Raw genomic sequence first — 144,179 nt, 5'->3', positions numbered from 1 at the left:
ATGTGTCTGATTTACACAACTCTGATTTCACAATAAAACTAAGTAAATAGGGGCGCCTGGGTAACTCAGTCAGTTAAGCATCTGACTTCAGCCCGGGTCATGATCTCGGGTCACGATCTTGCGGTTTGTGAGGTTGAGCCCCGCATCGGGCTCTCTGCTGTCAGCACAGAGCCCGCTTCAGATCAGATCTGTCCCCTTCCCACCGCTCCTCCCCCGCTCTCTCTCTCTCTCAAAAAAAAAAAAAGAAAGAAAGAAAGAAGAAAAAACTAAATAAAACTTTTTCTCTCAAAATTTGTTTTCTTAAGTCAGAATAATCGAGTCTGATGCCATCGGCAATCCTGTGACTTGGGGGTTCATCCTGTCCTTCCACTTAAACGGGCCAACACAGCATTAATTTAACAAGCCATTTTCTTTGGCAATGCCCTTGCTGACGCTTTTCGGATTTAAGCTGCAGAAAAATCTAAGGCAATTTTGACACCTTTGAAGAAAGCATAACTTTACTTCTTCCTTCTCCCAGATCTAGGGAGCCCTGGAGAGTTCCTGAATTATTCCCATCGGCCGCAGCTTGCCATCTACTGACTATGTATCATTTGAAGCAAGCCCAGTTATTCCAAGAAGTTATGAGCCAGCCCTAAGATAACTTTATCATGGCTTTTCGAGACATTCTCAATATGATGGTGACTTCCAGGTTAGAAATTTTTGCAGCCGACCCAATCACGCGCGGGCCGTCGTGGCATATTCAGAACATGTGTTGTAAACAGCAAGTTACATCACAGCTGACAGCCGAGGGTGTGCCTCGCGGGACTCATCGGGCCTCGAGAAGACAGCAGAGGGTAAAGCGGCATCGTCAAGGTTAATAGATGAGATTCAGCTCTGACTTCAAAAATTATTAGAAAAAAAATTCTTTCTCTCCTCCTCCCTTGGGTCCCTTTTGCTGGTGTCTTCCTGAACCTGAAAAAACAAATGTGTTTGCTCTTCGTAACTCCCACCCTCAAAACACAGACTTGCAACTCGGCCAAATTTTCCGCTGAGCCAGCCAGCGGGGGGACAGACACCAGGGTCCATGGCAACCACGGGCGCGCGTGTGTGCGTGCCTGTGTGTGTGTGTGTGTGCGTGCATTTTTCTCTCCAGCCTCCTCCAGAACCATCAGCCAACGCCGTGCACACTTCCTAAAACAGAACCCACACCTCCACCGCAGCACAAGGAAGCGGGGTATAAACAAACCCTCACGCCAAGTTCTCTCTCCACAGTCAGAACCCAAGAAGAGGCATTATTAGATCTGGATTTAAATCTGCCCTCCCAGGTCTTCATTCCCCGAGAAAGAGAGAAGGTCACCTTTATTAAATATCACGTTACAGCCTTCTGCGTGTGGGTTCTCGTGTTATTGCAGTCGTCCTGCTCTATGGGGACAAAATGCTTCCCTGTGTTTACTTAATGCCCGAGATTTGGGGATTCCAGAGACGCAGGTCCTGATTAGTCAACTAGGGTCTCCATCTCACAGAGATCTTGAAAGGAAGCATTTTGGCTGTTCTCCTATCGGAAGCCGGAAGCCTGAGATGAAGTGAAATGTGCAGGTGTGGCCGTGTGGCCGCTCATTGAAAGAACCGGGGAAAGATGTGAACCGTGGGCCAAATCCCTGCGCAGAAACCACTGTGGTCTCAGCTCTGCCAGCCTCTCGCTCCGACCAGCAGCGCGACTTTCCTCGCCGTAAAACCAGGGTGCTGGGCTTGAGTTCTAGAGCTTCGCAGCCTCACAGATGGGGTGACGCTCTGAAGTTCACCGGTATTTGGTCACTTTCAGGAAGTCCTACTGGAAGTCTGGCTTAATAGACAACTTGGAGGCTTAGTATTGGGAAAGCCTTGGGCCAAAGCTAAGGAAGATAACAGAGAGCCCAGAGAGGACAGGGAAAAATCTACGCATGTTAGGAGAGTCGAAAGATTTTTTTTTTTTTTAAATGCAAGAAGGCCAAGTCTTAGACAAAATCAGGAAGTAGCCAGTTTATGTCCAGCTCCTGTATCATCCTTTTTTCCCTATCGGTCTGAGTAAAGGATTTAGAAATCAGTGATTTCCAAGTTAGATCGGTTTGGGAGTCACTGATTTTTTTTTTTTTTTTTTTTTTTTTTTTTTTTTTTCAGAGGGGTATGGGTATTTAAGTCTTATTTTCAGTTGTGGAGTGAAAGCCGCCTCCCCCCACCCAGCCCCCAGCGGGAAGTGCAGGCCAGAGCCAGTGGCCCTCCCCCCCCCTCCCCCGCAGTGTGTGTGAGCAGGGACGGGAGCCTCAGGGTTCTCAAACCTGATTTCCTCATTTCTGGTGCTGCCTTTTGGTGGGTCTTAGAGGCCTATTCCTCTCTCTCTCTCCCTTCCTCTCTCTCTCTCCCTCCCTCTTCGTTTAACTGCTGATGTGTTCTCTATGTTCTACCCCCCCCCCCCCCCCCGCCCCCCCTTTCCCCGCAAGAAGCACATTCACACTTCCCGAAGCCGCATCTTGCTGAGTAGACGGGTAACCCAGATGCCCCAGGCCCTCCCCCCACCCCACCCCCCCGCCGGGTCGGAAGACCCCGTCTGGGGAACGTTCCTCCTCCCTGAAGACAGGGAGCTCTGCTGGGCAGAGAAGGCCGCCCTCCTTCCCTCGGCTCTCCTGGGGAGCCCTGGGGCCCGAGGCGCTGGCACAGCAGAGAACATTAGGAGCAAGCCAGGCTCTCCCGCCTCTGTTTGTTTGCATTCCATCCGATGAGACAGCTGGCAACCCTCTCCAGCATCTCGGCTGCATGGTGAGCACTCTGGCTACGGAAGCGCCCAGAGATGATGGCGTGGAGCTCACGGGACCGGCACCTGCCTCCAGCCAGAGATTCATCTGTCCCCGGGGCACCCAGGATGTGAGGGAAGGATTTCATAATCCACCCCCAACCACCCCCAAAGGAATGTCCTCCGTTGAGAGGAGGGTAGAGGGGAGCAAGAAAGATATGACAGCGCCAGGCACTGGGCATTTTACGCTTGTGCGAGAGGGAAGTCTTTGAATCGCCATTGGACGTGACAGCCCCGGGGTCTTACACTAGCCGAGGAGTGAGCAGCGGTCACCAGCAGGGGGCGCTGGACCACTCCCGGCCCCAGAGACAGGGAGCAAATGGGAGGGTGGGGTTCCTAGCCCTGGAAGAACCTCAGCCTAGTTCCCACTCAGGTGAATCCGTGTTGAAAGGTGTGGATCGCAGGAGTGGCTAAGACGGGAGAAATCCTGAATCATACCGGGTCACTTAGCTGGGGCACTTAGCTGGCCACGTGGTGCCCTAATCGTGCACTTAGTGAGATTGTGCCTGTGCTCTGAGCCATTTCCTGATATAAAACAAATATTTGCGTTTGGAGGGGTGAGTAAAGCTGCAGAATGTTCTGTAGGTTCTTCACATTTTCTCTGCAGCAACTACAAGCCCTGGAAAGCCTTGTTCGTGGCAGTCGACGCAAGAACTTTGTTTCCGTAGATAGTTTGCCCTGCCAGTGACTTCATACATTAAGAATGTCCTCCCTGGCTCTCTCGCTCGTCTCCACTTGCCCTTCAGTTTTGTTTGTACAATTAGTGCCTGGACAGAATTTACAAAAGTATCCCTCCCCAAAATCAAAGGGCCAAGGGGTTTGTGGCCCAGGAACAATCTCCTTCTCCAGCTCCAGGCCATTCCCATGCTAGCCTGGTGTTCCCCAGTTCAGAGACAGGAGCAAGCAAATGCCAGGCTGTTGGAAGTCTCAGCTGCCCGCCCTGTCTCTGCCACGGACCGGCATGCTGTGTGACCTGGGTAACTTACCTGACCTCTCTGGGCACCGGTTTCCCGACCGGTGAAACTGACGTCCAAGATCCCACCCAATGAAAGGTGTAGGCTTGGATGTTCTGGATTAGGCCCAGAGCATTATGGGCTGTGGGATCAGCTCTGAGTCTGATCTGGGGTGGTGTGGGCCCCCAGGGAGCGTGTCTGTCCTGTCCTCTACCTAAGCCAGAACTCGGCCTCTGCCGGAAATGGAGCCGGTCCCCAGGATCCCCTCATGCGGGTTTTAAGTCACATTCTGGGGTCTATTAGAAAAGCAAAGGCCACCGCCAGAGACCATCCAGTCCCAGCACCCAAGGGGACAGGGAAAGAGCGGAAATTCCTCAGAGCAATTGCTTCACAGCCATTATCTTACTATGCGGCTTCCATTTTTCCAATACCCCTATCTCCAAACACACACATTCTCTCTCTCTCGTCACAGATCACATTTCCTCTGCCTTTTGGCATTATCGGCCCTGCCTCGAATTTAATCAGCCTTTTTTTTTTTTTTTTTTCTCTCCGTCCTGGCAATACAACCACTGGGCTTGACGCTTATACTAAAGTTACATAAGCCCTGCAGTTCAAAGAGAGCTTTGAGTCAGCAGGACAGGACTGACGAAGCATTCCCAGGTTGGCCTCAGTGGGGCCGATCCTCCAGTCCCTGTTTTGGCCTAACTCCCATGGAAACTCAATGCGCAGTAAGAACTACAAGCTTATACGTACAATTATGAACCAAGTATTTTAAAAGGCTAGAGGGCCAGAAATAGGAATCTGCATCTCTGTATCAGCAATTACTCTCTGCTTATTACTATAATAGCCCCATTGTCCTTGTGTCCTCTGCTCACTCAGACACAGCCAGGCAGGCCACTCCCTCCCATGCCCTCTTCCAGGCTCTGCCCACCGGCTGCTGCCGGGACCAGGCCCACAGCTCCTCATGGGCTAGAGCGGAAAAACGAGAGATGGGGGGTCGGAAGGGCTTCGTGTGTTCATCATCGCCTGCCGCGCATCACCACCTGTGTTCTTATCACTTAGCATTTTACGCAGGAAGTTCTCTTGAACAAGCACTTTACTATTAGGGGAATACAAAGAAACAGCAAGCAGTATGAGAGTGCTGAGTCGTCACGGGAGGTCAGAGGGAGTGAAGTGGCGGGGGATCTGGAGAACGAGGGGACATTTCGTCTCTGGGTGTTACCGGTGGGCTATTCTGGAGACTGGCTCCCCCCGAGATCACAACAGCTCTTTGCTCTGGGAAGAAGAGCCAGAAGGACGTGTGACAGAAATGGTCAACTCTCGAACGATTTTCAGGGGTTCCCCACTTTGGCCCTCCCGGAGAAACATGTAGGGAGTAGAAAAGTGATAGAATTTCCGGAAGGTAGAGCCCAGGCATCGGTATTTTTAAATTTTTTATCTATTTTTTTTTAATGTTTATTTATTTTTGAGAGACAGAGCGAGAGATACAGCATGAGTGGGGGAGGAGCAGAGAGGGAGGACACACAGAATCCGAAGCAGGCTCCAGCTCCGAGCTGTCAGCCCAGAGCCTGATGCGGGGCCTGAACTCACGAACAGTGAGATCATGACCTGAGCTGAAGTCGGACACTTAACCAACTGAGCCACTCAGGCGCCCCTGCTCTTCAGGTGATTAAAAAAGAAATTTTTTTTTTTAACGTTTATTTACTTTTGAGAGAGAGACACACACACAGAATCCGAAGCAGGCTCCGGGCTCTGAGCAGTCAGCACAGAGCCCAACGCAGGGCTCGAGCCCACGAACTGCAAGATCGTGACCTGAGCCAAACTCAGACACTTCACTGACTAAGCCACCCCAGGCGCCCCTCTCCAGGTGACTTTGACACACAGAGAGGGCGAAGGACACCAACATATAGTACAAACTGTTTTCTTCGCTAAATCGGGGAGTTGGGAGAGGCCCCAAACACTGAAAAGTGACTTTTTCGTATTAAATGAACAAGGTACAACCGATACACTATTGATAGGAACAGTTCACACTGTGTGCCAAGCTCTGCACTACGCTCTTTACTCGCATCGGCTCGCTTCGTTCTGATGCTAATCGCAAGACGCCCTATTCACGGTCCCATCTGATGGATGAAACACCAAGGCTTAGGGAGATGCTGTCACTTGCCCCAGGCCAACCCAACGAGATCTAGTGTGGGCAAGGCGTGTGGTAAGCGGTAGCGTGGAAAATTGGAAGACGGGTAAGACGTAGGTCGGATCCTCAAACTGCTACCTTTGAGCAGGGGAATAGAGCCACCCACACGAGTGACTAAAAGTCGGGAGCAGGAGGTGCCGGCTGTGCGAAAGCCGCGACATGTGATACAACCACGGGCGAGAGAGAGAGAGAGAGAGAGAGAGAGAGAGGAGATTTGAAAAGGCTTCCTCGAGGAGTTCCACTGTGCTTTGAAGAATGAGCCCCGGATGCTGATTCACGGTGTGGGCCTGGGAGCGACAGCAGGAAGAGGAGAGCCCGGAGAGGAAGCAGAGTGCACAGAAATCCAAGAAAGCGGATCAGAACTGCCGGGTAGCCTGGGAGCCCTCAGGAGACTTGGACAGGCCCCATATAGGAATGTGAACCAGGCCTGTGCCAGTGGGCTCTCGGTGGACCCAAGAAAGAATGTCAGAGGCACCCGGGGCGGTAGTTAGCATACAATCCCGTGGGGGCTTTGTTTGTCTGTTTGTTTAAGTCCAGGACAAGAGGACAGGAAGTTAAGTCAACTGTCTCCTCGGGAAGTCCCTGGATGCTTTGGCATTAAGCCCTGTTTTATCCTGCCAGCATTGAGCTACTCTGTTCTCTTCCACAGACCCTACCTTATTGTCAGGAACCACATCCCTGGCTGACCACATCAGGGTCCCGAGGTGTCACTTACTCTTTGCTAGCGATGGCTGCTGTTACAGGTGTTTGACGTGAAAGAGAGGGACCCTGGTATCTTCTCTACAGATTTTTGGGTTGTTGCTCATGTGTTTATGTAGACATCGTATGCTTTCTCAATGCCTGTGATGGTATGTGATACTTGATATTCCTATCAAGGAAGAAGCAAGGAACTTGAGAACCCAGGATGCCGGGCTAGGTGGGACTTCCTTATATTTCCAGAAGCAGAGCTTTTCCTTTTTTTAATTTTTTTTCTGTTTATTTATGTGTTTGAGAGAGCGGGCGAGCAGGGGGAGAGGCAGAGAGAGAAGAGAAAATGACCCTAGCAGGCTCCGCCCTGTCGGCACAGAGCCCGACACGGGGTTCGATCTCGTGAACCGTGAGATCATGACCTGAGCCGAAACCAAGAGTCAGACACTCTACGGTCTGAGGCACCCGGGCGCCCCAAAGGCAGAACTTTTCAAAGCTTCCACTGGGGAACTGCTGTTGGGACTTAGGATTTGGGGGTGTGGCCAGCAGTGGCCAAATAAAAGCATACCTTTCTTTGCAGTTTTGCGTTATATCTTAAAATTTCATGTAAATTTTGCATTCCCGTAACATACCCATCTCTTCACGTTATGATGTACAAATGCTGTGGCTTTGCAAACCTCTGGTTTGCAACACCATTGTTCTGTCCAGGACCGGATTATTGATTTAGACATGAGTCACTTGAAAGACAGCTTTAAGCTATCTCTTTCACTATGATCAAAGAAAGTAGCTTACAAATCTTCCTTGTTGCAAAAAAAAATTTTTTTTTTTTATGGCATAGGTTAGCAGTTGGCGGATTTTAACATATGTCATGGTAACCACTTTGTGGCAAAATGCTTTCATTAAAGATCCTTCTGTTTACAGCAAGTTCCATAGCGGCAAATCGATACTAAAGTTGAATCACCAACTTCTCCCCCGTGCAAAACCTACGCGGTGGGGACTCTGAGGAGGGAAGAAAAGTCGAACAGGGGACCCGGTTATTTCACTGATACGGGTTGGCAGCGGGAAACCATCCGTGGCTGAACGTCTTTGTGGAAAAGGGGTTCAGTCTTTAGAGCTACTCCCTGATCCACGGCAACACCTCTTGCTCCAATGGCTATGACCTTGAGGTAGGCTCTGAGTTGTTCGTCTCCTTTCCCGAGGTCCTGGCTTCCTCTCGGATCTTCAGCTTCTGATATCTCACACATTCTTTTCAGCTCATCTGGATGAAGGAGCTAAGAGGGTCCACCCTCCCATCCCATCTGTCACTTCCTGGTTTTCTCCAGAGACGTTGTCTCTTTAATGGAGTATTGACATCCGATTTTCCCTGAAGTCCTGACCCTTTGTTCACTGGGACTCACCAGTTCCTGGCAGCTGGCTCGCCTCTCCATAGTAAGGCTGTGTTTGGCAGGGCTAACCTGAGGTTAGAGCCCGCCTGCCAGAGGGCACCCGCACCTTCCCGGCTCTTCCTGCCACAGAATCTGCTCCGGAGTCCTGCTCAGATCCCAGTACAGCTCTTCCCATGGCCAAATAGCATGGAAACACCATGGTTGGTATTGGTTTAGGATTTAGAATGTTTGGGTAATGTTGACAGTCCATTCCCCATGTTCCGGTTGCCAGCTCCCCCGTTTTCTTTCCTGGTCAGGCTAAGTTGTGGCAGATAAAATACATTGGTCACTCATTAAATATTTCTTGATTTTGATATGCTTCTATCAGAGCACCGTAGTCCAAGAAACACTCAAGCATGAGCCAAGAAGAAAAAAATTGTGTGGCAAGCACCCAACTTTAATATCCTGTCATCTACTTCCTGTTTACTGCTGACGACTTGATGAAACTGTATGCACTATGGCCCAGGGCACACTGCAGTCACCAAAACTCCTGCTAAATGGCTCTTTTGATAAGGAGGAGCAGGATTGCTCCTCTCCGACCTAAGGGACAAATTTAGGACCATCACCCTCCAGGGTCACGTCCTGGCTGAGGGAGTTGGGAACTGGCTAGGAGGCAGGGAAACACGGTCTCTTAACCCAAAGGTTTACAGCAAAGGAAGTATCGCTAAAGAGAGGTGCCACCCGCTGGAATTTCCTGAGCGTGATGAATCGTCCTGAAGGCAGGACCCCTTCAGGGACCACCTTGAGGACAGCTGAAGCCATAGCTGGATCTGTTGCCTAACGTCAGGGTTGGAGAGAGGAGAATGGCTGAGGAGACGAGCCAGAAGCAAGAGGGAAAACACCAGTCTCCAATGAGAGGAGCTCGGGCGATGGGGAGAAAGGGAAGGAGACGGAAGCTCTCCAGGTCACCTCACAGCCCCGAGTCTTAGGCAGGTTGGGGTCTGGCGCTGTACTCTGGCTAAGCCCTTCGATTCTCTGCAGAAGGAATGGAAGCCATACCAGCAGCACGACCTCACCACGGGCCCAACCATCAGGCTCAAACAACAGCAGAGAGTTTTTGCAGCGCACCCATGATGACAACGGCAGGGACAGCGGGGCGACCTCATTGAGGAGAGAAGAGCAACAGAGCAGGTCCTGGCCTAGTAGGGCTTTCCCTAAGACTCTGTTCCCCACCCGCTCCCAGTTTTCTGCCAACGACAGTCGAAGACGGTTACCAAAGCTATGATGGGGAGGAGGCTGTGTTATTTATACTGTGGCTGCCCACTGCCGGCTTTGGTAGAGAGCAGCTTCAAAGCTTCATACCCAACAATGAAAAATTGTGAATGGTCGTCTCTTTCCAAAAATAAACGTAATTTCAGGAGGAGTGTCTCCAAACTAACGAGGCTTTGTATCTGAGTTCCATGCCTTCCCTGGATGGACCCGAGAAATGAATCACACAGGGAGAGCCCTTTAGAACAGGCCCCGTTGATAAACGCTCTTCATGAAAAGGGGCCTGGAGTGACATTGTACAACGATTGTCTCGGGAAGCCGGGCCTTCGCCGACGCTGGTCTGAATGACTCACCATTCTCTACACGTGAATGGGGTTTGTTGTCTTGGTGACAGCTAATGGTAGTTCGTTTCAGCGGAACGACATACATGCACATCAGTGGTGACATCAGACTTGACCCCTTTATGTCTGAAAAGCACCGATGCCTCCCGCCGGAGGTCCCATTGGGGCATCGGGAAACGCTAGCCTGCTTTGGGCTTTCATACAACCATTTAAGTCAGAGTTTTTTAAAGCTGCTACGTGGCAGATACTATGCTGACTCTGAAGTAGAAAAGTCAGTGTCTGCCCTGAGGGAGCCTAAAATCTGGTGGGGAAGTGAGCCCATGCAGACTACCCTACCGGGAAGGACATCCTCAATTGAGAGGCCCTACAAAGGCCAACGTTGGAAGGTTACACTGTCTACATAAGCAGGTCTGGCTTGAGTTACAGCAAATGGAGGGCATTCGTGTCCTATGGCTGCTATCACAACATGAGTGGCTGAAAACAGTACAGACTGATTGTCTTACAGCTTTATACGTTAGAATTCCAACATGGGTCTCAACGGGCAAAACGCGAAATGTTGGCAGAGCGATGTTCCATTTTTGGAGGCTCAGGAGAGAATCCATTCCCTTACCTTTCTAGCTTCTAGAAGCTGCCCACATTCCTTGGCTCGTGGCCCTTTTCTTCCATCGTCAAAGCCACCAACATTGCATCTCTCTGAGAGTTCTTCCATAGTCACGTCTCTCTCTGACCATAGCTGGGAAAGTTTCTCTCTCTCTCTCTTTTTCTTTTTAATGTTTATTTATTTATTTTTGAGCAAGAACAGGGGAGGGGCGGGGGGGAGGAGATAGAGAATCCCAAGCAGCCTCCGTGCTGGCAGCATAGAGCCTGACACGAGGCTCCAACTCACGAACCACGAAATCATGACCTGAACTGAAATCAAGAGTCAGACGCTTAACTGACTGAGCCACCCAGGTGCTGCAAGTTTCTCTCTTTTTAAGAACCCATGGGATTAGATTAAACCCACACGGATAATCCAGGCTAATCCCATCATCTCAAGGCCATGAACGGTAATATATTCACAGGTTCTAAGGATTCAGACTTGCACATTTTTGGAGGACCATTGTTCTGCCTACTACCCTGGGGAAAGACCCGTCACTATAGATATCCTACATATTTATTTTGCTTTGAATTGCTTTTTGTTTCTGTTTTTTCAAGCATTATCCCTTGGAGAGGCTGTCTGAGATCAAAAGACGATTGATTATCTGCAGGGGTAGATTCAGAGATATGCTGGATGGAACCAAGAGGGGGATTGTTTCAAAATCTCCCGGTAGAATGTGGAGTTTGGAAAGGATAATCCAGCTTTACATTTATATTTGAAAGAAATGTTTAAAAGTCATGTTCCCATAATGCAAAGTACAGAAGGTAAAGCTCAACTATATTTTCTTGGCCCGTAGAGCCGTGCAGAGGGAATGCACCGCCTCTGTTATCTGTGATCGGGAGGGCCAGGAGGGGTGGGGTGGACACTTCCCTGAGGGTTGTATTAGACTCTTTCAAAGAAGATTGAAAAGCACTGAATTAGGCCAGGATAAAAGGCTTCTCACTAGTCTCTCCACCCCCATGCTTTCCTCAGTCTAGCCCATTTTCCATTTATTTCCCCCACCCAGATGTGCACTCCTATGAAGAGCCCTGTGCTGAGGCATCTTATTCATTTTAAAGCTCCCAGGTGGTTATTGGCTGTGCCTGGCATGTGGCAGATCCTCAATAAATGTTTGCTGAATGAATCAAATAAATTGAATGACTGCTGTTCGGGTCATTCCTGCTCACAAACCTGCCATGTCTCCCTATTATCCACTGAATAAAATCTGGTTGTTCTAAATGGTCCCTCCCCCACCCCCAGTTCCTTTCCTTCTGTCCTTATCTCCACATGTCCGAATCCTCTCTTTTTTAAGAGTTTAGGCTGCATTCATTTGGTACGGTGGAGGTAACAAGGTACCACAGACGGGGTAGCTTCGGCGATAGAAATTTCTTTTCTCCACCGTTCTGGAGGCTGGAAGTTGGATGTCGAGGCGTCAACAGGCATGGTTTCTCCTGAGGGAGAAACCCCCCAGCCCCCACCCTTGGTTTACAGACAGCTGTCTCCTGCATGAGTCTTCACCTGGTCACCTTTCTGTGTTGGTGTCCAGATTTGCTCTTATAAGTTCACCCGCCATATTGGATCACGGCCCACACGAGCAGCCTCATGGTAACTTGATTACCCCCTTAAAGGCCCTATCTCCAAACAGAGACACATCGTACCGTAGTAGAGGGTAGGACTTCAACGCAGGAATTGGTGGGGGGAGGACAAAGTTCAGTCCATATCGCAGGCCAGTCTCATCACTTTCTTCGTAAAATCCCCCATTTCTGTCCTTTCCTCCCCTTCCCCCTTCCACTTTCTCTCCACCAAATTTCCCCACCTTGTACGACACACATCAGACGTTCTAAAGTCGTTTCTCTTCTGAACAACCGTAGCAATAAATATCTTTCTTTCTAGCGATGGCTCTGGTCATTTTTCACCTTGAATTACATCACCCTGTATTATATTTTATCTTGTATTATACTACCTTGTCTTATTACAGGTATTCTATGGGTTATTTCCTCTTCCACCTGGAAGGTGAGCTCCTCCTGGACAGACTCTCTTTCTCACCAATCTGTGTCTCCCTCACACGCCTCGATACAGTGCCTTGAACATGAGTAGGTGCTCGATAAGTATCTGATGACTGAATGAAGACGGTAGAAAATAACTATGAGGTAGGCACCTGAGAATGAGATGGGCTGAACGTATCATAGATGAATTTATTTCTCGCTTGAAAAACAGTTGTTAGAGGGCAAGGAACCAGAAGCACGTGCAGGTTTGTGATTAATAAATGCTTTCTGACAAGACTAATGAAGCATATACCAGCAATGCTGACTGGTCCCATGGCAGTGAAACTCAGGGTGGCTTAGAGACAAGAGAGATGAATACAACTGTTGAGGGCACCAGTTCTGGAGCTAGCCTGCCTGGCTTTTGGCCTTGACTCTGTGACCCTGAAAAACTCGTGAAACCATTCTGTGCCTCATTTTGCTCACCTGTTAATGGAACATTCTCTCTGTGTATATTTATTTAAATATTTATGTAATATTTAAATATTCGTATATATTGTATAAAATGTTCACGATTATTATATACATCTCCACCTCATAGGCTGCGGTGTGGCACTTGGCATAGCATCGGGCACATAGTATACACTTGCAAATGTTTGCTATAATCATCAGTGATTTCAGGGGCGCCTGGGTGGCTCAGTCGGGTAAGCGGCCCGACTTCGGCTCAGGTCAGGATCTCGCGGTCTGTGAGTTCGAGCCCCGTGTCAGGCTCTGTGCTGATGGCTCGGAGCCTGGAGCCTGCTTCCGATTCTGTGTCTCCCTCTCTCTCTGCCCCTCCCCCGTTCATGCTCTGTCTCTCTCTGTCTCAAAAATAAATAAACGTTATCATCAGTGACTTCAGATGTTTTTAAAGAGCCCCCCCTTCTGCAACTCTAATCCACCCCTTAAATGAGCAGCGTTATGTTGTGGTGCATAAATATAAAAAGTTCTTCAAAACATGACATTTCTACCCGAGGGCGTATAATTACACTGAGTATAATTTTCTCTGTGTTTCTGGACATCGTGTGGGGAGAGCAGGTAGAACTTGTTGGCGTCGTGGTTGGGCCTTTGCGAAATGTGACAGCGGAGTTCTTAATTGTTCTTAGAAATGTCAGAAGTCACTGGAAGCCATTGGGCTTGACAGCTCAAGGGCCAATTAGCTCCAGACCCTGCTTCTTGGGCTGCCTCATTTGCAATTCTTGGTCACTTATTTTCTTACGTCTTTTTAAAAATTCCTTTTGCAGTTTTGTAGAAGGCGAGGAGGGTGTGTGCAACAGATTCGTGGCGGGACTGTCTCCCACACCAGGGCCCTACGGAGGTGCAGGTGAGTTGCAGGTACGCAGGGGTGTCCGTGTTCAAGTCTGACCTCAGAATGAAGAGGGGAGCCACAGTATGTGCAGGACTCCCGCAGAAAGTCACCCCCACCCAGTACTGAGTTCTCCTGTTTCAGAGGAGACGTCCTTATCCCCTCTCCCCTGACTCTCCAATGAGAGCATTTTCTCGGGGCCCACTTGTTAATCCAAAGGCCTCATTAAAAAACAAAACAAAAATAGGCTCAGCAAATTAAGCCAGACACAAACGGGCAAATTTTGTATGATTTCAAAGTCTTCCATGAAATATTTAGAATAAACAAATTCATGGAGACGGAAAATAGGTTAGAGGTTACCAGGAGTGGGGAGTTAACGCTTCATGGGTGCAGGGTTTCACTGTTCCCCACTCCTGAGCCCCATGTATTGAACTGCCATGCTAGGACTCTGCCAATGGGCCAGTAACCCCACATGACAAGTAGCTCATGGGACGCAAGGTGCTTGCTGTCCAGCCTCCACACCTTTGCCCATGCTGTTCCCTCTCCCTGAAATACTCACACCTTTCTGTCTCTCTGGCAGACTGGATCACCTTTCAAAACTACAAGTCAGCTGCTCCCTCCTCTGTCCAGCCTCCTCTGATCCCCCCCCCCCCCCCCCCCCCCCCACCAGGAAGCCAGTTACTTCCTCCTTGCTGTCTTTTTGTGCACCAGGCCGCTGCAGCACTTAACCACATTCCATCGTGATTTATTTCCTTTTTCTAAACATCAACTAATAATATGGACAGTAAAATTCAGGGTACATTTCTGCGAGTTTTAACCAATGCACAGGTAGTAGCGTAACCAACACCGGCAAGGTTATGTTACCCACCGCGCCCCTCCCCCAGCCCCTGACAAATACTAATAGGTTCTTGGTCTCGCTAGTCTGGCCTTTTCCAGAATGTCATAGACATGAAAGCATACCGTAGGTATCGTGGTTGTTGGGATTATTTTTTATTTGTATATTTGTCCCTTGTTCTGGACAGGGACCTTGCCTGATTGCTCTTTCCCAAGCACAGTGTGGGGTCCATGATAGGGCCCTGTGCCGGTTCATGAAACGAATGAGCGAGAGCATGACGTTAACAACTGTTTCTAGTAGAAACGATCCCCTCCCCCCTGCACACACACACCACCAAAAAAAAAAAAAAGAAAAAAGAAAAAGAAATGACCCCAGTCTGCTGTCCTCGACTTGGGGAATAAGTGGGAGGTTCCAGGCAGGAATGGAGGCAGCTGGTAACAAGACAGTCCCAAGCAGATACCTCGGGGAGAGGTCAAGTTTGCCCAGCCCTTCCTTCTAGGTGACTGACAGGGAGCAGAATGTGGTGAGGCAATCAGCAACCGGCTGACTGGTCGGCACCGGTCACCCCCGAGCCAGCCCCAAAGGGCCACACCCGTCAGCAGTGGCTCTAGAGGGCAGTCTGGTCACCACCAGGGACACTTGGTGTTGCCGTGCACCTCTGGGACGCCCCGTCGGCCAGCCTAGGGGCAGTCCAGAGGCTTCAAACCAGAACTCACCCAGGCAGTAATGAACAGTACCCTGGTGGGGGCACAGAAAACCAGGAGGTCGGGAGGGAGTGGGGTCCTCAGACGCAGCTAACCTTTGCCCCTCCTCCGTCCTCCCTAACCCCTCTCCCTCCTCTTCACACACACATAGTCGCACAAGTTGGGAGGATCCTTTGCTTGCTCTAGGACTAGCTTGAATTTGAGGGACTAAAAGGCATGACAAGAAGCCATGTGAGTTGCTATTTTTCATGATGATTCTGTTTTACCCTTCGGGGAAATCTTCAGCCCCACACTCGGATCTCATAACTGTGACCTAGAAGCAAAAGGCCCGTGTTTTTCCATTTCTCTTTCCTTCCATGCCTTATTAAATCTTCTGCTAGTCCCTCAATGGGAGCTCCTTGAAGGCCAGGGGCATAACCAGTTCCCTGGGTCATTTTGCAAGCACATCCATTATTAAAGAGAAATCGTAACAGAGAAAGGGCCACGTGGTAAACTCTAAATAAATAGCTGTTAAATAAAAGGATTCAATAATTCATCGTCAACAAGCATAGATTATCGAAGCTACCTATCTACAACGTTCCCGGACCTCAGTTTGGAATGGGCACTGCCTCTAGATCGTATTCCAGGACAGAGACTGAAAAAAACGATTTATTCCTCCTGGTGTTACTATTATGGTATCGGAGAATAAGCCATGGGTCCTAGCTCTATGACTTCTTATGGCAACAACTGATAATTGGCTTTAAGAATAACTTCATGGGGCACCTGAGTGGCTCCTTCGGTTAAAGGTCCGACTTCGGCTCAGGTCATGATCTCACAGCTCCTGAGTTGGAGCCCCACGTCGGGCTCTGTCTGACAGCTCAGAGCCTGGAGCCCGCTTCCAACTCTGTGTCTAGCGCTCTCTCTGCTCCTCCCCTCCTCACACTATGTGTGTGTGTGTGTGTGTGTGTGTGTGTGTGTGTCTCAAAAATAAACAAAACATTAAAAGAAAAAAAGAACTTCATTGTTTTTCCGTGGGACTGAGATTTTCTTTTTTTTAATTCCTATCATGGACCAGAAGATTAAGAATGTTATCCATAGAATAGAATAGAATAGAATAGAATAAAAAAGAATATTTTCCAGACTTTTCACATTTGAAGTGATGTTTCTTTTTAAATTTGTAGCCCTTGCATTGTCAACCTAACAGATGTGTTTTCACTTCCTCTTTTAACTCTCCAGGCTGTTTAGTCTACAGAAATAAGGACGCGATTGCCCCTCAAGTCACGCCATGTTTCTGATCTGACCTTGCTGCTCGGAGAGGTCCCGTTCACACGTTGGTTACGGTGACAGAATAGAGCCCAATCTTCTTCCGGTGACGAGACCACCGATCTAGGTCCTCCTCCCGGAACCAGCCCACGGGCCAGCCCATTTCATAGCAATGCATCATCCCCATCAGATTTACTTTATTCCTCAAGCATGTGCCAGGCACGAGGGACATAAACCCCACACTCGTGATACTTGAAGGCTCCCGAGAGGGAGCAAAGGCAGTTATCAGCAGCTACTTGAGGGAAGCAGGTGAAGATTCAGGGTCGGGGACTTCGCCACCTCTCCAGTGGCCTGGAGCTGTTGCACCGTATCAGCAGGCAGCCCACGGTGTGAAACAGGGGCCTGCAAAGGTCCCTCTGGGCCAGCCGTGACCCCACCGGCCCGCGGCTTGTCCAGGTAGGAAAAGAGCACAGATTATTCTGAACCAACTGAGCTAGAATCCCAGGTCCACTCTGGACTGGCTGCGAGATTTTTCAGCAAGTTTCTTGACCTCTGTGAATCTTTTCTGGAGTATGAGGCTCATAGTCTCTGCCTCCCAGGAAGCTCAAAACTACTCACTGATCTATTAGATATAAAGATCTCACAAAGCACACAGAAGGTAGAACGCCCTTCTCTCCCCCATGCCCACCTTCCAAGAACGAAGAGCCCTACGAAGCATGCCTATGTCGTAACAGGGAGACAACGCAAAACCCTACTATCGGACAGCAGAGGAAGCACATTTTAATAGGGCCAGGGAATCAGGAAAAGGCTGGAATGTGGAAGGCTGCAGGGATTTATGCTACAGTTTGGAGATAACCAAATTGGGCATAGCCCAAGGGCAATGGTTGTAGTCAAGGGTCACTAAGACAGAAGAGGGGGCAAGGAAGAAATGAGGACGTTACAGACAAATCTGGCCTCACACCTTGGCCCATAGCTAGACATGGATCCCTAAAGCTCTAAGAGATGTGGTGCCCCCCTTGATGACAAAGCTCACGTCCCTTGCCGGTCCTGCACCAGCAGGACAGGGGGCTTGACTTCTCCCCTCGCTCCGCTTTGCGACCGCTAGCCCTGGCATACTCCCAGCCTGATGCCCCACGGGTTCACCCAGAGCAAATCCGTGGCAAGCACCAAGAAGGTAACGAGGAAACATGAACGGAAGTCGGGGCAAGTGGTCATTCATCAGGCCACAGAATCTAATGTGAAAAGCCATCTGCCTCTGTCCTCCCTCAGGATGCTGTGCTGGAGAAGCACAAAAGCACCGCAGCCCCTTGGAAAGTCAGCCGGTTTGTGACCTGGTGGGAGGGCCTGCGGTGGGGGAGGGGAGCCCCTGCCTGGCGCCCCCCGCGGGGAGGGGCGTGGCTCCGGGTCCCCACCCACCACAGCCTCCCTCCCTCCGTGGGACCTCACTTCCCGACGCTGGGCCAACTGAAGGTGTTCACGCCGCTCCTCTCTGCGCATTCTTTGCTTTGCGCTTTTGGCTGCCCCACGTTTGAACACCGGGCCAACCATTGAAACGTATGTTTGTTCCCGGCCTTGTTCCAAGGGGGGAATGTGTCGCGCTGAATGCAAAACAGGGGCTTCAATCTCATGGAGGCGACTCAGAAAACCCCCTACCCCCAAGGATGGGGGTGACTTAATCATCTCAATCATGGAACTCTGGGGGTCATGATGTCCCTCTGATTTACCCCAAACGCTAGATTTGATCCTGATAAGCCAAATAAATATATGATTGATAGTCTCTCTACATAACTCGATCGCGCGCATCCCCTAGCAGGAAGCGTTTGGACAAGGTTGCCAGTTTATTTTCTCATTTAACAATTCTGACTGGCTCAGAGGTAGTACCAATAAAGATATTGATTTCCCCGGGGAAATTTTCTTCTGATCGTACATACTGAGCTTGAAGCCTTTAGGCATATGCAGATTCTGAGAATTTACTTTTTCACCTGAAGCCATTTTTGTTTGTTTTACTCTGACAGTTCAGAGTGTCGGGTATATTAGCTTGAAGAAATATCCCCCCACTTTTTACACTTAGGTCCTCAGTCATGGTGTCATAAGACTGAGTGTGCTTTTTTCCGCTACCTTTTGACCACAGCTCTGGAAGCGAGAGAGGACAGCTGCCGGGGCTGTTCTTGCCCACGGTTCAGATTCGAGAATGCAGGAAGGTGTATCTCTACGAGTTAGCAGAAAGGCAGGTGATTTAGGCTCATGCCACGCAGCTTGTAGAAAGGCCTCTCTCTTTCGGGGACGTTTTTGTTTTGTTTTGTTTTGTTTTGTTTTTTACGTTTATTTTTTATTTTGAGAGACAGAGCTCACAAGTGGGGTAGGGCAGAGAGAGGGAGAAAGAATCCCAAGCAGGCTCCATGCCATCAGCGCAGAACCCGATGTGGGGCTCAAACCCACAGACCGTGAGATCATGACCTGAGCTGAGATCAAGAGTCAGATGCTTAACTGACTGAGCCACCCAGGCGCGCCCTCTTTGGGGGACGTTTTTAAAGGATCACGACTATTAATTCTCCAGATCAATCCCCATCAGAAGCTAATTACTAACGTCCACCCACCACCTGCCAGACATACCTATTTATGTTAGATAACGTGGAGCTAGTGAGATGAGAGTCAGACCAAAACATACTCTCCATTGTATACATCAAGAATATACCAGAGAAGTGTCATAAAACATTAAAAAAAATTTTTTTATGAATATATAAAAAAATTAAGAAATCCAAATGTAAAGCAGATTCAGTCAATATGAGCTTCTAGGGTCTTTTAGATATGGGTCTGGGACAAAGTCAGAGTGTAGGATTAATGTAAACCTGTTCCATTGGGACTGCTATGGGAATTTTGCCTCGTATTTGTCACACGGTTTGATCTGGGTTTGCCACTCCCGGGAAAGGTGGAATATGTGTGAAATGTGTTTGGGAACAGTCACCAGTCCAGCGGGGGTTAAGGTCTAAGTTTGAAGGAGCAACCCATTGTAGTTAAGGAGAGATCAGAATAAGGACCGATGGGTGAGTCTGGGAAAACGTCATTTGCTTACAGTTTTGAAAGGGTATGTGTTTGGTTTTCTTCTTCATTCTCATGGTGTTCACTAGCGTTGCTTCTGCGTCGGCTCAAAGACTGGGGAAGGTGGCAGGGCGTGCTGGGAACGCTCTGGATGAACAGCGAGCGCTGTGTGTCTCCTCCCCAAGCAGGGCTGGCCCCTCCGCAAGGGTCTGTTAGCCTCTGATTTTTTTTTTTTTTAATTTTTCTTAACGTTTATTTATTTTTGAGACAGAGAGAGACAGAGCATGAACGGGGGAGGGTCAGAGAGAGGGAGACACAGAATCTGAAACAGGCTCCAGGCTCTGAGCTGTCAGCACAGAGCCCGATGCGGGGCTCGAACTCACGGACCGTGAGATCATGACCTGAGCCGAAGTCGGACGCTTAACCGACTGAGCCACCCAGGCGCCCCTAGCCTCTGATTTTTAAAGTGACCGTCACCTGCTTAGAAATCAGCTTTGCAGATGAGATTTGCCCCATTCCATTTGCTATATAGCCTTTGATGGCTGGGTATAGTCATTTGGGGTTGAATTGTATCCCCCAAAAGATATGCTCAAGTTCTAACCCCAGGGACCTGTAAACGTGATGTTTTTTGGAGCTAGAATCTTTGCAGGTATAATCAAGTTAAGGTGAGGTCATATTGCATTAAAGTGGACCTTCATCTGATCACCGGTGTCTTTATAAGAAGAGGGCAATCTGGACACAGACACAAGCAGAGAGAAGGCCATGTGACAGTGGAGGCAGATGAGGCAGCGATCAGGGCGTCAGGGCGACGCGTCTACAGGCTGAGGAAGAGCAAAGGTCGTTGGCAACTGCCAGAAGCTAGAAAACGGGGCGTAGAATGAATTCCTCCTCAGAGCCTCCAGAAGGAACCAAACCTGCCATTCCTGTTGAAGGGAACCCCGTGTCATCCCAGGAGCAACACCTTGATTTCAGACCTCTGGCTGCCAGAACCGTGAGAGAACAGATTTCTGTTGTGTGAGCCACCCAGCCCGTGGCGACACGGGCTAGCAGCCCTAGCAGACTAATACAGTGGTCATCGGGCACAAAGGCCACATAAGTGGAACAAGCTTTAGTAGATCCTTTACGTGTCAAGGGAACACTTTGTGGTTTCCACGGCAACTTTTTTTTTTCAAGTATTTTTTTAAATGTTTATTTACTGGGGGGGGGGGGGGGGGGGGGAGGAGCAGAGAGAGGGAGGGACAGAGGATCCAAAGCAGGCTCTGTGCTGACAGATGCCGGGCTCGAACTCGCAAACCGCGAGATCATGACCCGAGCTGAAGTCAGACTCTCAGACTGGGTGGCTGAGCCACCGCCAACGCCCAACTGGTGAGGCATCACTCTATTTAAGGGTAATTTGAGGAAGAGTGGTCATTCCCTGTGTAGAGGACTTAAGACTTGAATTCAGATCCAGTGGAAATTGTACCTCTCTACCGAAACCAGGGGACACACTCAGTCATCTTGGTTTATGCCACCCCAAAAGGTGTAGACACCTAATGACGATGTGGTGATCTGCACCAACGACAAAGACTCACCCAACTTGATCACTTGGATCTCAAAGTCAATTTCATTTTAAACTTAATTATCAGGCTTCAGGATTAAGTATGTAAGTGATGGGTCTGATCTTCACGGTCATGATGTTATTTTTCACTGGTCATTGGAGGAGCCACAGAGTTGTGCACTACCTAGAATTCAATCCTGCTTTCCACGCTCTCTTGGAGTTTCATTGTTTCTGGCTTTCTGGTGTTGTTTGTGTTCGTTCGTTTGTTTGTTTTTCTGGCTACAACTGATCTAAATGAGAAGAGTAATAGGGAGATTTTAAAAGTAATTCTACAAGAGTTTGTATTATCACTGGGAAATACATACAATATTCCTTGAAATGAAACAAGCAGAATACAAAATCAGTTTGTGATTCTGAATAAACGTATTCTAAATCAGCTTTTTAAAATGGGAGACTTTCAAATATACTTCTAAAGATCATTTTTGAGCTAGGAAGAGAGAGCTTCTGGCATTTTCACAGTTGAGGACTTTATGTGTCCCGGAATGAACAAGAGAAACTAACCTACTCATTGCGGGTCAGTTGGCCTGGCAGAATGAAAAAGATAGTCTTTAAAAGCAAAATAGCTTTCTTTTTCTGTAGAAAGGGTGCTTTGCTGAAGATACAATACATATTTATCACATCTCTATATAAAAAATAATCCTGAGCCTAGAAACTGAATTAAATATATATATATGTCAATGTCAACAGGGTTATTTTAGGGTGGTGGGAATAGGAGTGATTTCCCCTTTTATCCCCTTTTATCCACTCTCCTGTATTTTCTATAGATACATGGCATCCTATTACAATGGCAAAATATAATTAATTCTTCAAATGATCTAAGAGCGAATCTGATGCTACGAAACATGTCTACAGACAGCCGGGAAACAACCACAGTTGACAGAACCTGCTGTTCCCCTGTTTTCAAGGATGAGGAGTGGCCCAATTTGGGTGAAAAATGCTCCCACCAAGGCCAACAGACAGGCCAGCAGCAGCAGGCTGTCCAGGTGAAGTCCCAGCTGGCCAATGGCCCAAGACCAGCCTTCTCCAGGCTGGAGTGTTATGGCGTCCAACTGGCACCATGTTTGTGGCGTCAGGCTCGTTTCATCTTTAAGCCCAGCCTGCTTTGATGTGTTCAGACGAAATGCTGAGAATTTTTAGAGCAGAGAAAGCAATGAAGAGTCTGGCTCCCCAATCTGTCCATCTGGATAGACACACTTTGAATCCAGAGAACTTCTGGCACCTTCACAGTTGAGAACTTCATGTGCCCTGGTATTAGCAAGAGAGACTAAACTATTTATCATAGGGTATTTGGCCTGGCAGGATGAAAAAGATTGTCTTCAAAGAGAAAAAAAAAAAAAACAAATGGCTTTCCCTTACTGTAGGAAGTATGTTTTGTAGAAGATATACCTATAGGCAGAAACATTAATCCTGAGGATATTAAAGATGCTGCTAAGGAAGACTTTTATCCATCCATTCATTCATTCCTCACTCACTCACTCATTCATTCGTGCAACAATTATTAACACAAGCCGTGTGTGTGCCCAAGTCCTTAAAGCAGAGATTCTCAAAGTGCTGACGCAGAACCAGCATCATAGGCATCATCTGAGATCTTGTTAGAAATGCAAATTCTCATTAAAACAAAACAAAACTGCTTCGGATTCTGTGTCTCCCTCTCTCTCTGCCCCTCCCCTGCTCATGCTCTGTCTCTCTCTGTCTCTCTCTCTCAAAATAGATAGATAGATAGATAGATAATTTTTAAAAATGCAAATTCTCAGACTCAACCCCAGGACTATTGAAGTACAGTCGTGGGGGGTGGGCCCAGCAATCTGTGCTGTCACAAGCCCTCCACATGACCCCCATGGACGCTGAAGTTTGAGGACCAGTGGCCTCGCGTCTGGGTGGGTTACAGTAGGGTGGGGAGGAATCACCAACAAGTATTTCATGTAAAAGGGACACGGATAGCACGTGGAGGGAGCTCGCCGTTCTCGAGAGGCACAGTATGAGGCAGTCCTTTCCCCTGTGGACAGGGCTTTCCAAAAGTTGTTTTGTTGCACCGAATGCCCGATTAGGGGGCAGCTGCGGTGTTTATTTCTGTGAGATTCGGTAATATTGCTCTCTTAAAATGTCAGACAATATGCGACATGTCAGACAATATTCTCAATCCAATATGGTATTGATCTGAAGCAGTTTTTTTTTCAACTTCCTTCTAGAATGAAGTCAAAGGACCCGAATTAAAAATATCTCTACCTTTTCTTGCTGATGTCCTCCGATCAGATTGTGCTTTTATGGAATGGCTATAGGCCAGCGCTCATGGCCCAGCGGAAGTCTGCCAGAAGGTATTCTGGGAATCCTAAATGGCTCTCAGAGATGTCACTTGATAGGTGGCTAGAGCCACGTGACTCACTTAGAGCAAACGCTTTCCACCTACAGTGACATCCGCTCATTTTCTCTTTTCATCCTGTCTTCTTTCCTCCCTAGGTCAAGAAAGTAGTAATTCTACAAACCAGCCCTCCTATCAAATTGAACAGGCCCGGCGCAGTTGTGTGGGAAGCAAGGCTGCCTGTGATGTGAGCCACGCCGATCGATCTCCCCGCTCAAAAGGACTTGTTCTGCTGCAGAATCGGCTGTGTCTCACGTGTTTTCTCCTCCTCCGTCCGAAGGGGGGTGGCTGCGAGGTTAAGAAAGCTATGCAGTGGCAGCTGGCTGCTTCCTTGATGGCCTCCTAAGGGCTTGATTTTGGACCCTGTCCAAATAGCCATGTTTGGGGTAGAGAGTGCGAAACAATCCAACCGAAGTCGCTTTAGTTGCCTTATACGACGGACATCCTCCTCGTAGGTTTCAGCTAGAGGCTCGAGGTCGTGCTTCCAGCTACCAGCGCACGTCTTTATTTGAATCTCACCACAGGAGAACTTCGTACCTACAACTAGTCCCAGCGGTTGAAAATAATATAATTACGACCACTTAACTGGGTGCTTGCAATGGACTAGGTATTATGCTAACAATTTCTCACGTGACCTCCCAACAACGCTCTGAGGTAGACGTTATTATCCCATTTTACAGTTACGGAAACTGAAGCCCAGAGAGGTTAAATAATCCGTTCAAGGTTATACGACAAGGAAGGCCCAAGACCGGGATTTGAATTCACATTCCCTTGTGCCCCTCTGATATGCCTACAGGGAAAGGGTGGAACGTGATGAGTCATTTGGCTGACGAACACATGATTCTCTGTTCTGTAAATACGCTCTGGCCGGGGCTCAGACAAAGCAGTCTAAACCAGTGACCACATCTCTGGGATTTCTTATCAGCCTAAGATTAATTAAAGCGGAATTCGCCGATGAACGATGGATTCCAGAGCTGGCAAGTAATTTTCATCTCACGAATTTTGATCATCTGTTAGTTGGTTCCTGGCCTGCTGTGTTGAGAAAGAGAGGCCAGACGTGAGCCCAGGGCCAAGGAATGCTACGACGCATGAGGGATATCTGTGCTGGCCTTAAGAAAGGCAACCACAATGAATCTGCTGCAACGTACTTCCTATCTTTGATGTATCCTGTTGGATGCCGGGAGTCTTAAACTGTAGGCTCGGCCCTTGAATTTAGATTATATCCTGAGTCAATAATACTTAATTCCTAATGAAGCACTATGAACAGGAGCTCGATAAAATGTGGTGTTCACCAGTTCTGTGTGACCTGGGGACCATGGAACACCGCAGGAGAACAGATTGAGATTAATGATACAGGCATGCCTCATTTCAGAGAAACCTACTTTTGAAAACCTGAACTCACGAAATAATAAACGGTACGCGTCTCCATTTTCCCAAAGGATCGCTGGGATGCTTTTCAGTTGTAGCATCCTGCTGCCCTCCCAACACTTGCACGGGGTTCTTTACGATCCCTTCTGTGACAGGAGAGGGAGGCAGGCTGAGAAGTTTAACTGTCGGAAGACGCTCCTCACTGGAGAGCGGGCGAGAACGAGCATTTATAAAACGGGAGACTGGAGTGTTAGAGAAGAGGAACCACGATTCAGTGCATCCAGATTTAACGGACATGACTCTTCAAGAACACGTCTGTCAAAGAAAGGCTTAGCTATCAATATTCTGGAAGAGAAGGAAAATGTCGGGGATGAGGAAAGGTCCTGAAACCAAATCCTCGTAGTCCGTTCGGTTAGGCTGACCTTCACAACAGGCGCTCATAAAGGATGATGCTGTCTCCGGTGTAACCCGGCATCTCCAGGGCATGTTGACCCGTGTGCGGCAACCCGGCTTTTGGAATCAAATCAGGGCCCCCATGGGCTTTGGGGCTGAGGGTGACCCAGAGTGGAAAGCTTGCCCCACGCCACTGGGACCTCCCGAACCCATATGGGGCTGTCACCCAAGACGGGCTGTCAGGGACCAAACGGGAATTCGACGCTCTCCATGTAAACATGCTGGAATTTACAAGAGTTTTGTGTAACTTTGCTCAGAATACTACGGAAAACAGCTTCATTTTCTATCTGTTTCTGTCTCTGTTGAATACTTTCCACGGTTACAACTATGCAAGAGTTACTGTTCACTGATTAAGGAAATAATTTCCTGTTGAGAACATCTTGTACATTCAAAATTATTTGGGGTACTGTTTATATTTAATGAGCTTTCAAAGTACATCTGCAATGCACTTTACTACCCGGAGAAGAGGTGACCGCATGGCACACAATGGGAGTTTGAAAGCCTGCAAAGCTAATTTGACATTTCACTGATCATTGATATTGATTTTCCAGAGGCAGTTCTCTTCTGGGTAACTGGTATTTCATAACATCCTGGATGTGCCCAGTGGATCACTGTAGTAATCCTCTGAGCCGGCCCCACGCAGGCCAGGAAACTCTCACGGAGAGGGTAGATGCGATGGGCTGGGCTGGGTACGGAAAGCTGGGAACATCCATAGCTCTACAGCACTGGTCTCTCCTACTTATTTAGAAGAATAAAGCTCCAGGACAGCTATATGAACCTACAGAAATTAATTTGTGCTCTATGTGATCTCGCACAAAATACCAAGAAGCATTAGGTTTACAAAAATCCCATTTGGGGGGCGCCCGGGTGGCTCAGTCAGTTAAGCGTCCGCCTTCAGCTCCAGTCATGATCTCACGGCTCGTGGGTTCAAGCCCTGCATCGGACTCTGTGCCGACAGCTCAAAGCCTGGAGCCTGCTTCGAATCTGTGTCTCTGCCCGTCCCCTGCTTGTGCTCTGTCTCTCTCTGTCTCTCAAAACCAAATAAATGTTAAAAAAAATCTTTGTTTTAATCCCATTGGGTCCACAAAAGGCCATATTTATCCTTCCCCTAACAATATTCCTTTCCTTTGCTCTCCACATCTCTACCCAAAGAAAAGAACCTGTCTTTTTCAGAGGCTTTACCATGACATACGATGAGAAATACATTTTATGCTATGACCCACTACATGCATCCACATGCTTATGTATGGAAACAAAAGACCCATGAAACAGTAGTTACCCTTACTCTATAGAATGTACTCTGACACTTTCTGATTTCTTTTTTTTGAAAAAATGCCGGCAGTCTGAAACATCAAAGAGGGAACATGATGGAAATGTTCTATATCTACACTGTCCGTATGGTGGCCACTGGCCACACGTGGCTATTGAGCACGTGGAATGGCTGGTGTGGCTGAAGAACTGAAATTGACATGTTATTTCAAGTAAAATTTAAATAGCCACATTTAAATGTAAATAGCCACAAGGATAGCCTCTGCCCAGTGGCTGTCGTACTCCATGTCTGATAGCATTTGTTAAGGCTAAATATTTACTAAAGCAATTCCAGTCCTAGGAATATACCCAAGGAAAACGGGTGATTATGTCCACCAAAGGACATATAATCAACCTGTAAAACCACAGCACAAAACCAGAAATAAGGCCAATGTGCGTCACCAATAAAATGGTTTAAGTGTCGTATACTCATACAATAAAATACTATATAGCTACGGAAAAAAAAAAAATGAACTGCTCACCGTATGGACCTAATGTGTGGATGAAAGAAGCCAGCAGAAAAGTAAAGTTGTATGTGCGATTCTGCTTACATGATAACTGAGAGTAGTCAAGACTAACCTCTGGTTATCCAAGTCGAACAGTGGTTGTCTCTGGAAGGGCGTGAGTATCGATTGGCAAGTCACGTGGAAGAAATTCCTGGGGTGCTGGAAATGTTCTATCTCTTGATTAAGGTATTGGTTTTATGGATGGAAAAGACTTACTGAGCTATACATGTAAGATTTGTGTAATTTATCATATATATATATATATATATATTGCAATAAAAAAGTTTTTAAAAATATTGGTTCTCAGACCCTAAATTGATTGCAGGATCGTCTAATGGGTTGGGAATTGCAGTTTGAAGAATGGTGCTACGACAGACATAACTCAGCATCCCTCCCAAGCACACAATTGCCTCATGGAAGGAAAGGCACAAAGTATTAAATGGTGTTTTCTTATTCCACCCTGGATTTCTTTAAAGTTGCTGCCTGGCTCTCATTGCGACGACATTCTGACACTCACACAGTGGAGTTTTTTCCCTCTTGATTTTATATGGTTTTTTCCCTCTTGATTTTATATGGTTCACTCTGTTCCGTTTCTCCCGCCTTTACCTGTTTTGCACGGTCATAGTGTGAAGGTACTCTGTAGGCACCAGCCGGCCTACACCTTCTCTTCCTCCTGCTGTCAGAAGACCACTTACACACAGACAGCTAGTGGACTCACCACCCACAAGGTATAGACAGCCAGTGACAGGAAGCGCCATCCTCCCTGCCTGGCCAGAAGGGCAGTGGGTCCACACCACACTTACGTGATAGTTGACATTCTGCCTAGAACTGCCCACTTGCTTACCGAGGACCAACAAGGCCAGATATCCCAGCTCTACAAGAGGTTCACTGGGTACCCGAAGGAAAGAACAGAAACGTCATAGAATGACTGCCCATGAAAACACTGGGGTGGGAAGTGCCCAGGAGGAAAGAGACACTAGTAAAGGAGCACCTCAAGAAGCAGAGATATAAAAACTAGGTGGGAAACCATACGCAGAAGTTGAGGCGTATTCATGTTCAGGACCTTGGTCAGGGCGAACAGCAATACAAGTACTTGCCCCTGCGTAATCGTGAAGTCCATGCTCCTGCCGCTCCATGAGGTCAGTGACCCTCTGCCAAAGCAGTGACAATCTCCACCAGACCTTCCACTCCCAGCCCCTCCTTCCCAGATCACAATGGGGCTTTTGGACTAGGGAGGTAGTGACTTACTAAGGAGTAGGAAGCATGTTCCCTGATGTTTGGTGAACAGGAGATGCTCTTGTGTGATTGGATGTGTGCTACTCCAGGAATTTTAGGCCAAAGAACATTTCTTGGCCCTTGGAAGTTCATGCCAGTCTGAAGGTATCCCAAGGGATTCTAGTCCTCCAATCCAGAAGGACCTCTGGAAGGGCAGTATGAGATGTCCCCGGTCCACTCTGAAGGGTATTCTAGAAAGCAGAGCAACTTCCTCTTCTAAGCTTTCCCAGAGACTTGCAAACCAAATTGTGTTGCCCTAAAACTTGATGCCTCAGGTCTTTCCACTGGAATGTCCAAAGTAAACCAGGAATCAAGAGAGTCCCTGCATTTTCCAGGATATAGGCATACTCCTCTGGTTCAGCGTTGCCAACAGTGACATTGGTCCAGTGTTTGGTGATTTTGAGTCTAGACCCTAATCCAATTAATAGCTATTAAGGCCTACCAGGTGCCAGATGTACTCATATATATTATTTCGTTCTTTCAATAAGCCTGGAAAGAACATGTGATTATTTCCATTTCGTAGATGGAAATAAGAGAGATCTGTCCAATATCAAACTACTCATAAGCAGAGGCCGGCATCCAAGTCCAGGCCCTCCAGCCAGGTGATCCGAGCCCATTCCATCCTATTGCTCATTTTCACACAGGAGATGTCCAGTTGAAGGACCTTCACTGTGTCAGCATGGTCTTTACTTACCAGGTACTGAAAAGCTCGTGATAGCCTGATAAAGGAAGAAGATGCACGCACCTCACCAAGAGTTCCAGCTTACAGATGGCTCGTAATCTCCCCCAGAGTGGGATCAAGAGTGCCTGTCCTGCCCTAGGACCTCAACCCTGACAGTCGATCTCTGATGTAACTCAGCTTCATGATAAGGGTACAAATGGTTGTATACATAGAGTTCACCCCAGGTTACTCCTCAATCTTTTGATACTTATGATACCTTTGAGATCAGCCCAATAGAATCTCTAATATTAAAGGGCTATGCTAAGAGTTACTTCATTCCTGCACATCGTCAGAGGGCTGCAAGAGATGGCATCTTGAGTAGTAGTCCAGTCCCTTAAAGTGAAAGAACTTGTATTCTAATAAAGTTTTGAAGAGGGGGTCAGAGAATGTATATACTGCATGCTTGATCCCTATCTGAGAAAGCTTTGTTAAATAATAAAACTAAAAATAGTAAAGTATTAAGTGAACCTCCGTGTTTTCATTTCAATTTTCTCTAGAGCATCTGACAGCCAGATGACAAGATTGTCCAGTCTTGTCCAAGTATGTATGAGCTTGATCATTAACCAGGCAACAAATTCAATCTGCCCCAGCGACATGGTTGTCCAAGTCGTGTGGTCAAGCCCGATCATCCCTGAAGTGTGTTTGGAGATGGTGAGCACCTCCTTTGTACAATCTCATTGACTCTAATAGACCCTAAATTATCATGCTTAGCTCATTGGTAATCATGAGACACAGGATTAATGAAGTTTGGAGTGGATGCAAATATTACTCTCTCCCACCCAATACATAATTTTTTCCATAAGGCTTGGTGATGAACATTTCATTTACCACACTAGGAAGGGAGTGTTAAGTGGTTTTTCTACGTAAATACATATAAAATATGTATTTTATGTATTTAATGTATAATTAATATAATTTAGTTTATAATATATACTTGTAAGTATAGTTATAAATATATAAGTGCGCCTATGTATGTAATATTTATTACATGCAATTATTATATGATTATATAAAATACCAGCCCCTTAATATGCTCAGCGAAGTTTCATGAAGACAAAACCCAATGATCTGTTTATGGCAATGGCAGTTAATCTAGGCAAAACAAAGAAAAGTTGAATTCATTTAGGGAAAACAAACCAAAACTGGTTTTCATTTTCCCTTTAAAATTCAATCACTAAAGACAACATCCAAAACGTTGGCAGTAGAATTTTGTGCTGTTTGCCATTTATATAACAAGGTTGATACAGTTTTAAAATGTTTAACGTAATCCAAAAGGCTGTCACCTGAGTGTGTAAAAGCTCCTGGTTTTCATCATACACCCTCTGGTACACTTAGGTTATCAATTGTGTTGTTGATGGTGCCCGTTCCCAGTGATATTTGTGGCATACACGGGGAGTGAGAATGGGAGAAAAATAAGGATAATGAGCTTAAATGAACTTGGCATCGATGATGGCTATAGATCTTAGAAAAATGTTTCCTTTGCCAAGAAAGGGGAAGCTATTAAACTGTGAATAGATCTCATACAGAGTGTGCAAAATCAGCTTGAAGTGGGCAGTGCAACGACAGCAGTTGGGCGACCATGCTTACGAGCGAGAACAGTGTGGTTCGGAGTCAACGTGAGCAGTACACCATCAGCCAGGTCCAAGACCGTGGTCGTGGGCAGCATTAGGCCCTTTAAGCAGATAATGGACAGTGACGCCCATGGAGGCTTCACATAAACCACATTCAGCAGAGGGTCCAGGACTTAATTTGAACAATTGCTTCCATATTCACGGGGCTTAGCAAGTCAAGAGCATCCTGTCCTGATCCAAACATCCTTTTCTTCAATGTATGATTTCCAACATTATTAAAGCAATGCTGGCAAGAGGCAGGCTAGCAGTCAATATTGTATCTCTTCCTATTGGCCTCCTCAAAGGTTTGGGGGAAACTTTGTCTTTCAAGGGTGGTAGAGAGCTTCTCAAAAATTGAAGATTTTTAAAAATTCATGTGAAGGTGAAGAATGGACTGAGACAAGGAAGTACTTATCTTGGTAAATGACACACACACTATGTCTATATGAGACCAACCATATAGCGGAAAAGAAGATATTATGTCTTCCAGATGTTTTATCTGCATAACATGAAAAACTTCTTTGATTGAATTTTTCACTTTTATTCATGTGTTTGATGTTCTATAGACAAAGTCACAGAGAGGAGACTATGAGAAGAAAATGAAAGGTGTGCAGAAATACATCATCAAAAATGCTTTTTGATGATAATAAAATTCCCCTTTAATGTTTTAAAGTTTTCTTCCAAGCAAGATTTGATGGGTTTTATTTTTATATAAGACATATATTGGCATGTTTCTTGGCCTTTAGGAACAGTTGATCTCAATGTCTAAAAATCAAAAAGGAGAGAGTCACAGACAGAATTTTGGAATGTCCTCATCATAAAAAGCTTGCTCCTGGTTATTTTAGAAAGGAAGCCATTCAACTAAAGTAGTAGCTAATGCAGGAAAACAAAGATTAAGGGGGGAAAAAATCACAAGGTCGAAGGAAATGTGTATAGCAGAGGCAGCAGAAGCAGAAAAATAGAGACACACAACCATGATGTCCTGGAAAGGTCCATGGCTTTGAGGCCCTTGTCATATAGACATTTGAATGCCAGGCCAGGGAGCTCTGGGGAGCCAGTCAATATTTATTTTTCATTTTTTGTTTATAAGTTGCCAATAATAAAATCCACTCTGCCTCATCCAAGTTGAAAGAGAATCTCTCAAACAATATTCGGTAGCTCACAGAATCTTCAAGTCAGCTAAGCAATCTGGCTCCAAAACTAGATAATAGGAGTTACTGTCCTGAAAACACCACCAACACTCTTGAAGATCCAGAAACCTCCCACCCTGCCTTTGACAGAAGAATGGATCCCAAGATGCAGCCACCTCCTCATGTCCCTTTTGGTTGGTTTCACTTCTCTTGCAGGAACCTGAGGCACTTGGGATTCACAGAACTGAAATCGTAAACCGGAACCCTAGCTGCAAGGGCATCTGGGATGTGAGGTTACTTTAGGAAGTTGTTGACGCAAAAGGTGGGTGGATGTTCAAAAACACTGGGTAGCCACTAAGGGCAAATATCCACTACAGCAATGAGATGACCATAGCTGTGCTTGAGAAGAATTGATTCGGCATGATTTGTGTAGAAGGATTGGAGTGTGAAAAGGCTGGACATGAAGACACGTTGGGATACCGTTGGCAGTTGTCAAAGGAAGCATGAATACTATCTTGCGTGACAACGTTAGTGACGGGAGCAAAAGAGAGGGGGAAGATTCTGGAATCTCTGGAGAGATAGAATCGACAACCTTTAGCAATGATAGTCGAGGCCATCCGCAAGAATAGGGAAGTCAAGAGGAGGTGATGTTCTGGAGGGGAGGGTTGGGTCCTGCCTGGGACACATTCCACTGGGGACACAGCAAAGCACACATTAGGTGGGCCAAGCCAACAGGCCATTGTAAACGTAGATCTGGAGCTCCGGAGAGAAGTATCCAGACACAGGTATTAGAGTCACCTACAGAGAGATGATAGTTGAAAGAACAGGACTGGGAAGGTAGAGTTTAAAGTTAGTGCTTTCATTCCTTTCAAAAATGGGTTTCTTTTTTGTACCAGTGTTCCTGGTTGCTGGCTTTAGTGATTTAAAGAGATGTTAACCCCGAGCCTTTTTCCCCCCAGCAGAAGAGGACTAGTGCACTTTTATGCAAATAACACATTCTTTTCCCTTTCGAGGAACCAGTCTTCAAATGATTCTTGTATTCTTTATATAATTATGTCTGGGGGACTGGAAGGCTTAATTGTTTGTGTCCAGATGACAGATGTATCATAAATAAGGAAGACCAAGTCTGTTTTTATTGTAGTCATTTTTCACCTGGTCTAAGGGAAAACAAAACAAAACTAATGACACAATTGGTAGATCAAAAGAGTCTACATCACAAAAGAGAAAGTTTCTGAATCTCCAACCTGGACCGGGCTCTATCTGAAAGAAGAGGGAGGGGTTTGTTCCCAAGTAGTCGAGTGCCACGAGAGCTCACGGCATGGCGCCTCGCCGGCCTACATTTCCAATTTCCAGCCTCCTAACAATGAGGCCCTCTCTGAGGAGCAAGACCCTCTGGAAAGTGAATGGGAAGCTTGTGACCCACAAAGAGTAAACTAAAAAGTTGGGACCAGCATTTTCTTTTAAATCAAGGGACACTTGTTTTGAAGGACAAAATTAAACCGTCTCAGAGCGGCCCGAGTGCTGCAGTGGGAAGGAGTCCCAGTGTCCTTTTCCACTTTGATCAGATCTGTAGCCCCCACCCCCCCCACCCCGCCCCACCCGACCCCACTGGCCAGGATCCGTGTTCCCAATACCCTGGAAGGATCCTGAAGCTGCACCTCCCTGGAAAATGGGGGGTCAGTCGGTTGCTCTGGGTCGGTGACTTGGACCCAAGGCCACGGGTACCTCCATTCTTCTGAGAGCTCACCCCCTGAGGTGGACTCCTAGTTACTGCCATAGACCTACCCACACAAACGAAAGCCCTGCCACAGAGCCAACTCTCCTAACGTGCCATTTGTTTTTAAGTTTTTACTTATTATTTTGAGAGAGACAGAGACAGCGTGAGTGGGGAGAGAAAAGGAGAGAGAATCCCAAGCAGGCTCACACTGCCATCGCAGAGCCCGATATGGGGCTCGAACTCACGAACCATGAGATCGTGATCCAGACCGAAATCGAGAGTCGGACACCCCACTGGCTGAGCGACCCTGGTGCCCGAGCCACCCAAGCGCCCCTGTGCCGTTTGTTTCTGAAAAGTAAGAGGATCCGCGGGTGCTCGGCAGGGAGGCGCCAATGAGACTCCATGGTGGAGACCAGGGGGGTGCCGCTACTCTGCGGCAAACTGCGAGTGCTCTGCACATTACCTAGTAAACAGTTGGGTCAGTCTTGGGAGCTCTGTCTTCAGGAGCAACAGGAGAAGCAGGGCCTTATTATTTAATATCTTAGAGCATCACAAATGTGCATTATTCTGAGCAATCACTAACATTGTTCCCCGAGACAGAAAGTCGTTTGCCCAACTCAAAAGACACATTAGGACAGCTCGACCGGGCGGGGTGGGGGTTTCCTTCGGGAGGCTGGATGACGGAAGACGGTCAGGACGGGCATCTCCGCTTGGCTTAACCTCCAGTTTTACACTGTCTCGGGGCGGGGGGGGGGGGGGGGGGGGCTTCTGCTATCAAAGGTTTTACAGATGGTTCTAGATGTGGCAACAGATTAGTAAAGGGAAAAGCAACGACTTGCTTGGCAGAGCTTACACTTCTCAAGTGTTGACCTGGGTTTTAAATTTTGCGACTGTAATTTTAGACGATGCGGGACACGCACAGAAGCTGCCTTGGAGGTAAAGGGAGACGAGAGGAGTATCGTTCTGGACGGGGTCCTCGCTGAAGGCGGGTGGTAACACACGGGACAAAGCACCAAAACTGGATCAGTTAGGGGGGTATGAATAGGCATGGATTCTTTTCCTTCCCGACCGGGGCATCTTTCCAGACAGACTTTTGGGGAGGCTTCTAAGGGCCCCTGTAATGATTGCATTACCATGTTGGCCCTGACGATGTCCCAAGGCACTTGGGCTGAGACTCACTGTGTGTCTGTCCAGCAGAGACGTGGTGGGGGGGAAAAAAAAAAAGTGATGTTTCCTGCAGAAACCTTCAACGGTCTCCCAGCAGTGGTAGTAAATCTGGGGTCAGCTTTTCTGACCCTTAGACATTAAGCAAGCTACAGGAAGTGAGTGCAGAAGTCTCCTGGCCGGGCAGATAATGAAGTGTATCCCAGTACGCTTAGCTGCAACCCCCCACCCCCCACCCCCACCCCCAGAGGAAAATCAGGATTACAAAAGGGACGGAGGTGTCAGAAGAGAGGAGTGAGAAGTCTGAGCGGTCAGCCTCCTCGAGGATTGTCTGGGACAACAAAGGGAATTCGGGGCGTGGGGGGCGGGCTAGGACCGAGCTCCAGGGTGGAGCTGTTGCTGATTGCTTCTCGCCAGCCGGCATCGTACAAAGATGTGGTTTACCCACCAGCACCGAGCAAATGTCCGTCCCTTCATGGGTGGTCGGATCCGGTCCACAGGGGGGGGTGGAGAGCAGAAGACAAAGACAATCCGACTCGAGCCCACTGACCTTTCCCCTTGTCCGAGGGCGGTCTGGTTCTCACTGGGCTTCAGAGAAACCACAGTGGACCCCTTCCTCCCGGGAGGAGGCCCTGCCTTCTTGCCAGGGGTGGCTGGAAGCATCGTCTTAGTGCCTGTCCTTCTTCCTCCGACAGCTTGCTGACGGACAGCACCCTAGCATCTGGAGCAGCGTGTACACAGCGCGGAACACTCGTGTACCTGTTAACCCTCACCCCACGCCAGTGGCTGGCTACTGTCCTCCTCTCGCAGCGTGGAACCTGAGCTCCAGAGGGGTTAAGAGACGTGTTCAACATCACACCACCTGACGAGAAAACGACTCAGCCGAGGGTGTGGCAGGGGTGTTCTCGTCCCAGCTTGCAGACGGGGAAGCCGAGGCACAGAGAGCACCCACGCGTCCTGCCCGCGGACTGGGCATTCGTGGGACGTCAGTATCCATCCGGGGAACCAGGCGGTCTGGCTCCAGAGCCCCGGCTCTTTGTCCGAGTGTGTGTCCTAGACCATCTTTCGCACTGCTCCGGGCGGGGGTGGTGTCTTGTCGAAGGCAGATTCCGATCTCGTGGGTCGAGGGGATGGCCCACGGTTCTGCATTTTTTTAAACAAGCTCTCAGATGACGCGATGCTGACGGCCCACGGGCAGCTGCCGGGAGTGATGACGCTCTGTGCTCCAGCTACATATTGTTGTGATCTGACTGCCAGAATTCATCGATTCATCTCTGGTTGCCAAAATCCCTTGTCCCCTCCCACACACATTGCTGGCATGCCCACTCCTAAGGGTACCCTTCTCTCCAAATCTGTAGCTATTCTATGGTTGCATTCATTAGGACGATGGCCCCTCACCAAAAATGAATATAATGATCATTTGGGGAGCTCTTTCAACACGAACACCCTCTCCTCTCAATTGCAGACAGTCCGATCCAGGATATTAGGGGTGGGGCGAGGGGTAAGAACAGAGAGATTCCCTGCTGTTTCTGGTATAAACCAACCTATCCTTTCTCTTACCCTTTCAAGTCACCAGGTACCCAAGTCACCTACATAACAACACCCAGGAAGTGGCTAGGAAAATCAGAATTCTCCTGGGTGGTGAATACTCCTCCTGAAAGTTTCCTCTTCCCGACAGCACTGGGATAGGTCCACTTCTCTGCCAATCCCACAGTGCTAGGCATGGATTGATGCTCCCACTTCCTCCTCCCCCCGTGCCTCAACTCTCTAACTGCAGACTTCATCCTCCTGCCCCACATCAGCTTAGCCAATAGGCATAACACTGAGCCCTTCTGGAAAGGATCAAAATCACTTCTGACCTGACAAGCCTAAGACTGAAGGAGCGTGGATGGTTTTTCTCTCTCCCTTTAAGCCCTGAGCCCAGTAATTTAGCTGTTCTGAGTCTTGGCCTCAGAAACAAGAACTCTTCAAGACGAGTCCTTTCTCTTTAAGGATTTTCAAAGACCAGCTCCTTACATGATTATGTTTTCCCCTGACCTTTTTTTTCTACAATTCCAAAGAAAGCCTCACATTGAGGAAAACTAGAAAGGCATGATTCAGTGATGTCAAATGCTCTCAGGATTCCTCCTTCCAAAGTCTTTGTTAATTGTGCCCTGTATCTATAGTGATAAATTTAAAGACACACGAAGCAGCAGGATCCCAAAGACACTAGATGATTGTGCTGTTCCATTAAGTTGAAACAATGGAGCAGAGTCTCGAGTCTATCTCCAGGGCAACAGAAAATGCCAGTCACCGTCAGGTGGGCTTTCTGATGAATCTTTTAAAATGGACTTTCACGTACTTTTGTTATTTTTAATATGGGAAAATTAATTTCATAAGTATTTAAATAGAGTTAAAAATACTTTGAACCAAAAATATATCTTTTTTTTTAATCCCAAATTTTGCTTTTTGGTATTTTGTTGATTTGTGGCAAAATAAAATTTCTCAGATCAGAAGGAAAGAAAGACCCCATGAAAACCCCAAAAGCAACATATTAGCACAAAAAAAAAAAAAAGAAAAGAAATGGCAACATAGTGAGATGTGGTCTTAAAATCTCTATTGCCAAACCATTTCACTTCGCTCTGGACCTCAGGCTCGGATCTTCTAGGAAGGCTGAAACAATCAGGTACCAGTGAGGAGCTCTTAAAACACGGCTGTAGGCCAAGGGCCCTGAGCCCTGTGGAGGGCAAAGCAAGACTGCATCCTGTTGGACACTCCGTCCCCAGTCTCTCAGTCTGGCCTCAACTGGTCCTCTGCACTCAGCTTTGAATCCTTGCCATGACCTCTTGTGCGTGACCACCCATTTTGACGGCATTTTTCTTGGCTGACCTCAAAAGTCTCTTTTGGATATAATATATATATTTTTTAATGTTTATTTAATTTTGAGAGAGGAGGGGGGAGAGGCACAGAGAGAAGGGAACAGAGGATCTGAAGCAGGCTCTGTGCTGATAGCAGAGAGCCTGATGCAGGGTTCGAACTCAGGAACTGTGAGATCATGATCTGAGCTGAATTCCTACGCTTAATGGACTGAACCATCCAGACACCCCTGGATATAATTTTAAATCCTTGCTCTGCAGACACATTTATGATGACTAAGAATAAAAACTTCTAGAGCTATGCTATCCAAGATGGTAACCACTAATCATGTGTGTCTATTTAAATAACTTAAAATTAAATAAAATGTAAAAATCCAGTTCCTCAGTCACACTAGGCACATTGCAAGGGCCCAATAGCCACATTCCCTTCCCTGCAGAAAGTTCTATTGAACAGTGTGGATTTAGACATATTCCTACTTTCGGGGCGCCTGGGTGGCTCCCTCGGTTGAGCGTCCGACTTTGGCTCGGGTCATGATCTCGCGGATTGTGAGGTTGAGCCCCACGTCGGTCTCTGTGCTGACAGCCCAGAGCCTGGAGCCTGCTTCGGATTCTGTGTCTCCCCTCTCTCTACTCCTCCCCTGCTCACGCTCTGTGTCTCTCTCTCAAAAATAAGTAAACATCAAAAAAAATTTTTTTAATAAAAAAAAGAAATATCCCTACTTTCATCCCAAATGAAAGGAGCTGACCAATTTGACATTAGTTAGGGTCTTCCCCAATCCCCCCTAATCCAAGTAATATGGAACTGATACCACTAGAGTCTAGAATAATGTTGTTAGTATCCTCCTGAGATAGTTCCAGCAACGGTTTAGAGTTCCTTCAGATGACTCTGGAATGCCTGCGGCACCATTTTGACCATCTACATACTGAAAAATATCAAATACAGGGTAGCTAGATCATCAGCAAAGAAGACTTTGGTTGAGGAACTCAGAGCAGCATGTGATGAGGGGGCATAAAGGCCGCAAACCCCCCCCCCCCCCGGGGGGGGGGGGGATATGTGTGATATTCTTCGGGCACTCCACGCTGCCCAAAAACAAAGGAAAGGGGAAAAACAAAAGGCCAACTGATAGAGATCACAGTCATTCAGGACCTGAGTTGATGATATCTTAGTAAATTACAAGAGATAAATTATAAGTAAATATCTTAGTAAGTTACAAGAAAAAGGCATTCTTATCAATAGCCTAATCTCCAGAAACCCACAGACTCGGTTTCCTGGAGCCCCAACATCACCGCTCCACAGGGATGTGGGAAACAAAGACAGAAGGAAATGGCAGATAAAATTAAATTTCCTTATAAACTGCAGCCCGTTGACAAATAACCTGAGGCTGTCAGGAACTCCCTTACTGTTTTAATGCTAATGCTTTGCCAGAGGGAAAAACTACCTAAGCTTGACAATAAGCAGCTTCCAGTATCCCCTGGGTCTTCTTTAGCATATGAAAATCTCATTGGAAATTCTGCTGGACTTGACCTCCTCCAACACCCAAATGTGTAACCAGTCTCTCCACAGGGTCCTGGGGCAGCTGCCCACGGGTCCCGTCCCCGCGCTTTACTAAAATCACCTTTTTGCACCAAAGACGTCTTAAGAATTCTTTCTTGGCCATCGGCTCCGGACCCCCCACCATCACCCTGAAAACCTCATCAGCATGGAAAAGATGACTCGAGGAACAGCAGAATACCGCATTTATTACAATACATATATGGGCAGAGCCAGACTATATTAGTTTGCTGCTTATTTGTTTATTCATTTGGCAAGGTACCTGACATTCCACTGTTCGAGTTTTACTCCTCTGGGTTTTATGGGTATCTTCTTTAGTCTCTCGACTAGGACAGGGTGCATGGACTACACTGGTGGGCAGGAGAGAAAGAGGCAGAACGATAGGGCAATAAGGGTAGCTATTCATGTTCTCTTGACTTCCCTAGAAACAGCCCTACAGGTGAGAGAGAGAGTGAAGATAAAGACCAAGGGGGCCTCATCATATATCATATATCAGAAGTCAGAAATTATGTTTCGATGTTACTTGTTATACACTCCGCATAGTGTTGGGCCCATAGGTATTCAACACATACCTGATAGATATTCAATTTTAAGAACAGTGTCAAGATTACTTTAGCATTGCGGTGACTGGCTGGCTCAGACGGCTAAGTATCTGAGTTTGGCTCAGGTCGTGATCTCAGGGTTCGTGAGTTCAAGCCCCGCATCAGATTCTCTGCTTGCTGTCCGCGCAGAGCCCATTTCAGATCCCCTGTCTCTCCCTCTCTCTTCCCCTCCCAGTTCCTACTCTCTCTTTCTCTCAAAAATAAATAAGCATTAAAAAAAAAAAAAAAGATTACTTTAGCATTAGAATCATTCTGAAGCATTTAAGCTAATTTCTTAAGTACCCAAAGTAAGTTTTCTCATGCATTTTTGGTCTCACGAGCAAAAATGATCTCTTCCACATCCCTACCCCAAACAAAACTTCATTTGATTCACTCATTGGTTTATTTATTCATTCAACTGCTATTTTCTGTACCTACGCAAGCACTGTCCTGTCTCTGCAAGGATATAAAGTTGGAGAGTACCAGCTGGTGTACAAACTTGACAGATCTATACAATCCCAGTCTGGATCTGCAACTTCTAGGCTAGAAGATTCCCGGCTTGACTATCTGGGTTTTGTATCCTCCAGCCCCAGTTTCCTGAATCCCAGTCCATCAGCTACAATTCATCTTGGGTGCCCGACTTGAAACAAACAGACAAAAACCAACCCAAACAAACAAACAGAGTTAGACTTCAAGACTAACACAGTGGCTCTTCTGGAATCCAGGCTCTTGTCCGCTTGTTGCAACCAGCTTTTTCCACCCTTTCATGACCTAAGATCTACAGTCCATGTGACAGAGAGAAGAGAAACAGAAGAAGATCATCCCTCCACCCTTTGCAGGGAGAGGCTTCCTCTTAATCTCATTGGGCAGAATTTAATCCCATGGCTGCACCTTGCTATGAGAGAGAACGGGAAGTGTCATCTTTTTGCCACCGGGCTTGGGCTTCGGATCCAAAAGAGAATATCTCCAGTGGATGACAGGCGGGGGCGCCTGGCTAGCTCAGTCATTCAATGGAGCATGCGACTCTTATCTCAGGGTCGTAAATTCAAGCCCCGCATTGGGTGTAGAGTTTACTTAAAAAAATAATAATAAATAGAATGGGTGATAGGGTAGGCACCTAACAATCTCTGCCATCTGTCACACACCGTGCTCACTCTAAGCACACCGCCTTCAGATGCAAAGGCAATAACCCATGCCCTCTGGTGATGGAAACAAAAGTCATTAACCTTGAATGATATTCACATCACCAGCGTTCGTTGAATTGTGTATATTGCAAAAATTCTAATCTCAACTTTTGCACGCTTACTTGTTGCTGTAAAATAGGAGTAAAATAGATGTTTAGATGTCAGCGGACACAACCATTAAAAACTTTCATATATATTAAGACAAAACCCTTGCAGAGGCAATAACAAAGCCATCAAACACTAAGAGCTATAAAATTAAAACATCTAAGTTTTTTATTAAAAAAAAAACACATTAAATTGGTCATATTGACCATGGTATTTTAAATTTCCAATTATCCTGCTAATTGCAATATCTCAGAATAGGACATGGAAAATGGGGAAGTAAATTAATGTTACCATGAGAACCCTAATTTTTGAGACCATAACTTTGAAATAACTCCATGTCTTTAGTTTTTATGCATAAAAGAAACAGAGCACAGTGGAAAACAGGAGCCTGTAGAATACAGTGACAAAGCCCATGGTGGCTTTGATGTTAACATCTGACAGAGTTTAAAAAAAAAAAAAGGAGGGGGCCGGATCAGACCTTACCTGAGGCTGCTATTCAATTGGGGATAATTAAACTACCGCCAAGTTTCTCAAGCAGAGAAGAAACACATTTTCTCAGGTGAAGAAGGGTGCTTCTCTAAGTTCTGTTCAAACCATACCCTAAATACACTGAAAGAACTGTGATTTATCGGAGGTTTTAACTGTGTGTAGCCCATGCTTCATTTGCTTTTGGCCCAGTGGTTAATGTCAGATCCCTGTCCAAAACAAAGTCCCCCTCTCCACCGCCAAGTGTTTTTGAGACTTTCTCCATTGGCTTGTGGAAAAGCCTAGATGAATTTCAAGAGGCGGCTGTGGTGTTTTGTTTTGTGTTGTTTTGTTTTGTTTTGTTTTGTTTTGTTTTGTTTTCAGGCTCCCTGGTATCCAGACCCTGATTGCCACACCTATAGGCCAGTGGCTGGTGGTCATGTCCATGAGGGCTGTGGCTGCCCCAGCACCTTGCCAGGTCTACTGGTCCCACCTCACTGACACAAATCATAGACTCCTGGCCAGTACTAGCTACGACATCAGTAGAAAGCTACGGCATGACTGAAACCCAGCCATGGGACCAGCATACACAGGAGCCGTAATCCTGTGGCAGACTCTTGTCTCCCTGTATCCTGTCCCTCCCCGCCTCCCATTTCTGCGGTAATAGAATCCATAATTTTCACAATGCAAAATAAAGACCATACTCTTTAGCTTCTTCTGCGATTAAATGTAAGAGCACCCCAAAACATAAAAGTGAACATGGAAGAAAGGAGTCATGTCCCCCTTTTTCCCTTCTTCCTATCTGTTGGTGAGAATGTAAATGCAATGGCTGGAGCTCCAGCAACAATCTTGAGCCGTGAGATGACCTGGAGAATGGAAACTGTGCATGCAAAGACAACCAACCAAACAAAAAAAGGACTTTGGGTTCTCTCGACACTATGAGTAAAATCTATCTCAGAAGTAACTGTCTCGGAGTAGCAGAACATATGAGAAAAGCATTCTATTTTGCTTACGTCACTGTTTCATGTTACTTGCAGCCAAATTTAATCCTACTTATATCCTACAAATAAAAGCTAGCCATACGCAAAACAGTGACAAGGTGAGCTGGTTTTTCACTTTCTGGGCCCTCTTTTATGATTTTTCTCCCAGAGCCCCCTGTTCCCTGAGGCCCTCTGTGTGCCTCTGCACTAATGCCCTCCAATGAAGAGCTCATACTCTGTAATTTTTCCAATCATTCTTTTTCTATCCAGATTTACCAATCCTACATCCCATTCTTTTGGGAACTGGCGAGTGACTAAGTAATGTGCCAATTAAACTTATACTAAGTTATTCATGTGCAGTAGTGAGTGTTTTTATTCTAGGATAGTGTTCTAACAGGGGTTTGGGTGACTAGACCCGAGGAATGACTAACGTGGATACCCTAGCAGGTAATTATGTTAGGTATTTTCAGGCAGGCAGACTTTTTGACATGTGATATAAGAAATACCACTGTGCAAACTGTCAGGCAGCGACACGTTTACATAGCATGTCGGATTCAATTAGGATTCCCAGATATTTATCTCAACTTTCTTCTTGTACTACTTGCCTGTATAAAACCACACCAGTGGCGTCCAAAATAAGATACATGTAGCCTAGGTGAGATGAATTGTGGAAGTTAACAGTTGGAAAACTTTCCAAGTTTTCAGAAATGATATTGTTTTGATTTTTCCTACCTCGGAACTCAGAAACTGTTTGAAAAAGACCCCCGCGTCCAACAGGATAACGTGTGGTGCAAAGTCCCGGGCTCCCCCCCGCCCCCACCCCTAATCTCCATCCCCTAACCCTCAACCACCCAAACAGGCATGTGAAAACATGTGCCAGATGAAAACATCACTCCGAGACAAATCCAGTCCTTCCAAGAAAAGTGCGACTCCCCAACACCCTCCCGTTTGGGAAAGAGAGGGCTATCACCGGACAATACGATGTCGTTTTTTACTTCATCAAGCCATCCAAGGCAAATCTAATTATGTGAGACACAGTGATGATTTGTAGTTGTTTCCGTATTTGTACTAACGGGCTTTTCCTTAGCTTCTTAGAACTCAGAGCTAGCTGACAGGGAAATATATAATGAGGAAATGCAGAGGACCACCTGAGTCATCAAATACTGCCTGAGTAAATATCCACTCTTCCTTAGCCTCCGTTGGCATCACTTCCAGTAGAAATACAGTAATCGGAGCCTGTGCCTTCGACCCCACAGCAACAGCTAATGACCAACGTGTAATTGTAAACCAGCTTCCTTGAAGATAGCACTGAAATGCGAGGCCAGCCTCGGAAAGTATGGAAGCAAGTAACCTCCTGGTAACCTCTTATCTTTCCTTTCAACGCCCCCTTATCTTGCAGTCTTCTCCCCCCCCTCCTGCCTCTCATCCCACTACTGTTTACAACCGTGGACCCCTGGCAGGAAATGAGTCTAAAAAAAAAACACAAAAAAACCCAACTATCAAAATATCTTGTTACCCACAATAGAGAAAAATTCTTAAGTGACTGTCTCCTCCTCTTATCTGCACTTTAAGAAATGTCTCTGACTCTCTAATTGTTGTTATTTGTTTTTTAGGCCCTTACTCCTAAGACCCCGACACAGAGGGGCCCACTGGGAGCACCCCTTCCAACCCACCCACACTCTGCTAGGCATTGTGGGGGCGTACAGGTCATCTGGGACACCACCGCCCCCATTAGCTGGTTGTCTTGTGGGAGACAAGACAGAATGGATGAAACAATCAGAAAACAATGTCAACTGAAGACAATGAACAATGATGTCATATTATAAATCAGTCCTTGAAACAAGGTGCAGGCCTAAAAATAGAGCTCAGGTGAGTCCGGAAAGAGGTGGGTGGAGAGGGGTAAGAACTAGAAAGGTCCAGTGAGGGCAATGCGGGCCACGCTAAGTTCAGAGAGAGTTTTCGGCACTGCTAAAGGCAATTGTTTTGGTCAGAACTTGATCCTGTGAAGGTCTTTGTGAATTTTCAGGGTTTTGGTTTTTTTTTTCTTTCTTTCTTTTCTTTTTTTTTTTTTAGTAAGTCTAAAGAGAATTTTCAGTTTTGAGGCACTCAGCCCTGGTTAAAAGGAAAAGGATTCTTATGCATGCCCCTTTTTCTTGTCTACTAGTGGGAAAGCCACTCGGGTTACTGCATGGGAGTGACCCTTAGCTCTCTTCTGTACCCATCGGCAGGAGAGCTTGGTTTTCCTCTTCAGCAAAATCCTTTGGGATGCAAGGAAAGGAAGGAAAGAGAAACACTTCCACTAAGAGGCTGTTACAGAAAAATAAGCAAAAACGAAGTGAGGGCTTAATCTGGCTTCTAAACCAGATTATGCATACGCAATGTTTCATTCTAATCTTTTTGTAAAATAAGCAATAATTTGGAGGCACTAAAGTCAATATTTAATTACCCATGAGTTCCACATAATGTGTCCTTTTGCAAATGTAAAATTCTTGCCATTAGGAAGAAAAATCCAGTCTAAAGTGAGTGAGATGTTGCTTCTAATTCTAGATTTAAATAAAGGTTTCATTTAAACATGGTTTAAATCGTTGTGTTCATCAATTTATGACTTCGTGTGAAATGAGACAGAGAAAAAATGCCTAGCACACTGGCCGTGATGTGTGGTGCTCCATAAATGTTAAATTTATTATTTTTAACAAAACTGTAAAAACTATAATCTGCAATAACACAGATTTATTGAGCATTCCAAATTTGTCATTAGCTCACCTTGTGTTTTTCCATTTAGATGAATTTAAAGTGCACAGTGGAGGGGCGCCTGGGTGGCTCAGCCGGTTGAGCGCCCGACTTCGGCTCTGGTCATGATCTCACGGCTTGTGAGTTCAAGCCCCTCGGCGGGCTCTGTGCTGACAGCTTAGACCCTGGAGCCTGCTCTGGATCCTGTGTCCTCCTCTCTTATCTCCCTCTCTGTCAACCTCTCTGCTCACACTCTGTCTCTCAAAAATCAATAAACATTAAAAAAAAAAAATTAAAGTACATGGTGGAAAATGTTTGAAAATGTGCATAGTGTTTAGAGTAGACCAGACCCTCCCTAAAACTCTTAGCTGGAGATTCTGTGTTAGAAGTTTGTTTGCGTGCTTTTGTAAGCACTCTCTCTCAGCCAAGAACTCAAAGTTGCAATTTATAATTGTATCATTGCATCAAACAGGTCTTCACTGGCTGACGAAACCATTCTGCTTCTCCAAAGTGGGGACGTTTTAGTGCGTATTTTAGTGCGTTTTAGTGGATGTCTGTGGGCCATTCGTATTTAAAGAAACGGCTGCTTACCCAGTAGATCTGTGTAGTGGTTTCAACAGCTGTTACCTTCCAGACTTTCTTTCGTGAGCGATTAGCATCTTTGGCCATTTGCAGGACATTGCTGGCTTCCCCCAACAGAAGGACTCGGGGTATAAATTAAACGTAGGTAACCAAACTACTTTAAATGCAATAGAGCTTTCAAACAAATCCTCTGGTTGTCCCTTTGCAAAGGGCAGGATTCTTTTACAAAGCCAGTAATCACTTCCTAACGCATGGGTTTTGCAAATCTGGAATTTAATCCCTCAGCTTTACTTAAAACAGGTAGATCCTTCTTTATTTGCTACTCTGCAAGTTGGTCTTTTGGCTTAATTATAATTTAAGGAATAAAAGAATCAAGGCCAGATTGCTCCAAGCATGCTCTGGTCTGGGCAGGATTGATTATTCACGTGCAAAGGGTAGTAATTTGGGGTACACGGAAGGGAACGTAAGGTACAGAGGTGGGCTGGTGGGGGGAGGGGAGGGGACCATTCCCCAGAACAGTAAGGTCAAAGTTTAAACACCTTTGATTCTCTTTTTAAATTTACCAGACTGTTTGGGTGAATTGTCTCCTACAAAAGCAAACAAATGAATGAAAAATGCAAGCTGGTGCAGCCACTCTGGGAAATAGTAATGAAGTGCCTCAAAAAACTAAAAATGGAACTACCCTACGACCCAATAATTGCACTACTAGGTATTTGTCCAGGGCATACAGGTGTGCTGTTTCGAAGGGACACATGCACCCCAGTGTTTATAGCAGCACTATCAACAATAGCCAAAGTATGGAAAGAGCCCAAATGTCCATCGATGGATGCATGGATAAAGAAGATGTGGTATATATATGCAATGGAATATTACTCGGCAGTCAAAAAGAATGAAATCTTGCCATTTGCAACTATGTGGCTGGAACTAGAGGGTATCATGCTAAGTGAAATTAGCCAGAGAAAGACAAATATCATATGACTTCACTCACATGAGGACTTTAAGAGACAAAACAGATGAACATAAGGGAAGGGAAGCAAAAATAATTTAAAAACAGGGAGGGGGACAAAACAGAAGAGACTCTTAAATACAGAGAACAACCTGAGGGTTGCTGGAGGGGTTGCGGGTGGGGAGACGGGCTAAACGGGTAAAGGGCATTAGGGAGGACACTTGTTGGGATGAGCACTGGGTGTTATACGTAGGGAAATGAATCACCAGAATCTACTCCTGAAATCATTATTGCACTAGACGCTAACTCACCCGGATGTAAATTAAAAATTCATTTTAAAAAAAGATGTGTAAGTACAGCAAGGAAATACCTAAGTTGCTGTTGTAAAACAAAACCAGGGAGATGGGAAGGGACAGAATTAGTTGCAGAAGTATGTTTTTCTAAGCTGGAGACTAGAAAACCAAAAAGTAAGACCTTCCGCCTATGGAAAAAGGCTGGGCCACGTCCTTTTCATTTCTCCTTTGTGCCCCCCACTCACATGCTTCTGTCTTCAGTTACCGCCCTGCAGTCCTCCAGGGAGAAAAAGAATCTTGCTTTGTCCCCGCCAGACCTTCAAAGCAAACGTAGCCCTTTGTTTTCAGAGTTCTTTCACCTTCACGAAATGCTGATACAGTTTCCACGAATCAGAGGAAATCTGATGGTAGGAGTAGAGGCAGGTTTTGCAGAAAAAGAACTTTCTTCCTGCCACCAAGACAGGATACATTTAAAGTCACCTCCTCTGGGATAAATACTGATGTGTTGGTGGCCTAGACCCTACATGCTTTAAGGATGCCTTTCTCGGACTCTATGCCAAGCAGTGTGAGAATTAGAAAAAAAAAAAAATCTATTCTGCCTAAATGCTATCCCTCTCTGTGGCTGTCTACATTTTTCTCAAGATTTTAAGCTGAATGTTCTTCAAGGTGATGCATTTTCAAAAGGAAACCTCTAATTCTGGCTGCTCAGCTCAATCAACCCCTTTGAACTTCCCTTTTGGGTTCTCTAAATCCTCAGTGTGCTTTACTGCTTGAAATTGAGCGAGAGGGCATTTCAGGGGATCAATAGAAGATAATAGGAGGGTTCTGAGCTCTTATAGTTTAAAAGAATGCTGTTTTCAGAAATCGTGAACAAGAACACCATTATGAGCATTTCATTATTTCTATGCATATATTACAAACTCCTCCATCGCTAGAATGTAATAACTAAAAACTGCCTTATAATGAAATTGAAATGAATTTCATTCCATGAAATGAGACTTTAAAATCGGCCGGGCAAACAGGGGCAGTTTTTTCTCCTGTTGGCTCCTGAAAACACAAGAGGAATCTTGGTCCTGTCATGTCAGACATGTTATTGACATAACTTTCCAGAGCTCTGAGAGCCTGGTTATGTAATATTCCAGGGCAACTCCAGCTACTTCAAGGTTATTGTGAAGTCCCTAAACAAAAGAAAAGAAAACACTAAATGAAGTTTAATACACGTCAATTGAAAAGATACACAGGAGGCATGAAGGGTTTGGGGAGGTAGTGATGTCAATTACCAATGACATGAATATATTTGTTCTACCGTGTACATAGTCTAAATAAAAATCTGCCACTTGCCAAGAGCCCCGAAGGCCTGGCATCTAAAGGATGCTAGATTGGGGCGCCTGGGTGGCTCAGTCGGTTAAGCGGCCGACTTCGGCTCAGGTCATGATCTCGCGGTCCGTGAGTTCAAGCCCCGCATCGGGCTTTGTGCTGACAGCTCAGAGCCTGGAGCCTGTTTCAGATTCTGTGTCTCCCTCTCTCTGCCCCCCCCCCGTTCATGCTTTGTCTCTCTCTGTCTCAAAAATAAATAAACGTTAAAAAAAAAAAAAATTAAAGGATGCTGGATTGAGCTTTAAGTATCGAAAACTAAGAAAATAAATGAACATTTGAAACACATTCAAATTTGACCAGGTAAGAGTTAATTATGTAATTTATAGACCTTCTATTCTTCCTCCTGATGATACCTGGAACTTAGGCCATTGTTCCTTAGGTTCCATGATGTCCCAGCATGCTGGGTTTGGCAAGAGAGAGGATACGAAAGTTCACATTCAGGTAACTGTTTCAGCTCAGGGACAAATGTTAAAAGGAAATACAAATACAAAAACATACAGGCGTACCTGGATGGCTCAGTTGGTTAAGCCTCTGACTTTGGCTCAGGTCATGATCTCACAGTTTATGAGTTTGAGCCCCGCATTGGGCAATCTGCTGTCAGCACAGAGCCCGCTTCGGATCCTCTGTCTACCTTCCTTTCTGCCCCTCCCCTCCTTGCTCTCTCTCGCGCGCGGGCTCAAAATAAATAAATGAACTTAAAAAAAATAAAAAATGAATAAATAAAAACATACATATGTGGTGACATGGCCTTCGAATGGAACAATATGGAGTCTTTCACTGTAATATCGGCGGCGAGGTGTAATACTGACAAAGTGTTTAAGGAAGTAAATAAAAACAGAGGCAAGAGTCCAAATTTCACATAGCGTAGGAGTCCAAACATTGAAAAGAAATGTAGAAAACAAAACTAATGGGGGGAGGGGGGGAGGAAGAAGTAAGGGTGAGGATTAGCGTTGTGGTGGACTTTGTTTTTCTGGCTTTATGGCTTTTCAGATTTTTTTTTTTTTTTAATGAGGATGTATGCCTTTGATATTTGTGATGTGTAACAAAACTGTACAGGACAAAGTCATGTCTGTGCCTTTTCTGCATTCAGCCATTTTTTTTTTTTTAATGTTTATGTATTTATTTTTGAGAGAGAGAGAGAGAGAGAACACAAGCTGGGGAGAGGCAGAGAGAGAGAGAGACACAGAATCGAAGCAGGCTCCAGGCTCTGAGATGTCAGCGCAGAGCCTGACGTGGGGCTGGAACCTATGAACCGTGAGATCGTGACCTGAGCCGAAGGCTGATGATTAACTGACTGAGCCACCCAGGTGCCCTTGGACCCGGTCATTCTTAATTAAATCTTTTTGTCATTTTTGCAAAGGCTGGAGTTAAAGGCCTTTAGGTACTGATTCAAATACAGACTCCAAAGGACCATCGTGGGCATGACCCAGGTTCCCCAACAGTGTGGATCAGAAGGCTTACTTAGACAGGGTCTGTCTAGATGCAGTACACCGTACCGTGCATTTCTGTTAAATGGCCATCATGATTATTAAGGATTACCTTTCAATGGGTAAGCAAAAGATCCTCTTTTTATTCCTCTAGGAAAAACCAGACGGCTTAGGGTCTAGCAAGCAACAGCTTCAAAGGGAATATAGGCAGAGAATGAGGACGCTTCCAAAAGAGAGACTTGGTGTTCATTTCAATGGAAGCCGAGAATCAGAGGAGAGGCTTCTTTTTTTGGGTCAGAGTTTAAGTGGGAACTCAGCCCAGTCTGGGACCGGACTCAAGGGCCCAGCAGAAACCCTGCATTGGCGTGCGGGGAGAACAGCTCGGCCTCCCTCCGTGGGAGTGAACGAAGAAGGCGGGGCTTCGCTGGAGTGGGGCGGAAATCAGGATGTCAGTGGATGAAAACAGACCTGACTTGTGAGGCTGGACAGCGCTCCCCACATCCCGGTTTCTGAGTCACCTGAACCAAACTAGGCTCTGTTTTATTACCTAGAACCGCCCACCCATGGACAGATTGCACTCCTGTCAACCACCATCTGGAGGAAAGTTGTTCTCACCACCAGGCTCACAAACACGGGCATGTGTGTTGGTAGCATGGCCATGACCTTCCAGGAGAAAAGTACAGGCAGGCTGATAGACTGCGGGCCAGAGGCAGAAGGAAGGACTTCAAGGTCTTCAGGAGGTTAAAGCAAGGACACAGAGGTCTGTGCTATTGCACCAGGCTCCCGGATTTTCTGGCCACAAGAAGAATTGCTAAGTAAGTTGGCATTCCTTACAGCCACTGCTGTTAGTGTCTCGAGAACATTCATATTTTGACATATAAGTTTGTCTCTGTAATAATATCACTGTCTTTTTAGGGGCGCCTGGGTGGCTGAGTCTCTTAAGGGTCCACCTCTTGGTTTCGGCTCGGGTCTTGATCTCATGGTTCATGAGTTGGGGCCCCAACTCGTGTACGGCCGGCTTGGGATCGTCTCTTTCCCTCCCTTTCTGCCCCTCCCCTGCTTGCTCTGTCTGTCTGTCTGTCTCTCTCAAAATAAATAAATCGACTTAATAAAATTAAAAGAATCTTTTTAATAAGATTAATAAGTCTTTTTAAATAATCCTTTCCCCTACATGACCACTTGCCATGGCGGCTAAAGGGGAACATTTGGCTGGTCCCATAGACTCTACCTGAAAACATATCCAGAATCCAACCACATGTCCTCCTCTGCTCCCTCCCACCCAGATAGTTCAAATCATTATCTTTTCTTACCCAGGTTATGGTAAAAAAAAAAAAAAAAAAAAAATCTCCAGATGGACATCTCTGCTTCTTCTCGTGCCCCCCTATAATCCATTCTCTATATAGTAGTCAGAGCAATTTATATAAAACCTAAGCCAAGCATGGACACTGTCCTGCTGAAGTCCTCTGTGGTTTCCCTGTGCGTTAACATCAAGCCACACTCTTCGCTGGATCTCCGAAAACCTGCATGAGCTCGGGATGTCTTCCTCTGCCGTCTCTCCCACCCTGCCTGTCTCAAACTCAGGCTCCACCTGTCTCCCTGTTTCTTGAACTCACCACGCCTGTCACCATCTCAAGGTTGTGGCACTTCCTGATGCCTTTGCTTAAAAAGTTCTTCTTCTCTCTCCCTCTTTTGTTTGTTGGATTTTATCACAGATATGTATTTTTATTTTATTTTTTTAATGTTTATTTATTTTTGAGACAGAGAGAGACAGAGAGACAGAGTGCAAGCAGGGGAGGAGCAGAGAGAGGGAGACACAGAATCTGAAGCCGGTTCCAGGCTCTGAGCTGTCAGCACAGAGCCCGACGCGGGGCTCAAACTCACAAACAGTGAAATCATGACCTGAGCCGAAGTCTGATGCTCACCCGACTGAGCCACGCAGACGCCCCACAGATATATACTTTTTAAGATTTTTTTTTTTAAGTAATTGCTACACCCAACATAGGGCTCAAGCTCACAACCCCAAGATCAAGAGTCTCACGCTCCACCAAATGAGCCAGGCGTCCGATCACAGATTTTTTTTTTAATGTTTATTTTATTTTTGAGAAAGGCAGAGACAGAGAGAGAGAGAGAGAGAGAGAGAACAAGTGGGGGAGGGGCAGATAGAGACGGGGATAGGGGATCTGAAGCAGACTCTGTGCTGACAGTGGAGACCCCAAGGTAGGCCTTGAACTTGCAAACTGCAAGATCGTGATTTGAGCTGAAGTTGGGTGCTTAACCAACTGAGCCACCCAGGCGCCCCATTCCACAGATATTTTTTACGAACTGGGTTCTCAGATACAATTATTCGGAGATACTGTGGAAAATCATAACATTCTACTAGGCGGAGTGACCACAGTACCTTGCAGCCATGTCAAAGTGGGCCAGAGAGCACAGTGAGGTGGGCAGAGAGGGGGTGCTCAGGGATCTCGATGGGGAAGGAACACAGCTGGCTGGCCCCTCAAGAGGCCTCTGTGGTGACCTTTCCTTGGCAACTTTACCAAAATCCAGGTTCTGGGGACTTCAGTTTTCCCTCTCTTCTTTTTGTGGCTTTTCTTCTTGCCATCACAGTGGTCTCTTCTCAGGGAGAGAGGCCTTCTCAGCCACTCAGTCTAAGTTTACTTCCTCCCATCATCTTGTCCTGTCTCCCCTGTTATTTTACTCATAGCACTTAACGCAAACTGAAGTGGCCACACTTACTGAGTTATTGCTTCATTTTCAAGGGATGCCATAATGAACTACCACAGACTGGGTGGCTTAAACAACAGACAATTTTTTTCCCCCAGTTTTATTGAGCTATAACTCACACACACGCTGCATAAGGTTAAGGATACAGCATAATGATTTGACTTCTATGTATCACAGATTCACGGTTATCTCCTTGGCGAGGAGATGGCTACCTTCTTCGCATGGTCACCCCAACCACACAGGCATCCCTTCTGTCTTTCTGTGGGTCCTAGTTTCCTCTTCTCACAAGGTCACCCGTCATATTATAATAGGGCCCCCTGCTAAAACCTCCATTTTAACATAATTACCGCTTTAAAGACCCTGTCACCAAATCCAGTCACATTCTGAGGTACCAGGGGTTAGGTCTTCCGCATACGAATTTTGAGAAGAACACGATTCAGCCTTTAACAATTATTTATTTGCTTTTTGGCTTACCTGTTTTCTTTTATCTCCCCATACTAGAGTTTCCATATCGCAAGAGCAGAGATTTGTCTTTTGTTCACAGCTGTAGCCATGATGCTAACACCATGTCATTTCACGGAAAGTGCTAAGCGTTTGTACTAAAGCAGCGAACAGTCGGCGGTTTTGCATAATTTTATATTACCTTTCCCCAATGTACCCCATTTTCTGAAAGCTTTTTATCTCCTAGAATGCATTTGTTAAGTTTTTATTAATAGATTTTTCCCATGGGATAATCAATGCCATCACGTTCCAGCCCAGATCCAAGAAATCTGACATTTGAGTCCCCTGAACAGCCTTATCAGTCATAAATATACAATTCCTGTTAACTTTTTTAAAGTGTTGAAAGTATCTCAAGGATTCCTCCCTCCTCTCTTCCCCATCACCATCTTTTCAGATCCTTGGCATGAAGAAACCCGAGCTAGAAAGCCAGGGGATCAATCCTTCTGGCTTTTGCCACTTTAAGTTTCTCTGATTATGGGCTAGTAGATTACGTCAGTTGACCAAAGCCTAAAAATGTCACCCTCTGCCCAGACCATGTTTTCCTGTGTCTAGGCAGTTAGAGTGAATTCCAGAACCCCAGCCAGTCAGGTTAGCAGAGCTAAAAACAAAGGCTGAAAGGAGATCATCCACTCAGCTTCAGAACCCATGGGGAGTCACCCCATAAAAAATGGTCCATTTCAAAAACGGTAGGTCCCTATTCTTTGAATGCTTTGTCATATCTCGCAGGCAGCAAAAAGTTTTTACAAGAATGAAAATCAACTCACCCATGGTGCTATAAATAACGGGTGAATTGGGAGCCAGCTCAAAGGCATACCAACTCACTCAAGCCCAGGGGGTCACCAGGCAGCTGTTCCAAGAACCACAGCACCCCCCTGACAGTGGAGGTACCCATGGTTTATAATTAAAAATTTTAATTGTATGCTTATCCTCACAATAATCGTTGCTACAGCAATTTGTTTGTAAACTTGAGCCTTCACACATTTGATTGCCACAGGAACTAGGACAAAATAGCACCCGCCCACGTAAAAAGAACATACACGTACCCGAGTATAATTGGAGTTTAAATTTTGGGGAAAAAAGATCCCTATGACAGAACTCTCTGAACAACATCAACGAGAGTGTATTACTAGAATGGTTATTTGGCATATTCCAAAGGGATCATTTTATTCAGGGGAAACTAATCTGTTACTTTAGTGACCATACAGTATAAGCCCCAAAGAACCAGCCGTTGATGGGTAAAAGCTTCAGGCTTCCAACAGAATCATCTTTCGCCTCGCTCACGGTGCCGCCTGGAAGAAAACTTGAGTTTGAAATTTGACAAACACTTCTCTAGAACACTTTAAGAAACGAGCTTTGGGCCACTTGCTTCTGTCCTGGCTAGGACAGCGCTTGCAAGAGAAAGAAGGACAACAAGTCACAAGGTCTGTCCAGGCCTTCAAGCATTTCACAGGGTCAGCAGATGGACGTAAGCGTGTGGCCATCTTGTACTAATAAATGCTGGTGCTGTGATTCGGTTTCAAATAAACGGTGCATTTGATTCTGATCCCCTCTACTGCTTCCCGATGCACAGCTACCTGTAATCGTATCTGTAGGAACACCCTTCCAGGAATAAGATAAACTCGAGAGTGGATTTGACGGATAAATTATATCCTCAAAAGAAAGTAAACTCAAACTCAAAGTCCAGCATTTTATTAAGCCAATAACTTATTTCTGGGTCCCTAAAAGGACTTATCTGCTTTTGGAGTTTATGGAAGAAAAGCGTATATGCGTGAAATAAGGAGAGTGGAGTTGACGTCCTAAGACTTTAGCTTCACTCTGCCCTTAGCGAGTTAGTGCAAACGGTCTCATGGGACCTTCTCTAATTGTTACCCGCTCTTCTCCTAATCCTTCTCAGAATTAAACAGACTTAAGTATGAATCCCAGTGACCTTGAAAAAGTTACTTAACTTCTGAGCTCCTTTCTTCATCTGTAAAAATGGGCATAATGATGTGACTTCACAAGGTTGTCATCAAGATTACAAAAAATAAATTTTTTTATTGTTTATTTATTTTGAGAGACAGAGACAAAGTGCGAGCAGGGGAGGGGCAGAGAGAGAGGGAGACACAGAATCTGAAGCAGGATCCGGGCTCTGAGCTGCCAGCACGGAGCCCAACGTGGGGCTCGAACCCTCGAACCGTGAGATCATGACCTGGGCCAAACCAAACTCAGACACTTAACCAACCGAGCCACCCACACACTCCAAAAATAAAGTTCTTAAAGCCCTACATGATGCCTGACACACGGAGGTCATCTGGGGAGGGCCAGCACCATACAGGTACCCTTCTGTCACTGCTCCTTTTTCTCTCTGTTCTCCACTTGTCTTTTCCTTCTCTTGTCCTTGCCTTCTGTATCTTTAAGACAGGCAGATATGTGGTAGATTCCACATGGGTGGTTATTCCATATTCTTGGCCTATTCTGCCACCTGATTAAGGCCCCACGCAGTATGAAAAATCGCAAGTAAAAGAGCTTCACAAATCCATTCATGTCCATGACTTTGTAATTGGTGTGAATCCCCTTGGGCACGTTAACAAAACAGCCCAGGCATAATTTACAAACACCGAGTGTTAAGAGCCAGGAGGAGATGGAGAGGGTCGGACACTTGCCCTGGTTCCTCAGGGGAGAAGCAGAACCGCCAAAGCAGGTGACTGCCGTCCTCTGACTCCTGCGCAGGGCACGGCATCTGTATTTGTTCCTCCTGGTTAACTTGCTCTTCTGAAAACTTTATGTCTGGGTGTAGAGCTCTGTTTCTTCGATTTTCTCTCCTGTTTATATTTGACTTTTTTTTTTTTTTTAATGTAGCACATAGGTGATTTAAAACCTATGTCTATTGTAATTTCCGGCTCAATCTGAATGTTTACGCTTTCCGTTCTGTTTAACGATGGCAAGACACGAACTCCACTAAGTAGATTTATGAAGTGCCCTTCTGGGGCTCTAACAAATGGACAACGTGGCTGTGTTTCTCCTCCATGGAGTCCTGATCTCATGTGACTTGGGTAAAAGATCAGGGATGGAAAAGGGACAAAGAAGAAAATAACAGCAGGAAACATACAAAGAAGCATTTTATCAGAAACCTACCCACAAAGGCAAAATTCATCTCCAAATCCCCATAGAATTTTGAAACTGTCAGAACTGGTCATACCCAGGAGCCAAAGGCAGCTTTGTTTACAAGTTAGAAACAGTAATTCCCCCCTGACTCCATTGTCTTTGCCTACCCAAGACAACCCAACGAATCTTGTAAAGCACGATTTTCCCAACAGGTGAAGCTAGCAGAGTCCTAAGAGATGCAGAGCCCAGCTACGTAGACTTCCTAGTTTCTTTGACTTCACAATCCAACTCATAGCATTTATTGAGCAACTATTATGTGCCAGATTGTGACGGCATACCAGGCAACGCCAGGAATTTAGATGGTTATGATATTTCCTTTAAGTGAGGAATACCTACACCTTCTGCACTTGGTTGGCTCCTTCTTTTTATATAGCTCTCAGATCAAATATCATTGTTTCTAAGGCCTCTGACCATCCGTCCTAGAGCTGCCCTCGGTCCCCTGCACCTGTCACTCTTCCTTGCATCACCTCATTTTGTTTTTATTTTCTTTAAACATTTACGACTACCTAAAATTATCTTGCATGCTCACGTGTTTTACTTGTTGGGTATATTAGCTGTCTCCTCGAATAAAATATAAGATGCGTAAGAGCTGGCCCTTTTCCATCCTGACCATGTACCCACTGGGTACCTGGCACTAATAGGCAAATGAAGGCAAAAGCCGAGTACATACCTACAAAGGCAGTATCGTTCAAGGGATGCCACTCAGACAAGGGGGTCCTCAGTGTATTCCCCTTGCTCGTTCTGAGACTGACACTATGATTGAGGTTTGGGAAATGTCAGGGACTCCTTCCGGGAAGGCAACTGAGTTTCAGAGGATGGGTAGGAGTTAGCCCGGTGATGATAGGGGAAAGATACGCCAGGCAGAAGAGACAGCTCACACAAGGATGCGGACTCCTGAATGAACAAACTCTCAGATTTGCCACTGTTCTGTGCGACAGAAGCAGGCCTTGAAGGGTGCAGACAGGGAAAAAGTGAACCGGGGGGGAGAAAGAGGAAAATCAAGAAAGCAGAGGCAAAATACCCAGGGAGACAAAGTAGGGGTTTGGAGATGTGATCGGAAGATTTTTAAGCCGAGAAGCAAAAAATATCGTGGTGAAGACTAACCAGTGGCTTTTCAGTGAGTCCAACCTGCGTCCAAACCCCAGTTGTACCGCTTACAAGTCGCGTGACCCGCTGTCTGTGCCGTTTGTAACGTGGAATAAGAACAAAACCCACTTTGCACACTTGTTGTGAAGGCGAATGCCTGCAAAGTCACCTTGCCCTGTGCTAGGCGTGTGAAAGTGTGCAATCGCTCTATGCTTGGGTGATGAGTACTGGGGACAACAAAATTATTTGTGCATTTTAGAAAGAGCCCTCCGGAATCAGTGCGGAACAGATGTGATAAGCTTCCAGAAAGCATGACCTGAAAAAACAGTTCGTTTGTTTCTTTGTTTCCAACTTCATTGAAGTGTAGTCGACGCACAATAAACAGCCTGTTTTCAAGTAGCTGATTTGACAAAACATTTTAAGAATATCTGGAGACCAACATAGGCAAACAAACGTATTAAAAAATACATGACAGTGATGACCTACTGTCAACCATTTCAAAAGAAATTGTTTTAATGCCAAAAGTAAGTAGGGAGAACATTATCTATAAACAAAGGGCTCGTGTTCAAAGTGGACAATATCACTTTATGGAAAAACGTACCGCATTATTTTCAACATTTTCCCACAGATCAATGAAAACTCTATGCTGCGTTGGTGTTTGGAACCTCTGACATTCGGGCTTCCTTAGAGGGTATGAGCCTGGATGCAGGGGGGCAATCTGGGGGGCAGTTGGTCCCAGTAAGAAATGGACCGAGGTTATGGGAATGGGTATGGAGATGGGGCGACAGATTCAAGAAATACTAAGAAGGCAGAATCAGTAGGCGTTGGATGTTGGAGGTGAAAGATGGAGAAAGTCAAGGATGAACCATGGGGAGAAGGAGATCCAACATAGGAGGAGAAGGAAGTTTGGTGGAGAAGCGTGTGATCCTTTGCTCAGGGGTTTCCATGGGGCATCCTAGTAGCAAGGTCTAATGGGCAGTTGGGATGCTTGGATCTGGAGCCCAGGAGAGCAGTCTATGCTTGAGATACAAAATTGGACACCATCAGCTTTAGTGAAGGTTTCAAATACCTAGAGTAGAGCGTGTGCAGAAGGGGAGGAGGGGAAGATGGGGGGAAGAAGAGCCATTGGTATTTTCTTAAGCTCCCCACCCCAACCAGAGAACTTTAATGAGCAGCTAGGAGTGCAAAGCACCATAGAAGGAAGCAGGTAAGCTACTAACCTTTGATAGGATCCCCTCATATTTGTAGAGGGATTTAAAGTTCGTACAATTCTTTTGCATCTAATGCCTTACTGAATGTTTGCAGTCATCCTCTTAGCTAAGAAGTACACCCAGGTAAGGAAACAGAGGCCAAAATCAACATTTAAGGATCAGATATAGCACACAAATTAGGGAGGAAGATGGAAAAGGAGAAAGATAGTAGTTGGAAAACCTGCAAAGGGGGAGAGTGTAGCAAACTGTGTGTCATTTTTTAAAAGATAATGACAGTGAACTTTTCTAGAGTGCCTTTTATCTACCAGACATTGTGCTAAGTGCTTTATAAACTATTTCATTTGGCCCCCAAAGCAACCCTCTGAAGGAGATACTATTATTAACCATATTTTACAGTCGAGACGCTCACATTTGACACCGATTAAGTAAACTTGTTCACAATGCTGTGAGTGGTAGAGTTGGAATCCAGTCCCAGAAGGTCTGACAGCAGATCCATCCAAGGGCAAGGGAGCGGTCAGTTACGTCAAGGGCTCAGAGAATTGGTCAAGGATGACCAGGCCCGAAACGTGTCCGTGGCATTTGGTAGCTCAAAATCTTAGCTCGAGAGTCCGGGTGAAGTGTGAGGAAAGCAAAAAGGACGAATGTCACATTGAAGCGGATACGGCTGCCACGTATGGTCTTGAAAAATGTGCGTCGCCTCTGTTATGAGCAGGGTCACTCCTCCCGTGTTTGACAGGTGTGCAGCCTGCACAGCTCCAAGCAGCAGCCCGGCGTGAGGGTTAGATGGAGTACCTGGGACACCCTCCTATATACTTTAAAGAAACTGATGTTAAAGGAGACACGAGGGAGGGGGGCGCCTAGGTGGCTCAGTCCGTTACGCTTCTAACTCTTGGTTTGGGCCCAGATCACGACCTCACGGTTTGTGGGTTTGGGCCCCGCATCGGGCTCCACGGTGACGGTGCGGAGCCTGACTGGGGTTCTCTCTCCACCTCTCTCTCTGCCCCTCCCAGGCTATCTCTCTCAAAATAAATAAATAAGCTTGAAAAAAAAAAAAAAAAGAGAGAGAAACCACGTAAGTCAGGAGTTAGAAAGAGTAGTAAGAAAAGAAAGAGCCCCCCCCCTTTTTTTTTAAGATGAGAGATATATAAGCATATTATAATGGTAAAGAAGAGATTGCCTGGGATGGTCCCAGCCTCCCTGTAAAATTGTCAACAGTGTCCCCTTTCCTCCAGCTTTTCCTGGTGAGGACAACATATTATATGGTCGTTCTAAGTAGAAGAATCTTGGGAGGGGGAGAAACGGAAGATGTAAGAGAGAAGGGCTGTGTGTTGGAGCGAGGTTCTGGAGATAGAGGGGAGAGCTCCTGGGCAGGTAGAGGGTTGTCTTGGAAGGAGGGCCACAGGGCTTCCCCTGAAGAAGAGAGCCATGAGGTCAGAGGAAGTGTGGATGCTAATGGGTCAGGGGCTGGATACAAGTTTGTGAGATCTCTTGCCTGACCCCTTTTCTCTGTGAAACCAGTGGCCATGGGGTCACAGTTTAGGGTTCAAATCTCATGTTCAATTAGCTTTTTAGTTTGTTAGCCATGAAGCCAACCTTTTCACTTAGGTGTTTCCACGGTTCTCTATAACAAAAGCAGACAGTGTGGGAGATCCGAGCTGAGCCTGAACAAATCGATGAAAATACATGCCCTAAGAGAAGGTGATTTAGTCGTGTTACTATGAAAATGTTAGCACGGAATAGTAGCATGAGACAAATCTACACCACTAATGCTTGAAGCGTCTCTCCAATTTCATTGTAATTATAATAGTAGCTTATTATTGAAAGCTTATTATGTTCTAGAAAGAATTCTACTTTAAATCTATATTTTAATATAATAGTCTAAACGTATGCGCTTTTCTATTTTTATGATCCCCCCTTTTTTATAATTGGTGGGAAAATCGAGTAACTCACCCAAGTTCACATACCTAGTAAATGGCAGAACCAACATTTAAATTCAAGGTTCATACTCATAACCAGTGTTATCATCCCCTCCCCCTCTCTCACTATAATCTGTTGATTTAAGTTCATTTCAGGTCTTCTCCTTTATCTGTGGCGTTAATCAAAGTTGTCCTTACGAGAAAATGACCACTGAATCCCCCCCTTGAAAGAGATGAGGCAGGAATCTGATACGTAGGCTGCCGACACGTGGGACCAGACCCCCGGTTAAACAGGGTATCGGTTCTTTGATTGTTGCTGCCCCTATGGGACAGTTCAGTCTTGGCTGCCATGTGAAGGCTCTAAGGGGCATGCTGGGCGACGCCATGCTGGCTGGATTACTCAGTTTGAGAAACATGGTCACGAAATTCAGCCATGGGGGCAGTCGCCCAGTAAAAGAACTGAAAGACTGAATCAGCAGTGACAGAGGCCACTCTCTGACTCCGGTCGTTCTCCAGCTGTAGTGACCTCCCTGTCAATGTTAATACGTTGGAAGCTTTCAAGAACAAGCATAAGGCTTTGGAGAAATCTCTTTGATTCTTTATTCTGCTCTTTTTAAATATTAATATAGTATGCAACATGTTTGTTGATTATGCCACTATCTCCTTTGGGGACTAGAAAAACAATGTGAACAGTGTGGGATAATTATGGCTCAATCGATCAAAAAACTAGTGTCAAAAAATGACTACGGTAGAGATTGTTGGGACACAAAAGAAATAGAATTTATAGTTCGTGTCACAAGATTAGTGATCAGGACAGTTCTTTTGACTACAGTGACGGGGATATAATGCTGATTTAGGAATTTTTAAAAATTGTCTAAGGTTTTATTACTTTTGGCATTAAAAATTTTGTTTTTCATTGAATAACCCTATTATGGTGGGCTGATTCCTATGACAATGAAAACCAAGAATAATGTTGTATATAATAATATCAATTTGATAATATATCTTATATTTATTTGGTGTATTTGTCATGACCTAACACAAAACTATAAAATAATTCAGCAATTGCATAATGTCACTAGGAACCATTTTGCCTCTTTGTTTCTTGGAACATATTAGAGGAAACGCATTTTTTTTTTTTTTTTAAATCTCACTCCCTAAGTAGTAAGTATATTTAGAGGAAACTCATTCTTATGCACATTTGACAATTACAGACAAAATGTGGCTGCTTCTCAAGATGGGTCTATTTCTTCATTTGTTTTTGTTTTTGTTTTAATTTTTTTTAAGGTTTATTTTATTTTTGAGACAGAGGGGAGGGGCAGAGAGAGAGAGAGAGAGAGAGACAGAGACAGAATCTGAAGCAGGCTCCAGGCTCCGAGCTGGCAGCGCAGAGCCCGACGTGGGCTCCAACTCATCAACTGCGAGATCATGACCTGAGCCGAAGTCGGACACTCAACCAACTGAGCCACCCAGGCGCCCCATATTTCTTCATTTGTTAGAAAAGATGGACATGATAGCATCTCTAGGTCCCTTCCAGCTTTAGCATTGGATGCTTCAACAGTGTGAGCAACAGTAGGGTCAGGTCAGGAAGAAAGGCATTGTGGGACATCTGTAGGGAGCAAAACACAAGAACTACCATTCTGGCGGCTTATGAAGTCTCAGACAATTCCAAAAAACAAAACAAAACAAAACAAAAAAAAACAGCTAAAAACAGGCTACTGCTAAAAGATGCAACTTTTGTTTTTCAAAAAAAGGACCCAGCCTTCACCCAGAAATTGTCTTTTCTGTTGGCATATTCTCTTAGTCGCGGGAGAGCCATTGAGCGAAGCCTTGTATATCATTTCTGTGTGAATGAGACACGCCTCTAGGCCCCAAGATATTACGAGGGTAATCCCTGGCTTTACAGAAATCACAGAAGTAGGAAAGGCATTTTAGAAGTTCATCTCTTCAATGCCCTCATGGACAAGTTTTGGGGAATGCTGTTTATTCACTGGTAGGCTCTAGGGACACAAAGATGAGTAAAAGTCAGCTCTGGCCATTCAGGAGTTGGTAGCTGGAGTAGGCGGAGACCCATGGCACCCATGGACGCACAGGTGGATGCGGTCTATGAGATAAATAACAGAGCTGCCAGACTGTAGCAAAACTTGGTGCTCCCTCCTCCATCCCTGATGTGGTGGCCCAGAGACTGTATTACGTCAGTAACTTTTTGTAAATCTGGAAATAACTTCGGAATTTTAGCAAATTGATATTTGTCCTAAAATGACCCTTCAGGGCGGAGACAGTGGGTCTACAGTCCAAAAGCAAGCTCCCAGATGAGTGGCCCTCTGGGGGAACTGGCAGGTCAACCACAAAGCACAGGGTATTTTTTTTTTCTTAGTGTAATAAATGAGCATACACGGGCAGGGACAGCTCCCAAAAGTCTAAATAGAAGAGGTTTTTCTATATGGTGTGTGTGTGTGTGTGTGTGTGTGTGTGTGTGTGTGTGTGTATGGATGTGGGTGTGAGTATGAAGCTGAGCCTGCAAAGCACACACTTGTTTTTACTTGGAGTGTATCTTTCGTTGGAGTGGGGAGGAATGGATGAGATGATCTAAGAGGGGCTCACACCCCTCTCTGTTACCACCGAACACTGATGCTGTGTCAACAGAATACGTATGTATCATAAACGTGTAGATACAGCTGTAGGTACATATGACGGCTGGAGGTAGGGTGCTAACATTGGTATTCTCATTCATTGGTAGCATTCTTTTTTGTAAAGATTAATTTTATTTGAGAGAGACAGCACGAGCAGGGGAGAGAGATAGAGGGAGGGGAGAGAGAGAGACAGACAGTCAGAGACAGAGAGAAAGAGAGAGGATCCTAAGCAGCTTCCACAGTCAACATAGAACCCAATGCGGGGCTCAATCCCATGATTCTGGGATCATGACCTGAGCCAAAACCAAGGGTTGGATGTTCATCCGAGTGAGCCACCCAGGAGCCTCCAAAAGTATCATCCTAAGCAGGAAAATAACATGGCTGTGCGGTTCAAGAACCCCAGGAATGCTCACAGACTTGGACTCAGTGACAACCGTTTCTGGACTGTTGCCTAAACAAGCAATTCAAAATGCAGAAACCAAACAATTGTTGCAAAAACCATATGTGCGAAAACCAGACAATTGTGAGCAAATCTTTATGTCCTCAAAATAGAAAGCGATTTCCTAAGTTGTAGCACATTGATGCAACAGAATAGTATGCAGTATTTATTTATCTATTTATTTATTTATTTATTTATTTATTTAGAGAATTTCAAGCAGGCTCCACCCTGTTGGCACAGACCTCGATGTGGGGCTTGAACTCATGGAACTGTGAGATCATGACCTGAGCTGAAAAAAAGAGTTAGACGCTTAATTGACTGAGCCACCCAGGTGCCCCAGCATACAGCATTTAAAAGTGAGGAATAGGAAGTTTACGTAGCCATTTGTAAACGTGCATATTTTTATAACGTTCAAAAAAGGAGTTTTTATTTAATATTTAAATGAAAAAATTATGTATCCCATAAATATATGAAGATTCGTGCACAAAAAACCTAGACGGAAATATACATAAAATGAAAATGGTTTTTCTAAATTCCTGAATTTCCAGAATATTGATATTCCCCTTTGTTTCAGAAATACCAGACAACTCGACTGTTTCTGTGGAAAGTCTTAAGGAATTGAAACAAACAAACACAACTAGAACTAAAACATAAGTTTAGCAAGGTAGGTATCAGAATACAAGGTCAACATATAAAAACCAGTTGTATCTCTCTATGCGAGCAGTAAATAATTGGGAAACATTTTAATTCATTGCTAACAGTGTTAATAATAATAACATACTGAAGAATAAACTTCACAAAAGACATGTAAAATGCCTATGTTGAAAACTATAAAACATGACTGAGACAAAGTAAAGAAGACCTAAAAAATGAAGAGGTATATCATGTTCACGGAGCAGAAACTCAATAGTGTTAAGATGTCAATTCTTCCCATATTGACTTCCAGAACCGATGGAACCTCAAACACCAGCAGGCTGTCTTTTAAAAATAGATATTGACAAGTTCACTCTGAAACTTATATGGAAATGCAAGGCATCTAGAATGCCAGAACAATCTTGGAAGAGAACAGATCTACCGGACATAGGCTGCCTGACTTCAAGACTTGAAGAGATCAATGGGATAGATTATGGCAGCCGAGTCCAAGAATAGACCTATTTTCATACAGTCAGTTGATTTTATCTATCTATCTATCTATCTATCTATTTATCTTTTTTTTTTATAAAAATTTTTTAAATGTTTTATTTATTTTTGAGGCAGAGAGAGACAGAGCATGAGCAGGGGAGGGGCAGAGAGAGAGAGCGAGACACAGAATCCAAAGCAGGCTCCAGGCTCTGAGCTGTCAGCACAGAGCCTGATGCGGGGCTTGAACTCACAAACCGTGAGATCATGACCTGAGCCGAAGTCGGATGCTTAACCAACTGAGCCACCCAGGCGCCCCAGTCAGTTGATTTTATTTATTTTTTATTTATTTTTTTTTTTAAATTTTTTTTCGTGTTTTTATTTATTTTTGAAGGCGAGAGAGAGAGACAGAGCACGAGCAAGGGAGGAACAGAGAGAGAGGGAGACACAGAATCCAAAGCAGGATCCAGGCTCCAAGACGTCAGCGCAGAGCCCGACGCGGGGCTCGAACTCATGGACCGTGAGATCATGACCTGAGCCGAAGTCGGACGCTTCACCGACTGAGCCACCCAGCGGCCCCAACAGTCAGTTGATTTTAAACCAAGACGTCAAATAAATTCCACGGAAAAAAAAACTTATTTCACCAAATGGTGTGGAACAACCCTAAAAGTATATAATAATATAAATAGAAGAGCTAAAACAAAGTAGAAAACACAGGATAATATCTTCATGACCTGGTGGCAAGCAGGGAGACGGAATACCATTAAAGAAAAATATTTGTAACTAAGACTTCATCAGACTGCAACAACTATGCTTGCCAAGAGATACTGTTCAGAAAATGAGAAGACAAGCTACAGCCTGGGGAATATATTCGCAAAGGACTTATTTCCAGAATACCCACAATGGAGTGAAAAAAAAAGGGTCAAGGGGCACCTGGGTGGCTCAGTTGGTTAAGCGTCCGCTTCATCTCAGGTCATGATCTCACAGCTCATGTGTTTGAGCCCCGCATCGGGTTCTCTGCTGTCAGCACAGAGCCCACTTCGCATTCTCTGTTCCCAACTCCCTCTCTGCCCCTCCCCCACTCATTCTCTCTCTCTCTCTCTCAAAATAAATAAATAAACTTAAAAAAAAAGTGTCAAAAGAAACACTAATACTGTGTGAACCTCACATACGTGGAACCAAAAAAAAAAAAGGAGAGAGAAAATACATCTTGGGATGAATATATGTCATGTAGAAGAATGACTAAAAGTCCCTGTTTTTGTGGGACTTTGTTGGCAGGACAGGGAGTAGAGGAATAAGCGTTGTATGGCGGAGTCAGTCCTCATGATCAGGTGGCTTCCTGATCTGTGAAATGAAGAGTGGGGAGTTTGACAATCCCCCAGACCCCTTAAGAGGTTTTAAATTATGTGGATCCAAGAGGTCACACAACAGGACAACTAACCCAAAATACACAGAGAAGAGGTGTCATTAGAGTCTGAGGCCTTTTCCATCTTTCTATGAAAACAAATCTTATCATGGTGCTTCCCGTTGGCTCCATTTGCTCTCACGGTAAATCCAAACTGCCCTGGAAAATCTGATTTAGTGTCTAAACCGTAGAGCCCTGGGGGACTGGCCTCCGTTTCTCTCTGTTGCCATTTCCTTATCCCACCCCTGTCCCTACTCCCAAGCAGGAACCTGAACTTCAGTTACCTCCCCTTCCTGCACCCCTTAGCCTTAGTCTGGGTCTTGACCCGTGTGTTCTCTTCCTGACCACTCTGCCTGCTCCACTGGCTTTTGCCTGGTTCGACTCGAGACACCTCAATGCCAAATTTGCCTTATCTCCTGTGTGCTTATTCCTATGGTGGCATTTATCAACTCATCACACGGCATTTTCATTTTCACTTTATCTGTCTCTACCTCTTCCTGGACTCTGAGCAAAGGAGAGAAATGCCTTAAGATAGAGAGACTTGGGTTCTATCAGAGGTGAGGTCAATGCCCTGGTGGCTAAATGAGTGCAATGGGGTGGGGGGCAGGGGACAAGTGCGAAAGCTTGTTCCTTAAACCACTATGACTGTGGCCAAAGGTCACCTTGACAAATCACAGTACCTTTAGGTTATCAGTCCTATAAAGGAACCTTGATGGGGGAAAAAGAGGGAATCGAACTTGAAGATATTTAGCTTACATAGTGTTTCTCAACCATGGCTGCATGTGAGAATTACAAGCGGGAACTTTGAACAACAATACCAAGTCCAGGCCCTGCCCCCGGAAAATCTGATTTAGTTGTTCTGGGCTATGGCTCAGGCATCTATCTGTCTTTTTAAATGGCTCCTAGTGGGGCGCCTGGGTGGCTCAGTCGGTTGAGCGCCCGACTTCGGCTCAGGTCATGATCTCATGGTCTGTGAGTTCCAGCCCCGCGTCGGGCTCTGTGCTGACAGCTCGGAGCCTGGAGGCTGCTTCTGTTTCTGTGTCTCCCTCTCTCTCTGCCCTTCCCCCAATTGTACTCTGTCTCTCTCTTGGAGTTAGGGGAGTGGTGGATAACTAACTTTGTGAGTTAGTTCGAAATGTGTTTCATGCTCCTTCTGAGCTCATTGGTCAATTGAAGCATTTTCAATGGCTCTCATTCCGGGAGGCCTGGTGGGAACAGCTCTGTGGTGGCTAACCATGAAGAAGGAGCAACCAACGACCAGAGGCCCTGGAAAATCACGTGGCTAGAGAGTCAGGAATTTCTAGACCAAGGCCTGAAGCCTAATTGTGGTGAGATTTGGGCCTCTTTTTTTCTTCCGTCCTTCGGTTTCTCTGTGGATGGGAGCCACCCTCCCTCCTGGTTACCACCCTAACTCACCACAGGCTGATGTGGGTCCCTAGGAGTGCTTGGGATTTCTCCAGCCGGGCTACACAGGAGGCAAATACTCCCAATGTCCTGTGAGTGTCCATCCTAATGAGACAAACCTGACTGCGGAGATTGCTGTGGGGAATGACATAGGCTTCTCAACAATGAGTTCCCTGAGGACAGTGCCTAGATTATTCATTTTTAAACTCCTGGTGCCTAGCAGAGAGCCTGGATCGTGTGTTTGCTGAATGAATGAGTAGTAACATTTCACATCAAATGACGCCTTATTATTTACAAAGTGATTTATTTCCCATGCATTAACTCATCCGCACAACTGGATGGTAGGCAAGACTGTTTTACAGATGAGATCACATCGCTGTAGGTTGGAGAGGTGACTTTCAGACTCTAAATCTGTTGACATTCTTTTATAAGTGTCTTACTGAGACTGCCCTTGCTAAGATACTCTGCCAAAGCACTGAGAGATCTGGACAGGGATTCAGATAGACATTGGTGGTTTCTGAATTTTGTTCCTAAATCTGGAGTAGCCATAGTCTTCCTCTAAGTTTCTCCCTAATGGTATGATTTTGTGCTATTTGCTAATCACTGTGGGTGTGTAGGTTTTTTATTACATTTGAGTTAAATAAAATTTGGGGGCTGGCCTGGTAAACTGGTGAATCCCCATGTAGTTTGTAGCAGCTATTTCCTATTGATATACATTTGGCGTGATATACTATTGTACCTCATACAGGTTTTGGTAATTTCAATTAACTGGATTGTAGCTTTGTGGCCCTAGGTCTTCAAGAAACACATGTTCAAACATTCTCCCCGCTTAATGAGATCCTTGTTCCTGTTGAACTTCTACGACCTTATTGGAAATCAATGATTGCTTCTGATCTTCCAAATGCAATGCTGAAAAGACCTAGATGAAATCACTATACAAAATGCTTTGAGATTGCAGGATGTGGAGAGCGCGCTGTCATTAAAATGAATGATTCTTCTTGGAGGTAAACCGTATTTTTAGTCTGTGCGTATATTGTGCTTGAGGGGATTTCTCTGTGCAGAATTATTTTCTCCACATAATTCACACGCTCACAGCACTCCTGGTAGCAGGTATCACCTAACTCCTAGAGGGCAGCTGAGCTAAAGCGAGCTTTCCTTTCCTGGCAACTGTTGCTAGGAGGGGCGTGGCTTCGGAGTCCCGAGAGGCCGCCTTAGGCCGCCCCACCTCCCCCCCCACCCCCGGCGTAGACTACACTTCCCATGATGCTCGAGGGTGGTCTCCGTAGTGACGCACTGGGTGTCCGCGGAGCGAGGGGGGAGGGGGGGGCGGGGAAGAAAGGAAGGCGGGGGCGGTGGCGGCGGCTGCGAGGAGGGGCCGTGCTCTCCCCGTGTCCCCGACTTGCGCTCAGGCGGCTGCCGCCGCCGCCGCCATGTTGGCTTGAGAGGCGATGACAGGAGGCGGCTGCGGCGTTTGAGACTGAAAAGTGGAGGAGGTGGAGGAGGAGAGACAAAGCTCCGAGAGGAAACCATTCCCGGGCTGAGGAGAGGGAGGACCCGGCCTCTTCCGGGGACCAGCCGAAGTCGGCGTCGGAGGGGAGGGGAAGGCGGCGACGGGGGGGTGGCGGAGGCAGGAGAGGAGCGCCGAGAAGCCGGAGACGATGCGCCCCGAGACCCGCCGCTGCCCGGAGGCGCCCGCGGCCTGAGCCCCGAGGGGCCGTGGGGTCTCCCGCCCGGCCCGAGCTCCCCGCGCCCCCACCTCCCTCCCCGCGCTCGCCGCCCCGGGCTTTCGCTTCGGCCCCCAACTAGTTAAATGCCCTTGAGCGCGGGTTTCCGCGGCCCGGCTCTGAGCCCCGGCAGCGCGAGTTGAGCCGTTTCCCCGAGCCGACCGCCGGCGCCGGTTCCTGCGCGGCCGCCACTCACTGCTCACGCGTCCATGTGTAGCCACATAGTTATCTGTGTACATCCACGCCGGGGCATTTTCCTCCTGCTTAATGAGGACTTGACTCGGGAGCAAGTGTGAATCACTGCCGGGCTGGGAAAGGAGGAAGGCGGATTTAACCCCCTCCCACCCCGCTCCCATGTCCGTGTGTCACTCGGCTCGGTCTACCTGGCGCGGCCGGTCCTGGAGCTGCTGCTGCTGCTGCTGCTGCTGCTGACGACGACGACGACGACGGGGGCTGCTGCTCTCCGCCCGGGAGTTCCCTCCGGCTCCGGCCACCCAGTTCCTGGGGATTGTTCCTCTTCGCTCGGAACCTCGGCCAGGCCGGCGCTGTGACTCCGAAAGAACTTATTTTTTGGAAAGCACATCACGAACCGATCGAGATCGTTGAGGTTGATTTCTGTAGCTTGAAGACTTCTGCTCTTTTTTGTTTGTTGTAATTTTTTTCCCCCCCCGGTAAACATCTGGGTGTATATCAAGGCAAGATGTCCAGTAATGTCCCGGCGGATATGGTAAGTGAAGGATAAGTTACGACACTGATTTAATTGTGGTTTCCAATCTTATTTAATCAGAAAGGATGCAGGCGTGGGGTGAAGGTCTGCGGGGGACTGTTGAAACGCCACGGTGCTGGGAGATTTGGAGAAGTTGGAGGTTCTGGTGTCCCCGTCTTAGGAAGTACCGCTTTTAATATGGCTTTTCTCATTTGGTTGTGTTTTCTGAATCATTTAAGACGATGGAGAAGTAGGGAAGATGTGGCAATGTAGCTTGAAGTGGAGAAAATCTCCCCCCTGTCTGTTAGAAGCCTTTGAACACTTGATCTTAGAGCTTCTGAAAACGTCAGTGACAGTGGGCAGAGCTGAGGACGGGTGTCCTTACTAGATACAGAGGTAGACGGGAAAACGGGAATCTTGTTCTATGACACTGACGGGATCATTAATGCAGTAGATACAAACTTGATGTTTTCAAGCGCAGGGACGTGTAGGTCTGCAAGAAAAAGTCTACTGGAATTCGCTGGGAGCTTTTCAGTATGTCTGGGTGAACAAGTACGGCGACAGAAACGTTAAGATGTTTTGGAATTTTTACAGATCTAGACTGACCGCATATTGGTGCTTCTTACGGATTTTCAGGACTTTCAGTAGCAAATATTTACTCGTATTACATCATTGGACTTTTCAAAGCTAATAAAACAAATTATTGAGCCTTGATCCTTGAATGTTGAGAACTTGAAACAAAAAGTACTCTTGCTTATTGATGCTTTTCTTTGTGTTTCTAAAGGTTCATGTTTGTTAATATTGTGAGTGTGTTGGCTAACAGTAACCGTGCAGGCTTACAGTGCTGGGAGGGGGTGGGTTTGTGCGAATTGAAATTACACTTCGTAGTCTTAGGGACGAACATAATGCAATTAACAGGAAGATGAATGATCTTGTTTATGAAAGAATTGAAGTTAACATAACATTAACATTTGAGTGTTCGTGTATTCCAGTGAAAAAACAAAATTGAACTTGGCTGGTTAAATTTTAAAATGTCAGATGTTTCTATAGGATCGAACCCATTTACAGACTCACAAAAAACCCAAAAACCACCCGCCTGAATGGCTGTAAATGGCATCTTTGACCTTGGTTTAAAGCCATTTTGCTTACGTTTGATTTGCCATTTAACATGCTATTTTAATGTATAGGAACCACAATGTTCTGTCTCATGTGTGGCCACACAGCAACTTACACTCTCTTTCCTGAGTCTTAAAACTCCTGCATCGTCCCTTTAGTTTTCCTTTCCCTCCCGGTGTGCACACCCCAGAATGGTCTCCTGCCTGCCCCATTAATGGTAGCTGGATATGGTTTCCTCCACTCCACTCTCGAAGTTGCCTACATAGGTCTCTGGACTGAGCTGGAAAGTGCTATTTGCCCTGTTAGTTGAGTGTTTTTTGGGCTCATCACCCCCAGCAAAGATTGGTTCTCTAAAGCCTCCATTTTATATCCGTGCAAGGTATGTCCACTCTAAGTACTGTTTATTCTGCCACAGAAACTGTAATGAAATAGATTTGTGTCATTAAAACAGTGCCACTACTTTCTTTAGGCCCAGTGCCGAAGACAAGCTGGAATGTGCGTAGCATCAGTTACAAATTGAAATGATTTGGGGAATACGGTTTCCAAGTCAGAAGGTTCGGAAGCTAATGCTCGGATCAGGGGGACAGGAACTAGTGGCAAGGTTTTATTAATAGGTGCAGTTATAAAATATAACTATTTCTGTTTTAGACTGTATTTTAAGGCCTTGATTCGGTGGTGCTTTGAGATCCCTTGATTAAAGGTGATATGCAAGGGCAAAGCAGTATTATGTAATAAACATATAATGCCCTGATGATGCTGTTTCAGAGTGTGCCTAATCTACACCTCAGATTAGATTGTTCTGAGTCTTTTTCATGTCTAGTTTTGAAGTTGCTCAACTTGTTGGAAGTCTTGAGGCTTTTTTCCTCCTATGTCACAACCTCTTAAAGCTTCATTTGCTGTTACTTCCTTAACATTGCATTTTTGCTTAAAAAGTGCCTTCATTAGATACGTGCCTAGAATTCTCAACTTTCTGAAACATAGCATGACAAATATTGGTTAGAAGTTGTTGATTAAAATGTTTTGTATTTGTTAAACTCTTCGTATCAATAACTGATAGTTTGCGTTTACTTTCAGAACAGTTTTACCACTTCGAATCCTACCCTACCCCCACCGCTTTCCACAGTCTGACCTTTTTTTTGCAGCATAAACTCCAAACTGATCAGGATACGTATGAATACATACATTTTTGCTAGGTGCAGTAAAATTTTCGAGTTTCTAAGTGGTGACAGCTAGTATGTGCTGTGTAGAAACAAATGTTACGCTCTTTTACATGTTAATGATGCTTGTCTGTTGTAAAGGAAAATTCGTAGTTGGGAGATGAGGTGGGGCAGTGAAATTATAACCTCTATCATGTTTTCATTAAAGATAATTCATTCTTGAGCTACAGTAATTGCTAAATCAATTGATGTTTTTGATAAAGTCTTTATATGACAACGATTGTGACTGACTTTAAAATAGGTTTTTTAGCATCGTGTTTTGTTTTATAAATATAACTCACATTTCCAATTTCTTTCGAAACATTCAATAAATTTTTGTGTTTACCATAAGGAGTCTCTTTTTTTATAATCCGAATTTAGCAAATCCATCTTTTTTGGAGGGGGAGTGGCACCCCTAGTGAATGGGTTTGTAAAATTTACAGTTGGTACTTTAGCAATTAACATTCTGTAAATATGATCTATAAATAAGTGTATTTACATAAAATACTGGTTTTTCTTTTGCTAAGCGTGATTGGGTTTGAACTAAGAGATTTACTAACATTCTAGTGTAATAACTTATTTGTGAAAAAAGTCTAAAAATATCTGAACAGAATATCATTGTAATGCATTGTGTTTAAATGATTCATTTCCTTTATGTTTGTTTTCCCAGCCCAAATCATAATTCATGATGGGGCAGTATTTATTGTTAATAATTGTAGGATGGATTATGTTAATGAGTTTAGGTTTTCTGAAAGAGGATATTTACTCTTTCTGTTAATAGTAAGGCCTAAGGCTGGGTAGATAAGGTGATGATTTTGTTTTCTGGACTGGGAAAGCTATCAAGAAATAAATTACTGTATTTATGAAAGTATTATAGAAAACATTTGAGCTACTATTTAGAGCTTTGGACTAAAATTATATTTTATGATATCTATAAAATTGAAAGCCCTACTTAAGAAAGAAATTGGCCGTGTGAGGATAACAGCAAAGCAATTTTGGTATTTGAAACATTTTTCGGTGATGAAACTCTTGGAGAAAAGCTCTATCTTTTTAAGCTGTTCATGTAGAAATTGTAACAGATAGAACAATTTTTAGTCTGAGGTTAAATAAGATCATGATAATTTGAGTTTTTTCGGTGCTTCAGGACTATTTTTATTGTAACGTATCTCTTCCATTTGTGGAGAAATGTGGGAGCCCTCTGGTGGACAGGAAATTACCAAAATGAATTTCCTTTCAAAGTGAACTTCTATCACTTTTCCAAGTTGAAGTAAAATGAGCGACGTAGAGTCTACCAGGGGAGGATGTCATGCTAGAAAAAGGCCCAGGGAACAGAACATTTTTAACTTCGAAAAAAGAGGATGTAGTACCTCACATGTTCTCCTTACCTACAGCTCCTTTTAATTTTTCTTTCTCTTGCTGGAAGTCTTCTTTCAAGTGTAAGTGGAGAGGTTTTATGAAGCTAAAGGGTGGATAAATAAGTACGTTTATATATAGAAGTATGTGACCTGAGGAACAGCTTGAAGAATGTATCTCCAGTGGAACGTTCTTCTAAAATTGTTTGCCTTGAATATGTCTTGCATTCGGTGTTGTGGATGAGACACTTATTGTTAAGAAAACAAAAGGCAATTTACCTCAGCTTTGAATGCCTTTTCCTTTCTAGCTCTGAATCCTACTCCGGCTCATGTTCCCCTCCTGTGAAAATGGCTTTTAGTTCATGTCTAGCCCTCACGTGTGAATCCTTTTCTGTCAGTGCGTTTGAGATTCTTCTTCTACGATGACAATTATATAGATATGTCTTATTTCTGATTTTTAAAACAGAAGAGATATTTAAGAACAAATGAGTGAATTTTCTTGACTCACGGAGCATTATTTTCTTTGTTACTTATAGAAAAAGTAGATATTGTTCCGTACCACTGCTAATTATGCTGTTAAATATGAAGTGTAGGATGTCGTCTTCTCTTTCTACTTTGAATATGAAAAATGTATTTTTAATATTAAGGCTTGAAATTATTTTAAATTAGTGGTTGCCTAATAATGGCTCTAGTTTTCATAATAAGGAACAGTAAAAGTATTTTAGGAGAGCGAAATGTATGCTTCTTAAATATATTCTTTAAGAATTCCACTCATTCTGGGAGAAGAAATTGAAAGTGATTGTAGAATATATGGTAACTGGAAACACTGGGGAATAAGTCATTCTAAATCAGTAAATTTTCTGAGTACATGAAGGCTCTTTTGGAAATAGTTCAATCTAACAAGTTGGATTACTGTCCTGTGTACTTAAGCATGATACACTACACATAATTTAACTTATTTTGGGTGATCTAGAGTCATCATTTGAATAATATCGATTGGGTTCAATGAGCGTTCCTTGTTGAGTACTTCTCTGTGTAACGTATCATTATTCTATAAGCTACAATTTCACACCCTGAACACCTAATATAGATTGTGAAGCTTTATGCCCCTTCGCTGTGTCAGTAATTTACAAAGTGACATGAGGCAAGTCAGTTGAGGTGTGAGAATAATAAGATTAGAATTTGTATTGGTTAATTTTATGCTCCAAAAAGGGGGAGGCATTGAGGTTTTGTATTAATATATGGATTGTCTCTGAGGCTTTTCTAGGCCCACATTCAGATGGTTACAATGAGTGTGGTTTGCTGCGGGAACGTAGGGGAGTTGTGTAATGTAGAAGCCAACAGCATGAGTTTTCTCAGAAGTTTTGTGGTGTTTCTGTGGTATATTACATAGTTACTTTAAAAAATGCCTTTTAAAAGACTATGACTTTGAATTGAGATGGGGAGCAGAGGCTCACTGTCCCAAGTATTTAAAGGGGTTGCAAAAAAAGGAGTTGTAGAACTTAAACCTGAATTACACATTTTATTATAGATGCTGATTTTTTCCCATGGTGATAAGAAGCTATCAGTATTATGCTACCTAGCAGATATTTTTGAGAAAACGAACAGTAAGTTGTCTCTACAAGGCAAAATTGACATTTTAATCATTAAGTGAGAAAGTATCTGCTTTTCAGAAGAAACTAATGTTATGGAGAGAGCATTTTGAAAACATGTTTAGACATTTCCAGTCTGTTGAAAAATCTTACAGAGAATTTCGGTGGACTTTGGACCCATTTGTTAGAACCTAAAAAGCAACACATTTTACTCAGCTTGCAAAAATATCTGACGTCAGGAAAAAGAAAATGTTCATATTGTTGACATCTGGTAACTGACTTTAAATTTTTCTTTTTCTTTTTTACTTTTTTGAGTTTGTTTTGAGAGAGAAAGTGAGCAGGGGAGGGGCAGAGAGAGGGACAGAGAGAATCTCAAGCAGACTCCACGCTGTCAGCACAGATCCTGATGTCAGACTCAAACTCACGGATAGTGACATCGTGACCTTTTTTTTGGTTTGTTTTAATTTTAATTTTTTATTTTTTAAAATTTACATCCAAATTAGTTAGCATATAGTGCAACAATGATTTCAGGAGTAGATTCCTTAGTGCCCCTTAATGACATCATGACCTGAACCAAAACCAGGAGCTGGATGCTTAACCCACTAAGCCACCCAGGTGCCCCCAGTAACTGACTTTGAATGAAAACTTGTGCGGGGGTGCCTGGGTGGCTCAGTCAGTTGAGTGTTCAGCTCTTGATTTCGGTTCAGGTCATGACCCCAGGGTCCTGGGATCAAGCCCTGTGTGGGGCTCTGCGCGTGGGGCCTGCTTGGGATTTTCTCTCTCCCTCTGCCATCCTGCGCCTCCCCCCCCCCCCCCCCCCCCCCCCGCCAACACCCCACTTGCTGCGCACATGCTCTCTTTCTCTGTAAAATTCAAACAACAACAACAACCAACTTGTGCATATTTGGTGATGGAAAAGTGATACAGTTTAGTAAACCAGTAAGTGACATATTTTTCCATAAAGATCTATGCATCTTTGTGAACTAAGTTTTTCAGTTAGGATTTATAGCAGTGCTTTTTTTAAAGTTTGTTTTTATTTATTTTCATAGAGATACGGAGAGCAAGTGGGGAACAGGCAGAGAGAGAGGGAGGCAGAATCCCAAGCAAGCTCCATGCTGTCAGTGCAGAGCCCAATGCAGGGCCTGATCGATCCCATGAACCCTGAGATCATGATCTGAGCCGAAATCAAGAGCCAGACTCCTAACCAAGGCGCCCCTGACTTATAACAGTTCTTAAATCGTCAAAATACATTGAACTTTACAAATTGAGAAAGCAAGATTTCAAAAAAAAATTTTTTTAATGCTTATTTATTTTTGAGACAGAGAGAGACAGAGTGTGAGTCGGGGAGGGGCAGAGAGAGAGGGAGACACAGAATGCAAAGTAGGCTCCAGACTGTCAGCACTGAGCCCGATGCGGGGATCTGAGCCAAAGTCGGACGCTTAACTGACTGAGCCACCCAGGCCCCAGGAAAGCAAGACTTCTAAAAAGGCATGTTAACAGTGCTGTCACTTAAGATGTTAATAGTAATAGCATTTTTAGTGATTGCAAGATTAAAACAAATTAATATTTAACATGGTCAATAGTTAAAATTGAAAACAATATTTTAATCTTTTAATTTGTTTTGGTATTTGTTTTATAACGCACATAAAATACGATTTGTAAATGAAGATACATATATTGGAGGTATATGCGCAAGTATTTTAGAGCTGGGATGTTCAGTCAAAAGAATTTAGAACCATTGCATAAGATGACTGCAGATTTCTGAGCTTTTTGAGTTACTGTGTTTGATATTTATAGTTGTTTTTGTCCCCTGCCTTGTTGAGCAGTTATATTTTTCTTTGGTCAGTATGCTTACCTCTCGCTCTCTCTGACCATTTACAGTTGCTGATTCTTATTTGCTATGGATGTGGAAGACAGATTTTCAAAGTGTATTAAAGTATGTTAAAAATATCAAATGGTGTCCAAGTAGGATTTTCAGGAGTTGCTCTATAGCAAAGTGCATGATCTTTATTTCATGGACTTGATCATGTCTATTCTGGTTGCTTAGAGTTCTGTTCACTTGAGGGGCTCATTTTCTGATCTTAACTGTGTTTTGCAGAGATGTAGATTCTTGATAGTGAAACGTACATGATTAAAACAATAAAATTACACGTACAGCTTTATTTTGAGCTGAGAGCAAGGAGTAGGTAGTCTTTGCTGTGTACTTGCTATACCAGGCAGCTGCTTGGCATTTTATATATCATTTTACATGATAACATTTCCTTTAAGTGACCCTGGGTAAACAGAGTTGGTTTATAGGTAAAGAAGCTGCCACTGCCTACCAGGGTAAGACCACCAGGAATGCATATGGAGTGAAACAAATTAGGTTAATGACGTGCTGCAGCAAGGAAGGGCGCCTGCCCGAGGAACCATGCCAAGCCCCAGTGACAGGAAATGGGAGAGGTTTGGGGTAGGGTTTGGGTCGTGCTGCATGATTCTAACGAGGAGCGGGGGGAAGTACAGACTAGCTCTGGATTGTATACCCTCAGCCACGAAGTGCAGGTGGGTTAGTAATCTCTCAGTGATCTCTCAGCTGTCCAGCTGTCTTTGTTTAGGAGGCAGGAGAAATAAAGGGGCTGGGGCAGATGTTAGTCACTTTGGAACTCTGGTGTGGCCGTGGGAGAAGTTTTGTTGCCTATTGGTCTTCTCTTGGCCTTGCTGTGTCTTGTCCAGACATCACAGGGTGATTATCAGCAGAGCTGCTTTTTACTTTCTCACAGTCGAGGTTTAGAGAGGGTAAGGAGGTCATAGAGCCAGTAAAAAGTAGAGCCGGGATAGGAGTTTGGGTCTGATGGTAACAGTGATAAGCGAGCTAAGCCCTTTCCCCCTCCTGTACCTGCTAAGTCCCTCAAGCACGTTCTCCGAAGCAGAACACCTTAGATTCCTTACCAACACCTTCCTGCTGGCGTTCACTGCTGGTTGGTCTGAGATAGCGTGGTGAGGTAGAGCCTCACCTGTTTTATAGATCTTGGCAAAATACCGTATAACATCTGGGTTGCAATGATTGTAATGAGCGTGGATTCTTTTATTAATTGCTAGAATTAAAGGGAGTTTTCTTTAAACTTGTTGGAGCTTTGAGTCTCCAACAAGTTGGAGCTTTGAGAATATATATATCATACAGTAGAATTTTTTCCTATAAACTCACCACTTTGAATGTAGAAACTATTATTGCTTTATATATCTAACGCAGATTTTTAACGGATTCAGTGCTTTCAGAGTATTTTGGTTTTGTCTTTGTACTGTAGATACTTTTGTATTGCAGGTTTTCTATTGATTGGTTCAAATCCAGTAGCATTTTTGTGGTCTATATAAAATATATATGTGGGCAATTTTCTGTGACTAGATTCTGAGAAGAAAATGTTCTTCCTGCTGATGAAAATTGTCTGAGGCGTTAAATCTTTTGTTTATGAACTTAAATTAAGATGGTAATTCATTATGTTTAGACAAAATGTTCTCATGATACATGTTCAATTTTCCTTACTTTCATATAAAATTAGTGTTTTTGCCTCAGAAATATTCCTGCTTTTGTATGCTGCTTTTTTCACTTAGTCATGTCATAAAGAGCTATCCGTACAAATAAGTGTAGAACCATATTACAATTTTGAACTGATTCTGATGTACATAAATTGTTTAGCTAATTTCATACCTATGGGCATTTAAAAGCTATTATAAACAATGATCTAATGCATATTTTAAAACATATCTCTGTACCTCGTCTGATTATTTTATTTAGTTTTTAAAAATGTTTGTTTTTGAGAAAGAGAGAGAGCACGAGCACAAGTGGGGGAGGGGCAGAGAGAGAGGGAGACACAGAATCTGAAGCAGGCTCCAGGCTCCGAGCTGTTAGGGCTCGAACCCACGAGCTGTGAGATCATGACCTGAGCTGAAGTCGACGCTTAATGGACTGAGCCACCTACGCGCCCCTGGTTATTTTCTTAGGATAAAACTCTTAGGAATGTAGTTGCTGTGTGTTAGATATGCGTTAAAATTTGGGGGGGGAAGAGGGATACATATTTATAAGTTTAAAGCATCCTTGGAATACTCAGTAACTTTAACTTTTGTTTATGCGTTACCCTGTTCGTATGCTAGATTATATTTCATTTACAATGTTTGCATTTTTGTTCATGAAAGAGGTTGACTAGTAAAGGTTTAGTTGTCAAGCTTATGATGACTTCATAAAATGAGCTGGGAAATGTTTTTGTATTCTTTGGTAGAGTTTGTGAGGATTGATTTTATTTCATCTATAAATGTTTGGAAGAATTCACTGGTGAAGCCATCTGGAGTTTTCTTATGGGGATTGTTGACTCTTTCTTACATACATACATGAAGGACTATTCACATTTTCTGTTTGTCAATTTTGACAAGTTTTGCTTTTCAAGGGATTTGTTCATTTTATCAAAATTTTCCGATTTGGCTTACAATTTTACATGCTATCTTTTTATCTATCTATCTATCTATCTGTCTATCTATCTGTCTATCTATTTATTTGATGTTCATAATATCTGTAACGATACCTGCGTTTTAAATCTGCTTACTGGTGATTTGTGCTTCCTCTTTATCTCCATCAGTTTTTAAAGAGCCAATTTTCAGATTTAAAACATTATTTTCTAATTGGTTCCTGCTTTTACCTTTATTTCTTTCCTTCTAGCTTTTTATTTTTATTTATTAAAAAAAAATTTTTTTTAACGTTTATTTTTGGGACAGAGAGAGACAGAGCATGAACTGGGGAGGGGCAGAGAGAGGGAGACACAGAATCGGAAGAAGGCTCCAGGCTCTGAGCCGTCAGCCCAGAGCCTGACGCGGGGCTCGAACTCACGGGCTGCGAGATGGTGACCTGAGCTGAAGTCGGACGCTTAAACCGACTGAGCCACCCAGGCGCCCCTCCTTCTAGCTTTTTAAAAAAATTTAATTTGCTATTCTTTTTCCAGTTTCTTGAGATGGATACTCAAATCATTAACTGTCAGTCTTCTTTTCTTAATTTTTTTTTTAATGTTTGTTTATTTTTGAGACAGACAGAGACAGAGCATGAACGGGGGAGGGGCAGAGAGAGAGGGAGACACAGAATCCGAAGCAGGCTCCAGGCTCCGAGCCATCAGCCCAGAGCCCGACGCGGGGCTTGAACTCACGGACCGCGAGATCGTGACCTGAGTCGAAGTCGGACGCTTAACCGACTGAGCCACCCAGGCTCCCCAGTCTTCTTTTTTTAATGTATGTATTTAAGTCATGGAATTTCCCTATAAAAGCAACTTTAGCTGGATCTCACAAGTCTGATATGTTTTTATTTATCACTCAATCCAAATATTTTAAAATATCCATTGTGGTTTCTTATTTGATCCGTGGGTTATTTCACCAGCTGTGAGATCATGACCTGAGTGGAAATCAAGAGTTGGACGCTTAACTGAGCCACTTGGGCACCCCTGGGTTGATCCATTTATTGTCATTATCTCTAGTAATAATCTTCGCCTTAAAGCTTGCTTGCTTATGTATGTATGTATGTATGTATGTATGTATTGGATGTAGTATACTTTTGGCTTCTGTTTCCATCTTTTTAAAAAATGTTTCTTTGGGGGCGCCTGTATGGCTCAGTTGGTTGAGCGTCCGACTTTGGCCCAGGTCATGATCTCACGGTTTGTGAGTTTGAGCCCCGCATCGGGCTCTGTGATGACAGCTCAGAGCCTGGAGCCTGCTTCGGATTCTGTGTCTGCCTCTCTCTGTCTGCCCCTCCCCCACTCATGTGCGCGCGCGCGCGCGCGCTTTCTCTCTCTCTCTCTGTCAAAAATAAACATTAAAAAAAATTGTTTAAAAAAAGGAGGACTTTTCAAAAAAAAAAAACAAAAACACTTCTTTGTCCTTAGAGATAAGATGAATCTCTTCACATACCATATAGTTGTTTTTTGTTTTTTTTTCTTAAACTTGATAATCTGTGTTGTTTCACATTTAATGTAACTGCTTTAGCACAATTTGGGGGTTTAAATTGACCATTTTTATTTGTTTTCTACTTGTACTATCTTTTATAACATCTTTCCTCATTTCTTGCTTTCTTTTTGATTAAACATTCCCCCCCCCCCCCCATGTTTCCCCTCTTAGCTTTTTTGTTATAAATTCTTTTATTATCTCCTTACTGGCAACCTTAAGATTACAATATACATCTTTGACTTATTTGAGTCTATCGTAAGTTATTTCCTTATTGCTTCCAGGAAAATGGAAAGGCCCTACAATATTTGAATCCCATTTCTGTATTCCATGCTTTGCTTTATTGTAAACCCCCAAAGATGACATTATTGTTGCTGCTGAGATAATAGTAATGGTAGTAGTAATTAGTAATAACAGTGTTGCTGTTTTTATTAAAATAGCCGTTACTCATCACTTTATCATCACATTTACCCTTTTTGGAAGCCTTCATTTCTTACTGTTTCGCTGCAGTGACCTCTGGGTCATTTTCCTTTGTTATAAGGAGTTCCCTGTAGTATTACTTTCAGTGCAGGTCTTCTGGTAATAAATTCTCTGCCTTCATATGCCTTAAAAGTGCATTTGTTTTGCCTTCATTTTTAAAGGGTCTTTTCTTTCTGCACTTTCAACTTATTTTATAATTTCTGGCTCCCCCTGTTTCTGTTAAGTCAGCTTTTGGTTTTACTGTTGCTTCTTTGAAGTCAGTGTGTTTTTCTTTGACAGTGTTTAAGATTTTATCTTTGTCTTTGGTTTCCACCAATTTTACTATTGTGTGCTTATGTATGACTTTTATTGTAATTATTCTGTGTAGAGCTTGTGGAGCATCTCGACTCTGTGGCTTGTTATCTTTTGTCACTTTGGGGATTTTCTTAGCTGCTATTCTTTAAATATTGTTTCTGTTCAGTTCTCTCCTTTCCTTCTGTGACTACAGTTACATGTATGTTAGGTCATTTCATAGTTTCTGACCACTCACCCCTACCCTACTCTGTCATTTTGGATATTTTTTTTACTGATTTCAAGTTCACTTACCATATCTTCTCTGTGTACTGTTCACTTATACCCAATTATTAAACTCTCAGTTTCAGTTTCTGTATGTTCAGGCCTAAAATTTACAAGTTCTCACAGTGTGTACATAAATTTTCTTGAGCACATTCATCATTGGTGTACTATTCCTGTCCGATGACTCTAATACCTAGATTACCTGCGAACCTGTTTCTGTTGTCTGGTTTTTGATCATTTGATCCTTTTTCCTAGGATACTGGGTAATGTTTTATTAACATTATGATGAAAAATTATAGAGGATTTGAATGATGTTATCTTTTTACAGGTAGGTTTTAATATTCTCTGGCAGGCAGTGAGGAAAACATTGGTCACTTTAATTCATCAGTGATTGATATGACATGAGGCTGAATTCTGGGCTGTCAGGAAATTCACTCCTAGTTTGTAGCCCTTCTGTACTCTCACTTGAAAGTTTGGAGTATTTACCAAGATGTTTCTTTTTGGTAAGCCTTGGCAATTGTAAGTACAATTAACCCTTGAACAACACAGGTTTGAGCTTCACAGGTCCACATATATGTGGATTTTTTTTACAATACTGTCAATGTATTTTCTTTGTGATTTTCTTAATAACATTTTCTTGTCTCTAGCATACTTGATTATAAGAATATATATATATAATACCAATAACTTACAAAATAAATATGTGCAATAATTGTTTATCTTATTGGTAAAGCTTCTGGTGAACAGTAGGCTGTTAAGTTTTGGGGGTGTCAAAAGGTATATGTGGATTTGTGACTGCAGAGGGATTGGCACTCCTAAATCCCCATGTTGTTCAAGGGTCACCTGCTGATGAAAGCCCTGCTTAGCCTTTTAGTCTCTTTGCAACATCTTTTTGCTGGGTTTTCCTGCATTTCAGTCCATGTTTATGATTCAGCACATTTCTGAAGGGCAAAAATTGAACCAAATGTTGGGCTCATTCTTTGAGATTCCTTTTTATCTGAGATCCTCAATTCCTGCTTACCTCGGTGGTACAGAATTCCAGTTTTGTCTTCTCAGTCCAGTGAGACTGATGCAAACACCAGGATGTGCTTCGTGTTGGCTTTTTTTTTTTTTTAATTTTTTTTTTTTCAACGTTTTTTATTTATTTTTGGGACAGAGAGAGACAGAGCATGAACGGGGGAGGGGCAGAGAGAGAGGGAGACACAGAATCGGAAACAGGCTCCAGGCTCCGAGCCATCAGCCCAGAGCCTGACGCGGGGCTCGAACTCACGGACCGCAAGATCGTGACCTGGCTGAAGTCGGACGCTTAACCGACTGCGCCACCCAGGCGCCCCTCGTGTTGGCTTTTATGCTGTGTATTGGTAGTTGGCAAATACCCAAAGGGGAAAGAGTGGCGATCGTGAGGTGTTTCTCTTCTCTGTGGGCTTTTGGCTCCCAATGTCCTAGATGTCTTGGTTGCTCCCTCTATGCCTTCAAATAGCTGAGTTTCTTTGTTTTTTTTTAATTTTATCTCACTTTTATCGTTGTTTTCAGTGGGAAATTTTGTTTGGTATTGCTATTCCCTCATACCTTGACCAAACTCCTCTCCCCAACCCCACACTCCCATTTTGGCCATGCACTCACCAGTTCTTTTATTCTAATGGTAATTGAGAATAGCTACAATTAATTAAATACTTAACTATGTCACTTCCCATGCCACCATCAGCCCAGCAGTTGCTTAAGTTAGGAGTCATCTTTGATTCCTCGCCCTCCCCCCCCACCCCCCCATCCAGTCCATCGCCAAATATTTCTGGAATCTGTCAACTGCTCTTTATCTCCATACTACCACTCCAGTGCAAGCACCGTCTTTCTCCCCTGGACTCTCCTGCATTAGTCTTGGAGCTAATTCTTCTCCTTCCATTCGCATCACCCTATACTACATTTTCCAAAAATGGTTTGAGTGATGTTTATAAGACATAAATTGCATTCTCTTTGCCTCTGAAAAACAGAAAACTTAAGCAGCTTTCCATTAAAGAATAAATTCACATAGAATAATATAACAGTCCCAAGGCCCTTCAGAGTCATCATCTGGCTCCTGCCTATCCCTCTGATTTTCTGTCATTTGACTTGTGAGGCTTCAGTTACACTGGGTTCTTCTCAGTTCCTCAAACAAGTCACAAGCTCTTTTCCACAGCTAGTTTGAGTCTTCGCACATTTCAGTACCTATGCCAAAAACACTTAGCAGTATACTTCTATGCCCTCTGTATATGGCTGATGCCTTATTTTTTCTGTCCTCAGAAGATACTTCCTGACCATTATCTAAAGTTGAATTTCCTTGCCTTCTTGGTATATGCCTCTGGACTCATTAGTTTCCTCCATAGAACTTGTCACACCTTGTAATTCATTTGTCTGTCTTTCCCAGTAGACCACAGATAGAGTCTATGAGAATAGATATATATAGCTAGTACTAGTCTGGTGCCCTTTGTATAGTAAGTTCTTCATAAATAGTTGTGGATGAAAGGAATAAATGGCTGTGATGGGAACTGTACCAAGCTTATTACTCGAAAGATTGAATCCTCCAAAAAAACTCTCAGAATAAGCCTGTCAGGTAGGTAGGTTCTAGTGTTAGCTGTATTTTATTGCTAAGGAAAGTGAGATTTAAGATGTCTGGTCATTTTCCTGAAGCCACTGGCTAGGTGGGCTTTTTTGTGTTCTTGGATTGTTTTTTACTTTTCCAACTTTTGGACCATTCTTTACCTCGCTGACGTCATTTCCTCTTCACCGTGTGTTTAAAACTAACTGCTGTGATCATACAAATATTCTGGTATTGCAACTTAAGCTTTTTGCCTAATAATAGCCAAAATGTCAGAAAAGAAATTAGAAATTTGTAATGGAAGTTGAGAAAGTATTAATAGGACTTAAATACTTGAAGTGGTGAATTTTCAGTATGGCTCTCAAGTATTGTGACTTTCAAGCTATAAAATCTCATCCCTTTGTGACTAAATAAAAAGGTTACGTTACAATTAACTACATATATTTGAATATTTATATATATTAAATACCTATTTGAATAAAACATTTTGAATCTTTTATACCTAAAGGACATCAGTTATACAGATTTTTGATTTTTGCACTCAAAATAATTATAAAATTTCCATGGTAGACATCATTTTATGTCTATACTTATTAGTCTAATATAATAACCCTGCCCTTTTTATTTCTTTGCATTATTCATTCAGTTAATCAACAACTATTTGTTGAGGATACGCTGTATGCCAGGCATTTTTTAGTCTCTGGTATACGGTGGTAAATGAAACAAAGTCGCCCCCCCCCCCCCGCCCTTGGAGCTTACATTTGAGTAGTGGGAAGACAGACATTAAACAAATAACTAAAATGTATAGTAGATGTTCGTAAGTACTACAGAGAAAAATAAAGCAGGAAAGAGGTTGAGAGTGCTGAGAGCATGCTTGTGTTGGTCGGTTTTAAATATTGTGTTCAGGGAAGAGCTGACCAAGATACTGACATTTTTATATGGATCTCGAGGAGATGGGGAACAAGCCATCCGGACATTTGAGGAATCACGTTCCAGGCTGTGCGAATACTGCCTCATTTGATTTCTTATTTTTCAGTTTCGCTCGCTGTTTCTTCCGCCAGCCCTCCCCTTAAATGTTTGTGTTTCTCACGGTTTCTGTTTTCTTTCCTTCTGCGTGAACTAGGTGATTATTACCTTCCTCACAACTTTTTGCAGCAAACATTTGTTGGATTCCATTGTGCCAGATAGATTCTGTCAATAGTTAGAGCCCATCAGTTTTCTCTCATGTCTCTCGGGTCAGTTTCCTCTTATCTCCACTACCTTCAGCCAGGTCTTCATCCAGATACTGGTCTGCTTTCTCCACTACTATCTGCCTTTCACCCTTTCCCCAGGTTTGCTTTTGAAAACACAGATCTCCTCATTTGTTCTACTTAGTGGCTGGCCACCACTTAAAGGCCAGTCCAGGCCACGCTGCTCAGTTGGTGGCATTAAGGCTCTTAGCAGTCGGGTTTTGATCCGTTCTCTTCTCTTGCTGCTGCCCCTCGGATGTGGCGTGTGCTTGAGTTTTGATGACCCCCTTGCTTGACACACATCTTTCTGTTAACTGTTAGCTTCTGTCTTTCATCTTCTCTCTGCTTAGGACGCACCGTTCCTCCCCCTTCTGGTGCCATTTGTGCCTGAGACTTGTTCTCAACTGCAGTGCTGACTGGTAGCATCTTGTCATTTTGTCAGGCACTCGGGCACCGTAGCTATCACCTGCTGGAGGCTCCAGACCAAGTGACAGTTGAGGCAGAGCTGCCTCCTAGGAGGGACCAGGGGAGGATAGCCAGAGGGCAGGACTGCTTTTTTCCGCAAGAGTTAGCCACGGTGTAAGGCACCGAGTCCAGAGAGATGGGGCTTAAATCCTGTTTGGGCCTAACTAGGCACCTCTGGTTCTGAGTCCAGAGATTTCTAGGTAGCGGCGAGTCTCAGCATTTCCTGCTGAACCATCATAACTCCAGATGAAGAAGGCCAGATCTACAGAAAAGCCGGGTGAAAGGATTGGAATCCTAGGCGACTGGGCAGGAATAAAGGTCATTTCCTCTACTCTGGTCCTTGTAGATATTTCTGTCTGTTTCTTCTACTAGACAGAGAATCTGTTCTTTGAGGCAAGAGAGAAGCCCTGTCTCCCTCATCTTGCTCTACTCCTGCACCTAGCGCTGTGCCTATTATTATGCAGAGAATACTTCATGAATGTTGAATTAGCGCTGCAGCTTTGTCCAGTAGAACTTTCTGAACTGATCAGAATGTTCTTATCTGTGCTGTCCAGTAAATAGCCACTAGCTGCGCGTGGCTTTTGAGCACTTGCACAATGGCTAGTGTGACTGAGGGACTACATTTTTAAATTTTATTTTAATTAACTTAAATGTAAATAGCTATATGTGGCTAATGGGCTGTATTGGGCAGTGCAGTCATATATAGTTTACATAGTTAATGCTCTCAGTGGATTAAAGAGATCTCTGGGTTTTTTTGTTTTTTGTTTTTTTCCTTTCTCTTTCTCTTTTCTTTTACTTATTTTCCAAATGGTCCCAAGTTGCTAAGCTTTGGGTCCTGTTTTTTGTGTGTGTGTGTGTGTGTGTGATTTTTCTGTTCTCTCAATGTCAGCATTCATTTTTTGCTACTATCGTTATGTATATGGTCATCAGCCTTACTTAAAGCTTTTTGGATTTTAGTCTAAGTGGCATAAAAAGACCTGTAATCAAGCTTATAGCATCCTCTTAAAAAAGAGCAGATAGGTGGGAACCTGGGAGTCATCTTTGACCTCTTTTTAACCCCAGTAAGAATGTGAAATCAGCCTTCAGGAAAGAAGAGAGGGCTAAAAATATAAATAACTGTGCACAGGCAATTGAAGAAAAAATCGTATCAATATGAGATTACGTGAATTCACCAAGAGAGAGGGGACAGCCCAAAAGTACAATACCTCTATTTAGAGATGGGAGAGAAAAAGAGCAGAATTACAGGATTTTTTTTTAAAGTTTGTTTATAGTGAAAGCCACGCATGGAGAAACTCAAGGAGGAATAGTCTTGGGCGATAGTAGGCACTGCAGGAAGTGAAGAATAAGGACGAATTAAAGTCCATTTTGGGTAATATGGTGAAGGCTATGTGGATCCTAACTCACTGTCAAGTATTTCAATGGGGTCAAAACAGTATTTTCCTTGTAATTCTTCCATATTGAAGTGCCAGGCTTCGATGGATTCAATATGGCCACTCTTTTTGAAGTCGTTACTGTTTTTGACTTTCGTGTCCACATCTACCTTTTCTCAACCCTTGCTGTGTGTCCAAATGTTTTGCTTTGCTACTGTATTATCTAGACAGGCGTTAATGGTTCTTTTTGCTCTGTCATTGATTCTTTTTAATCCTGCACAGGTGATTTTCCCTATTACCTAATACTAGGGCTGTTGTTTCAGTAACAACCCTTCAGTTCATGCTTTGATGCCGGGTTTACTAAGAGATGTCGTTTCTTGTTAAATTATCCATGCCCGGAGAAAGACAGTTTTGCTAAAAATTGGGGCAACTTGCCTCTTAGGGGTGCTGTCAGACTCCCAGTGGCATAGGAAGCAAGCAAACGGCTCTTTCATTTCCCAAAGTGTTGTCTACTTTGCGCCTTTGGGACTTAGGACAGGCAGCCAAGAAAAATAAAAAACTGGGAAAATATTTCCTCTAAATATCTTTGTTCTAAAATAGAGATGGGTTCATTCTTAGGTTGTGTATAGTGCGTAGAGCAGATGAAAGCTTATTGTACTTTTATTTTCAAATTATGCCAACACTGGTCTTTTCTGAAATCTCGTTTCTCAATTAGAACCACCACATGTACAGCTGAATCCTTCCTGGAATAATTAAAGTGGCCATTGCAGTTGGACACAAGGGGAGAGCAGTCTACCCTGAATTTGTAAAACCTTTTCCTTGTTTACCAGGTGATTTGAATACCTTATGTCAGTGATAGTTACCTGGGAAATGCACTAGAGATAGTCATAAGTACAAAGGGAGATGTCTGAGAATAGGTCCATCAGAGAGTAATGAGACAAGAAGAGTGGTGCCCACCATTTTCCTTCTGTTTGAAACAGTCAGTACATATATTCATTTTAGCTAAAGAATAACATTCTCAATTTGACCATCCTTGTTTTGTTAGTCTTAGCATCTATTATTTTTTTTAAACGTTTTATTTTTTGAGAGAGAGAGAGAGAGAGAGAGAGAGAATGAATGAGCAAGGGAGGGGTAGAAAGAGAGGGGGACAGAGGATCTGAAGCAGGCTCTGTGCTGACAACAGAGAACCCGATGTGGGGCTCTAACTCATGAACTGTGAGATCATGACCTGAGCCGAAGTTGGACGCTCAACCGACTGAGCCACCCAGGCGCCCCAGCATCTGTTTGTTTTTTTTTTTAAATAAACTGTTTAGAAGGAAAGGTAATCATAATTCTGCATTATCAAGTAGGTTAATTGAGGTTGCCACTCAGCAATAAATGAATGTAACTTATCTTACATAGTAAAACGAAATGATACTTAATCCTTTCTGTGATCTCTAGATTTACTTGTCCAGTGTTTTCTAAAGGGAAGTATTTATCTGGCTTGTCTTATTTTGCCATTTTTTTGGCCATAGTCTATTTATTTTATGTATTTGCATTTACAAATCTGAATTTCATTGTTTTATTATTTTATTCTAATTTTGTAACTGATTAGAAAAGCAATAGCATTATTGTGAAACTTGTAAAATAGAAAACATTTTAAAGAAAATAATGCCATATATAAACTTCGTACAAATACTATTAATGTTTTTGCTCTCGACTCTCTAGACTTTGTGTGTGTGTGTGTGTACAGTTGATGATTCATTTTGGATTGTTCTGATTTGGGGAGGTCTTAAAGATCAAATTTAAGTGTAGGCAGTTTAGGTCAACTCAGAAAAAAACCTTTATATATTTTTAAATGTTTATTTTATTGAGAGAGAGAGAGAGACAGAGAGACAGAGAGAGACAGAGGATCCAAAGTGGGCTCTGTGCTGACAGCAGAGAGCCCGGTGTGGGGCTTGAACCCACGAACTGTAAGATCATGACCTGACCCAAAGTCAGACACTTAACCGACTTAGCCACCTAGGCACCCCCCAAAAGCCTTTAAATCTTTGACTTTGTCCAAAGAATGAAGTAGGCTTCTTTTTAACACATCGTATCTGTACCATACCTTTTTTTTAAAGATGCAGTCTTTCTGGACTTTCTGTAGAGTCTAATATGGATGTGCCTAATTGTAATTCAGTAATTTCCCTAAAGTCAAAGCAAAGCAAATGTTCACCTAAATCAGAGTACTACTTTATTTTAGTAGAATCAAAAGGAGGAGGAGTTGGAGTATTTTTATATTTGAGATTTGCAGAAATGCTTATTTAAAGTCTTTCTAATCTCTCCAAAGGACTCAACTTTATTATTTTGTATTTGTATTTGTATATTTTGAATAATAAAATATTATTCAATAATTCAAATAATTCAAATAATATTTTGCTTTATCCTATTTCTAGTTTGGAGACACATATATAGTATATGATAATAACATCTATATACATCTTTATAGTACACAAGAGTTTTAAAAGAATCTAATACTTTGAATTTTATTTATACTTTATTTACTCCCCTGTCCACCTGTCAAATAAGGTAAAAACAAATTCCTAAATGTAGAACTTACAAAATTTGTACACTGTGTTTACTTTTTAGAAATCACATTTGTGTAAAGGTCATTGGCTTACTGAGTTTAGTCTCTGCCCAGTTTATAAGCTACTTTGCTTGCCAGATCTGTTCAACCAAGCAGAGTATTCTAGTGGTGGTATTGTTAATTATACCAAAATTAATAACATCAGCACTTTTTCTCAGCCGTCCTGAGATGAGCGATTTCTGCTTCTAATTTAAGTAGTCCAACAAAGAGGGCTTTAAAAAGACCAGTTGCAGTCACTTGGTGACTACTTATAAAATACTTTTTAGTTACATCTAAGTTCCTTAAGAACCACATTTGTTAATGATTCTATTTTGGGAACTTATGTGCAGTCAGGTAATTCAGATTATGTATTTCTTTACCACATCAGTACGATACCATAAACCAAAAGTAAGTTTAAAGAACGTTGGTCAAAGTTTTTTATGCCCTTGTACTAGAGAAGTATTAAGTAAGTTGGCATACTAAACCTTGTTATCTGTGGAATACATATTCAATGAATAAACGATACATTCAGTGATTAATGAATGAATAAGGAAAATGGTAGAAAATTCAACCAAAGAAGTTAGCATATTTTTTTTGGAAAGGACAGAGTCTTCAAGTTCCAGGTGAAATTTAAGATGCAGAGGAATAGTAGCACAGTCTTTGTTTGAAAGGTTAGTTAGACCTACCAATAAACTTTACGGAATGGCTTTCTGAGCAATTTGATTAGTTACCCGAGAACCGTGATTCCTATGAAATAACGTAGTACAACTGTAAATAATAAATACAAGCTCAATCCTGATATGTATACAGCTTTGCTATGTCATGAGGAAATTATTTTTTCTCTGTGATGAATCTCGTATACTAAGTCATATATGTAGTCTACACATAACAGATTTAAAAAACACACAAACATCAGATATACTGAAACACTGCTCAGATTTCAGTCTTTTATAACAAGATCCTTTTGGAGCCTAAGTCAGTATGCCTTCTTGTCTGGTTTGTGTTATTTGCAATATGTAAATACAGTTTAGATTAGCATGTATTGAGTGGTCAGGTGGGCAGTGTTTTAAGTGCATCAGACGTGTTCAATAAAATTTCCCAAAGTGCTATCAGCCAGGTATTGCTATTCCCATTTTATAGATATGGAAACTGAAACATGGAGAAAGTGAGCACTTTGCTTGTATCTGGTGGAGTTAGGATTCAAACTCAGACCTTCTGTTTCTAGGGCCTATTATGTGACGTAGGTAATGTCTCTGGATTTCTGGGAAGTTGTGCTATATTATGAAATACTACATATATTAGAAATGAAGCAGTTCATTTTACGTAAGCATGTGGTGATGTTAGAAATACGGCGGCCTTCATTTAACAAATAAGAGTAAAAAAGCTAAAGGGTTTACGTTAGTATCTTTAGCATGTAGTTAAGTTTACAAAGTTAAAGGGTCAACTTTATTCTCTTTAGCGTGCAGTTTACTGTTTATATCATGGTCGTAACCTAACATGTTGATTTGAGCAATGTCCATCCATAGTCGATTCTTGAGATTAGGAGAACAAAAGTAGGGTGGAGGGTAACCCAAGGACGAAAAACCCTTGAATGTAATGTTTTAAAATGTCTAATACCACTTCAAATATAGGAACCATGAATGCAAAATAAACTCCAGGGTTGCAAGGAATCTGGTAGTAGCCAAGATCTAGAATTCATTTTATGTTACTATAAAAATCTAAGGACCTCCCGGTGAGATGCTGCTAGTCTCTGGTACATCTTTTTTGCAGAGTCACTAACATACCACTACCACTAGGGTCTTCATTAGAGAAGCTTCTTTCCAGAAAAAAATAAAATGCCGTATGTTAGAAGTGCTGTAACAGACATTATTAGGCTTATCCAAACACCATAAATCATTCTGTTGAGTTTATTTGTAGAATCTCTTACAATTTCTGAAGTGGCTGATATTTCATCCTTGCAGTGGTCTCTAGAAAAATCTGTGGGGGGCGGGGGGGGGGTAAGGAATAGGGGAAAGGGATCATTATCCTTCCCTGTGATGGAAGCCTCAGGTCTTTTAATTAGCCTTTGACATTAATGAATGTTGCTCATTAATTCTTTTGAGGGGTTTGGAGTCTTTGTTTTTTTAAGTTTACGTATTTTGAGAGAGGGAGGGAGGGAGGAAGGGGGAGAGAGAGAGAGAGAGAGAGAGAGAGCACGTGTGCACGAGTGCACAAGCTGGGGAGGAGCAGAGAGAGGGGGAGAGAGAGAGAGAGAGAGAGAGAGAGAGAGAGAGAATCCCAAGCTGACCCCACACTGTCAGTGCAGAGCCAGACACAGAGCTCGAGCCCACAAACCATGCGATCATGACCTGAGTGGAAAATCAAGTCCGATGTTTAAAGGACTGAGCCACCCAGGTGCCCCAAGGGGTTTGGATTCTTTCTAAACCATTTCTCTCTAAATTGCTAATATGTTTCTCTTTTAACTTTTCCTATTAAAAAAAAAAAAAAAAGATGTCTGTAAGAGCAGATTTTATTTTAGAAGACTCATTAAAAAAAGAAATCTATGTAATTTTCAGTGCCGTAGTATTTTAATTTATTATTATAAGTAACCAGTAGTTATCCAGAATCAGTTACAGAAAATGTAACTGCTTTATTATTTCAGGTCTTCTAATTCCATAATAGGTGGGTTAAGTTTTTTCCCAGATTTGTAGTACTATTAAAACCATCTTCGTAGTTTATGGACTTGGCAGAATCTTGTATTCGCAGGTGGCTGTATTTCTTTTGAAGTCTGTAACCATGTTTCTTTATTCCAGGACTTGGGCTGTGGATACACACTGCAACAAAACAGTTGGCCTTGCTTGGCCTCTCTCTTCAATCTTACACTGACGGTTCATTTCTCTCTCTTCTTTTTTTTTTTTTTTTTTTTGTCCCAAGCTAGATGACCTGCCCTACAGTTTGACTCAACTCTTTATAACATTGGGAGTCGCTTAGGTGGCGGTTTGCAAATGCTTAAAGTTCTATGAAAAATTGCAGACATACACAGAAATGGAGAGAGTAATATAATGAAACCACTATGTATCCATGTTCCAGCTTCAACAGGTCTCAACTCATGGTCAGAAATGTTTTATCTGTAAACCTGCTCTACTTGCTCCTGGGTTATTTTGAAACAAATCTCAATTATGTGTGATATTTGATATATATGTTGCGATATATGATAACGACTCTTTGTGAACTACCATAATACCCAACACAGCTTCAGAGTTAGCAGTACTTACCTAAGATTACCAAACATTTAGACATAGAGCATATAAAGGCAAATTTTTATATTACCTGTTAGCAATTTGAACGGAAACCACTGAAAAATTAACATTTCAAAATGTGGTTAGCATTTAAATGGTTTTTGTCTTAAGAGCATTGAAAAGTAGAGAATACATAGGACAGATTTTTTTTATTTTGGTTTTTTTTTTTTAATGTTTATTTTATTTTTGAGAGAGAGAGAGAGAACATGAGCGGGAGAGGGGCAGAGAAAGAGGAGGACACAGGATCTGAAGCAGGCTCCAGGCTCTGAGCTGTCAGCACAGAGCCCGATGTGGGGCTCGAACCCATGAGCTGCAAGATCATGACCTGAGCCAAAGACGGACGCTTAACCGACTGAGCCACTCAGGCGCCCCAGGACAGTTCTTTTTAAATCCTACTTTAGACAATATTCTAGAGTTCTGCTTTTCTATCTTACATCAGAAAGAAATAAAAAAGCATTTTGACTTGGCCGTCAGAATACATACATTGGCCGCGAATGTCAAGCACATACACATTTGTGACATACATATTCTGTGAAGTAAGGTTTTTTTTTTAAGTAACAAACTTTTTGAAAGGCAAAAAAAAAAAAAATATGCCTCAAGATCTAAAAATAGTTCTTGAACAGAAATTTCTTTCTGGTGATTGATTGGCTTTACTTTGGGAAATCATTATGTTGCTGTCTTCCTTTTTTATTGAGAGGAAAAGGAAGAAAATAAGTATTTTTACCTCTGGTCAAGTGACCTAAATAGTTTGTTCTCTTTTTCCTTTGCTCTGCAATAGATTAGTATTTATTTAAATAATTGATGTTAAGTGTCCCTGAATTCCTGTGGTTTGAAGGCTTTCCAGATACTATTAACTTTCTCTTCCTGACAAAGAGGATGTGCGTGATAGTATCTTTTTTTCTTTAGTCAGTCTAAAATTAGACTTCTTGATAATGAATTAAAAAGCTTGTGAATATATGTGAACCAGAGGTGAAATACGGCTGTATTCTGATTTCTTCGCTGTTTCTGCTTCTTAACTTCCTTTTTTCACTCCTTGATGCAGTTAAGGGTGAAAGGAGAGCTAAATATAAACGTTTGCAAACAGTTCAAGCTCGAAGTTATGATTTGTATAACTTTGAATAAAAGCAAGTATTTATAAAACTCTCTAAATCAAATTTAATTTGCAATTCGTGGCTTACAGAGAAAGCAGTTCTTTATGTCTGGTTGCCGTTTACCCAGCTCCCTGCTTTTCCGTCTCTCAAAACCTTGACCCATTTCGGTACCAGAGTAGGGATTGGCCACGTGTACATGTGAATTTAACAAAGTTGATCTTCTGTTACCTGGAGGTCATTTTTTCTATGATTACTTTCTCCTTTTAGAGTTGGATCACAGATTGACATTTAAAAAATTAAAAACCTTTGGAAACCTTGTCTTCTCTAATACATTTAAACTATTTTGTGTATGGCCTCTTCGCGTGACTCCATTGACCCATTCTGTCATTCCCATCACTGCAACTGCTAGCCTTAACATCGAAACCCTAAGCATCCCCCTCCCCCACAGCGCCCGACAAGGGTGAGCAAGGGACTGAAGCAGTGATGAAAATATGAGCACAAGTGTAAAATGGCTTAACTCATAGTTTTAAAAATTCAAGGCTTCTGCTGCCTCTACATGTATGCCACACGGGAGGCAAAGGAAACAGAGAAACTGAAATTTAATTATTACAATTTATATGTTCATTCAGAACACTTAACATACTGCTGTAGTAACTAGCAGTCCTCCCCCATATTGACCTTCAAAATCTAAACTTTTCTGGTTTAGATGCCTTTTTTTTGTTCATTTATTCCAGAATGCCTACAATATAGCAGACAGATTAAGTTTATGTATTCACCTTCTTTCTACTCATGATTTTAAAGAATGAAGTGGTTCATCACTTGGCACCGTGGCTTGGGTTTGAACGGTCTCAGCACAGAATTTGCAAGGCTGAAGAGCACACGGCATAGCACATTGCCACAGATTCTGTCTTGCTCTTGAGGTTGTTGCATGCAGCCAAGACAGCTTGAGTTCCATATCTTCAATCAAGAAATGATGCAGCCTAAGGTAGATAATCCCTAATTTGCCTAGTGGTTATCTTTAAGCAATCTCTGCTACCTGCAGCTTAGCTAAGACCAAGAAAGTAACGGCAAAGGTCTCCCAGACAGCAAAACAGTAACAACGACAAAGATCGCACCAAGTCTGGTAACCAGATTGATAACAGCTTATTACTAAACGATTTCAGAGTTCAATGTTGGCGGCATAGTTGCTCTCATTTTATTTAATATAATTTATTTTTTTAATGTTTATTTATTTTTGAGACAGAGCATGAACAGGGGAGGGGCAGAGAGAGAGGGAGACACAGAATCCGAAACGCGCTCCAGGCTCTGAGCTGTCAGCCCAGAGCCCGACGCGGGGCTCAAACTCACGGACCGCGAGATCATGACCTGAGCAGAAGTCGGCCGCTTAACCGACTGAGCCGCCCAGGCGCCCCTGTCGCTCTCATTTTAGACACAGTTTATAACTCCGCCCATAGCAAGAGATAAGCCCTCTGGGTAAAACAGCATGCTGCCCGACAGGCAGCTTCTATGATAAAAACCCCTTCCTGTGTTGGTTGGTTCCAAAAGTAAGTTCCCTAAATTCTGTGATTATATTCCATAATCGAGTCAGTGTCTTCAGTACCACATTTCATGTGGTAAATATTTATGATGGTTCGAGCAGCAGAGACTGATTATTTGATAGATAGTGAAGGATGCTCAGCTTATCAGCATTAGAAATGTGTAGATTATGCAACTGTTCACAGCTTGAATTGGCTCCAGAAAATAAAGCTAAGCTAGGAATGTATGGGTTGTTTCCTTCATTACAGTAAGGGAGTTCTTCAGACAGCTTCTGTTGAGCGCTTTTCTGTTTGGACTGGAATCCATTTGATCAACCTGTGAGTGATGAGCCAGTTGTTTGCCCGTGCATGGAACTCATCTTGTAACTTAGAGACAGGTCTCAGTGCAGTTCGGGAAGCACAACGGAGAGTTTCCACAAAATGACGGTAACATTGCCTGCATTTTTGTTTTGTGGTTCTGAGTTGAGAAAATAGGGGATTAAATGGCATTCAGAAGGGTGAGAATAAAATAAGGATGTTTTTAGTTTTGCCATGGGTAATATATTTTCCTGGCTTCTGGCCCTCTCACATTTATTTGTTCCGGAAAGTTTTAACTTGGTAAAGTAAGTTTAATGTTAATATCTTTTGATCCCTTTGATCCATGGCAGATTGTAATTCAGGGCAATTTCGTGAGGTATATGCATTTATAATGTTATAGCATTCACACTTAGAGGATCTCACAAGTTTCAAACAGTTTTAAGAGGTACCCCCCCCACCCCCACCCCACCCCCTACACTTTCCACTTCACTAACTCCTATTCCAGGTCTCAGTTTAGGAGTCTCTTTCTCTGGGGTGCTATTCCAGACCCTTTTAAGTCTATGTTGGTGCTTTTCTCTCTGTGCCTGATGACATAAGATTTGGTTGTGGTATTGAGTTACGTTAGATTGACATTTCAGTTGCTAGTTATTTTGCCCAGGATCAGGCCAATTCATGTGAATCGGGAACTGATAATGTTCTTTAAATATTTGCTCAACATGTATTTAATGGAAGAAAGATAAACTGACTTTTTTTTTCTGGTAACATTTTTATATAGGAACAAACACCTTATTCATTTCTGCTGGCTGAAGCAAGGTCAATTTTCTAAAAATTCTTAGACATTTCCCAAACTTTGGTAGTTTTAATTTATGTTTTTTTTCTGAACCAGACAACTTTCTCAAGGGCATTTAAATTTTAGAAAAAACCTCTATACTGTTCAGTTGTGGAACCTGAGCTGACTGCAGCCAAAGATGGCCAGTGTATCCCCGTAGTGACTTAGTGTCCCCTGTAGATCTGAATTCCTATTCCATGCTGCTATCAGACTCTGGTCTCTCCAGGGAGAGAATGGGGCCCATGCATCTTAGAAAACAGCGGGTGTTCAGTAAGCATTTGATGAATTGCTAAGAGTGTTAGTTTTTCTCCCCGTTACCCACGTGCAGAAATTTGGCTTGGAATTTCAGAAATAAAAGTTTTATCATTGTTTCTTATTACATGTTAATGTGTATCTCTGTATATTAAGTGGTCTCTTCATGTGAAGAGTAGAACCTTTTAGCAGAACTTTCAGGTTGTTACCAAGAGTTTCTTTCCTAGATTAAGTTTTCTTTTTGGTAGAATAGAAATTTGTTTTCTTTGATGATATCTGTAAGCTAGCAGTCAGGCTTAGTTTTAGTTAAGGACTGAAGAGTAAAATAGGTGCATATGTAAAGATTTTGTTGCTACAAATGATTTTTGAAGTAAGTAATTCATTCTGTTTATTCATATTCGCTGTAAAATAAGATAATTTCACAAAATCTGTATCCAAGTAACATTATATACAGTTTTTGTTTTCCTAAAGCTTCAGAGTTAGACCCCAAACTGCTATTTCCTCTAAGGTTAGATGTGTTCATCAGAATAAGAATGGACTTCTAAATTTGAGGAGCCTGAGTGGGATTCCTTCGTGTGTGTGTGTGTGTGTGTTTTAAATGTTTATTTACTTTTTGAGACAATGCAAGAGACAGAGTGCAAGCAGCGGAGGGGCAGAGAGAGGGAGACACAGAATCTGAAACAGGCTCCAGGCTCTGAGCTGTCAGCCCAGAACCTGACGCGGGGCTCGAACTCACAAGCCACGAGATCATGACCTGAGTGGAAGTCAGACCCTTAACCGACTGAGCCACTCAGGTGCCCCTGGGATTCCTTCTTTTGTAACCATGAACATTATTTCATTAGAACAGTGTCACTAATATTCACTAATGACACCTTTTTCCTCTAAGGATTTTCATCTTATTTCAAAAGTGATTTTGATTCTCCTTCTCCAAAGTATATTAGAGTATTGTGGTGTATTAATTAAGGTTACTTTATTTTCATTGAAATGAATGAACTATGCAGAGTGAATTAGAAAATGAGAAACAGCATTTTGAAGATTTGGATACAGTTTTTAGTATTTTCCCTAAGTTTTGCCTTTGCCTGAAATTGTTTTTAATATTTATCTAGGCTCTGATTCTTATTTAGGGTTACTTCTTAACTCATTACCAAAAAAAAAAAAAAAAAAAAAAAAAAAAAGCGTGTCTTTCAAAAAGAAAAATAAAATCAGAGCAAAGAGAAAGTAAGGTAAAATGCTTTTTTCCAGGGGGCAAAGCAAAAAGAGATACCTCATTTTTTTTTAATGAGGTTAATAAGGTTAACACTGTAAAGCAAATTTTACCAGTTGCTTGGGAAAAGGAAATTGTTTTTCCTGGTACTAAGTCTGAAATTCTTACATAGGCGTTTATAAAAGAGGTATCAAGGGGCGCCTGGGTGGCTCAGTCGGTTAAGCGTTAAGCATCCAACTCAGGCTCACGATCTCGCAGTTTGTGAGTTCGAGCCTCATGTCGGGCTCTGTGCTGACAGACAGCTCAGAGTTTGGAGCCTGCTTCAGATCCTGTCTCCCTCTCTCTGCTCCACCCCTGCTTGCATGTGCTCACGCTCGCTCGCTCTCTCTCAAAATAAATAAATAAACATTTTTTAAAAAAGGAGATATCAAGTAGTATAGTAAGTAAATATAGGGAATTTTAATGTCCTGTTCACAATTTGGTAAAGTGATTATTTAAAGAATAGCACTGTCAGTAAAAATACAGTGCAACAATAAATATAATTAAGAATTTTCTAGTAGCCACATTTAAAAAGTAAAAGAAATGGTTGAAATTAATGTTTTTAACCTGATATATAAAAATATTATCATCTCAGCATATAATTAAAATAAAATTATTAATGGTATTTTACATTTTTTTCATACCAAGTCTTTGAAATCTATTTACAGCACATTTCAATTTAGGTGTTAAATTTTCATGAGGAATAGTTCAGTCTGTAGTTAGATTACATAAAATTTACACTGATAATTATCAGTGAAGTAATATAATACTTCAATATGAAGTATATTAAATATGAATTGGGAAATACAGCCCCACAGTAGGAAAAAAGATAGATGTTATTGTGAAGCCTAGAACTGCTTCATTGACACACAAGCTACTGCGTAAAGCATCAGCAGTCACAAAACAAAAAACTGAATTAGGAGTATGCACGTGTGTCACTGGGTCAGGACAGTCTTTTCAGGGAATGGCCATGTGATACACAGAGACAGATTTCAGAATGAAGAAAGTGGTTTGGTTTGGTTTTAAGTTTATTTACTTAGCGTGCATGGGAGGGGCAGAATGAGAGGGAAAGAGAATCCACGCAGGCTCCGCACTGTCTGTACAGAGCCCAGAGCTGGGCTTGAACTCAGGAACCACGAGATGATGACCTGGGCTGGAACCAAGAGTCGGATGCTTAACCGACTGAGCCACCCAAGCACCCCAAAGAAAGTGCTTTTTTAACGCAATATGTATTTAAGCTAAAGAACTCCTCTCTTAGTGTATAATGAAGCAAAGATTTTGGGATAATTAAAAAAAGCATTAGACTGGGATCAGTAAATACATGGCATCGTTGCGCTACAGCTTTGCTCCCCCGGCCCCCGAGCCCTACCCGTTGCCCATGATAGACGTGGATAATTAATCACAACTCCTGTTATACTGAGCCCAGAGATGGCTGTGGAATCCCTCCTAATGGAGCACTTTTGGCATCTGCTATAAATCAGTAGGAATTGGCAAGAGTAATACACCCCATTTTCCAGCCTGGCATTAGATATTTTCTGGTTATCATTACTATTTTTTTCTAAAGTAGACTAATGTAAAGGTTAGTATGTCAATCAGTATGAAAGAGGAAGTAACTACCCACTAATTGAGTAAAGGACTTTTTTCCCTCCATGACACAATTTTATCTAATTGAATGACTTGCGTGTAATTTACTAACAGACGATACAATCTGCTAATTAGGATGCACCCCAGTTTATTCTAGAATGGGTCCATATTTTCCCACACCAGTTTATTCTAGAATGGGTCCATATTTTCCCATATTTTATAAATTTTTATAACTGTATAATGTTCCATCAGCTTGGTCTGCCTATTTTTCACCTTTTTCTTTTTTTGGATATTAAATCTATACATTGTTGGGGTTTTTTAGAAGTAAACATTTTTATATGTCATAGCTTCGTTTCCTCTGCTTCTTTTGTTTTTTTAACAACTTACATCAAATGAATTTATAGGAGTGGGATCTATCAGTAAAAGAGGGGGACCGGTTTTTACAGATCATGACTGCTAATCACCAAATGACCATCCAGAAGGGTTTACACCATCTAAGCTCCTCTTGCTCCTGAAATCTGTCCACCTATCCGCTATCAGAACTTATTCATCTAGGGTCTGGAATTTAAACCTCTCCTCATTCACTTAATTAGGATCAGAAGGGGAAATGAGCTGTAATTTAAACCTATCAGTCATATTACTTTGTTGGTATCTTTTGTCAAATATATAGTAGAAGAAAATGTCAAAAACTGGTATTTCGAAAGACATTTTAAAATTGTGAAATTCAGGGGTGCCTGGGTGGCTCAGTCGGTTGAGCGTCCGACTTCGGCTCAGGTCACGATCTCGCGGTTTGTGGGTTCCTGCCCCGTGTCAGGCTCTGTGCTGACAGCTCAGAGCCTGGGGCCTGCTTCCAATTCTGTGTCTCCCTCTCTCTCTGCCCCTCCCCCGCTCATGCTCTCTCTGTCAAAAATAAATAAACATTAAAAAACATAAATAAAATTGTGAAACTCAGTGATTTATCTGTTTGGATTGACTGTAGGGTGTTTGGAGAAGTAAAATCCTTGTAAGATCATAAATACAGACATGATAAAGAATGACTGTTCGGCAGTTGGATTTTGAAATAAACTCTTGAAACCTTTAGATAGTAATATAGTCGTTCCTTCCCTTTTGCCCTCATCCCAGAATCATTTTAGGAATTTTTATCCTACACCCATTTATCCTGCCATTGTATAAAATACTTTTACCCTTTGGACTTTTCTTTTGGTACCCACAGTTGTGGCAAACGCTGTCCTTTAAGATTTGGTCTTATTTTGAAAGCAAGCAAAAGTCATTCAAAACAAAGTCTGAAATAAAATGGTGATAAACTCTATAGTCTTTGTATATGGAAGGAAATAAAATAAAATACAGTAGTGTAATTTATTGAGTTTAAATACCATCAAAACATTTTTACTTACACATAGAATATCTTTAGTTATTCTTATTTCAAATGGTTTGAAATATCCTTTTTTGCTGTGTAGTTTAACACATGAAGTTACTCGTTGCCTTGGATTTCTCCAAAATGTAGTCTTGATGATTCAACAGGTTAAAGTGCTTAGTCTAGTGTTTCTCAACCAAGATGATACTGCCCCCCTAGGAGACATTTGGCAATGTCTGGGGACATTTTTTTGTTGCCATTACTTCTTAGAGGGTGAGGTGCCACTGGCATTTAGTAGAGAGAGAGAGACTAGGGATGACACTGCACAGCCTCCAGTGCACAAAACAGCCCCTCACAGCACAAAATTGTCCATTCTAAAATCTTCAGTCATGCCGAGGTTAAGAAACCCTATCTCCGTCTAAGTTCGTGGTTCAGAGGTAGTCAGAGCTGTATTCAATCTTCTACTTGACCTTGGCAAGACGTTTAATCTCAGTTAGGCCTCAGTTTCCCCATCTGGAAAATAAAGATAATAATATCCTTTTCATATAATTGTAGTTAGCGTAGTTTCTGACACATGGTAAGCAGTCAGTAAATCTTAGTGTTATTATGAGCACCACCACCAATAATATCAACCATGTCAAAAATTACTAGAATGGTAAAGTTTGATGAGCGCTTACGAAGATCCTACAATTCAACTTCTTTGCTAAGTTCCGTCATTTGAAAAGTAATTCATATATGTGTTCTTTGTGTAATAGCTGTGCAATTGTATACTACTAGGAATCTTTGTTTTCCACATCTTCTTATATGTGCTTCAGGCTACCTTATTCAGATTTAAGTTATCAAAATAATAATGGTTTAAAGACTGAAAAAGTGTATAGAATGATTGTAGGTGTTCAAGGACCTTGACTCTTTGGAAGAAGGATGGTTAGTAAGCATATGGGCTATAACTGCTGCTTTTTAGAGCCGCCTTGTGAGTGGTTCCTGTAGAAATCATGCATTGGCGATCATGGTAATCATGGTATTTTTGTCTTCCTCTCTAATGGCTCCCTGATGATTTTATTGACGCACATTGGGGAAGATAATCAGATGGCTCAGTGCTTCCACCACGCCTGCATTAAGGATATTAATAATGCCACCACAAATACCCACTCTGTGAAAAGCTGGCTAATGGTGAAAGCAAGTAGAAGGAAGTAAAGACACAAAAGGAACAGAAGATATTGTGATTCTTGCCCTTGAGGAGTTTATAATCTAATTGAGGAGTTACACCTTACTTACAAGTTTAACTCCTATTCACAGAGGATTTATAGGCTTACACGTATGTTAGACCTCCCATATAAAGTAGGAAGTAACTGAGCAAGGTTAGGAAAGGGAAAAATCAAGGGCTGCTATTTTATTTGAAGCTAAGTATGTCTTTTATATAAATATGAGACTAACAGTATTTTAAGGTCTTAGGATTTACACTACATGTTCATACTTTATTTGATCTTTGCAGTAGCTGTAAAAGGTAAAGTAACCGTTCTTAAAGTGCCTCCCTAATGCATGGAGGTCATGTATGTAATGTGAATGAAACTGTAGATTTGAACATGTATTGGGAAATATCTGTGTGCAGTTAGAAGAGTAATAGTCTGTCTCCAGCGCTGCCCTGGCCAGTGGACATAAATGTGTTAGGAGACCTGAAAGGAGATTACCAGTGTTCACCAGATAACCCTATCTTGACAAACATATCCTACAGTGACATTGCACTCCTTTAATTCTAGGATTCTGTCTGCACCTTTCAGACATATTTTACTTAACCAACATTTGATTTCAGCTCAGATCATGATCTTGTGGTTTGTGAGATAGAGCCCCGTGTGGGGCTCTGCACTGAGAGCACAGAGCCTGCTTGGGATTCTTTCTCCCTCGCTCTCTGCCCCTCCTCCATCCCTCTCTCCCTCCATCCCTCTCTCCCTCCATCCCTCTCTCCCTCCATCCCTCTCTCTCTCTCAAAATAAAGCTTAAAAAAAAAAAAAAGTACAATTTTAAGAATACCAGGATGATTCCCAAGGAATGACATACTGTTTTTAGACAGATTTGATTACTCTGAAGTCAAGTAGCAAGTCAAGGGAGAAAAAGGCATTGTCCCTAATTTGAGGGGTCATATAGTGTGATCAGTCATGTGTCCACTGTTCTACCTGGAGGGAAATTTCCCACTGGTCTGTTCACTTATACCTGGGTTGAGGACAAGATTTTTATTTCGCACTCCAGCCCCCATAGAAGGTGGTCCGAGCATCTGGGATTGTTGACCTCAATTGTCCACAAGTTATCAGGTCAACAGAAAGTCCATACTACACCCCTGATCTTTGAGTCGGTGATTTCTTTTCCCTTTTCCTTGGGGACTCTGTCTCCATTTCTTTCTCCCTAGTTTGAATCATCATTAAGCTTTTGCTCCATCTTCCAAGCCCTTCACCCCCACCTCAGTCTTGTCTTCATGGAAAAACTACCCTCAAATGCATAGCAATAAATTTTTCTGATTTGAACCTATGTTCGTAGTTTCTTTGGGTGGAATTCTGCTTTTGTGATTTTGTAGGCCCGACGCCTTTAGTTCTTCCCCAAAACTGCTTCCAGAAAACATTCTTGGGGTAAGTGGATGGTGCTGCCAAGATTGGTGTTACCAAGAGCAGTCAGTGGTGGAGGGAAATTTACAGAAAATGAACAGATGAAACTATCCAGCTATAACCCTGCCCTTAGTAAATGTACAAGACAACACTTAGAACTGGAATCAGAAGTTAATTCAGTATATTTCCAGAGTGATTTATAGAAGTTGTGGCAATATTTTCCCTTACAGTTAACTTTCTAACAGATGGTTGGGTTTTTGTTTTGTGTTTTGTTTTTTGTTTTTAAAGCCAGAACAAGTCAGGTTTATTTATTTAGGGAGCCTATATTTTGGAAATGAATGGGGCAGTCCAGGAGCTTCAGCTTACCCAGAATCTTTGACCATATAGCTAATCCTGAAGTAAATTCTGTATAAAGGTATGCGAGCAATTCAGTAAGTAAATAGCAATGAGAGAAGTAAGAAAACCATTCAACTTCAGAAGAACCTGAAATATCAGAGGAGTCATTTGAAGTGAAACCCTGGTGTACTTTAAAAAATTTGAATGCTCTACAGAGTTAACTAAAACTTTTTAATAGTTATAGGCAGTTTAACATAGTGGCTAAAAGCACAAAGCTGGGAGCCAGGATTGGATCGAAACCCAGTTCTGGTACTTCTTAACTGTTGGACCTTGGGCAGGTTCTAGAGTCTCTGCTTGAGTTTCCTCCTCTGTAAACATGGACATCATAATAACTTTCCTGTCGGGTCGCTGTCAAGAGTAAATGAGTCAATATATGTAAAATACCTAAAAGAGGATCTTGTAGGACATAGTGAGAGTTGCATGTGTTTGTGATCATTAATAGTGTTACTACTTTTCACTGCATGTTAGGTGTATGTAGTCTTATTATTAGATTAAATAGACAAAGGAATTCTCTGGGAAACTGACAAGCCATATATAGACTTTTTTCTATAGAAATGTAATTCAGGTCACAAACAATGGATGTACAAATGAAACTTGGGGACATAAAAGTTTATTAATTAGAATTGGTTGGAATCCAAATTATTTAGTATTTGCTAAATTTTTTTAGTTTTTTTTATTTAAAAAAATTTTTTTAAATATTTTGTTTATTTTTGATAGAGAGAGACAGAGCACAAGTGGGGAAGGGGCAGAGGGAGAAGGAGACACAGAATCCGAAGCAGGCTCCAGGGTCTGAGCCGTTGGCCCAGAGCCTGATGTGGGGCTCGAACTCACCGTGAGATCATGACCTGAGCCGAAGTCAGACGCTCAACTGACTGAGCCACCCAGGCGCCCCAGTATTTGCTAAATTAAAGCCATTTGTCATAGAGCTGTTCCTCGAAGGCATTAGATCCTGTATACATAAAAGCTTATGTGTAAGTATATGGAACCAAAATCCCTAACTCCGATCATGAGTGAACAGCCTGAACACTCAAATGTGAAATGAATGGTTGCAGTGTTAGCAGCTTAAGACTGCCAAGGATTGTTGGCTTCAATAGGTAAGAACTGTAACAGTAACTTTGGGTGGAATCCTGCCTTTGTTATTTCATAGGCTTAATGCATTCAGTTCTTCCCCAAAACTGCTGCCAGAAAACATAATCAAATATATAGCCAATTTCATGATCTTAGAAACACATACTAAAGTGTACCTGCTGATTTCCCTTGATTTTGTAGGTCTTAAATATTTAAGCATTCACATAGTAGGCCAGCAGTAAGTGTCCAACAAATATTTGTTGCATGGATGAGCTGTAGGACAAGGATTAAGAATGGCACGGGGGAAGGGGGGTGGCACAGAATACCCAGGAAGACCAATTAGTAGGAGACTACTGGTAAGAGTCTAAACTAGGATGTTGACAGAATGGGGGCAAGGGGTAGGGAAAAAATAAATGCAGTAAACACTGCAGAAGAAAAATTAATAAAATCTGGTAACTGAGGAGCTATGGAAAAAATAGTTGTAATCAGATAATATTTTATTAATTTTTTAATTTAAAATTAAAAAACAATTTTTAAATTTATTTTGAGAGAGCACGTGCACAAGCCGGGGAGGGGCAGAGAGAGGGAGAGAGAATCCCAAGCAGGCTCCGCACCATCAGCACAGAGCCCCATGCGGGGCTTGAACTCACAAACTGTGAGATCATAACCTGAGCTGAGATCAAGAGTTACATGTTTGACTGTGCCACCCAGGCACCCCTCAAAATAATATTTAAAATCATATCCACTAGCAGCCTCCCTTGTTGAGGAATCTGTGTTCTTCGTATCTTCTAACTTTTTAAAAAATGTTTATTATTTTTTTTGAGACAGAGACAGAGCATGAGCAGGGGAGAGGCAGAGAGAGAGGGAGACACAGAATCTGAGGCAGCTTCCCGGCTCGGAGCTGTCAGCACAGAGGCCAATGCGGGACTCGAACACACAAACCGTGAGATCATGATGACCTGAGCTGAAGTCAGATGCTTAACCGACTGAGCCACCTGAGTGCCCCTCTTCTTCTCCCTTCTAGAATCATTATAGTATTCTCTACATTAACCTTTACAGGGTACCTATTTGTCACCTGACAAACAGAAGTAAGCTAGAAGGGTCAACACGCATATGGGTACGAGCGTGTGCGTGCGAGTGTGTGTGTGAGATGGAGGGTGGTAGCCGCAGTGTTAATAGGGAGTGCCTCTTAGCTTCGTTCGCTTCTGCAGAAAACTGGGGAAAAATAATCTTATTGTATTACCTAAAATATCATCTTTTATGCCATAGTCCTACTTTATGAAACTTTGAAGATAAAGTAAGGACAGTTCCTTAGGGATTAGTAATTTTTCACACACTAATGTCATGAATATTCTGAAAATAAAATCTGATCTAGGAAATGAAAGTGATAGGAACACCGTCATTAGTTCTTATAGTAAGAGGTCCACAGACTCATTAAATATCTTTCCCCGACTTTTATATCTGTTTTATGGTGTTAATTACTCTGTTATTGTTGATAGAAGTTAGCAACTTCTGAAATTTCTCACATATTCTGCAGGTGGTTATTTAATACACATGAGCAGAGGCTAGTTCACTGGTTTAAAAAAAAAAAAAAGCCTTGCTCAGCAGATAGTGCAAGTGACACTCAACTGCTCAAGTGAAGAGTTCTTTCTTCTGGTTCCTTTATAACCTTACACGACGTTTCTTTTTTGGGACAGAGAGAGACAGAGCATGAACGGGGGAGGGGCAGAGAGAGAGGGAGACACAGAATCGGAAACAGGCTCCAGGCTCCGAGCCATCAGCCCAGAGCCCGACGCGGGGCTCGAACTCACGGACCGCGAGATCGTGACCTGGCTGAAGTCGGACGCTTAACCAACTGCGCCACCCAGGCGCCCCACACGACGTTTCTTTATCTCGGAGCCTGAGTTTCTAAATTTGCAAAAAGCGTAATGTATTTGCAGCTCGGTGCTGGGGGTCCTTTAGTTCCTGAATTATTTGTCTGGCAACGATACTTCCTGATCTTTTCTTGTTCGTGTCTTCAGATAATTGTCTAATCTCATAACAATCTTTCCTGTTGATAAACATTTCTTCTTTTGCTGTTAAGTCATTTACTTTCTTCCAGGAGTTCATCTGACCTTTTCCTTAACTATTTCTTTGTGAACATTTCCCTTTTATTTATAATTGGTACTTTACTGCCCTGCAGTTCTCTGTTTCCCCTCTTGGAAACCATCTGCTATCATTTGTTTTGCTTTCTGTATTGTAATACTAAATGTTCTGATGTTGCTGGATTTATGTTCTGTACCAACTCTTTATGGACATTCAGGGTTTGTTTTTTTAAGATGCATTCATCTCCAGTGACGAGCATTCGATGATTATGTTAATTAACATTCTTAGATCTAACATTCTTGGATAGTATATCCTGCATAGATCTTATGCTGTGTTGTACTGAAAATCGTACTTAATATTGTATGCCGATGTTGATGCGTTTATCACATTTGCCTGTTTCGCTCCCTTTTTGTTATGTACAACTGTGCTGCTGAATAATTCGTCATCCTAATCCTAAGTGAACTGATAGATTATTTGTTACAGTTTCAAAATTTAATAAATAATAATTAAAGCATACTTGTATTCAAGTAAGAATCAATGGGTATTCCAGAGACAGTAATTTATAAATGAGAACCTCAGTATTAAGAGCACATGAGGTCATGGCTATCTGGGGCACCACTAAGTGACAGTATCCCTAGTCACAGGTTGATGCAAATTGTCTGTGCAAGCTGAATAGGACTGCACAGCACAGGCAGCCTGGAACAATCGGTTTCTTCATGGACAGACAAATGTATTCTTCCTAAATAGGAGAGCGTGCTATCACTTTTGAATAATGAGTTGACTGACAAACATATTGTAAAGAATAGAATGATTTTTGAATGTCTTTTTCTTTTTTCCCTTTTCAGGGCAACTGTTTTTCACTCTCACTGTGGTCTGCTTCAGGGTTTATATTGCAAGATAGTTGTGTGTGGAAAATAGTCTATCATCACCTAACTGTATAACAGTAAAAAATATTAAAATACACTTTCTTCTTGGTAATTGTTGGTAGATCTCCTTCGTGGATATACTGTTACGTGTACATTATTGAAATATTCTAGGAATGTTGTCTCTAGTCTGGCATATTCTAGTACATTATTCATTCATCTTCCAGTATATTATGTACCTACTATTTTTCAGGCACAGTTAATCATATGAGGTTAACTATGTGCATTAATTAAATATACATGTTTTTCTTCTTTTGATCTGAAATGAAGGTTTAACTGGGAAACACAAAACAGCCAAAGGCACCTCATCTCCACAACTGTGCTTATTGCTATGTTAGCAACTTCTGAGAGAACTATTAAGAAGTTTTAGGGGCGCCTGGGTGGCGCAGTCGGTTAAGCGTCCGACTTCAGCCAGGTCACGATCTCGCGGTCCGTGAGTTCGAGCCCCGCGTCAGGCTCTGGGCTGATGGCTCGGAGCCTGGAGCCTGTTTCCGATTCTGTGTCTCCCTCTCTCTCTGCCCCTCCCCCGTTCATGCTCTGTCTCTCTCTGTCCCAAAAATAAATAAAAAACGTTGAAAAAAAAAAATTTAAAAAAAAAAGAAGTTTTAAGATTGATTTTCCATCCTCAAAGACCATGATTTAATTGGAGAGTTAAAACATATATAAAATGTATCTTGCTACAATAAATGATAATAGATAGGATAACCTTATAATTTATTATGTAGATTAAGATACTTTTGAGAGCAAAAGGGAGCACTTTTCCTCCTAATAGTAATCCCACAACTGTAGATCCGAACTGTCCCAGATGAACCATGAACACATAGGGCCGCTCCGGCACATGCCATGATTGGATGGAGGCCCTGAGGGAGGAATGGGCACCGTCATCCAGAGTGGTCACAAAGGCTTCAAAGGAGGCATTAGAACTGAATGAACAGAATCAGGAATTCATTCTTACGATTCTTGGCAGGATAGAATTATAACGAATTTGGCTGGAATAGAAATTTGGGTAGGGGAAGAGTAGTAATTGGATTGGACTGAGAAGTTTGGATTGTGAACCATGTGGTCTTGAGAAGTTACTTAATCTCAGTGTCCTAGTTTACCATCTACAACATGGAGGTGGTGTCTCATAGGGTTGTATAACCGTTAACTGTATACTTCATGCAAAGTACTGTATCACTTGTAAGTGATTAGTAAACGTTAGCTACCTATAGCACAGTGAGAAAATTTTAAGGTGTTGAAATTGTTTGGCAATGTGCAAGATGGATTAGGGGTGAGAGGCAGCAGAGAGAATTTGCAAGAGTTTAGGAACCCAGTAAAGGGGAAAAAAAAGCGCAGAGTAAATGACAACCCTGAGCCTTCAAGCCTGAGTAACTGGGAGACCAGGAGAGTTTAGCAGAAATGATAACTGTTATTTAGGAAGGAATAAGTTTAAACCTAGTCTTTGAGAGGACAACAGGCTATCCAATTAGAAATGGTCAGCTGACAGTTGGAGAAACAAAATTGGTGTCCCATGGAGAATTAGTTTGGGAATGTTCCGCACAGGTGACAGTTGAAGCCCTATCCACCCCCAGAGTGTGGGGAAGGTGTTGGGGAAAGAAAAGATTGATGAGGGAACCTCGGAAGGCCCATATTTGGAGTACAAGAGGAAAAAGAACAGCTAAAAGAGAGGGTCAGAGAAGCAGGAATAGTATTCCCCCAAGTATGTTTTACCAGACACTAGATCTGTGGGGGGTGGGAGGAGTTGGGAGGGGGGCAACAGGTCATATGGGAAAGAACATTGGTTCTGTGGTTAAATACTACAGCAGTCTTGGGTGAATTTGTTCACTGCAATTCTCTGGGTTTTTAATGTTAACACCCATGACAAATCTCCAAGATGGAAATGTATGAAGCAGTGTTTTGCAGATTCACTTGATCACTGAACTGTTTTTTTCTCTCAGAATCCTTCATGGAGGCCAGTGTTTCAGAAAACACACTCGGGGAATTACAGAAACCTAACGAGGAGAGGAATTAACTGTGTCACATGTTACAGAGAGACTAAGGAAGATGAGAAATGAGAAGAAGCCATTTGATGTTTCTTATTAGATGGTTGTAAGTGACCTTCAAGAGCACGGTTCAGTAGTGTGGCTTCCAAGGCAGATTCACAGGGAATTAAAGAGCAGAGTTAGTGATGAGGAAATGAAGGCAGTGGGTTTACATCATTCCACCTCTATGAATTCAAGTAAGAAGTGTGACTGATAGGAATAACAGGGTCATTAGAATGTTTACATATCCTACATATATTTTTTATTATGTATAATAAAATTCTTATATTTCTAAGTAACATGACCTTTTTGTTTAATGCTAATCATATGACATTAGAGCTGGAAGGGACTTGAATAGTCATCTAGGACAGTCCCTCAGAGAACCGTTTGTTTCCCTTTCATAGGGCAAAGGCACACATGAAAATTATTTTGTTTTCTAACCATAGTCATGGCATCAAGTCTAAGCCATTTTCCTCATTAAAAAAAAAAAAAAAAAAGTTTAGGGGCGTCTGGGTGGCTCAGTCGGTTAAGTGTCCAACTTCAGCTCAGGTCCTGATCTCACGGCTCATGAGTTTGAGCCTTGCGTCGGGCTCCGTGCTGACAGCTCAGAGCCTGGTACCTGCTTCAGATTCTGTGTCTCCCTCTCTCTCTGTCTGCGCCCCCCCCCCCCACTTGTGCTCTGTCTCTGTCTCTGTCTCTGTCTCTCTCTCTCAAAAATAAACATTGAAAAAAAAGGTTTGTGGAAAAATAAGTCTTTGCAATTGTGCATTTTTATTTTTTAAGTTTTTTTTTTAATGTTTATTTACTTTTGAGAGATCAAGAGATCATGACCTGAGCCGAAGTCGGACACTTAACCCACTGAGCCACGCAAGTGCCCCTTAGTTGTGCGTTTTAAGATGTTCATCTCAATGTGTATTGTAGTCTAATATTAAAGGCCATTTCTGGGTATATCCTGCCCTTTCAGCAGTGGTGCAAATATGTAATTCACAATTATACCGCAAAAAGGAATGTCACTCTGACATCCTCTAACAATAGGTATAAAATAGGTTATTTTAATTACAACTATTTCAACATTTTTTATGATAAAATATTATGCCATAACACTGATGGTTGATTTTTTATTATGTGCAAATCAGGTTCCACGTCAATATAGTATGTCTGACAAATTTGAAATTCAGTAAACCAACTTTTTCAGTGACCTGCTTATGTTAGCCCCACTGCCTCCTGAGGTGATTGAATGCTTTATCGCAAATCCTAAGTACTTATTATGTTTTGATCATCTTTGTATCTTCTGTGGCATCTAGCCTCGTATCTTGTTTAACAAACATTTGTGTGTTCAGTCTTTTGAAGTATCAGCTCAAAGTAGCTTTATCGGTCCCTCTTCCCCTTAGAGATTCACAAATTCATTTGGGCGTATGAATGACTCTGAGGAGTTTTGCAGAGAAGAAACTGAATTTTTAAAAAATATTTTTTGGTTTTTAGATGGTGGTAAAATACACATAATATTTACCAAATTAACCATTCTTATACTTCGTATAAAATGAAACACTTTATTGTATCAGAATTACCTAGATGAGATTACTCCCCTACTGTTTTATTATATTTCAATAATTTAAAACTTCAGAGGATCAAGATTAATTATTAATGGGAAGTTATTTTTTTAACAAACCATTGTCTTTGTGTTCTTAACTGTTCTTAAATGTACAGTTCAGTGGTATTAAAGACATTCATAATGTGCAACCATCACCACCATGCATTTCCAGAAGTCTTTTCATCTTGCGAAACTGAAAATCTGTAATCATTAAACATTAACTCTCCGTTACTCTCCCCACCAGCTCTTGACAGACACCTTGTTTGAATTTTTTAACCTGGCATTTCCAGATTTATTCTACAGTGTATAATATAGAACTCTTTTTCTCTTAACATTTACTTATATTCCATACAGGTTCTATCACTCAGAGAAACAGGATTAATTTTCAGCTACTATGGAGCAGATTAAGGAATATTTTGTCTCACAAGTTGTGTGAATCCTAAGAGAAGCAAGCCCTTCTGGAGTGGCTGTATGAATAAGACAGAAGTCCAATGTTGAGAAAGCTGTAGGAGGAGGTTGAGAGAGAGTTTGGGGAGACACTGAAGTATATGCTAGAACAAACCCTGACCCTGGAGAGAGAAAATCTGGGTTCGGCCTCTCGGGGCCTCTTTTCCCTTGTGCATTCTCTATCTGTGAACCAGAAGAATTCTGTACAAGTTGAATGATTGAGGAATATTGTGAAAGGCATAGTACTTAGAGTAGTGCTGAGAATTTGATAATAGCATAGAAGCAGCAAGGGAAATTGATACCCCAGCAGAAGGGCAGATGCTCACCTCACGGGGAATATGGCCAAGGCTCAAGCAGTGGCCCAGCCAAGACAAGTGAGTGAGTGTAGAGATCTAAAAGATTCATCCTGCGTCATACCTGGTTTTATCAGAGCAGCTGGGTGATTAGAGAGAAGAGAAAGTACTATTCAGGAGATACCAAAATAGGATGTGTGCTAGAACTACTCAAATGAGATACTACATGTAAGGAAAACTTCTGGTGCATAGTTGATACTCAGTAAATACTAATTTCCTTCCCCACGATTTCAGGCTATTAGCCAAAGAACATAAACCATCGGATTTCCACTAATGGGAGATGGGCAGAGAAAAGGAAGTTGTCATCCTCCTGAAATACGTGATAGATAATTTATAATATTATAAATACAGGAAAAGCTACTCTCTCCCTTCCCCAATGTCCTCTTTATCGCTTTGCCTTTGCCAGTTCCGTTTCTCCTATCTATAATTTAATATCTTCGGTGCTTGGTTGACAGAAACAGTTGTACTGAACTGTTGTTCTTAATTAAGTGAGTCCTAAGGCCTGAACGTCTTTCTCAAAACAAAGGTTTCCCTAGATACAAATCCAGTGTCCCAGAGAGACTGCTTTGGTTAAATTCAAACTCGCTATTTAGTCCATAGTATGTATAGGAAATTAGACCGCTACACTTGCATGTTGAAATCTCGTTAAAGCAGCTAGCTTGTATCCTACTGTCAGGTTTTAATGTGAAACAGAACCATAATTCATTTTCAGAACCAACATGTTTTCTAAGTTTACAGGATTTCGAACTTGAAAGATTATAATCCTAAGAATAATTTGGAAGGCTTTCTCAAGAAAATATGTTGTTCAGTCTTCTCATGGAGTTTTAATTTTACCAAGGTTTCCCAGACTTGTTTTGTACTCTATAAAGTATTTAAAGAAAGAGCATTGTATAGTTAGTATAATGTGATCTACTAAACTAACAATGGTTTTGATGATGACAGTGATAGATAATTTGTGATAATGGCTAATTAGACACTGACTGTGTGCCAGGCACTAAATGTCATATAAATTTTGAGCTACGTTATTTGATTCTGAACTGTGCTTACAAGAACCCAATGTGTTCTTTGTTTCTTCACTGATGAGTAAAAAAAAAAAAAAAATCAGTCGACATTTTCTAGAAAGCAAATAGGCTAATTTAATATTATTATTAATTCATTTGTATAGCCCAACGGTTTCTTGTGTTCAGTGCTCAAAAAATAATAAATAGCTGGCAGGTTCATATAATTTAAAAAGCATGAAATGTTGCTTTGGAATGTCGTTCTCCACCTACATTTTAAAATGAGTTAAGTGTTCTGGAAAATCACATGCCAACTAAAATGAGATGTCATGAAAGTTTACTTTGGAACTTAAACTGGAGAACTCTCTAGCCTCCCCTTTGCCTATGGTTCAGGGCAGGTAAGTGTTGTCACCTATAAAGATATTATATTCCGTGTGTATTAGAATCGACATCATGCTGAGTGCTAAAAAGAGTGTAGAAAAAGATCCCATAGTTTCAAGTCATTTAGCAGATCTCAATGTACCTTAGTTTATGACCCCACAATACAAGTAGATTCATAGACAAGAATTTAGGTGTGTTTTCTTAGAGGTAAAAATCTGTTTCCTTGGATGCCTTAACTTCTCCACAAATAGGACTTCTGCTTCATTCCAGTGGGGAATAGGAACGCTTTCTTGGCTTCTCTAATTCTATTTTGAATTTTTTTTCTACTGTTTTCTTCAAAAATTTTGTGTCATTGCTCAGGAGGATTTATTTATGCCGTCCCGCCTTAAACACATTGAAGCCAGAGCGTGTGGGGCTTGGGGTGGGGAGCATAGGGCACCCAGCGTTCTACACACAAGGGCCTTAAGCAAGTAAGAACTTGGCAGTTTTGAGGAGCTGAAAAAAGATACCTGTGGTCAGAGCATAGGGAGGGCAAGAGTAGTTAAGATGATGACCAATAATGGAGACCTTGGTAAGGAATTTGCCGCGACCACCTGGTTCACTTGACCCGAGGGGTGAACATCAAATACTGGGCTGTTAGCACACCCCGGTTCAAATCTCAGTTTACCCACTTATTAAAGTCTCTAAATGCATTCCCACAACTCTAAACTGGGAGTAGGAAGAACTGCTTCAGAAATGGGCTGGGTGACGAGTAACTAAGTGCAGTACCCAAAATATAATTAAAGCCACACAATAAATGGCAGGTGTTAGCATTTCTACTCCTTTATTCACTGTACCGGAAAAAAAAGACCCGACTCTGGAATGTCGGATTCCAGGTTCTCCTTTTTGTTTTTAAAATTAATTCAGCTAATATTTATGAGCACTTAAATTTTACATCCTAGCTACCCCTCTCCCCCACAATGATGTCTCTCATAGTTTCAAGGTTATGAAATCCTCAAAGGCTTTCATAATAAGTCTTTTGTAATACAGACACCAAGCACACTGTCTGTTTCAGAAAATATTTGAAGAAATGAACAACTAAAAGCAAGTTTATGAAATATGATTACCATAATTTAGCACTGCAGTTGTGTGAATAATTTGTTTTAAATCAGTTCTATGTAAAAAAAAAAAAAAGAGCACATTTCTTCCTCATTCCATTTTTCTGTAATGTTTAACAGAAATCCAGAATATACCATTTATAAATCTATAACTCTAGGAAAAAGAAAATATGCTTATCTATTTTAAAATTTATACATTGTCTTAAAATAAGTCACTGATAGACTTACATACTTTTTTCTAGATCAAGTAGCTATTTTAATACAGTATTAATTTTTAAAAAGCATTAATTTGTCTTCAAATGCAAATAAGTAAAGACAGACATATAATACCATATACATTTTTAGCAAGCTGAGTGCTTAGTTTAAAAAAAATTTTTTTTAATGTTTATTTATTTTTGAGAGAGACAGAAACAGAATATGAGTGGGTTAGGGGCAGAGAGGGAGAGAGAGAGAGAGAGACAGAATCCTAAGCAGCCTTCAGGCTCTGAGCAGTCAGCACAGAGCCTGACGTGGGACTCAAACTCACGAGCTGTGAGATCATGACCTGAGACGAAGTTGGACGCTCAACCGACTGAGCCACCCAAGGTGCCCCTGAGTGCTTACTTTAAAAAAAATCTTTTTTTTTTTTTGGTTAAATGTTCTTTATTTTTTGTTTTGTTTTGTTTTGTTTTTTTCAATATATGAAGTTTATTGTCAAATTGGTTTCCATACAACACCCAGTGCTCATCCCAAAAGGTGCCCTCCTCAATACCCATCACCCACCCCCCAAAAAAATCTTATTTTGAGATAATTATAGGTGTGCATGCCCATGTAAGAAATGGTACAGAGGAATCCCATATTCCCTTCACCTGGTTTTCCCTGATGGTAGCATCTCACATAACTGTAGGACGGTTATCACAGCAGAAAATGGACTCTGATAAAATCCACAGACTTTATTCAGATTTCTCCAGCTTTACATGCACTCATTTGTGGGTGTGCGTTTGCGTTTAGTTCTGTGCAGTTTTATCACATGTGCAGATTCATGTGACCACTCACCGCGGTAAGACACAGAACAGTTCCATCACAAGCATCCCTTGTGCTTCACTTTTATAGACACAGCCACCCCTCCCCCTTCTCTTCCTAAAACCTGGCTACCACTAATCCGTTCTCCATTCCATAGTTTTGTCATTTCAGGAATATTATGTTAATGGAATCGCACAGTCTGTAACCTTTTGCGGTTGGCTTTATCTACTCAGTATAATCCCCTTGAGATAAATTGAGAGCTTCGGGGAAAAAAAACTGATTTGCAAAAAGAAAGTCTAACATCTCTCCACTGGCCACTTGCTTGCCCTTGAGCAAAAAGGGCAGGAATGAGCACTACAAGGGCTAAGGTTCCTCACTTGAACGTGCAGTACCCCAGTACTCATTGTATTCTTCCGAGACTCAGAGGAGAAGTCGGGAACTTCTTTTCTGGTGAACCTGTTGATCTCTTGGTAGAAAACAGCCCTATTTCTCTTAAAGGACATGGTCCATCTCCATAGTTGTCTGTCTTATTTCTAAAGACCATTCCAATTAATTCCATCTTCCATTCTCCCTGTTTACTTCTCTACGTTTTTTTCATCCTGACCAATTGAATACAAATTGTTGTGTGAATTAAGTTCTAGATGTGGTTTCTCCAAAGTGCTGTAATCTGACAAATAGGATGACAATTTGACTAAAACCTTTTTTTTAACTTGAAATTACATACATAGAAGAATCCTTATCATTTCCACTGGCCTTAAAGAAAATGATCGTGGTAGCTACCTCACTAATAGTCTTGTTTTGATTTGTTTTGCCTCAAAAATAATTATGAAATGTATCACTCATTTGGATATCTAAACGCCATCCTTGGGGATTGTATGACATGATAACTCCATCTCATGAAGTCATTCAGAGTCCTCATTAACAGTTTAATTTTTAGACAAGTATGTACATGTGGTATATCACATTTTAAGCTGTAAGTAAGAGGTGTTTTTTTTTTAATTTTAATGTTTATTTTATTTTTGAGAGAGAGACTGAGCACAAGCAGGGGAGGGGCAGAGAGAGAGGGAGACACGGAATCCGAAGCAGGCCCCAGGCTCCCAGCTGTCAGCACAGAGCCCGACGCGGGGCTTGAACCCATAAACCATGAGATCATGACCTGAGCTGAAGTTGGACGCTTAACCGACTGAGCCACCCATGCACCCCAAGAGTTGTTTTTAATCCATGGTTGATGAGCCAAGAATCCTACTGCTTCACAAGCGAAAGTTCTTTTGAGGTACTGACTTAGCTTTTCAAAGAAGTAAAACGATCTTTCATTAATAAATATTTAATTGGAACATAATCTTTGAAAATTTTTTTTAGGGGCGCCTCTGTGGCCGTCGGTTGAGCGTCCGATTTCAGCTCAGGTCATGATCTCACAGTTTGTGAGTTTGAGCCCCTCATCGGGCTCTGTGCTGACAGCTCAGAGCCTGGAGCCTGTTTCAGATTCTGTATCTCCCTCTCTCTCTGTCCCTCCCCAACTCATTCTCTCTCTCTCTCTCTCTCTCTCTCTCTCTCTCCCTCCCTCCCTCCCTCTCTCTGTCTCTGTCTCTCTGTCAAAAATAAACATTTAAAAAAATTAAAATTTTTTTAATCTTTTTTTTTTTTTTTTTTTTTTGAGAGAGAGAGAACGAGAGCGAGCATGAGCTGGGGAGGGTCAGAGAGAGAGACAGAGGCATAGAATCCGAAGCAGGCTCCAGGCTCTGAGCTGTCAGCACAGAACCCGATGCAGGCCTCCAACCCACAAGCTGTGAGATCATGACCTGAGCCGAAGTCGGACACTTAACTGACCAAGACACCCCTGGAACATAATCTTTTAAAGGAAACTAGCTCACATTTATAGGAATGCCCTGCATTTACTGACAGTAGCTATAATTAACATTATTTATCTGAATAAGCTTGAGAAAATTTTTACTATGATAGGAGTAGTTAACTACTGACCCAACTGTGTATCCAGATGTTTATCTGGGTGATTGCTTTCAAGACTTTTCCTAAAAAGAGACTATGGGATTTGCTGTTTTTCTCCATTGGTATTACAGTCCTAAGATACACTTGACTGTATACTGAGGCAGACGGAAGCTTCTAGTCTAGAAGCAAGGTCATCACATAGAGAAATAAGCGTAAGAACAGATCTAGACTCATCCATTGACTTCCGCGTCAGTAACCCAACCTTCAGCCTCTTTTGAAAATTGGGTACAATATACATGTTGAATATGGTAGATCAGAATTAATTTTATTTTTTGGAAATGCCTTACTAACTGACACCATTTGTGTAAACTGTGGCACGTTGCTCACAGTGACGATCCAGAGCCTGACAAATTGAGCACAGAGGTGGTCACGTGTTGGAAGTATCCGTATGTCCATAGGACTACCAAGAAATGATTATTATCCATTCTTATTCTCCATACCACACTGGCCATTTGATAAAATGCCCAGAACGCTGAGGCCTGGATTTGAATCCTAGTGCTTGACTTTTCCAGTATATTTCCACTTGGATCTCGAAACTGAAGAAACTGAACTATTGGTAAACAAATAACGCATACTGTATGCCAGGCATTGTACCGGGCACTGGAAGTGTGTTGGGCAACGTGTTCCTTTACTCGGCAACTTAATTTTGTGAGTTTATTGCTGTTATTTTTAATTTGGGACATAAACTTCATTCCTGAAGCGGTCTTTAACTGTTATTGTCAGTTTTAGATAGTTTTAACTATAAGATTTGATAAGTTCTAGATTTATATATTTAGACAGACTTAGAGTTTTTCATATTCTCTTTCTTCCATACCCACAGAGGGGATTAGGTTCTCTCTGAGGTAGATTTTGAAATCTTACCTTGCTTTTTGTTCTGATTTTGTAGCCCAAAGCCACTTTGAGACTCTACCATGAGTTACAAACTGAACTGATTTCTGGGAGCAGGCGGGTATCTTAAGGGCATGAAGCAGGCCAGTGTGAATAACCAGTAGGGCTTAGTAGGCCTGTGTCAAACTGAAAAGTTTATGTCAACCCATAAACATTAAAAAAAAATTTTTTAACCTGTGACAAACACAGCTAGAGGCCAAAAGTTTCTAACATTCTGAAAACTTATATGCACACAGATTCTTTAGACCATTGATTATGAAGCAAAAGTGAAACATCAGTTTGCTGGTGACAGTGATTGGTATCAGTTTTAAAAAAAGAAATGCTGAGAACTTTGCTGCATGAACCCATTGAGTGTTACGTATTTATGCGGGGGTGTGTGTATGTTATTTTGTTTAATCTATTATGGACACCTTTCCTGGTCAAATCATATAGATCTATATCTCATGTTGTTTAATGACTGCAGATTTCCATAGTAAGGATGTACTATCATTTATTTTCCTGTTTCCATATTGATGGATATTAGGGAAAATCTGAAGTACGCTTTGACGTTGTCTTTACAGATCCTAAGGAGTCTTTTTTTCCCTTTTTTCTTCGTTATTTTTAGACATTATAATTTGAATAAAAGCCCAGTAGAAATTAATTTTGAACTTAAAAAGATGATTCTGAGAAAAAGTAGATTCATATCATTTACATAATCTTTAGGAGGCTTGAATTTAATTATCTTTCTGGTTAAACACATGTGGCTGAGCCATTATGAGGGGCATAATTTCTTGGGCATTAATGACTGAAGGGCTCGTATACTATTGTAGAAGTGGGAAGCCATTGAAAGTCTCCATATAATTTCAAAGTATAGTGTATATTTATCAATATTCACATATAAAGAGATTGCTATGAGTAGGGCATCTCTGACAACTAAAATTCGTATTATAGGCTTGTTGGGTTTCTTGCCTTAAGAATCACTCATTACTGATTTGTTATAGGAAATAAATATGTGGTGCTGTCTTAAAATGTAATCATCCTTACAAACTATTATTGAATTATTCAGATGGAACTTGAATTTACTTGTTTGCTGCAGTGTGATTTCATCAGATTTCTTCCTATATTAGGCTCTTTGGTCTAATTCCATTCTGGTTAGGAAAGGCGGCAAGAAATTCTTACTGAACATATAGAAAGAGCTTTTCACCTGGAATATAGATTTTTCTCTGATCTTCTAAAAAACTTTTTTTATGGAGATACAATGCACATACAGTTAAAATACAATTTCTAATATTGTATCTACCCCATGGGATCCAGCCACATCCCAGTGAATGAGGAATTGTTTGTGCAGAGCATTTTTCTAGAGGAGTTATTTTATAACTTTCAATACTTTTTCAAAGTGCTGAGGCACTGGGAAGTGGCATTGGCCACGGTGGTGAGAGATAGTAAATCAGTGACCTGGTATCTTTAATGGGACTGTGTTAGGAGCCAATTTATTCATTGTAGACGTGGCCATCTTCAAGATGTTCTGGTTTTTTGTTTTTTTTTTTTTTTTTAGAGGAAAAAATATTGGTAACTGAAGAAGAGAGCTTGGCTAACCTGGGACTGGGTACAATCAAACCAGTACAATGACGTTCTCTGTTCTTTATATATAAAGCAGCTGGGCCGGTCCCAGGACTCCGCTCTGGAGTAGGCCCAACTTTGGGGAAGGTCTTATTTGCCCTCTTTAACAGTCCCAGAAGTACAGAAAACCCCACCTGCATTTCCGTAACAGAGAAATGAGTGATACCATAGTTTTTAAAAATAACATCAAATTAATTCTGGATAGCGAAAAAATATTTTTAAAAATGAACATTTAGAAATGTGTTACAAAAGGTATAAACAAATATATTTCTTTGGAAATGTAAATTCATTGGATCTCAAAAACTTTAATTCCTTTATTTATTTACCTTAGTTTATTCACTGAGCATGAATTTATGGCCTTTGTCACACATAGCTCCTCCTTTACTGTCCCCAAATAAATGATTGCGTTTGGGATTGATACAACTACTATTATTGATTCCTCCTTTAACCACTGTAAAGTCTTTATTGTTTCTGGTTAGTTTGTTTAGACTTGAGTGATTTTTATAGGCTAAAATGCTATGTATAATTTATTGTTCCCTCCTCATTTTTTCTAAGAAGTAGATTATCAACTAAATTTTTTTCCCATTGAGTGATGTGATCTGCAAGGTCAGCACTTTTGTTTTTCAATGGGTAGTATGTATATTACAGCAATAGTGATAACATATAAAAGTCCAATTCTGAACATTGTTAGAGCAATTAAATATAAAAGTATGATGAATTTTGGTTTTCCTTTGTTCATTTATTAAGGCAAATATATCTGCCCCCATACATAATAAATAAAATAATGGAAATAAAGTCATATGCGAAATTCCCATTCTTTAAAAAAAGAAAGGCTTTATAGAATTTAAGTAAAACCCAGAAAATGGCATTTAGTAATACTTTAGAATGTGATTGAAATGAAAAGCCTAGAGTCATATTTTTACTTTAAAAATTTCAAGATTTATATTAAAAGAATCATTGTCTTCTTTCAGATAAATTTGCGCCTCATCTTGGTAAGCGGGAAAACAAAAGAGTTCCTGTTTTCTCCTAATGATTCTGCTTCTGACATTGCGAAGCATGTGTATGACAATTGGCCAATGGGTGAGTGGTGTTTTTCTCTTGAGAATGAATAATGTTAATTCTTGATACCCTACCTTGTTTCACAAACATTTTGAAAAAATTAGAAAGATACAAAAGAAGGACAAATAATTGAGGGTATCAGCCTTCAGCGTTAAAGGGGAAGGAACACTGTGTTCATCCTTAGGTTTTGCTCTCCTGCTACCTCATTGCAAAATGGGGAAGGAGCCAGTTTGCAAAACCCCTGTTTTTGCCTCAGAACCATTTTAATGTAAATGAAAATTAGTTTTTAAAAGGAAAACACAACATAGCTAACACGTGCGCACACTTTCATATCAGTAAATCTATTTATACCAGAATACAAAGTAAGAGGAAAGAGAAACAAGGTTTTCAAAAAATTATAATGCATTCTCATTGTTCTATCCTATATGTAACCAGTTTAACATTGAGTTTAACACAAAGTTTCTAATTCATGTCACTTCATGTGTCCTCTGATCTACAAGGGGCAAGAAGGTATAAAATCCATTTACGCATTGCATTTTCAAGCCAGTATCCATGACAAAACAAAATTTGAGAGAGGGGAGGTTGGTATTCCTTTCTTCTCTGATTCTTTTTCATGTAATGAGACTTTGTCTTGCCATCCTAAAGTGAGTCGTTAGCTTGTGTTTTTCCTTTGAACTTTGCCTCAGTCATCTACATCCTTTTTAGGGCATGTGTTACAGTGATAATGAAGGTTTCAGCTGATTCACTTAATTTTACTAGTGAAAACAATTTGGACTTTTAAAGGACAAGACTCATTTCAACAAAGAACACAGTGTATTCAAAATGAATCAATCAGATCAGTGTTTGTGAACCTTAAATGATATATGGAACTCCTTTAGAGGAAGAAAATTCCTGTAGATTCCCTAGTGCTGATTCCAATTATTTTTGTTAGAGTGTTTTTTTTTTTAAAGATAGAAACATAAAACCCAATTAAGATGCTTTATCCTTATTAACTCATATACAACCACAAGCACAAGTATAACTCAAAAACCAATAAAGTTCGAATTAACAACATTAATGTGCCAGATGATGTATATTTGCTAAAACCAACTCCCTCCTTGCACCACAAGTAAAGGACCACTGAGCTTGGCTTGCCTCTGCTACTGTGTGCTGTATGAGGACCCAGTTATCTGCAGGTTCACCACAAAAGCTTCCTTCACACAGTGTACCCAATTGTCACTTAGCAAGAATGCATTGTTTACGTATTTAGCCAACCTCCGTTCTTTTCTTATGAGCCTCTTGACAATTAAAGAGGTACTGCTTGGTGCCAGTACGATCATAAACTGCATATGTGGGCAATAAATCCCAAGGCAGTACAAGGTGATTATTTGAACGATGTGGGTAATCTCTTCCAGATTATCATTAAAATGAAAGCATGATTTAAAAATTCTTGAGGAGGACTTTTAGACCCTAGGAGCACGGCTGTGTTGTTCATGAACTCAGGATTCATAGACCTGCGCTTGAGAAACACTGGTTTAGACAAATACTTTCAAATGACTGGATCTTTTTTCCATTGGTAACCAAGGGACTAAGGGTAACCTCTAAAGGTTAGAGGTAAGAAGGAATTTCAGAAAAGCGGAAGAAGATTAAACTTGGGGCCCTAAGAATATTAAATTTTCTTCATAGCCAGGCAGGACAGATAACTATAGTAGGAAAAGCATTTAAAAATTTTTTTCTTTTAATGTTTATTTATTTTTGAGAGAGAGAGACACACACAGCATGAGCAGGGGAGGGCAGAGAGTGAGGGAGACACAGAATCTCAAGCAGGCTTCAGGCTCTGAGCTGTCCACATAGAGGCTGACATGGGGCTCGAACTCGTGAATCATGAGGTCATGACCTAAGCCAAAGTTGGACGCTTGACTGGGCCACCCAGGTGCCCTGGAAAAGCATTTTTAAATACCTGTGTAATAGTGATGTTTTACTAAATATGATATAGAAGATTACTTCTGATTTGGGGAGGAGAGGGTAAAGGTCAGTTTGGACATCGATGGTATTGTAGAAAATGTTACACAAGACAAAAAAGGGTAGTCCCTCTTAAACAGTAATTAGTGGAGGGCAGCATTGTAACTTGTGGCAAAAAAATATACCTTTACCATCATAATTGTTAGACTTAGATATTAAAATTGCTTTTAATTCCTTAAAAATCCTGACAGAGTAAACAAAGACAGGACTCAAGTGCAGGTGTTTGCCATAAATGGTGTCCCGAATGAATGAACCGCCATCTACGAGCACTGAAATCGTATCAATCTTACGTTACTTATTTTCACATACAAATTTTTGAGCCCAGCCTTTCCTAAGTTTACCACTTCTGCTTTGCAGTTTTAGACAATGCAGGGAATAGGAATCAGTCATTTTTATTTTATATAAAATATTTAAATTAAAAACCTAGCTCTACATTTTATCTCGATACACCAAAGGTCAGCACATGTAAATATTTGCTAATATGAAATATTAGTGCTAATAATGAAAGTGTAGTAAACATTAAATGAGTAGAAAAAAAAACCACTTGGTGCGGTGTATTTTTGGCAACAGTTAGCTGTCCTTGGTCTGCTCTGGCAGTTTAGCGGCATATTGCTAATAGGCGGAGTAATCAGACACCTAGCTCTTACCGGGTTGGGGTGCAAAACAGTAGCCACTCAATACATGTTACTGGTTGCTGAAATTCCTCCTTAAAGCATTGTTCTTCTGTAGGTCTTGCTAAATTTTAGATCCTCTGAGAGGGGAGGGTAGATAGCATATTAAACCCATGAAGTGCATGGAAATCACAACAGTCTCTAAAATCATGAAGTGTGTACCTTTAAGTTTCTGCATCTCAAAACAATAGTTTAAATATTTTTAGAATATTTTTTTTCCAGTGAATTAGACCCTGTCATTTGTCTTTATTTATATGGACACTTTCATCTTGACCAGAAATAGTCTATTAAACAGTAATGGGGGGGGGGGGCGGGGAGGTGGGGGGACGGACCGGGAGAAAAGGTACCGGGAGCTGGGGGAGAAATGACTCCAGTGCATGTCTCCTCTCCCACTTCTGTTGTGCTGAGTCAGTGGGGGGCACGCTTTTATCAAGTTCATATTCGTCATTTTGAACACTCAGAAGGAAAGTGCACTACTTAGCTCTTTTCTGTCACTTCTCTTCAGGATATTTTAAACTCATCCTTGTGTTGATAGTTACCTCCTGGTAATAGGAGCTTCTGTAGGAAACAAACACATCATACTAGAATTCTTGAGAGAGATAATAGAATTCTCAAATCTTTGTCACAGTAGGAACTTAAATTATTATATCCACCAGCTAGTAAAATGACTAACCCTGGACCCTGGCCAGTACCAGTCCTTATTAAATCATTATTTTAAGAGAGTAGTATTCCATATTTCACTATAACATACGTTATACACAAAATGAAATATTCTGTTACCCATCCAGTTTGTCTTTTGATTTTCTTTATATACTTCCCTAGCTTTCATATTTGTGTAGTATCTTCTAATATATGTTATTTTTCGAGTTTCGTCAGAGTATTTGGGCAAAGTGAACTAAAAGTTGTGTCTTCTATAATGTTTATCATTTGGCTTCAGAAGACAACGTAATAAGTCAACATCCAGAAGTAAACATCGTTAATTTTTTTTGTTATTTTAAAATTTTTTGTTCTCCAGCCTTATTGAGGTATAATGTTTTTGTTTTTCTCTATATGGGTATATTAAAATCTTTGTTAAATTGTTTCTAGCTTCAGATACATAATTTAACAGGTACGGATATCGGAACATTGTAATATTCTTTGTTAATTACTGGTAATAGCAATTAATTTTCAAATGACATTTCACTTTACCTAGGATTAGATTTTTTCCCCCATCTTGTTTTAAGTTTTAAACTTCAGGACTATATTTTGTTCTTAAGCAAAAACTAGTCTTTCTGTAGCTCTTATTAATGAGAAGCACTACCAAGAACCAGGCAGGCCTGCAGTGATTGACTGTTGTGAGTGGTGACTGTTTCCATTATTGGGAGGCTCCAGGTGTCTTCTTTGATGTGTTCTCTATCCGATTTGTATCTGAATGTTTTGAACAATGAAATAATACCTTAACTCTGTCTTTAAATACACCTAACAGTTCACTCCTTCTTTTCAGACTGGGAGGAAGAACAGGTCAGCAGTCCAAATATTCTACGACTTATTTATCAAGGACGATTTCTACATGGAAATGTCACATTAGGAGGTAATAATCACCTTTGTAATGGGATTTAATGTTTACTTCATGCAGCATTATTCATTTGTTTGTTTAAATGCCTTGTCTGGGGGCACCTGGGTGGCTCAGTTAAGGGCCGCGCTGCCTTTGGCTCAGGTCATGATCTCACCGTCCGTCAGTTCAGAGCCTGGAGCCTGGTTTGGATTATGTGTCTTCCTCTCTTTCTGCCCCTCCGCCGCTCGTGCTCTGTCTCTCTCTGTCTCTTAAAAATGAATAAATGTTAAAAAACATTTTTTAGGGGCACCTGGGTGGCTCAGTCGGTTAAGCGGCCGACTTCGGCTCAGGGCACGATCTCGCAGTCCGTGAGTTCGAGCCCCGTGTCGGGCTCTGTGCTGACAGCTCAGAGCCTGGAGCCTGTTTGAGATTCTGTGTCTCCCTCTCTCTGACCCTCCCCCGTTCATGCTCTGTCTCTCCCTGTCTCAAAAATAAATAAAACGTTAAAAAAAAAGTTTTTTAATTAAAAAAAACATTTTTAAATGCTATTGTCTGATTTTACAAAAAAATTATAATTTCAAACTCATAAATTCTGCCTATTCTTTACATTTTGCATTCTCATAAATTTAAGTTTAGCACTGTGATAAGTATTTACTCCCTTATGAAATAAACTCTCATTAGAAGTAGTCTATACCTATTATTTTGTGAATTTAATTTTATTGTACTTTTTAGATAATATAAATCAGATGTAATATTTTTAAGTTAAAGCCAGACACACAAAGTAGGAAAAATTTATGATAATTTGTTTTCAGTTTGACTCTAACTGATACAATTGCCCGTCGTGCAAGAATGAAGGTAAAGGAGTAACATCAGAGAGACAGTGTAGTACGGGGATTAAAAGCAGATTTAGAACCAGATGGTCTAAGCTGTATCCTAGCGCCACCACTTCCTTCTCTGTACCCTTGGGGTAGCTACCTCACTTTTCTCATCAATAAAATGGGCTAACAACAGTGCCTACCTCCTAGGTCGGGAGGGTCAAATTAGTCTGTCTTCAGAGCACTTAGAACAGTGCTTGGCACACAATAAACACTTTTTTGGTACTACTGCTCTTTACATGTGATTGGAGAAATGTAGCTCAATAGTGCCTCCTAATGGGGTACATTCTCTACCACCAGCAGGGTTTGTAAGTATATTCTGATAATTAGAGATTGGTAGGCAAATGAGGTGATCTACTTTTATATTTTTGTTTAAATATAGCATGACTTTTTTCTCTAAACCTAACAATGAAATGTTTACTGTGTTTCCTCAAAGGTAGGATATTTTCATTCGTTCCTTCAGCATGTATTTATTTCTTACATGCCACACGGAGATACAGGGTCGAACAAGATAGAATCCTCAGGGTGCATTAGTATTGCGTAGTGGAAACGGATAAAACCCACTCAGCGTAGGGGGTGATAAGGGCCGGCGAAGATGGATGCGAATGATTTATGATGACAGTATCAGGCAGATGGAGCATTGCAGGACAGCATTTCACTCACGACCAGGGTTCAGTGGCAGTGTTAGATAACTAGTCTAAAAAGTGCTGCTGTCTACCGAGCTACTTTCAAAATGTAGCTTTGAAAAATGTTTTCAAAATAGTAAAAAATAGAACCACCATATGTTCCAGCAACTTCACTTCTGTGTTTTTACCTGAAAAAATGAAAACCCTGACTCCAAAAAGATAGCCGCACCATATTCGTTGCAGCATCGTTTACATAGTCAAGATGTAGAAGCAACCTGTGTTTATTGATGATACGCATTTCTGAAGAAAATGGGACACACACACACACACACACACACACACACAGGAATATTAGCCAGCCATAAAAAAGAATGAAGTCTTGCCATTTACAACATGGAAATAAGTGAAATAAGTTAGAGAAAGACAAACACCACATGCTCTTTGATATGAGGACGATCGATAAATACAGAAACGAACAAACCAAGCTCACAGAACAGATTTGTGGTTGCCAGAGGGGGCAGGTAGGAGAAATCAGTGAACTGTGTGTGTGTGTGTGTGTGTGTGTGTGTGTGTGTGTGTGTGTCTTAGCTGAAATAAATTGAAGAATGAATGAGTGATATAAACTAAGCATTAAAATAAAATAAGTTATTAGAGGCTATTGATCTCTCGGCAAGTCCATTCATCTCCAGGTAGCTGACCCCCCAATCTTTTTTTTTGCCTGTAGATGGTTCTTTTCCAAGTATATATTACACATTTGAAACAAATAAGTAAAACTAAATAAATAAAATACAGCTTTTTTTTTTTTTTTTTTTTTTTTTGGTTTTGTTGTTCTTTTTATAGATCTTTCACAAAGTTGCATGGACCAACTCCTTCATGAAGGATAGGCTATCTTTAGTCTTTACTTGATTGTCTCTGCTGCATATAAGCTCTTGTGATGTTGATTGAGTTTAATATCTTAACTGCATGGATGAATCTTGAGACTCTGTTTCCGTTTGAGTATTGACGTATGTGAGAAATTTCCCTTACGTCTTTCATTATCTTTTTGTTGTGGCCCCAAAGTTTCAACTTTGTATTAAAGGAAGATCATGGGATTTGTGTTAAAATCAAACTCCTGATTCATTCCCATTAAAGTGTAAATTTTTACTAGTACTTCTTTGGAATTTGTGTTTGTATAATTAACAGATTGACTTGTTACTATTTTCCTTCTGTATTGCTGTCAATATTTTCAAAAACAAAATAAACGACTTCTGGTCTTAGTGATTTAGACAAATAACATGGAAGCATAAGCCAGACCTTTCAAGTTGATCAGTATACCTGGGTGTTTGATAAAGGTTGAATAATAACATTCTACTGTTTGTTTCTTGGTCACAATTGTTCTTTTTAGTCTCCGTGTGTTCTTGAGTGTGGATAATAAAGGAGACGGTACACAGGGCCGTAGTAACTGTCTTCAGATGTTTGAATGGCTTGTGTGGAGAAGGGCGTAGGCTAGGTTTGCATGGCTTGAGACTTGCTCTGGTTTAACCTCTGAATTAGACTTAGGACCAACAGCTGGAAATCAAGTGGACAGATTATTCAGTACAAAATTATGTGAACATGTCAGGCTGCCTAAAGAAGGGATATATCACTAAGGGAAAAGAGTGAAATCCTTGTTATTGGTTCCGTACAAGTAGTAGGTACAGCCATGGGTGGGGTTCAGGCACTTTGTGGGTGGTTAAACCAGGAGACTTGGTGCTTCTAGTAATTTTTTTGTTACCAAGTTTCCTTAAAACATAGCCCTGAATGTCCTTTTTTGAGATACAACCTTTTAGTTGCATAGAATTTCAGTCTACCAAAGAAATGGTATGATAACTGTCTTATTAAGGATAAAGAAGGATAAAAGAAAATAAGATCAGCTACAAGTTTGACATCCAATACATTCCAGATCATTGTTTCCCAAAATGTGCCGGAGACTCTGGCATAAGAATCAGCTGGAATACTTATTTTGAAAAATGCAGATTTCTGCATGCTGGCTAGTTGGAGGAAAGCTCTCTCTCTCTCGCAGTCTCTTTCCCTCCCTCCCTCTCTTTCTCTCTCTCTCCCTCCCTCTCTCTTTTTCCTCTCCCCCTCCCCATCTCCCAGTCTACAACTGGAATAATTGAATTCCTGGGTGATTTTTATGTAAGGTTGAAAACTGTTGTGGATATTGTACGGTGTCACAGTAGAAAGCAGAGGCATCCGCAGAGAAGGAAAGAGAAAGCCTCTTACATTCTTGTATCCCTCTTCCCTTTACCTTCTTTGATACTGTTAGCATCAATATCTACTATTTCTAGTTAAAATTCAAATGCAGAAGAAAAATAATAATCCCCATCAAATGTGTAGCTTCAAATGGTAAACCTTTACCCAGCAGCTTCCCAGGCCTGAGCAGCGTCTCCATTCACTTACCTGTTTTCTGAGATTCGTTGCTTTCTCAAACTGATGATGACCAGAACAGGGTGGTGTTTACCGCCTGCTTTCTTTGTTCCGAGCCCCGTAAGCACTTTCCTTGGATTACTTCATTTAATCAATACAGCTGGAAGGGGCAGGTGACAGAATTGCCATCTCCAATTTGGGCACGGGAAACTGAGGCCTGGGAGCAGGTGACTGACTTGCCCGTGACTCGTCTCCTGTTGGCAAGTCGCAGAGATGTGATTTTCAACCCAGATCTGGCTTACTAGATAGAGTCCAGAAATGGAAGGGGAGTGATATGCAGCTTTAAGTGCAGTCAGGTTTTCCCAGTACACTTAATGAGACTTTTTATAATAGCAAATCTTATTTGCATTTTATTGTTAAATCAAACCTAGGGGATTCTCCGGAAAAGTCCCTCCTCTTCTTTCATCGTAGTGTGTATTTATGAGCCATCCTACTTCACTTGAACTTGAGAAGTCAAGAGAGTAGACCAAATAATGGCTGACCAACTTTAAGTAAGATGGAAGCTCACCTTGGTTACGTTAAATATTAATAGCATTGAAGGTATTTAGTACTCTTCTTTAAATCTGCATGTTAACCATCATCCTATAGAGCAGGATTTCAGAAGCAGGTAACGGGAGGGCCACACTTGCCTGATTATAAACCTGCCTTAAGTTTGTAGTTAGTGAAGAGAACGTAGTTCTGGATGTCAGACCTGAAACATCCCGCCTGTGGCAATAACTTCCTAAGTTGTTTTATACTGGTTGCTTCTAATTTTATATACAGAATAACAAAGACATTCACCATGAAACTCAGTGTTTGTATTTGCTCAAGTGGTTCGTGGACATATGGGTGTGTGTTACATTATTCTACGTCTCAAACTTTTCATAATAAAACCGTTCTATTAGGAATGAGAAAAACCTTTTAAATTAAGACTTAATTAGAAAACAGTGATTATTAAGAATACCAAGACAGTGATTCTCTTAAAGTAACCTTTGAGAGAAAATTGTTTTCTAACTGAATTCTACAGGGTTGAGAATAAAGATTTAAAATTAAGTTTGTTGTTTCTTCTGTTTCGACACCACGGTGGTATGTTCAAGGCAGTAATTTTCTTAAGTGACTGCATATTTCACAGATAATTAGATTTAGAAACAAGTCTCTTTTAATCTAAACTTTTCCCTAATCTAGAAAAGGTAGTCTCGAAAAATTTTTTTAGTTTCTTTTCTCCTCTTGTCCCCTTTTCTCTTGTCCCCTTTCTTTTTTTTTTTTTATTTTTTTTATTTTTTAATATATGAAATTTACTGTCAAATTGGTTTCCATACAACACCCAGTGCTCATCCCAAAAGGTGCCCTCCTCAATACCCATCACCCACCCTGCCCTCCCTCCCACCCCCCATCAACCCTCAGTTTGTTCTCAGTTTTTAACAGTCTCTTATGCTTTGGCTCTCTCCCACTCTAACCTCTTTTTTTTTTTTTTTTTCCTTCCCCTCCCCCATGGGTTTCTGTTATGTTTCTCAGGATCCACATAAGAGTGAAACCATATGGTATCTGTCTTTCTCTGTATGGCTTATTTCACTTAGCATCACACTCTCCAGTTCCATCCACGTTGCTACAAAAGGCCATATTTCATTTTTTCTCATTGCCACGTAGTATTCCATTGTGTATATAAACCACAATTTCTTTATCCATTCATCAGTTGATGGACATTTAGGCTCTTTCCATAATTTGGCTATTGTTGAGAGTGCCGCTATAAACATTGGGGTACAGGTGCCCCTATGCATCAGTACTCCTGTATCCCTTGGATAAATTCCTAGCAGTGCTATTGCTGGGTCGTAGGGTAGGTCTATTTTTAATTTTCTGAGGAACCTCCACACTGCTTTCCAGAGCAGCTGCACCAATTTGCATTCCCACCAACAGTGCAAGAGGGTTCCTGTTTCTCCACATCTCTTGTCCCCTTTCTTATGCATTTTCTCTTGTCCCCTTTCTTAAGCATTTTCTCTTGTCCCCTTTCTTAAGCATTACGGATATCTGTGTCAGACTAATGGCCATAGCTGGGCAGAATAATTTCTGAATTGTTTCTGAGAATATTGACCTAATCTCATTTTGTAAGACGTGCTCTAACTGGTAAGAAGTTCAGTCTGCTGAGGAAGTCCTGCAGAAAGCGATCGATTCTTTACGTGGTTTCAGTTCCGACTGGTGATTTCAGTCGGTCAGTATGTATGTCACAAACTGCCTTCTGCTTTTCCCATAGCATTAAAACTTCCTTTTGGCAAAACAACGGTGATGCATTTGGTGGCCAGAGAGACATTGCCAGAGCCAAACTCTCAAGGTAAGCCGGGTACCACAGAGGTTGTTACTCACTTGAGCCGTGGAGACAGGCACTCGAAATGGTTCTTGGTTTTTTTTCTGAACCTTCTGAGGGAAAGGAAGTTTTCATTGTTTATGGACAGAGCTTGTTAAGCAAATAACCAGACATCCTGGAAACAGGCTATAATGAAAACAGGCTATAATTATAATTACAGCTTTTTAATTAAAAAAAAAAAAATTGCAGACATTAAAAACAAATTCTTACTATGTTTGGATGCCACCCCTCCCCCCCAGCCCCTGATTCGAGCACTTTGGTAAGCAAGGCTTCTCTGCATTTTCTCTAGGTCAGAGGAATCGCGAAAAGACTGGAGAGAGTAATTGTTGCGTAATCCTGTAGACACCGTGTGCTGCGTGTGCTGTCATGTGGTCTATGTCTTTCACGCTGCTGGGACAGAAGAGACCCGACATTGCTTCGGAAACCCTTAGGAAGAGTCTGCCTGTAAATCCATGGACCTGAATGATCCCATGAACACTGTCATCTTTCCTCATCAAAGTAAAAAGAACCAAGAACATTTTTTCACCATGCGTTTTTATTTCTAGTATCTTCGTTTCTGTTGAGCAGTTTTAAGATCTATTGGTTTTTGGATGCTGTCAATCTCTAGGTGCACAGTAGTTCGCAAGTTACCTTCCTAGCGGAAACCATTTTGCCGCCACAGAAGTTTTCATCACCAGAACTAACAAATCAAGTGTTCCAAATATAGTTTGCACTAAAAAAGATTGACATTATTTTCTTCATCAGCAGATTTTACAACATGGTTTATGGTACCTTAAAAGTGCTCGGAAACACAATTCCGCACTGGAAAACACTCGGCAATTAATGAAGTTAATTAGTGGGCCCACTGGAGAGGGAAAAATGGAATAGAAATGGAAATTGGGTGAATTCTATCAAAGTCAGCCACGGTGGCTGCACTGGCACAGAGTACAAAACTGAGTGTGACTATTTTCATGGCAACAAACGAAAAAACAAAACGTGCCTGTTGTTTAAAGCACTTGGCGGAGAGCTGACGAAACGAATTGCTTTTCCTTTCACACCTGCACTCCTCAGTCCCGCGGTCACCGAGTGCTTGTCCACACAGCACAAAAGGGGTGCGAGTGCGCTTCCTAGCCTTAACGTGGGAGGGTCAGTTCCATTCTCGTAGACGTTCATTGCCGCACAGAGATAATAGAAAACCTCATTTACTTATCAATTTTATGTATTTGAAGATCAGCAAATTGGATTTTTCCAAAATTGCTCGTCTGTAAGTGTCCAGTGTCACACTCACTCATTGGGGTTCAAATGAATTCTTAAAATTGAAATAATTCTCCATAGTGACCGATTTTGTTTCTTTATGTAGTTTGCATTTGGTATTAGTGCTTGCAATTGTATTAAAATCAAAAGCTGATTTTTAAGGCGTACTACATGATTAAGGAGGCCATTCTTTTGTTTTGTACCAATAATTTAAAAATTGATAATGCTAAAACCAATTTGCACAGCACTAAAGCATGAGCTAGTTTCATCTAAACCTGTAAAGATATAAAAGATTTTATATTTTTTCACTGGGAAGAAATTCTTCCTGGATGAAATTACAAATATGTGTAGAATATATTTAATAAAAAACTTATAAAATACCTAACTATAGAACTTAAATATAGATTGGCGTGTAGTATATAGAACAATATTCCATATAAATAACTTTAGCCTTTATGAGAACGAAGTTGCAGGCTGACATTGTGTTCTGTACTTTAAGTGTCCATGGCCCTTAAGAAGACTTTAAGTGTAAATGGTTTCCAGTGGTCAGCTTTGTCTAAAGGTAATCAGGTTGTTTTACTCATTGTCAGTGCTTTGATGAAAAGGCTTTATATGCAGTAGATCTACGAAAATATTGTTCATACTGATCAGAATTAAATTTGTATAGAGCAGAGTTTTAAAATGAATGTAAATAGCACTAAACATTTTCTTTCTGCAACCTGTACTTAGAGATTCTTTCTGTAAACTAAAAATAAAATATCGTAGTGCATTTATTTCAGTGGTAATTTTCAAGGTCTTGATTAAGTTGATTGTTGTTTAAGCACCGTCTCATCCATGTTAAAATTGTGTTCTACTTTTATTTCTGAGTCTTTAAAAATTTTGTGTCATATTCCATTGTTAGTTTCAGGAGTATTCACAGTGTATCTTTGATATTTAACCTGGTTAATTTGTGCACAGAGCAACAATGGGTAGAATTATGCAGTCTCTGTTATCACTAAAATCTTGTATCCGGATGTTAAATATTTATATGCTTTGTTGACTAGCTCAAATGTGAATTCCGTTAGTGTTTGACTAAAGAAGAATCTGGTAGTTACTACATTGGGCAATTAAGCCATTTCTGGCTCTGTTCTTTTGTAAAGCAAACTACTGGTGATTATTTTTAATACCTGTTTTAATTCTAATTGCTCTTCTGTTTTTCCAAAGTTAAAGACTATCAGTTCATTATGATTGAATTTGTATGATGGTTTAAAAAATACTCTCTATTGGTTTTCAATATATTTTTCTGTGTGTTCTCCTGTTACAAATTTCCCTTCTACAAGACCTCAATTTAAAGTTTGCAAAATGGATAAACTCGTTCATTAGTAGAGAAAGAATTGTGTCACTTAATTCCTAATAACATTGTTGTGCAAAATGAAAAAAAAAAAAATAGCAGTAAAATTATATACTGAAAACACCAAAAATTTAGATGCCTTAATAGTATATACACGAACATACTCAACTATCCCTCTTAAAATAGTTCCTTGGACTGCCTGATGATTACAATATGATTTATCATATCCAAGGCTACTATTGAAGATCCCTCTGCCAAAAATAACAGCTCACTTACCGAAAGGTAAAGGCTGCATAGATCTGGTAATGTAAATAAAGCCTGAATTATGGGCCTGTGACCCTGCCCAGTGCTTGGTATCTAACTCACCTCTTTTACCTAAATTATCCTAGACTCTGTTAAGTGTTCTGGACAAGGCGAAGCTTTTCTTCTTTATTAAAACCTCAGCATGTCTCCTTGATCTGAATTATTTGCTTTCTCTTCGAGATAGGTTGTATCTTCTCCTATCATGAAAAATATAGTATCTAACATCGTCAGTCACATTAAATGAGGTTTTCTCATAACAAACATTTATCCTTAGTTTTATGTCATCTGACCAATGTTGCAGAAATTTCTGTTAGCTGATTGTGGTAGACAATGTTTAATGTGAAAAGAAATTAAAACTTTCTTCATCTGTTGTAGAATATTTTCTTCTTTTAAATGGCTTCTGCTTGTAATTTTGGTGCATTTTCCTATTCTTCACTGCTTTTCTCTTTTTCTTCCCTTCGATTTATTTCCTTACGTCCTGCAGTAAAATCGCACTGCACCGGCCTTTACCAAAATCAAAGGGAAATGACTCCTCAAACTTCGGCATGCCCTCACGCCACCCTTATTGGTAACTGTCACAGGCAAGCCTTCGGTTTTTTCCCCATAACGGCTTTGTAGTAGGCAGACAGCTGACAGTCGCTTCGTAGCCAGACAGCAGACAGGTGAGAGGAGGGCTTGAGGGGGGGCGGATAACCTACCGTTCTGGCCGCCAGCCTCTCTCTAACCGCGGGCACCCCAGCCTGGTGGAGTGGGCGTCTTGGCCACGGCAGCGGGTGGCCACTGCGGCCCCCTCGGCTTCTCCCCCCACCCCCCGCCACCTAGTGCGCTTTCTTCCCAAGACCACAAGGCACGCGAAGCTCTTTTAGGGACTCGGCAAGAGGGGCGTGGCTCCTGGAAGAGTTCATGGGCAAAATTAAGTGAGAAACCCGCAATCCTTGGGGAGTAGAGTTTAAACCAGCACTAGAGTATGAAAACATTTTCCTTACTATTTGGTGGTCTTTGACAATGCTCTCAAATGTTTGTCCTTGAATACTATTTTGTTGTTGTTGTGGTTCTGCCTCTTTTTCAAGATCACAGCTTTCAAGAAATACAGTGTAGACATAGGACATCAACACTGGAGAAAAGGGAGTGTCAGTTTCTCCTAGGATTTCCACCAATAAAAAGAGGTAAACACACATTTCTTAAAATGCCTTTAGAAGGGATTTGTGTTTGAGTTGTGAGAATCTATCCGGGTTTAAAGAATAGTTACTACATATTCAAACATTACTACCTAATTTTTATTTTTTACATTTCTTGAGCTGTGTTTTGGCATAAGAGAAGTCTACGGTGTACTGAGAGCAACTTTATTCAAATAATACACGGAGGGGACAATCTAGAGGGGAGTAGTGGCTGACAGGAAGTGGTCCTGGAACCTCGGGTTCCGCTGGGGGCTGCTTCTGGACTTGCCAGACACTGCACACGACAAGAAAACGTTGGGGGCTGTTTAGTACAGCGGTCTGCCCGATAAGATCGTTTTTCCAGTAGTCTGGAACCTGGCCGTCTCGGGTCCCCTGGTTCTCTGGGGGCATCGCTTCCTGGGTTCCACCAATCTGTGTGCCACTTTTTGCCCTCGTGCTTCTCAGAAGCACTTTTTAACAGTCCATTCGACTGGTCCTCAGTCCTCAGATTTCAGAATGCCATGAGAATACCCGGGCTTCGGAGTCAGGCCTGGCTTCAAGCTAGCGACTTGGAACAAGTTGTTTCATCTGTGGGCTTTGATTTTTTTTTTTTTTTTCATATAGAATAAGAATAATACCTATTTTGTAGGGTCATAAGGTTATTTTAAAATAAATATCGAGAGCACTGTTTTGCCTAAGAACTTATCTGGCAAGCTGGCAAAGCTGTCAGAAGTCTTTATGGCAAAAATTAAATGCCAGGCATCAACAGGGACTCTACAAAAAGTAGCTTGCAAAAATGTCAGAAAGTATATGGAGACTTGTAAAAAGTTTTTTTTTACCGTATATTTTTGAGAGAGAGCGTGAGCAGGGGAGGGGCAGAGAGAGAGGGAGACACAGAATCCGAAGCAGGCTCCAGGCTCCGAGCGGCCAGCACGGAGCCCGACGCGGGGCTCAGACCCGTGAACCTTGAGATCGTGACCTGAGCTGAAGTCGGACGCTCAACCGACTGAGCCACCCGGGCGCCCCTATGTTTAGAGACTTTTAAAACGAAGACATGAAGTGGGGAGATCTTAAAAATAAGCCTTACATTAGAGGAAAAGTAGAGGACCCAGTAATTCACCAGTGAGACATGGCTTCAGATATGGATACCAGGTTATAGAGCTTGGACGATAATCCTAGAACTAGACGTGTTAACAGAAGAACGCGATTCAAAATTTGAGATGAGATTTATTGACTAAAATGTAAAAACAGACGTGTACGTTGTTCAAAAGAGGCCGAAAGGGGTGGGAAGCAGGGCCGTGCCTAGACACATACATGGAACTTCACAGATGTGAGGGGTGAGGTGGGTGAGAAGTGTCTGATGATGGGGAGAGGAGGCAAAAATACGGGCTAACGCTTCAGATTCGGGCTACTGATTTCTGAATCCAGGAACCACTGAGGCAAGGTACTTGTGCCGAAGGAGCAGGACCTCCCTGGAGTTTTTTGTTTTGTTTTGTTTTGTTTTGTTTTGTTTTTTTTACGTTTATTTGTGAGAGAGAGCACGGGTGTGCGTGAGCAGGGGAGGGGCAGAGAGGGAAACAGAAGATCCGAGGGGGGCTCTGCCCGTGACCCACGAGCCCGATGCGGGGCTTGAACTCACAAAAAGTGAGATCATGACCTGAGCTGAAGTCAGACGCTCAACCTACTGAGCCGCCCAGGCGCCCCGGGACCTCGCTGGAGTTCTTATTCACCAAGACGATCCGTTGGCTCTTGGCTCGTGGAAATGCCGTCTCATGGTTGTGTCCTCGTAGATTTCTGTGATGATCAAAGTAATTAAGCCTGACCCTGCTGAGTGCTTCTCCAACACACTCCCCTCTTCCTCGCTGGCAGGGCTCTGATTTTTTTTTTTTTTTTCCCACTCTTCGCCCTCCTCCCCCATGTGGCTCAGGGAAGCGTGGCCTTGTCCCAGCTCCCAGGCTAACTCCCATTCCCTTAGGCGTGATGGTTTAGAGGCGGCCATGGGACCGATCCTGGCAAACGGAACTGGAAGGGAACTCGGCTGATGGTGTTTCTACAGAAAGTTCTCACTCCCAAGGGGACCTTACAGGAGACTGTTTTGCCTCCGGACATTATTATGGATGTCACGATGGAAACCTCTATAGCCACCTTGTGACCCTCGGGTGGGCCGGCCTGGGGCCAGAGCCAGTGCCTTGCATTTGCAGAGCAGAAAGACGGAAAGACTCCCGGCCCCCGAGTGTACCGCAGAACCGCTTTGCCCGCGTGAAGCCCGTGCTCGAGACCTCCCGAGAGCCCATCGCATATATTTATTGGCGACATAAACATCCTTAATGACACCTAGAAGGGACGGCTAGACATCGACGTGCCCTCCAAACCGTATGAAATTAGCGTGCAAAAAGATGAGAGAAAACTACGAAATGATTCTGCGTTCGCATCTCTCAAGAATCGATCTCTGTCGCGAATCGTCCCGATGGTGAAGGAAAAAAGAGACATCTGAAGACGATCAGGCCACAGGTCAGCTCTCCGATCTTGTAACGTTTTAGAAGGCATGAGCCGCAAAAGGGAGGGTGGACACAGAAATCAGAGATGGAGGTGCTCAGCGTCCAGCCCCTCTGAGAATAGTGTCAGAAAGACTTGGAATGAGGTGGCGTTGACAAAATAATAAAAAGTACATGTTTGCTGTGTTCAAAACAAAAGAAAAAGCAGGGATATACCGCTGGTCGTCAACCCTGGCTGTCCCTTAGAGTCACCTAGGGAGTTTTCTTTCTTTCTTTCTTTCTTTCTTTCTTTCTTTCTTTCTTTCTTTCTTTTCTTTCCTTTTCTTTCTTTCCTTCCTTCCGTCTTCCTTCCTTCTTTCCTTCTCTTTCTTTCTTTTCTTTCCTTTTCTTTCTTTCTTTCCTTCCTTCCGTCTTCCTTCCTTCCTTCTTTCCTTCTCTTTCTTTCCTTCCTTTCTTCCTTCCTTCCTTCCTTCCTTCCCTTCCTTCCTTCCATCTTCTTTCTTTCTTTCTTTCCTTCCTTCCTTCCTTCCTTCCTTCCTTCCTTCCTTCCTTCCTTCTGTCTTCTTTCTTTCTTTCTCTCTTTCCTTCCTTCCTTCCTTCCATCTTCCTTCCTTCCTTCCTTCCTTCCTTCCTTCCCTCCTTCCTTCCTTCTTTCTTTTCCTTTCTTCCTTTCTTTTTAGTAGTAAAGCTTGGGCCTCTCACATCAGCTGGATTGATTCTGCACACTTGTGGCTTGGAGCAGTTGCCCGAGTTTCTGCAGAAAACAGAGCCACGTTAAATACCAGGAATACAAAGCAACACAGTGGAGAGGTGGGAATGTAGAAGTGAAAGTGGGATTGGAAACCAAGTGGGATGCTGGAGACAGGAACAAGGCGCCAGCTACACTGGGCTCACGCTCCCAGACCCCGGCCAGTTAACGTTTCAGGATTCTTCAAGGACGCATGCGCTGAGTGACCGGGTCATATGGTGGCCGGGGGGGGGGTGGTGGTGAAGGGGGAGCCCTAGACCCCCTCCCTCCTGCTGGCCCTGCCACGTGCTCCCCACCGCCCCTGCTCCGGGAGCCCAGGAAGGCCCAGCCAGCCCTCCCAGCATCCTCGGCGCTGTCCCTGATCCCTGTGTGGCCCAGGATGCCCACTTCTGTTCCCCTTGCCTCCCCTCATCCCAGAAACCCTCTCACCGGGCCCTGAGGAATTCAGGATCCGGCAGAAATCCGCCACGTTGCCTCAACCTGGACGTTTTCTCTCATTTTCTCACTCCCCCTGAAGGGTGCTGCCTCCTGGGCAATCCCGGGAGTACTGTTTTCAAAAGCTGTCACTGCCTGAGCGCGTCCGTGGAGACAAGCGTCATTCCATGGCCGTGCCGTGGGCTCGCACTACGGGGGAGAAAACAGGCCCAGAGACGTACAGCTTAGTTTTTGACCCAAGAGGTTCACTTTCCTAGGCAGACACTGTTCCCGAAAAGAATCTTTGTTGTTTTCTTTTGTTTTTAAAAGTAATTTTTGCTCATTGTACAACATCTCGTGATTACAGAAAAGCATGAGGAAAAAGAGACTAATCCCATCCTCCAGAACCAACCACTAACATCTGGGTGAATTTCTTCTAGTCCTCTTTGTTAATATGTATACTACTAAAAATAAAAACAACAGACACTACAAGCCAAGTTTATGTATTATTTTTCATCTTGAACATAAGTATGCATCCACAGAATATTAAATCTTTGCACACACGTTTGTTTGTAGCTATATAATAGTCCATTTTGGAGGCATATCATTTTCATTGATGCATTTAATAAATGTCTAATATAAAAATTGCAATGGAATAGTAGCTCACCGGAATGGCTAAAAAATAATTTTAATGGTATTTTTTTATTTTTGAGAGACAGAGACAGAGCACGAGCGGGGGAGGGGCAGAGAGAGAGGGAGACGCAGAATCCGAAGCGGGCTCCAGGCTCCGAGCTGTCGGCACAGAGCCCGACGCGGGGCTCGAACCCACGAACCACAAGATCTGAGCCGAAGTCAGACACTCAGCCGACTGAGCCACCCAGGTGCCCCTCGAATGGCTAAAATCAAAAGGATGACAATATCAAGTGTTGGCAAAGATGTGAAGCAACCCGAATGCTCGCGTATTCTTGGTGAGCCTGTAAATTAGAACAACTGTTGTACAAAACGCTCTTGTCGATATCTACCAAAGCTAAAAATATGTATATCTTGGGACCTAGAAATTCCACTCCTGGATGAATAGTCAACAGAGACGGATGTTTGTCCATGAAGGACATGTACAAGGGTCTTCATAGCTACTTGATTCACAAACAAGAGGCAACCCAAGTGCCCATCAACAGCAGAATGGATTTCTAAATTGCGGTATCGTTCATACAGTAAAAGATTATAGGGCCGCGGAAGACAATAGCCACTGCTACGTGCGACAGCATTATTAAAGGGAGAAGCTAGACATAAAAAAATATATATACTGTATGAGGTCATCTAAATGAAGTTCACAAACAGGCAAACCTGGTGTTTGGTGATGGAATCAGAATAACATTACCCTTTGCTGGTGAGGAGTGCGATTACCTAGGAGAGAGAATGAGGGGGTTTTCCGCGGTGCTGAAAATATTCTTTATGTTGAAATGTTTACAAGGGAGTGTGCATACACCTCTAACAACCGAGCTGTTCGCTTAAGATTTATGTGCTTTATGTAATCTCTGGATATGAGTTAGAGCTCCATAAAAACAAAGGGCAAAGAAAGAAATTTTTAACGCACACCAGGAAAGACACGAGGCACTAGGGATTTAATGACAGTAGTCCAGGCCGCCTCCGAGCTTCCTGGATTTCACCTAATTTTGGACATGTAAGCTATTTCAAGCATTTCTACACATAAATCAATACGAGAAATTATTAGGAAAATGGTGAGGCGCCCGGGTGGCTCGGTCGGTTAAGCCTCCAGTCACGATCTCACTGTCGTGGGACTGAGCCCCGTGTGGGGCTCTGCACGGACAGCACAGAGCCTGCTGGGGATTCTCTCTCTCCTCTCTCTTCCCCACCCCCACTTGCTTTCTCGGTCTCTCTCAAAATAAATAAACTTAAAAAAAAAAAAATTTCCCCAACTTTGCATCTGGAAAACTCCAAACCCACAGGAAAGTTGCAAACATTGTCTAATGACAACTCATATAGCCTTCATCTACATATCCATCATTTGTTACCGTTTTGCCACATTTGCTTTCTCTCTAGACCTGTAAAGACAAATAGGTACATGGAATACAAAGAAACAAAGATTTGGGAGGTGAGTGCTGAATCCTTTGAAAGGATTCGTGCCCCTTTACCCCAAAATCCTGTGGCATCTGTTTACTGACAAGTATTCAGGGAATTCATTTCACAGTCAGGATATTTAACTGATTTGAAGCATGTTATTTAAAATACAGCCAATATTGAAATGTCCCACAATTGTCCCAATAACACTCTCTAAGCTGTCTTCCCCACCCCCAATCTAGGGTCCAATCAAGTTATCACACGTTTCATTAAAAAAAAAATTTTTTTTTAATGTTTATTTATTTTTGAGAGAGACAGAGACAGAATGCAAGTGGATTAGGGGCAGAGAGAGAGGGAGACACAGAACCCGAAGCAGGCTCCAGGCTCTGAGCTGTCAGCACGTGGCCCGACGCGGGGCTTGCACCCACGAGCTGTGAGACCGTGACCTGAGCCGAAGTCAGATGCCCAACCGACTGAGCCACCAGGCGCCCCACAGATTTCACTTAATTCCACGTAACCTTAGTCTTCTTCCTCCCAGGGGAATCCCCTGTTGTGTTCGTCTTTCAAGACATTGATATTCTTGAAGGGTCCAGGCTAGTTGTTGTGTAACCTCTTGAGAGACTTTCGAGTCTGTTTACTCCTGCTTCTCTGTCCTCCTTGCTCCCGGGGGACCATTCTTCCATCCCGGCTGTGAATCTCCTGCCATCAGACCAGGGAACCCATTAACCTTTTTCCTGTGGTCCTCAGCTCCCATGAAGGGAACCGAACTTCCGCCCCCTGGAGGTAGAGAGCTGTGGATGCGGGGGCGGGGCGGCCCTCAGTCAACCCTCCTGGCTGGGTGCGCGGGCCACTGTCACACTTAGGTGCTGGGACCAGTGAGCACAGCTGGGTGGGAGAATACATATAAAAATAGGACACAAGCTGCCCCAGACACCATTATGTGGCCTGGAAACCTTATTTTGAGAACGTTATATTCTAAAATTGAGTGAAGCGAAACTGGAGAAAAGCGAGAGTACAGGAAAGCCATGGAATGAATATAAGGAGCCCAGCCTCCTGTACGGAGCCCGATTCACACCTGTTTTCTTTCCAGATCATTTCCCAGCAGCAGGGTGCAGAGCATCTGTGATATGTGAAAACACCTCAATTAAAACTCCATTCTACTGTCGATGCACCTTTGGGTTGCTTCTTGATTCTGAACGAAGAGGCCATTAAGATTCTTGTGTATGTATTTTAAGGACAAACACAGTCTTCTAATGCGATTTCCCTGCTCACCCCTATGCGGGATCAGAAAATCGGGCACATGTATGGTTTCGGAAGCTATGTGTGATGGCTAAAATTTTGTGTGTCAACATGACCGGGCCATGGGGGGCAACCAGATGTTATTCCGAGTATTTCCGTGAGGATGGTTTTGCATGAGATTAACCTTCAGATTGGCAGACTGAGTCGCGCAGATTGCACTCTGTGATATGGTGGGCCTCATCCAATCAGTTGAAGGCCTGACTAGAACAAAAAGTTGCCCCTCCTGGGCGTGAGAGAGGATTCTTCCTGCCTGCTGGCCTTCAAACTGGGGACATGGGCTTTTTTTCCTGCCTTTGGACTACAACTGAAATATCGGTTCTTCCTGGGTATCAAACCCGCTGGCCCTTAGGCTGGAACTATCCCACCAGCTTCTCTGGATCTCCAGCTTGCCAACTGCAGATCTTAAGACTTGCCAGCCTCCTCGATTGCATGAATCAGTTCCTTATAATAAATCCTGTCTCTACGTGTGCATACATCCTATTGGTCCTGTCTTTCTAGAGAACACCAACACAGTAGGCAACG

The 144,179-nt window shown here is 42.5% G+C and overlaps 1 protein-coding gene across 1 annotated transcript; it reads left to right on the top strand.

The window, feature by feature from the left end:
- The first annotated feature begins 68,562 nt into the window (after positions 1–68,562).
- UBL3 (ubiquitin like 3) lies at positions 68,563–133,116 on the top strand. The gene is made up of 5 exons (XM_049647417.1): positions 68,563–69,692; positions 122,019–122,127; positions 126,262–126,348; positions 132,489–132,566; positions 132,889–133,116. Exons 1-5 carry the CDS (start codon positions 69,666–69,668, stop codon positions 132,939–132,941), a joined length of 354 nt encoding a protein of 117 aa, XP_049503374.1. The 5' UTR covers positions 68,563–69,665; the 3' UTR covers positions 132,942–133,116.
- The last annotated feature ends 11,063 nt before the right edge of the window (positions 133,117–144,179 follow it).

The sequence above is a fragment of the Panthera uncia genome, assembly GCF_023721935.1.
Source record: "Panthera uncia isolate 11264 chromosome A1 unlocalized genomic scaffold, Puncia_PCG_1.0 HiC_scaffold_16, whole genome shotgun sequence".
In the NCBI taxonomy this organism is placed as follows: Eukaryota; Metazoa; Chordata; class Mammalia; order Carnivora; family Felidae; genus Panthera; species Panthera uncia.
The sequence above is the reverse complement of the archived record's forward strand: the minus strand, read 5'-3'. Positions and strand labels throughout refer to the sequence as shown.

Bases quoted from the DNA above. Each gene is read 5' to 3' on its own strand.
- UBL3 (XM_049647417.1), top strand. From the start codon at position 69,666: ATGTCCAGTAATGTCCCGGCGGATATG. The intron at 122,128-126,261 runs GTGAGTGGTGTT...CCTTCTTTTCAG, and splicing joins GTATGACAATTGGCCAATGG to ACTGGGAGGAAGAACAGGTC. The intron at 132,567-132,888 runs GTAAGCCGGGTA...CATTTTCTCTAG, and splicing joins GCCAGAGCCAAACTCTCAAG to GTCAGAGGAATCGCGAAAAG.